The following is a 128506-nucleotide window of genomic DNA, read 5'->3' on the forward strand; positions in this document are numbered from 1 at the left end:
ATATATGCATAGATGACATACAAATGTATTTTTGAATATGTGTGTGTAGGCCTACTTGTTTGACAGTTTAATGGAGATACTAACATAAGCATTTAGCTGCACCAACTATAACATATGCTAAACTGCGACCAATAAACTTTGAAACGAACATGTATGGTCATGTATCATCGTTGTGTTGTAATCAATCAATACGATAAAAACATATTGACTACATATCCCAAGGGGCAAAGCCTCATTTATCATCGTATCCAGGAAGTTGGGTGCGTTGTCAAGCAAACTTGTGCGTGTCTTTGTAAATGCTCTGAAGAATGTGCACTAAATAAGGTAAGAAAAAATACGACATTGGATATTTGATAATCATAATGAAGAGTTATTTGTGGTTACATTTAGCCTTTTACATTCATTTGTTATCTGAAGCCAATAAAAACGTCAACAAACTTGTATGCAATTGAGATGTTAGACCGCTTGTTTTCATATCCTAGCTTTAAGTGTGGGATGTCAACTAGCTAGCTAGGCTAACTAACCAAACAGCCAGATAACCAGATTAGTTACTTCTTCTGACAGTGCCTCAGAATGTCTTGTTTAGGAATTGATACAACATACGTTAGATACAGTATTGTAATCAGAAGTTGATAATGACAGCTAGCTAGCCATAAGCCAAATATTCTATGCTTTGAGTTGTTAAAGCTAGCTATACTCTTCCATGGTTTCCATTGCAATAACAGGAACTACATCATCACCCTGAATTTCCACATAGGCTACCAGCCTTCTGACACACAGAAACAGGGGCAGACTGGGACCAGAAATCGGCCCTGGCATTTCTATATTTCCTTGAGGCCCCCCACACTGACCTATTTTTTTATTTTTTTTTTCCTCCAGGCCCCCATTATTAGCGATTAATGATCCCTTTGTGCAAAAAAACCCAGGTTAGACAGACGCACTGGGCTAAAACTGGACGGGCCCATCTGGCATTTCATGTAAATGCCAGATGGGCCAGTCCCTCCCTGCACAGAATAATGTTACTTTTTTCACTAACCTATTATTATTTACCATTATTTGACCACTTCCAGGTGTCTGTGAGTGATGATTTGTTCCCAGGACTCAGCGAGGGTACTGGTGACTGAGCTGAGTGGGTCTGGTCAGATGAACCCAACCCCTGCTGCTTATGAGGACTCTGACATGCAGGTGGAGCTCTACCTCTCTCCAGAAAAGCTGGTGGGGCTCCTATTGATAAAGGGAGGGGTGTGGCCCTTTCTATAGGCTAATTATAGATGTGGAATCATGCTTGACTGAATGTAGTGCATCAACACAATTCTATAATTGGGCAATTCCATGCCAGCGTAGCCCTAAAATATTTTTGCTATCTCAGATTCTAACGTATCCTTCCTCCCAATGAAGTTTATGTTTGACATGCTTTTTACATTTGTATCACAAACCATTTATGAGAAAATCATGATGAAAGTGGCCATTTTAGGCCCCTTTAAGACCTATACATGACTCCTGTAAGACCCTATGATCTGTGAACCCTACATGATGCAGACAACATCTTGGTGTCATTATACTCCTGTTAGTGTGCACTCAAATATCTACTATGTCTAGATTCTGAAATACATATTTCACATTCATTTATTCCATATCCAAAAGTATAATATGAATATCTCAAAAGTACCCTTTTTGAATTGGCAAATGTTTTGACGTATTGTTTTGAACAATATACTTTTCAAACACGTACAATTTCCAGAGTGGGCTCTCTGGTACTTTTAATGAAATTACCCATTTTATACATAGAAATTGACACTATTGATCATTAACCCAATCACAGCCTTCCTTTAGGTTTGCATATGCAGCAAATCACCAGCAGAGGTAGTTCCCTTTGAGTCAATTTTCCCATTCACTGCGTTGGTGGTGCTCATAACATTTATCATAACTTCAGAATTAGCAGAGAGCCCAATCTGGACATTTTATGTTATCGTAGTATATAGGCCTATTATTCCAAACAATATGTCTTAAAATAAACTTAATCAAAAAAGGTATTTGGATTTTTAATGTTGAATAAATTAATGTGAAAATTTCTATTTCAGAATCTATACATACTCCATATGCTAGAGCACACTATAAGGAGTATAATGACACCAATATGTTGTCTGTATCATGTACGGTTCACGGACCATTAGGTCTTATAGGAGTCATGTAGAAAGTACAGTACCTTCAGAAAGTATTCATACCTCTTGACTTATTCCACATTGTGTTGTATTACAGCCTAAATTCAAAATGGATTAAATCGTTTTTTCCCCCACACCCATATACACATACTGTAATACCCCATAATGACAAAGTGAACACCTTTTTTGAAATTTTTGGAAATGTATTGACAAATTAAATACAGAAATACTAATTTACAGAAGTATTCACACCCCTGAGTCAATACTTTGTAGAAACACCTTTGGCGAAGATTACAGCTGTGAGTTTTTCTGGGTAACATTTTAGTCATTTAGCAGACACTCTTATGCAGAGCAACTTACAGTAATGAGTGCATACACTTTTCATTCTCTAAGACCATTCCACACCTGGATTGTGCAACATTTGCCCATTATACTTTTCAAAATCTTTCAAGCTCTTTCAAGTTGGTTGTTGATTATTAATAGACAGCCATTTTCAGATCTTGCCATATATTTTCAAGTTGATTTTAAGTCAAAACTGTAACTCGTCCATTCACTGTCTTCTTGATAAGCAACTCCAGTGTAGATTTGGCCTTGTGTTTTAGGTTCTTGTCCTGCTGAAAGGTAAATTCATCTCACAGTGTCTAGCGGAAAGCAGACTGAACCAGGTTTTTCTCTAGGATTTTGCCATGCCATTTTATTTTTTATCCTGAAAAACTTCCCAGTCCTTAACGATTACAAGCATACCCATAACATGATGCAGCCACCACTGTGCATGAAAATATGGAGAGTGGTACTCCGTACTGTGTTATATTGGATTTGCCCCAAACATAACACTTTGTATTCAGGACAAAGAGTTAACAATCTGCCACATTTTTTGCAGAATTACTTTAGTGCCTTGTTGCAAACAGTATGCATGTTTTGGAATATTTTTTTTATAGGCTTCCTTCTTTTCACTCTGTCAATTAGGTTAGTGTTGTGGAGTAAATACAATGTAGTTGATCCATCCTCAGTTTTCTCCTATCAAAGACATTAAACTCTTTAACTGTTTTAAAGTCATCATTGGCCTCATGGTGAAATCTTGAAGTGGTTTCCTTCCTTTCTGGCAACTGAGTTAGGAAGGACGCCTGTATCTTTGTAGTGACTGGGTGTTTTGATACACCATCCAAAGTGTATTAATAACTTCACCGTGTTCAAATGGATATTCAATGTTTGCTTTTTTTTGTTTTGTTACCCATCTACCAATAGGTGCCCTTCTTTGCGAGGCATTACAAAACCTCCCTGGTCTTTGTGGTTGAATCTGTTTGAAATTCACTGCTCGTCTGTGGGACCTTACAGATAATTGTGTGGGTACAGAGACGAGGTAGTCATTCAAAAATCAGGTTAAACACTATTATTGCACACGGAGTCCATGCAACTTATGTGACTTGTTAAGCAAATGTTTACTCCTCAACTTATTTTTCCATAACAAAGGGGTTGAATACTTATTGACTCGACATTTCAGCTTTTAATTTGAAACGTTTCAAAAACCATAATTACACTTTTATATTATGGGGTATTGTGTGTAGGCCAGTGACAAACAGATCTAAATGTAATCTATTTTAAATTCAGTCTGTAACACAACAAAATGTGGAAAAAGATAAAGGGTGTGAATTAGAGGTCAACCAATTATGATGTTCCAACGCCGATACCGATTATTGGAGGACAAAAAAAAGCTCGTACCGATTAATCGGCCAATTTTTATATATATATATTTTTAATAATGACAATTACAACAATACTGAATGAACACTTTATTTTAACTTAATATAATACATCAATAAAATCGATTTAGTCTCAAATAAATAATGAAACATGTTCAATTTGGTTTAAATAATGCAAAATCAAAGTGTTAGAGAAGAAAGTAAAAGTGCAATATTTGCCATGTTAAAAAGCTAACATTTAAGTTCCTTGCTCAGAACATGAGAATATATGAAAGCTGGTGGTTCCTTTTAACATGAGTCTTCAATATTCCCAGGTAAGAAGTTTTAGGTTGTAGTTATTATAGGAATTATAGGACTATTTCTCTCTATACCATTTGTATTTCATATACCTTTGACTATTGGATGTTCTTATAGGCACTATAGTATTGCCAGCCTAATCTCGGGAGTTGATAAGCTTGAAGTCATAAACAGTGCAATGCTTGAAGCACAGCGAAGAGCAGCTGGCAAATGCAGGAAAGTGCTGTTTGAATGAATGCTTACGAGCCTGCTGCTGCCTACCACCGCTCAGTCAGACTGCTCTATCAAATATCAAATCATAGGCTTAATTATAATATAATAACACACAGAAATACGAGCCTTAGGTCATTAATATGGTCAAATCCGGAAACTATTATTTCGAAAACAAAATGTTTATTCTTTCAGTGAAATACGGAACCGTTCCGTATTTTATCTAACGGGTGGCATCCCTAAGTCTAAATATTGCTGTTACATTGCACAACCTTAAATGTTATGTCATAATTATGTACAATTCTGGCAAATTAATTACGGTCTTTGTTAGGAAGAAATGGTCTTCACACAGTTCGTAACGAGCCAGGCAGCCCAAACTGCTGCATACACCCTGACTCTGCTTGCACAGAATGCAAGAGAAGTGACACAATTTCCCTAGTTAAAAGAAATTCATGTTAGCAGGCAATATTAACTAAATATGCAGGTTTAAAAATATATACTTGTGTATTGATTTTAAGACAGGCATTGATGTTTATGGTTAGGTTCACATTGGTGCAATGACAGTGCTTTTTTCGCGAATGCGCTTGTTAAATCATCACCCGTTTGGCGAAGTAGGCTGTGATTCGATGATAAATTAACAGGCACCGCATCGATTATATGCAACGCAGGACAAGCTAGATAAACTAGTAATATCATCAACCATGTGTAGTTAACTAGTGATTATGTTAAGGTTGATTGTTTTTTTATAAGATAAGTTTAATCAAGCTAGCAACTTACCTTGGATCCTTGCTGCACTCGCGTAACAGGTAGTCAGCCTGCCACGCAGTCTCCTCGTGGAGTGCAACGTAATCGGCCATAATCGGTGTCCAAAAATGGCAATTACCAATTGTTATGAAAACTTGAAATCGGCCCTAGTTAATCGGCCATTCCGATTAATCGGTTGACCTCTAGTGTGAATGCTTTCTGAAGGCGCTGTAGGTCTAAAGTTTCCACTATCATCATAAAAAAAATAATCTAAAAAGGTTTGATACAAATGTAAAAAGCATGTCAAACATCCTACCAGAACAATCTGAGATACCAAAAATATATTTTTAGCCTACGCTGGCATGGAATCGCCCAATTGTATTCGGCAGAAAACCTATTGGTTGCGAAATGGGCTGTATTGCTGACTCAGAGTCATATTTTTGGGTTCCTTACCCGTATGAAGACAGAAAGCTATATACAGTCGTGGCCAAAGGTTTTGAGAATGACACAAATATACATTTTCACAAAGTCTGCTGCCTCAGTGTCTTTAGATATTTTTGTCAGATGTTACTATGGAATACTGGTATAATTACAAGCATTTCATAAGTGTCAAGGGCTTTTATTGACAATTACATTAAGTAATCTGCAAAGAGTCAATATTTGCAGTGTTGACCCTTCTTTTTGAAGACCTCTGCAATCCGCCCTGGCATGCTGTCAATTCACTTCTGGGCCACATCCTGACTGATAGCAGCCCATTCTTGCATAATCAATGCTTGGAGTTTGTCAGAATTTTTTTTTTTTTTTTTGTCCACCCGCCTCTTGAGGATTGACCACAAGTTCTGTGGGATTAAGGTCTGGGGAGTTTCCTGGCCATGGACCCAAAATATTAATGTTTTGTTCCCCGAGCCACTTAGTTATCACATTTGCCTTATGGCAAGGTGCGCCATCATGCTGGAAAAGGCATTGTTCGTCACCAAACTGTTCCTGGATGGTTGGGAGAAGTTGCTCTCCTAGGATGTGTTGGTACCATTCTTTATTCATGGCTGTGTTCTTAGGCAAAGTTGTGAGTGAGCCCACTCCCTTGGCTGAGAAGCAACCCCACACATGAATGGTCTCAGGATGCTTTACTGTTGGCATGACACAGGACTGATGGTAGCGCTCACCTTGTCTTCTCCGGACAAGCTTTTTTCCGGATGCCCCAAACAATCGGAAAGGGGATTCATCAGAGAAAATGACTTTACCCCAGTCCTCAGCAGTCCAATCCCTGTACCTTTTGCAGAATATCAGTCTGTCCCTGATGTTTTTCCTGGAGAGAAGTGGCTTCTTTGCTGCCCTTCTTGACACCAGGCCATCCTCCAAAAGTTTTTGCCTCACTGTGCATGCAGATGCACTCACACCTGCCAGCTGCCATTCCTGAACAAGCTCTGTACTGGTGGTGCCCCGATCCTGCAGCTGAATCAACTTTAGGAGATGGTCCTGGCGCTTGCTGGACTTTCTTGGGCGCCCTGAAGCCTTCTTCACAACAATTGAACCGCTCTCCTTGAAGTTCTTGATGATCCGATAAATGGTTGATTTAGGTGCAATCTTACTGGCAGCAATATCCTTACCTCTGAAGCCCTTTTTGTGCAAAGCAATGATGATGGCACGTGTTTCCTTGCAGGTAACCATGGTTGACAGAGGAAGAACAATGATTCCAAGCACCACCCTCCTTTTGAAGCTTCCAGTCTGTTATTTGAACTCAATCAGCATTACAGAGTGATCTCCAGCCTTGTCCTCGTCAACAATCACACCTGTGTTAACGAGAGAATCACGGACATGATGTCAGCTGGTCCTTTTGTGGCAGGGCTGAAATGCAGCGGAATTTATTTTTAGGATTCAGTTCATTTGCATGGCAAAGAGGGACTTTGCAATTAATTGCAATTCATCTGATCACTCTTCATAACATTCTGGACTATATGCAAATTGCCATCATACAAACTGAGGCAGCAGACTGTGAAAATTAATATTTGTGTCATTCTCAAAACCTTTGTCCACGACTGTACATTCCTATATTCCTATGCATTTCAAAAGATGCTTGAATGGACAGACATGTGACTAAGCGAATGAGCTATGACTCCGATGTGACACTGTTCTTACAGCCATTAACATGCTCCATTATCTTGATTGCTGAGTGGACATATGGGGGGACATTCATAAAAGTCTCACTTGCATCAGAGGTTGATGAATGGCACACTGGAGAATCTTTCCTTGCAGTGTTACTTTTAAATGGAGTTTGTTGGTTAGCATTTTATCAAAACAAACACTGAGCAAACAAACACTCTTCTGCCTCTCTTTCAGCGTCACTTTTAAAATGATTTGGTGGGCTAGTTTCTACTGTAAATTAAGCTGTGGTGGGGTTGCCTGGTGGGAATGCTGTTAGCCTTTTCAGTGAGATTGGTCTCTGGGAGGGAGGAGACATAGGTGTGCCTACTGAGATGTGGCCATTAAAGCTATTGGGGAGGTTCTGATTTATCTCTGGTGTCTGTGCACCGTTCTGATTACGCTCAGCCAAAAGGCATGGGGTGCAAACACTCCCATCCATAATCATCTGTGGTGTTAACCTAGAACCTGACTACCTCCTCCAGCGACAGACAGACAATAGACACAGTCATGAGTAGAATTTAGAATGTTGTCGACGCCTGTGGAAGGTAAGCTCTTACTGGTTTATTTTTCTCCAAAAGCAAGAGTAATTACTGCACAACACTCCCACTGGGCACACACTGGTCAAATCAATGTTGTTTCAACGTCATTTGTCAGCCTATTGTGACGTGGAATCTATGTGGATAACACATTTGGATTTGCAAAAAGTCAACAAGTACCGTTTTCATCTCATTTCAACCAGCGTTATAAACACTTAAATTAGGGTAAAACTTCAACTTAAATACAATGACTTAAACTGACTTACAGATTTGTTACATTAACATAATTTCAACATAATCATCAGAAATATGTACACTACCGTTCAAACGTTTTGGGTCACTTAGAAATGTCCTTGTTTTTGAAAGAAAAGCAACTTTATTAAATAGTACACGCAAAACACCAGTCTCAACGCCAACGGTGAAGAGGCGACTCCGGGATGCTGGCCTTCAAGGCAGAGTTCCTCTGTCCAGTGTCTGTGTTCTTTTGCCCATTTTAATCTATTATTTTTATTGACAGTCTGACAGTCTGAGCTTTTTCTTTGCAACTCTGCCTAGAAGGCCAGCATCCCGGAGTCGCCTCTTCACTGTTGGCGTTGAGACTGGTGTTTTGTGGGTACTATTTAATGAAGCTGCCAGTTGAGGAGTTGTGAGGCGTCTGTTTCTCAAACTAGATACTTTAATGTACTTGTCCTCTTGCTCAGTTGTGCACCTGAGCCTCCCACTCTTTCTATTCTGGTTAGAGCCAGTTTGCACTGTTCTGTGAAGGGAGTAGTACACAACGTTGTACGAGATCTTCAGTTTCTTGGCAATTTCTCGCATGGAAAAGCCTTGATTTCTCAGAACAAGAATAGAATGACAAGTTTCAGAAGAAAGTTCTTTGTTTCTGGCCATTTTGAGCATGTAATCGAATCCACAAATGCTGATGCTCCAGATACTCAACTAGTCTAAAGAAGGCCAATTTTATTGCTTCTTTAATCAGAACAACAGTTTCCAGCTGTGCTAACATAATTGCAAAAGGGTTTTCTAATGATCAATTAGCCTTTTAAAATGATAAACTTGAATTACAGTGAGGGGAAAAAAGTATTTGATCCCCTGCTGATTTTGTACGTTTGCCCACTGACAAAGAAATGATCAGTCTATAATTTTAATGGTAGGTTTATTTGAACAGTGAGAGACAGAATAACAACAAAGAAATCCAGAAAAACGCATGTCAAAGATGTTATAAATTGATTTGCATTTTAATGAGGGAAATAAGTATTTGACCCCCTCTCAATCAGAAAGATTTCTGGCTCTCAGGTGTCTTTTATACAGGTAACGAGCTGAGATTAGGAGCACACTCTTAAAGGGAGTGCTCCTAATCTCAGTTTGTTACCTGTATAAAAGACACCTGTCCACAGAAGCAATCAATAAATCAGATTCCAAACTCTCCATCATGGCCAAGACCAAAGAGCTCTCCAAGGATGTCAGGGACAAGATTGTAGACCTACACAAGGCTGGAATGGGCTACAAGACCATCGCCAAGCAGCTTGGTGAAAAGGTGACAACAGTTGGTGCGATTATTCGCAAATGGAAGAAACACAAAAGAACTGTCAATCTCCCTCGGCCTGGGGCTCCATGCAAGATCTCACCTCGTGGAGTTGCAATGATCATGAGAACGGTGAGGAATCAGCCCAGAACTACACGGGAGGATCTTGTCAATGATCTCAAGGCAGCTGGGACCATAGTCACCAAGAAAACAATTGGTAACACACTACGCCGTGAAGGACTGAAATCTTGCAGCGCCCGCAATGTCCTCCTGCTCAGGAAAGCACATATTCATGCCCATCTGAAGTTTGCCAATGAACATCTGAATGATTAAGAGGACAACTGGGTGAAATTGTTGTGGTCAGATGAGACCAAAATGGAGCTCTTTGGCATCAACTCAACTCGCCGTGTTTGGAGGAGGGGGAATGCTGCCTATGACCCCGAGAACACCATCCCCACCGTCAAACATGGAGGTGGAAACATTATGCTTTGGGGGTGTTTTTCTGGGGGACAGGACAACTTCACCTCATCAAAGGGATGATGGACGGGGCCATGTACCGTCAAATCTTGGGTGAGAACCTCCTTCCCTCAGCCAGGGCATTGAAAATGGGTCGTGGATGGGTATTCCAGCATGACAATGACCCAAAACACACAGCCAAGGCAACAAAGGAGTGGCTCAAGAAGAAGCACATTAAGGTCCTGGAGTGGCCTAGCCAGTCTCCAGACCTTAATCCCATAGAAAATCTGTGGAGGGAGCTGAAGGTTCGAGTTGCCAAACGTCAGCCTCGAAACCTTAATGACTTGGAGAAGATCTGCAAAGAGGAGTGGGACAAAATCCCTCATGAGATGTGTGCAAACCTGGTGGCCAACTACAAGAAACGTCTGACCTCTGTGATTGCCAACAAGGGTTTTGCCACCAAGTACTAAGTCATGTTTTGCAGAGGGGTCAAATACTTATTTCCCTCATTAAAATGCAAATCAATTTATAACATTTTTGAGATGCGTTTTTCTGGATTTTTTTGTTGTTATTCTGTCTTTCACTGTTCAAATAAACATACCATTAAAATTATAGACTGATCATTTCTTTGCCAGTGGGCAAATGTACAAAATCAGCAGGAGATCCAATACTTTTTCCCTCACTGTAGCTAACACAACCATCACAACCACCATTGGAACACAGGAGTGATGGTTGCTGATAATGGGCCTTTGTACGCCTATGTAGGTATTCAATTCAAAATCAGCCGTTTCCAGCTACAATAGTCATTTACAACATTAACAATGTCTACACTGTATTTCTGATTCAATTGTATGTTATTTTAATGGACAAAAAATTTGCTTTTCTTTCAAAATCAAGGACATTTCTAAGTGACCCCAAACCTTTGAATGGTAGTGTATATATAAATATATTATCCAAGCATGAAACGTTGATATTTGGTTGCGTTCACAATTCAATATCCAGTTGATTGATAAGATGGATTCATGTCTCCTTCTCAACCAAAAATCTAACCAACCATCCTTCATATAAAAGACAATATCCAAAGGTGAAAGTTTATTATTAATATCATTAATTTGGCATCCTATTTATATGGCTAATGATAATTACTTCTAAAGATGCAATCAACCATAAATGAATGATAGTATACCTAGCTACTCTTTGAAATGGTGTCATTTGAGCAAATCGGATGTCAATGTTGCCTACATAAACCCAACCTCACTCTGAATTTACATTCACATACTGCTTGTGAAGGAAAGTTAGTTACTTTCAAATATTCAATGTTATTTAGCTGGTCTACACAAATGAGTATGGAAGCTGATCAATGTCTAAATGTGTTGACATGATAGCCCAGCTTGTTTCCAAAGGTTGCGAGTTCGAATCTCATCAACTTTAGCTAATTAGCAAATTTCTAACTACTTACAACTTTTTAGCTATTTTGCAACTACTGAGCATGTTAGCTAACACTTCCCCTAACCCTAACCCTTTTAGCTAAATCCTTCCCCTAGTCCTTACCTTAACCCTTTAACCTACAGTGCATTCGGAAAGTATTCAGACCCGTTGACTTTTTCCACATTTTGTTACATGTATACCTTATTGTTTTTTTCCTCGTCAATCTACACACAATAACCCATAATGACAAAGCGAAAACAGGTTTTTAGAATTTTTCCATTTATCCTCCTTGAGATGGTAATTCAACTTGATTGGACATGATTTGGAAAGGAACACACCTGTCTATATAAGGTGTCACAGTTGACAGTGCATGTCAGAGCAAAAACCAAGCCATGAGGTCGAAGGAATTGTCCGTAGAGTACCGAGACAGGATTGTGTTGAGGCACAGATCTGGGGAAGGGTACCAAAAATGTCTGCAGCATTGAAGGTCTCCAAGAACACAGTGGCCACCATCATTTTTAAATGGAAGAAGTTTGGAACCACCAAGACTCTTCCTAGAGCTGGCTGCCTGGCCAAACTGAACAATTGGAGGAGAAGGGCCTTGGTCAGGGATGTGACCAAGGACCTGATGGTCACTCTGACAGAGCTCCAGAGTTCCTCTGTGGAGGTGGGAGAAACTTCCAGAATGAAAACCGTCTCTTCAGCACTCCACCAATCAGGCCTTTATGGTAGAGTGGCGAGACAGAAGCCACTCCTCAGTAAAAGGCATATGACAGCCTGCTTGGAGTTTTCCAAAAAGCTAGTCAGGATTGAGGGAAAGATGAACAGAGCAAAGTACAGAGGGATCTTTGATGAAAACCTGCCCCGGAGCACTCAGGACCTCTGACTGGGGCGAAGGTTCACCTTCCAACAGGACAATGACCCTAAGCACACAGCCAAGACAATGCAGGAGTTGCTTCTGGACAAGTCTCTGAATGTCCTTGAGTGGCCCAGCCAGAGTCCGGACTTGAACATCTCTGGAGAGACCTGAAAATAGCTGTGCAGCGACACTCCCCATCCAACCTGACAGAGCTGGACAGAATGTGCAGAGAAGAATGGGAGAAACTCCCCAAATACAGGTGTGCTAAGCTTGTAGCGTCAAACCCAAGAAGCCTCCAGATCAAGCAATGGCGCCGAAGGAGATGGCTGCCGTTTTACGATCCCGTAACCAATTGTGCTATTGTGTATGTTTTTTCACGTTATTTTGTACATAATGTTTCTGCCACCGTGTGTTATGACAGAAAAGAGCTTCTAGATATCAGGACAGCGATTACTCACCCCATACTGGAGGAATACGTTTTCTTCAACGAGTCGGACGGGAAGGATTTACTTCAGACTCCCGACAAGGTCCTCATCCCCTTAATTCGCAGCAGAAAGGTATTGTGGACGAAGATCCGGGTGCCTTGTTAGGATCCATCGCCGAGACGGTAATCTACCTTTACCATCGGTCCTATTTGCCGACATACAATCAATCGATAATAAATTAGACGAAATACGATCACGTATATCCTACCAAAGAGACATTGTGTTTCACTGAGTTGTGGCTGAATGACGACATGAATAATATACAGCTGGTGGGTTTTAAGCTTTTTCGGTAGGATAGAACAGCGGCCTCTGGTGAGACAAGTGTTGGCAGTCTATGTATATTTGTAAAAACAGCTGGTGCACGAATTCTAAGGAAGTCTCAAAGTTTTGCTCACTTGAGATAGAGTATCTCATGATAAGCTGTAGACCACACTATGTACCAAGATAATTTATCTGTATTTTTCGTAGCTGTCTACATACCACCACAAACCGATGCTGGCACTAAGACCGCACTCAATGAGCTGTATACGGCCATAAGTAAACAGGGAAACGCTCAACCACAGGTGGACGGGGACTTTAATGCAGGAAAACTTAAGTCCGTTTTACCTAATTTCTACCAACATGTCAAATGTGTAACCAGAGGGAAAAAACACTAGACCACCTTTACTCCATACACAGATGTGTACAAAGCTCTCCTTCGGCCTCCATTTGGCAAATCTGACTATATTTCTATCCTCCTGATTCCTGCTTACAAACAAAAACTAAAGCAGGAAGCACCAGTGACTCAGTCAATAAGAAAGTGGTCAGATGAAGCAGATGCTAAGCTACAGGACTGTTTTGCTAGCACAGACTGGAATATGTTTCGGGATTCCTCCGATGGCATTGAGGAGTACACCACATCAGTCACTGGCTTCATCAATAAGTGCATCGATGACTTCTTCCCCACTGTGACCGTACGTACATACCCCAACCAGAAGCCATGGATTACAGGCAACATCTGCACTGAGCTAAAGGCTAGAGCTGGCGCTTTCAAGGAGCGGGACTCTAACCCGGAAGCTTATAAGAAATCCCGCTATGCCCTTCAACAAACCATCAAACAGGCCAAGCTTCAATTCAGCTAAATTACTTCTATGCTCGCTTTGAGGTAAGTAATAATGAAACATGCATGAGAGCATCAGCTGATCCGGACAACTGTGTGATCACGCTCTCTGTAGCCGATGTGAGTAAGACCTTTTCAACAAGTACACTTTTTTTTAACCTTTATTTATCTAGGCAAGTCAGTTAAGAACAAATACTTATTTTCAATGACAGCCTAAAAACTTGACTTACCCAGTTGCGGCCCACTTTTTGGAAGCAAACCACTCGATTTCGTCTCTGCGTTATATTTGTATCGAACATGTCACCCTCCCTAGGAGAGGGGGTGACCTTGATAATTTATTGTTAAAACGAGAGGCTGCTTGGATCTTTAACTTAAAGACCCTTGCTCCCTTCGGTCTCAACATAGACTTTGATCTGAAGCCATTCTTGTGATTATTGTGACTTTGCCATTGTAATTGTTTGTAAGCTTGTGTAGTCTAAAATGAATCTATGATCGTATGCTATCCATTTGTTTTTTGTATGCTGTTCTTTGTATGCCATTTTTATATTTGAGAATTAACCAATGATATTAGTCCACACTTGGCCATGATTACAGACACGTGTGCTTCTTTTGACACTATATAAACGAGTCATCCCGCAGTGTTTGTGATTATACCCTGATGAAGACAGCTGGCTGTCGAAACGTTGGATATTACATTTTTGCATCTGAGCTCCTAGAGTGTGCGGCTCTCCCTTATTTTCAAGTTTTCTACTTCGCTAGCCAGCACCTCGCCTTAATAGGTGTGCGCTTCTTTTTCTTCTAGATTACAGCCTGGATTCGAACCAGGGTGTCTGTAGTGACGCCTCAAGCACTGAGATGCAGTGATTTAGACCACTGCGCCACTCGGGAGCCTGAACATTCACACATCCGCAGGGCCAGAAGGATTACCAGGACGCGTACTCCGAGCATGCACTGACCAACTGGAAAGTGTCTTCACTGACATTTTTAACCTCTCCCTGTCTGAGTTGGTATTACAAACATGTTTCAAGCAGACCACCATAGTCCCTGTGCCAAGAACGCTAAGGTAACCTGCCTTAATGACTACCGACCCGTAGCACTCACGTCTGTAGCCATGAAGTGCTTTGAAAGGCTGGTCATGGCTCACATCAACACCATTATCCCAGAAACTCTAGACCCACTCCAATTTGCATACCGCCTTAACAGATCCACAGATGATGCAATCTCTATTGCACTCCACACTGCCCTTTCACACCTGGACGAAAGGAACACCTATGTGAAAATGTTATTCATTGACTACAGCTCAGCGTTCAACATCATAGTGCCCTCAAAGCTCATCACTAAGCTAAGGACCCTGGGACTAAACACCTCCCTCTGCAACTGGATCCTGGACTTCCTGACGGGCAAGCCCCAGGTAGTAAGGATTGGTGACAACACATCCGCCTCGCTGATCCTCAACACTGGGGCTCCTCAGATACACGGTGTGTTCAATAAAGACAAGAAAACGTATAATTGTTTGTATGTTATTAGTTTAAGTAGACTGGGTTTGTCTGTTGATGTGACCTAGATGAAGATCAGCTAAAATTTTATGACCAATTTATGCAGCAATCCAGGTATTTCCAAAGGGTTCACATACTTTTTCTTGCCATACTTTTTCTTGCATCGTCACTTTAATAACTCTACCGACGTGTACATATTACCTCGACTAACCGGTGCCCCCGCACATTGACTCTGTACCGATACCCCTGTATATAGCCTCGCTATTGTTATTTACCTGCTGCTCTTTAATTATTTGTTACTTTTATTTTAATAAGTATGTTTTTCTTAAAACTGCATTGTTGGTTAAGGGCTTGTAAGTAAGCATTTATAAAGTGTCTGAATACTTATGTAAATGTAATATTCATTTTTTTATTTTTATACATTTACCAAAAATTCTAAAAACCTGTTTTTGCTTTGTCATTATGGGGTATTGTGTGTAGACTGATGAGGGGAAAAACAATTTAATCAATTTTAGAATAAGGTCTGCAACGTAACAAAATGTGGAAAAAGTCAAGGGGTCTGAATACTTTCCGAATGCACTGTAACTCCTAAACTTAACCCTAACCCAAACCCTAACCCCTAGCCTAGCTTAGCCAGCTAGCTAGAATTCATATAATACTGTATTATGCAAATGCATAATGGACATCCACAGATTAATACATAATGGACATCCACAATTTAATACATACCATACGAAAAGTAACATATCATGCTAAAAGGAGTGTCTCATTTACGTACAGAATAATACGAAAAGGCTCTGAGACCAGGTTATACATAGAGGTAGGCATCTGGATGGAAGACTAGTTCTCAATGAAGTGCATTATCCCTCATAGACCAGCACAAGTCACTGTTCAGGCTGGAATCGTTTGACTGTGGCTTCCAATTTTGTTTCAATACACCTCTTTATTTAGGTTGATGGCATAACGTTGAAGCAATGACGTTGATTCAAACATATCATTTTACTATCAACATTGAAACAAGGTAAACATAAATCTAATCATATGAAATTCTACATACTTTCAACCACCCAATATAAAGTATATTATATATAGGATGAAAAAAATTGTTTACGTTTCTACATGGAAGTTTTTATGCACTTTCAACGTATACATAGTTCTGATGACTATGTTGAAATTAGATTGACGTAACAACCTGTTAGTCAGGTAAAGTCATTGTATTTAAGTTAAGTTTTACACTAATTTCAATGTTTGCAACACTGGTTGAAATTAGATAAACAGTACTGGTTGATAACTTTTTGCAAATCCTAATGCTTTCCACGTAGATTCCACATCACAATAGGATGACAAATGACGTTGAAACAACATTGATTCAACCAGTGTGCTGTTACATAATGTAGGCTAAGAGAATCAATACATATTTATCTCTGACCCCATAGAAAGCCTTGTCGGGAACAGAAGACCTCATTCGGGTCACTTCCCTGGAAATGTGTGTGGATACCCAGGAGAGCACTCTGGGCAACTTTGGTGAGAGACAATCACTGGTCAAGCAGCACACACTACCCTTTCAGTCCACTACATGTGTACTCCCATACTGTATTTGTATTGTATTACAAATAGATATATACATATTTTTGCATGCAGTATTTGAATATATAGGGGACTATGTACTGTATATGAAGTGTATATCAATAGTACTGTATGTGAATCCTCGTTTTTAATCAAACACGAAGTGGGCATTATGCCATACCTACTGCAAATGTGGAAATGTACAGGGTTGATCGACTCACACTTGATGAGTTCATGTAATGACTTATAGCATAGATAAATGAAGACAATCACAATCTATACAGACATGGTTTCTCGTCAGACATAGATAAAGGCCAGACAAAAAACACTAGCTGTGTGACACACAACACAGAACATGCCAAATTCACCCTCAGGTTTGTACTGTACCAAAGCTCTCTCACTGGGCACAACTCCCTCCCTCTCTCTTTTCACTGGTTTAAAAGATAAGGCCAGAAAGAACGCACCATCATGCTCACCTATGTCCTTAGGAAAACCTCAGTTGCACAACGTGTGCAGGCATGACTGAAGTTTGTCTGCACAGGGGTGAATCACGTGCGTCTGGCTAGTGCACTAGCAGCAGAGTCCATCTCACTCTCAATCTCTGCTAATTAATGGAGTTTATAGGCCTGTTGAGGCATGGCTGGGAGGGAGCCAGCCATCTGTTTAAGACCCAATCAAATCAAGTCATCGGCCCTCTGTGACGTGTGAGGAACGTCTCTCTATCTTATCATCTTGCAGGTGCCTACTTGCCCAAGCTGGTGCAGCTGAAAATGAACAACAGTATGATAATGTCAGTGAGGTAAGTGGAAAGTTCCACTATAGTGCTCTGTCTCTGTATGTCTATTATAGTTATGTGTTGTAGTTTTTTACTTCTCTTTGACTAGGTAAAACAAAGCACTTTCTGCATTCCAAGTACTACAAATACTACTGCTAGCAGTACTTCACAGTAAAAAGGCAGGTAGCCCTGTACAGTTGAAGTCAGAAGTTTGCATACACTTTAGCCAAATACATTTAAACTCAGTTTTTCACAATTCCTGACATTTAATCCTAGTAAAAATGCCCTGTCTTAGGTCAGTTAGGATCACCACTTTATTTTAAGAATGTGAAATGTCAGAATAATAGGAGAGAGAATGATTTATTTGAGCTTTTATTTCTTTCATCACATTCCCAGTGGGTCTGCCCACAACCTTTCTATAGGATTGAAGTCAGGGCTTTGTGATGGCCACTCCAATACCTTGACTTTGTTGTCCTTAAGCCATTTTGTCACAACTTTGGAAGTATGCTTGGGTCATTATCCATTTGGAAGACCCATTTGCGACCAAGCTTTGACTTCCTGACTGATGTCTTGAGATGTTGCTTCAATATATCCACATAATTTTCTTTCCTCATGATGCCATCTATTTTGTGAAGTGCACCAGTCCCTCCTGCAGCAAAGCACCCCCACAACATGATGCTGCCACCCCCATGCTTCATGGTTGGGATGGTGTTCTTTGGCTTGCAAGCCTCCTCCTTTTCCCTCCAAACATAACAATGGTCATTATGGCCAAACAGTTCTATTCTTGTTTCATCAGACCAGAGGACATTTCTCCAAAATGTACAATCTTTGTCCCCATGTGCAGTTGCAAACCGTTGACTGGCTTTTTCATGGCGGTTTTGGAGCAGTGGCTTCTTCCTTGCTGAGTGGCCTTTCAGGTTATGTCGATATAAGACTTGTTTTACTGTGGATATAGATACTTTTGCACCTGTTTCCTCCAGCATCTTCACAAGGTCCTTTGCTGTTGTTCTGGGATTGATTTGCACTTTTCACACCAAAGTACGTTCATCTCTAGGAGACAGAACGCGTCTCATCCTGAGCGGTATGATGGCTGTGTGGTCCCATGGTGTTTATACTTGAGTACTATTGTTTGTACAGATGAACGTGGTACCTTCAGGTGTTTGAAAATTGCTCCCAAGGATGAACCAGACATGTGGAGGTCTACAATTGTTTTCTGAGGTCTTGGCTGATTTCTTTAGATTTTCCCATGATGTCAAGCAAAGAGGCACTGAGTTTGAAGGTAGGCCTTGAAATACATCCACAGGTACACCTCCAATTGACACAAATTATGTCAATTAGCCTATCAGAAGCTTCTAAAGCCATGACATAATTTTCTGGAATTTTCCAAGCTGTTTAAAGGCACTGTGAATTTAGTGTATGTAAACTTCTGACCCACTGGAATTGTGATACAGTGAATTATAAATGAAATAATCTGTCTGTAAACAATTGTTGGAAAAATTACTTGTGTCATGCACAAAGTAGATGTCCTAACTGACTTGCCAAAACTATAGTTTGTTAACAAGAAATATGGGGATAAGGTAGGTAGTTGGTTGAATGGGCTATTTACAGGGGCTGTGTAACTAACTTTAAGTGTGAGCTGTCAGAGCACTACCGAAGTTAGTGAGGGAGATATGTCTCCAACTTCAGTGATTTTTGCAATTCATTCCAGTCATTGGCAGCAGAGAATTGGAAGGAAAGGTGGCCAAAGCGGGTGTTGGCTTTGGGGATGACCAGTGAAATATACCTGCTGGAGCGTGTGCTACGGGTGGGTATTGCTATGGTGACCAGTGAGCTGAGATAAGGCGGAGCTATACCTAGCAAAGACTTATAGATGACCTGGAGCCAGTGGGTTAGGCGATGAATATGTAGCGAGGACCAGCCAACGAGAGCATACAGGTCGCAATGGTGGATAGCATTTGGTGACAAAACAGATAGCACTGTGATAGACTGCATCCAATTTGCTGAGTAGAGTGTTGGAGGCTAATTTGTAAATGACATAGCCGAAGTCAAGTATCGGTAGGATCGGTAGGATAGTCAGTTTCACGAGGGTAAGTTTGGCAGTATGAGTGAAGGAGGCTTTGTTGCGAAATAGGAAGCCGATTCTAGATTTAACTTTGGATTGGAGATGCTTAATGTGAGTCTGGAAGGAGAGTTTACAGTCTAGCCAGACACCTAGGTATTTGTAGTTGTCCACATATTCTAAGTAAGAACCGTCCAGAGTAGTGATGCTAGTCGGGCAGGTGGGTGCGGGCAGCGATCAGTTGAAGAGCATGCATTTAATTTTACTAGCATTTAAGAGCAGTTGGAGGCCACATAAGGAGTGTTGTATGGCATATAAGCTCATTTGGAGGTTTGTTAACACAGTGTCCAAAGAAGGGCCAGATGTATACAGAATGGTGTTGTCTGTGTAGAGGTGGATCAGAGAATCACCCGCAGCAAGAGCGACATCATTGATATATACAGAGAAAAGAGTCGGCCCGAGAATTGAACCCTGTGGCACCACCATAGAGACTGCCAGAGGTCCGGACAACAGGCCCTCCGATTTGACACACTCTACTCTATCTGAGAAGTAGTTAGTGAACCAGGCGAGGCAGTCATTAGAGAAGCCAAGGCTGTTGAGTCTGCCGATAAGAATATGGTGATTGACAGAGTCGAAAGCCTTGGCCAGGTCGATGAAGACGGCTGCACAGTACTGTCTTTTATCGATGGCGGTTATGATATCGTTTAGGACCTTGAGCGTGGCTGAGGTGCACCCGTGACCAGCTCGGAAACCAGATTGCATAGTGGAGAAGATACGGTGGGATTCAAAAAGGTCAGTGATCTGTTTGTTAACTTGGCTTTCGAAGACTTTAGAAAGGCAGGGCAGAATGGATATAGGTCTATAACAGTTTGGGTCTAGAGTGTCACCCCCTTTGAAGAGGGGGATGACCGCGGCCGCTTTCCAATCTTTAGGAATCTCAGACGATACGAAAGAGAGGTTGAACAGACTAGTAATAGGGGTTGCAACAATGGCGGCGGATAATTTTAGGAAGAGAGGGTCCAGATTGTCTAGCCTAGCTGATTTGTAGGGATCCAGATTTTGCAGCTCTTTCAGAACATCAGCTATCTGGATTTGGGTGAAGGAGAAGCGGGAGGGGGCTTGGTCGAGTTTCTGCGGGGGGTGCAGAGCTGTTGGCCAGGGTTGGGGTAGCCAGGTGGAAAGCATGGCCAGCCGTAGAGAAATGCTTTTTGAAATTCTCGATTTATCAGTGGTGACAGTGTTTCCTAGTCTCAGTGCAGTGGGCAGCTGGGAGGAGGTAGTCTTGTTCTCCATGGACTTTACAGTGTCCCAAAACCTTTTGGAATTTGTGCTGCAGGATGCAAATTTCTGTTTGAAAAAACTTGCCTTTGCTTCGCTAACTGACTGTGTGTATTGGTTCCTGACTTCCCTGAAAAGTTGCATAACGCGGGGACTATTTGATGCTAGTGCAGTACGCCACAAGGTGTTTTTGTGCTGGTCAAGGGCAGTCAAGTCTGGAGTGAACTGAGTGCTATATCTGTTCTTAGTTCTACATTTTTTGAAAGGGGAATGCTTATTTAAGAGGGTGAGGAAAGCACTTTAAAGAACAACCAGGCATCCTCTACTGACAGGATGAGGTCAATATCCTTCCAGGATACCCGGGCCAGGTTGATTAGAAAGGCCTGCTCGTAGAAGTGTTTTAGGGAGCGATTGACAGTGATGAGGGGTGGTCGTTTGACTGCGGACCCATAACGGACGCAGGCAACGAGGCGGTGATCGCTGAGATCCTTGTTGAAAACAGCAGAGGTGTATTTAGAGGGCATGTTGGTCAGGATGATATCTAAGAGGTTGCCCATGTTTATGGATTTGGGTTTAAATGTACAGCTGTGTGTCGTCCGCATAGCAGTGAAAGTTGACATTGTGTTTCCGAATTACATCACCAAGAGGTAGAATATATAGTTTAAACAGTAGTGGTTCTAAACTGGAACCTTGAGGAACGCCAAAACTTACAATTGATTTGTCATAGGGCAAACCATCCTCAAAGACAAACTGATATCTTTCCGACAGATAAGATCTAAACCAGGCAAGAACTTGTCTGTGTAGACCAATTTAGGGTTTCTAATCTCTCCAAAAGAATGTGGTGATCGATGGTGTCAAAAGCAGCACTAAGATCTAGGAGCATGAAGACAGATGCAGAGCCTTGGTCTGACGCCATTACAAGGTCATTTACCACCTCTCAGTGCTATGATGGGGTCTAAAACCAGACTGAAGCAGTTCATAGACATTATTTGTCTTCAGGAAGGCAGGGAGTTGCTGTGCAACAGCTTTTTCTAAAATGTATGAGAGGAATGGGAGATTCGATATAGGACGATTCGTTTTTTACATTTTCAGGGGTCAAAGTTTGGCTTTTTCAAGAGAGGCTTTATTACTGCCACTTTTAGTGAATTTGGTACACATCCGGTGGATAGGGAGCCATTTATTATGTTCAACATAGGAGGGCAAAGCACAGGAAGTAGCTCTTTCAGTAGTTTAGTTGGAATAGGGTTCAGTATGCAGCTTGACGGTTTGGAGGCCATGACTATTTTCATGAATGTGTTGAGATACAGGATTAAAAAAACTTGTGTCTTTTTTCTTATTCTCTTCAATTAGGCTGGAAAAATAGGATGATGGAGCAGCGGTGAGGGCTCTTCAATATTGCACGGTACTGTCTTTCCAAGCTAGTCGGGGCTTGGGTATTTTCTGTATACCAGGGAACAAATTTCTTGTGACAAATGTTTTTGGTTTTTAGGGGTGCGACTGCATCTAGGGTATTATACAGGGTTACATTTAGATCCTGAGTTAGGTGGTTAACCGATTTTTGTACTCCGATGTCCTTGGATAGGTGGAGGTAGTCTGGAAGGGCATCTAGGAATCTTTGGGTTGTCTGAGAATTTATAGCACGGCTTTTGATGATCCTTGGTCGGGGTCTGAGCAGATTATTTGTTGCGATCGCAAACATAATAAGATGGTGGTCCGATAGTCCAGGATTATGAGGAAAAACATTTAGATCCACAATATTTATTCCACGGGACAAAACTAGATCCAGGGTATGACTGTGGCTATGAGTAGGTCCGGAGACATGTTGGACAAAACCCAGTGGGTCTGTGGACTTTTCCATGTCAATATTAAAGTCACCAAAAATGTGAATATTTTCTGCCATGACTACAAGGTCCGATAGGAATTCAGGGAACTCAGAGAGGAACGCTGTATACGGCCCAGGAGGCCTGTTAACAGTAGCTATACACAGTGATTGAGTAGGCTACGTAGATTTCATGACTAGAAGCTCAAAATACAAAAACGCAATCATTTATTTGTATATTTTTTGTAATTTGAATTTTGCTGTCGTAAATGTTAGCAACACCTCTGCCTTTGCGGGATGCGTGGGGGATATGGTCACTAGTGTAACCAGGAGGAGAGGCCTCATTTAACACAGTAAATTCATCAGGCTTGAGCCATGTTTCAGTCAGGCCAATCACATCAAGATAATGATCAGTGATTAGTTAATTGACTATGGATGTGAGAGATCTAACATTAAGTAACCCAATTTTGAGATGTGAGATATCACAATCTCTTTCAATAATGACAGGAATGGAGGAGATCTTTATTCCAGTGAGATTTCTTCGGCGAACACCGCCATGTTTAGTTTTGCTCAACCTAAATTGAGGCACAGACACGGTCTCAATGGGGATAGCTGAGCTGACTACACTGACTGTGCTAGTGGCAGACTCCACTAAGCTTGCAGGCTGGCTAACAGATTGCGGCCTGCACCCTATCTCATTGTGGAGCCCTGTCTATGTTGATAGATAAGATGAGAGCACTCCTCCAGCTAGGACGGAGTCCGTCACTCCTCAGCAGGCGAGGCTTGGTCCAGTTTGTGGGTGAGTCCCAGAACGAGGGCCAATTATCTACAAATTCTATCTTTTGGGAGGGGCAGAAAACAGTTTTCAACCAGCAATTGAGTTGTGAGACTCTGCTGTAGAGCTCATCACTCCCCCTAACTGGGAGGGGGCCAGAGACAATTACTCGATGCCGACACATCTTTCTAGCTATGTTGCGCTTGGTGACCTCTGACTGTTTCATCCTAACATCGTTGGTGCCGACGTGGATAACAATATCCCTATACTCTCTACAATAGCCATAGCCAGCACCATCTTCAGATTAGACTTTTTGTCGGTAGCACTGCCCCCTGTGTATGATCGCTGGATAATTATTTTAAAGTCTAATATTGTGGGTAATGGAGTCGCCAAAGACTAAGGTTTTCAATTTGTCAGAGTCCGATTCGCTGCTTAATGGGGAGAACCGATTGAAAGTTTGTCGGCTGAATGAGCAACACCGGTTGAGCATGCCGACAGCATTTCTTTCCAGAAGCCTAGAGAATATGTTCCGGCTGCGGGGACCGTGCGGGGGGATTTATACTACAATCTGAATTTACTGGTGGCACAGACGCTGTTTCATCCTTTCCTAAACTTAAATTGCCCTTGCCTAACGATTGCATATGAAGCTGTGCTTGCAACACGGCTATCCTCACCATAAGGCGATAGTTCTCCTGTATATTATGAGTACAGCGACTGCAATTAGATGGCATAGTGTTAATGTTACTACTTAGCTTTTTTGGCTGGTGGAGGTCCTGTAGAACCATGTCTAGATAAAGCGTCCAGGGTGAAAAAGTTTAATAACAAAATTAGAGTGAGGAAAAAACGTAGGTAAATGTATTAAAAGTAAAAAACTAAAAGTTTGGCAGATAGCCAAGGAGCAACAAACAGCACAGTAGCACAGAGACAAGTCCAGAAGTTGAGGGCGGAACTAGACTGTAGCAGCAGGCGTCACCAACAATAAAAGTTAAAGAATAGGATTAAGCCAGTGGCTCAGATGGTACAATCCCAGCCTCCCACAAAGAGAGCCGTAATTGGAACCAGAGCTAGTGTCGCCCCATGGGGATCCCTGTCACGCTTCAGCCTGGTCTGGTTGTCTGCATCAGGAAACACCCTGGAGCAGGAGGCTCTAGAGGACAGGGATATGGTTAAGAGCTGTGCTTTGAAGACTGAGACCCTGTTGGTTGGGCATGGGATGGGAACATCACACAGTACAGGTGCAGGGTCTTTATTTCCACTTAGGCAGGCCGTAGGGAGCTGTAACAGTAGGACGAGGGGGAGCAGCAAATTTGACTGAGGTCCTCTGTCTGTGGAGCGGATGCACCCCACCTGTAAATTGCACAGCAGACAGACAGTAGCCTGGTTGCCAGAACAGTTTTTGCTTTAGCCAGAACCTTTTTCAATCGTATGTATGGTGGTACAATGCACACAGATCGGGGAACCAGGCAAGACTGACAAGGTGCTGCTGGACAAGCCTGTCGTTGTAGGATGAAGATGAAGTCAGATGCATCTGGGGAACAGGAAGCAGAGAACGCAAGAGGAAACAACAGGAGCAGAGGGAAGAAATATACCTGTGTAACACACCCTGGGAGTCCTGTAGAGGGAGTGAAGTATAAGAGAGGAGAGGGAACATAGAGAGCTGTACATGAACAAGGGACAAGAGAGGAGAGGAGCAGAGTGGAGATAGAGAACTGTGTGACCCACCCTGTGATGAGCAGCTAAGGGCCGGCCGGACGTGAACAGCCCTTGATAGCATTTCCTGCTCTGGGCTGCGGGGCTGAGGAGGAGAGAGTGTTGGGGAGGGAGGGTGGTGGTCAGGGACAACTGGATACTGGGGCTTCTGGTGTTGTGAGAAGTCAGGTGAGAAAGTGGGGAGTGTGACTCCTGAGGCTAAGGTTGGGGAGCTTTTGAGAGTATGCTGAAGTTGGGGACTGACCAGAAGTCAGATCAATTGAAATGTAATCTATGGCCCTGGGAGTGAATGCGGTGGCTGGGAAGAGTTGGGATTGGAATGCTGGAGGGGTTATTGAGAGTGCTGTGTGCTGACTGGGTTCTGGAGGCCAGTCGGGGGGGACTGTGAGGAGTGTGCTGAGTGGAGGTCCAGGGGGACTGATAACAGAGGCTGGGTAGAGCGGGAAAAGAGTGCAGGGGAGAGAGAGATGGGACAGTGGCAGATGGAGGGGTCAACAGCACAGGAATTAAATCATCAACATGTATTGATCACATTTTTACTAACGCTGCAGATATTTGCTTTAATTAAAGCAGTATCCAAATCCATAGGATATAGTGATCACAATATAATAGCCATATCTAGGAAAACCAAACTTCCAAAGGCTGGGCCTAATATACTGTATAAGAGGTCATACAATAAGTTTTATAGTGATTCATATGTTGATGATGTAAAGAATATTTGCTGGTCTGTGGTGTGTAATGAGGAGCAACCAGATGCTGCACTTGACACATTTATGAAACTACTTATTCCAGTTACTAATAAGCATGCACCCATTAAGAATATGTAAAAACTGTTAAATCCCCTTGGATTGATGAGGAATTGAAAAATTGTATGGTTGAGAGGGATGAGGCTAAAGGTATGGCAATTAAGTCCGGCAGCCCAACTGATTGGCAAATGTACTGCAAATTAAGAAATCATGTGACTAAACTAAATAAAAATAAAAAATAAACTACACTATGAAACAATGAGAAAATATATAAAGAATGATAGCAAAAAGCTTTGGGGCACCTTAAATGAAATTTTGGGAAAAAAGCCAACTCGGCTGCTTCGTTCATTGATTCAGATGGCTCATTCATCACAAAACCCACTGGTATTGAAAACTACTTTAATGACTTCTTCATTAGCAAGATAAGCAAACTTAGGGATGACATGCCAGCAACAAACACTGACACTACACATCCGAGTATATCGGACCAAATTATGAAAGACAAGAATTGTACTTTTGAATTCCGTAAAGTCAGTGTGGAAGAGGTGAAAAAATGATTGTTGTCTATCAACAATGACGAGCCACCAGGGTCTGACAGTCTAGATGGAAAATTACTGAGGATAATAGCAGACGATATTGCCACTCCTATTTGCCACATCTTCAATTTAAGCCTACTAGAGAGCATTTGCCCTCAGGCCTGGAGGGAAGCTAAAGTCATTCTGCTACCCAAGAATAGTAAAGCCTCCTTTACTGGCTCAAATAGCCAACCAATCAGCCTGTTATCAACCCTTAGTAAACTTCTGGGAAAAATTGTGTTTGACCAGATACAATGCTATTTTACAGTAAACAAATTGACAACAGAATTTCAGCATGCATGTATGGAAGGACACTCAACAAGCACAGCACTTACACAAATGACTGATGATTGGCTGAGAGGAATGGATGATACAATGATTTTGGGGGCTGTTTTGTTAGACTTCATAGTCTGCTGCTGGAAAAACGTATGTGTAATGACTTTACACCCCCTGCTATAATGTGGATAAAGAGTTACTTGTCTAACAGAACACAGAGGGTGTTCTTTAATGGAAGCCTATCAAATATATTCCAGTTAGAGTCAGGAATCCACAAGGGTAGCTGTTTAGGCCCCTTGCTTTTTTCAATCTTTACCAATGACATGCCACTGATTTTGAGTAAAGCCAGAGTGTCTATGTGTGAGGATGACTCAACACTATACATGTCAGCTACTACAGCGACTGAAATGACTGCAACACACAAAGAGCTGCAGTTAGTTTCAGAGTGGATGGCAAGGAATAAGTTAGCCCTAAATATTTCTAAAACTAAAAGCATTGTATTTGGAACAAAACACTCACTAAACCCTAAACCTCAACTAAATCTTGTAATAAATAATGTGGAAATTAAGCAAGTTGAGAGGACTAAACTGCTTGGAGTAACACTAGATTGTAAACGGTCATGGTCAAAACATATTGATGCAGTAGTAGCTAAGATGGAGAGAAGTCTGTCTATAATAAAGCGATGCTCTGCCTTCTTAACAACACTATCCCTGACGCGACAACTACATGAAGCTGTACTCCAACTAGCCATCAACTAGCCACAACTGTAGAAGCCATCAGTTCCAAGAAACCATCAGTATCACAACACGTGAACCCATTTCAATTCATATAAAACCATCCTTCATCTGTAACTTTCCTTTGCACTTCACCTGTGACAACCATGAGATGCGGGCAGGGTTGGGGACTAACGGATGACATGTAATCCGTTACATGTACAGTAAAGGATTGCAAAAAACTGTAACTGAAACCTGTTACGTTAACAGCTAAAATATTGTACTCAGATTACAGATACTTTTGAAAAACTAGATGATTACTTTGAGGATTACTTTTTAAATTCAGAAGGGATGTTTGTGAAAAAAATCTTTGACACTTCTTTGTTTTCTCAATGACATTCAAATCAGCATTGAAAAAAAGCTCAAATTTAAGTTTGTTCCACCTGAGCGAGTCTGACCATAAGTCAGAGACCACTATGATGACAAGCTAGTGGGAAGGTTACTGTCCTTTTCTGTGGCTTAACCAACCTGGCTAGTAATTTAACAATTTGTATTCGTATTTACAGATGGCATACACGTTTGTAATTAAGGCATATGAAAGTTCACATGTTCCAAAATGTATTTCTGCTAATAAACGCATTTTGATTAAAATAAAAGGTTTACATTCAAATGACTCTCCTGTGATGTAGTGACCTGCGACATTTGGCTAGTTTCCTGAAATGAGACACAAATGTGTTTAATGGATCGCGGGAAAAGCTTTTGTAGACTACAGTTCAAGCTATGTCTTCCAATGGTGCAACTGCTGTTGGCATCCAAAGATTATCCAACTTGAATAAATGCTTGGAGGTAAGGATGACAGCAGTGATGTAGTCTACGGCGATATGGATATCACTTATTATTGATATCTACATTGTGCATGGATGTGAATCACACTGCTGCTCTTTAGTTTAGCTATTTGCGCCTGACATATTGTGGTTGTTGTAGATGGCTGTTCACAAATCTAAATGTATTTAAACCCAATAATGGTTGAATTCAACATGCTGCCAATCAATCATTGTTTTTGAAACCAGTGGACAGCCAGTGAAAAATGCAAAAGCTGCATAGTGCAGATCCCAGACTATGGAATAAAATTAAGGCTTTTATTGCTCAATCTAATTCATGCTGATAAAATTTTTCCATAGGCCTAATGGACACACGCTCAAACTCGTAAACTTTTGATAGACTTAAAGGGGTAATCTGTAGTTGCTACATCCATTTTGTGACTTATCTTTACATTAATATATATAATTTATATTATTTAATCGTATTATTATATGTAGTACTAAGCGATGACTTAGAAGAAGCCTACATAACCAACCCTGAAAGCAAAATTTAACATCCATATATGGCCAGCTATGTAAACTTTAACATTGATTTATCCTGCAATAGATGTTGTTCAATTGGTAACATTCATTTTTGTCTTCTTCTAATGCCTCTTAAGGGGAAAGTAATCTAAAAGTAACTGAATAGAATCAGATTACATTACTGAGTTTGGGTAATCCAAAAGTTATGTTACTGATTACAATTTTGGACAGGTAACTATAATGGATTACATTTCGAAAGTAACCTACCCAACCCTGAGCTCGGGCAAGTATGATTAGGATTCGCTGTACCACAGCCTCTTGATACACAACATTGCCAATAGTATGTGGATTCGGCTATTTCAGCCACATCCGTTGCTGACAGGTGTATAAAATCGAGCACACAGCCATGCAATCTCCATAGACAAACATTGGCAGTAGAATGGCCTGTACTGAAGAGCTCAGTGGCTTTCAACGTGCCACCTATCCAACAAGACCAACTCCATATTAATGCCCATGATTGTGGAATGAGATGTTCGAAGAGCAGGTGTCCAAATACTTTCGGCCATGTAGTGTACCATAAAAAAAACGCCACAATGTACCTTTACATTGCAGGAAACTGCTCGTCTCTAGCCTAAACCGTTCAAAAGTTAGGACTCATGTAACGGGGCAATTTATTTTCTTTCCATCCTGGATTTGCTGTTCACATTTTATAAATTCATAAACCATATGTCGCAGCACCTGAGGTTCTGTTGATACAATTCCACTCTTGCCTCTGGATCATGGCTGTCTATGTCTCCCAGGGACCTGGGAACCACGCTGTCCCATCTGCAGGTGCTGTGGATGTCTCGCTGCAACCTAGCAGACCTGGATGGGATTCCCTCCTTCTCCTCTCTCAAGGTAGAGTTGGTACTGGAAAACTTTTGCAGTGGACCATCATGAACTAGAGGATAGACTTGTTCCACCTGCCTAATCCACCTGGCTTCTACCCACCTTGCTCACCTGTGAAAATCTCACAATTCAACAAAAGTTGAAGTTTTATGCATTTGACTATGTGCAAATAACAGTTGAGCGACACTAAACCTGAGCCTGTGTTGGTATGTCCTCTCCCTACGCTAGGAGCTGTATGTGGCCTACAACAGTGTGTCGGACCTGAGTCAGGTGAGCATGCTGGAGAATCTACAGCTGTTGGACCTGGAAGGGAATGATGTGAATGACCTGGTGCAGGTGCAGTACCTGGGCCTCTGCTCCCAGCTCCGCACACTTACCCTGGAGGGAAACCCCGTCTGTATGTGCCCCCACCCCAAAGCCACACAGGTACGTATACACACTCCTACTGTATCTTCTTACCCTAACCCTCACCACAATTCCACAATCGTGTATATTATTGAATTCATTACTGAATCCTCATAGATACTCCAAGTTGTGTATGTGTGTGTATGGGGGGCTGTAAGCCATGCTCTCTCCGATGGGCCTAGATGATATTGGCCAAAATGCAGTGAGTCTGGCTGTGATCCCAGGCTGCTTTAAAGCATGAAACACACCAAGAATCTCACTGCCGATAGCTACTTATCACAGTGGGAAGCCATTCCTTCTCTTGCTAGAACAAAAGCGGTACCTGCATGCAACCCGGTAGCAACGAATATACACTGCTCAAAAAAATAAAGGGAACACTAAAATAACACATCCTAGATCTGAATGAATGAAATAATCTTATTAAATACTTTTTTCTTTACATAGTTGAATGTGCTGACAACAAAATCACACAAAAATAATCAATGGAAATCCAATTTATCAACCCATGGAGGTCTGGATTTGGAGTCACACTCAAAATTAAAGTGGAAAACCACACTACAGGCTGATCCAACTTTGATGTAATGTCCTTAAAACAAGTCAAAATGAGGCTCAGTAGTGTGTGTGGCCTCCACGTGCCTGTATGACCTCCCTACAACGCCTGGGCATGCTTCTGATGAGGTGGCAGTTGGTCTCCTGAGGGATCTCCTCCCAGACCTGGACTAAAGCATCTGCCAACTCCTGGACAGTCTGTGGTGCAACGTGGCGTTGGTGGATGGAGCGAGACATGATGTCCCAGATGTGCTCAATTGGATTCAGGTCTGGGGAACGGGCGGGCCTGTCCATAGCATCAATGCCTTCCTCTTGCAGGAACTGCTGACACACTCCAGCCACATGAGGTCTAGCATTGTCTTGCATTAGGAGGAACCCAGGGCCAACCGCACCAGCATATGGTCTCACAAGGGGTCTGAGGATCTCATCTCAGTACCTAATGGCAGTCAGGTTACCTCTGGCGAGCACATGGAGGGCTGTGCGGCCCCCCAAAGAAATGCCACCCCACACCATGACTGACCCACCGCCAAACCGGTCATGCTGGAGGATGTTGCAGGCAGCAGAACGTTCTCCACGGCGTCTCCAGACTCTGTCACGTCTGTCACATGTGCTCAGTGTGAACCTGCTTTCATCTGTGAAGAGCACAGGGCGCCAGTGGCGAATTTGCCAATCTTGGTGTTCTCTGGCAAATGCCAAACGTCCTGCACGGTGTTAGGCTGTAAGCACAACCCCCACCTGTGGACGTCAGGCCCTCATACCACCCTCATGGAGTCTGTTTCTGACCGTTTGAGCAGACACATGCACATTTGTGGCCTGCTGGAGGTCATTTTGCAGGCTCTGGCCGTGCTCCTCCTGGTCCTCCTTGCACAAAGGCGGAGGTAGCGGTCCTGCTGCTAGGTTGTTGCCCTCCTACGGCCTCCTCCACGTCTCCTGATGTACTGGCCTGTCTCCTGGTAGTTCCTCCATGCTCTGGACACTACGCTGACAGACACAGCAAACCTTCTTGCCACAGCTCGCATTGATGTGCCATCCTGGATGAGCTGCACTACCTGAGCCACTTGTGTGGGTTGTAGACTCCGTCTCATGCTACCACTAGAGTGAAAGCACCGCCAGCATTCAAAAGTGACCAAAACATCAGCCAGGAAGCATAGGAACTGAGAAGTGGTCTGTGGTCACCACCTGCAGAACCACTCCTTTATTGGGGGTGTCTTGCTAATTGCCTATAATTTCCACCTGTTGTCTATTCCATTTGCACAACAGCATGTGACATTTATTGTCAATCAGTGTTGCTTCCTAAGTGGACAGTTTGATTTCACAGAAGTGTGATTGACTTGGAGTTACATTGTGTTGTTTAAGTGTTCCCTTTATTTTTTTGAGCAGTGTACCAATGCTCGTCAGTGGCCAACAACTTTACTTTTAGCCAATCAGCGAGCACAAATGGCCATTTTCTCTGTATGTCCACGGATGAGCTTAGTCACACTTCATGTGCAATGGAGGCTATGGGATGGTAGCTAGATACAGTACATTCGGAAGTATTCAGACCCCTTTACTTTTTTCACATTATGTTACATTACAGCCTTATTCTAATATTGATAAAATAGTTTTTTCCCCCCTCATCAATCTACACACAATACCCCATAATGACAAAGCAAAAACTGGTTTTTCAACATTTTTGCAAATGTATATAAAAAAAATTGAAATATCATATTTACATAAGTATTCAGACTCTTTATTCAGTACTTTGTTGAAGCACCTTTGGCAGTGATTACAGCCTCGAGTCTTCTTGGGTATGACTCTACAAGCTTGGCACACCTGTATTTGGGGAGTTCTCCCATTCTTCTTTGCAGATCCTCTCAAGCTCGGTCAGGTTGGATGGGGAGCGTCGCTGCACAGCTATTTTCAGGTCTCTCCAGAGATGTTCGATCGGGTTCAAGTCCGGGCTCTGGCTGGGCCACTCAAGAACATTCAAAGACTTGTTCTGAAGCCACTCCTGCATTGTCTTGGCTGTGTGCTTAGGGTCGTTGTCCTGTTGGAAGGTGGAACTTCGCCCCAGTCTGAGGCCCTGTGTGCTCTGGAGCAGGTTTTCATCAAGGATCTCTCTGTACTTTGCTCCATTCATCTTTCCCTTGATCCTGACTAGTCTCCGAGTCGATGCCACTGAAAAACATCCCCGCAGCATGATGCTGCCACCACCATGCTTCACTGTAGGGATGGTGCCAGGTTTCCTCCAGACGTGATGCTTGGCATTCAGGCCAAAGAGTTTAATCTTGGCTTTATCAGAACAGAGAATCTTGTTTCTCGTGGTCTAAGAATCTTTTAGGTGCCTTTTGGCAAACTCCAAGCGGGCTGTCATGTGCCTTTTACTGAGGAGTGGCTTCCGTCTGGCCACTCTACCATAAAGGCTTAATTGGTGGAGTGCTGCAGAGACGGTTGTCCTTCTGGAAGGTTCTCCCATCTCCACAGAGGAACTCTGAAGCTCTGTCAGAGTGACCATCGTGTTCTTGGTTACCTCCCTGACCAAGGCCCTTCTCCCCCAATTGCTCAGTTGGCTGGGCGGCCAGCTCTAGGAAGAGTCTTGATGGTTCCAAACTTCTTCCATTTAAGAATGATGGAGGACACTGTGTTCTTAGGGACCTTCAACGCTGCAGAAACATTTTAGTACCCTTCCCCAGATCTGTGCCTCGACACAATCCTGTCTCGGAGCTCTACGGACAATTCCCTCGACCTGATGGCGTAGATTTTGCACTGACATGCACTTTCAGCTGTGGGACCTTATATAGACAGGTGTGTGCCTTTCCAAATCATGTCCAATCAATAAAATGTACCACAGGTGGAATCCAACCAAGTTGTAGAAACATCTCAAAGATGATCAATGGAAACAGGATGCACCTGAGCTCAATTTCGAGTCTCATAGCAAAGGGTCTGAATACTTATTTATTTTTGATACATTTGACACTTTTTTTTATGCAAAAATTCTTAACCTGTTTTCACTTTGTCATTATGGGGTATTCTGTGTAGATTGATGAGGGGAATTTATTTTATTTTATCCATTTTAGAATAAGGCTGTAACGTAACTGTCACAACTGTCGTGGAAGATAGAATGGGACCAAGGCGCAGCGGGTTGCGTGCTCAACATATTTATTAAATAAAATGCAAACACCACGGAAAAACAATAAACAAACTAACGACATGAAACAGTGAAAGCATGCTCAACAAAAGCAGTGCTCTCAAACAACTACCCACAAGTGACAAACAAAACACACACCTATTTATAGGACTCCCAATCAGAGGCAACTAGAAACACCTGCCTCCAATTGAGAGTCCAGCACCCAACCTACACATAGAAAACTACCCTAGAACATACACATAGAAATACAAACATAGACCAGTGACCAAAAACCCCGTAATACATAAATAAACTACACTCTGCCACGTCCTGACCAAACTACAATAACAAAATATCCTCTCTACTGGTCAGGACGTGACAGTAACAAAATGTGGAAAAAGGAAAGGGCTCTGAATACTTTCCGAATGCACTGTAAGTGCACAGACCCAATGCACACAACACAAAATACTTCCGCCAAGCTAGCTAACCACTATAGCTAGTATTGACATAATAATTAAATAACAACGGGTTAGATAGTTTCCTTAAAACAGAACCCAGTGTTAGCTGCTGAGGTAGTGCAGTGTCCTTAGCTAGCTAGCTCTGTTTTGCTCGCTAGCGAATATGCTAACCTTAGCTAGCTCGCTAAACATTTTGGCTATGGGCTGGCACTGGCAGTATGGGATTATGAATGAAATTGTTCCTTCGTCTTCTTGCTAGGTAGTTAACTAGCTGAGGCCATCTGACTAGTATCATCAAGGGCTTTCTACAAAATAGCAACAATAGTGTAGAAAGCTTGGAATCTAGACCATATGCAATATGCACAGATATGCATTGCCAAACAACGCTACTGCCACCTTCTGGTTTGTAGTAAGGCTGAGTGGCTGACAACTTTCAAGGTCTTTGCTGTGTGTAAACAAAAGAGATTGCCGACACTCTGTTCAGAGGTGCTTAGTACTATCGGCAGGCAAATGTTTGACAAACCTACCGGTGTGTCTGTTCCTGTCTGTCTATCTGTCTGTCTGCATCAGGCAGAATGGAATGGGACTGGAGAGCAGGCAACAGGGAAGTGCTGTTCAAAGCAAAACAAACACCAAAACAGGCTGCTCTCATTTGACAAAGTCAAGGCCTAGGGAGCCTATGCACCTGGGGTTTCTTATCCTACACTGTATTTAATTTAGGCTTAACTTTGTTTTGCTTGTGTAAGTAGGGATGGTACCAGCTGTGGTAAAGTGGTGATGGTTAGTATAAACCTTGCTCAACTGGGCAGGGTGGAGAATATACTGTAGGAAGGTTTTAGCATATATGTTTTGAGTGATGGGATTGAGCCCATATTAAAGTGGTTTATTAAGGTTTTACTATCACACGATTAAGTGGTATGACTGGACGATGCTTCCTGCCCATATCATTCCATGTTTTAGTCTAGTTCCTGTGCCACATATTATCTTGTTTACCAATTGTGGGTTTTTGGGAGAGCCCAGGAGCTTGGCCTGTGAGGCTATGTGCCGCAGTGCTTTGTAGGGTTTTTGAGACAGAGTGAATATGTTTATTTTCACCTACCCAGCCAGCAGCAGGACTTAGGAAACTGGGGCAGTGAGGGAGGGAAGGCTGATCTGAATATGCATTAGGCCTGGTCCAAGCACTGAGAGAGGGGTCCTTGAGTTTCTCTCTCTCTTTCTCTCTCTCTCTCTCCCTCTCTCCCCCCTTCTCTAACCCCTTCTTCCCCCATCTCTTTCCCTCTCTCTGTGGGTTTGATCTCTCAGCAGCAGCAGCAGCAGCATAGTGCTCTTACTGGTCTCTCTCTCCCCTCTTTCTTCTCTGAGCTGTCTCTCAGTGCTTATAAATGATCAAAGCACAGTACAAAGTGCAGATTATTGCCTTTACTAGTACTCTGTTATCGGCCCACTCAGAACCAAGTTCTTTGTCTCCTCCTTTGAACAGAAGTTACACATTCATTGTGCCTTAAAGCTCTATGTTATGTTATGTTATGCTGTGTTACGGTATGGTATACTGGTGTTAAGTGTTGTGTATTTGGCATTGAAAGGCTAACTTTGAAAGGTTGGACTTACCTTGGCCTTTATCAACCATTCAAATCACAACTAAGGTACAACCTTGAACCCTTTTATGCAGTCCTATTACTGTATCACCTATCATCCTTGATCACAGTCGTCCAGGGGTGGGCCCTGTTTTATCAAACCTAGCCTAATTCAACTTCTCATCTGAACCACGATTTGTTGAATGAGGTGTGGGCTGGGCTTTCTTCCTTCCAGATACAACCACCCCCCCTCCCCCTTTCTTTTGTGGATGCTGTCTTCTCCTTTTCCCAGGAGGAGGAGGAGGGGTACTGCTACCGGTCATCGGTGAGGGAGCTGGTCCCACAGCTACGTTACTTAGACGACATGCATGCCAGGGAGGAGGCGGGGTCTCGCTGCAGCAGCTCCATGGGGGAAGACTGGGCCCTGCTCAGAGAGTCTTTTAAAGACTGCAGCTCTACAGAGACAGCAGAGGGTGTGTGTGTGCGCGTCTGTGCATCTGTGCGTGTGTGCCCGTGTGTAAGTGTGTGTGTGTGTTTATGGTTCTATGTGCTTGCATCTGCTTGTGTCCATATCTGTCTGTGTGTGTACAGTGCATTTGTATTCAGTATTCAGACCCCTTGACTTTTTCCACATTTGTTACGTTACAGCCTTATTCTAAAATAGAGTAAATTATATTTTTCCCTCATCAATCTACATAGAATACCCCATAATGAAAAAGCGAAAACAGGTTTTTAGAAATGTTTGCATATGTATTTAAAATAAAAAACAGAAGAATGTTATTTACATAGTATTCAGACCCTTTGCTATGAGACTCAAAATTGAGCTCAAGTACATCCTGTTTCCATTGATCATCATTGAGATGTTTCTACAACTTGATTGGATTCCACCTGTGGTAAATGTAATTGATTGGACATGATTTCAAATCAAATCAAATGTATTTGTCACATACACATGGTTAGCAGGTGTTAATGCAAGTGTAGCGAAATGCTTGTACTTCTAGTTCCGACCATGCAGTAATATCTAACAAGTAATCTACCAATTCCACAACAACAACCTTGTACACACAAGTGTAAAAGAAGGAATACGAATATGTACATAAAAATATATAAATGAGTGATGCCCGAACGGCATAGGCAAGATGTAATAGATCGTATGGAGTACAGTATATACATATGAGATGAGTATTGTAGGGTATGAAAACATATAAAGCAGCATTGTTTAAGGTGGCTAGTGATACATTACATCAGGATGGCAAGATGCAGTAAATGGTATAGAGTACAGTATATACATATGAGATGAGTAATGTAGGTTATGAAAACATTATATTTGGAAAGGCACACACCTGTCTATATAAGGTTCCACAGTTGACAGTGCATGTCAGAGCAAAAACAAAGCCATGAGGTCGAAGTAATTGTCCGTAGAGTTCCGAGACAGGATTGTGTCGAGGCACAGATCTGGGGAAGGGTACCAAAAAATGTCTGCAGCATGGAACGTCCCCAAGAACACAGTGGCCTCCATCATTCTTAAATGGAAGAAGTTTGGAACCACCAAGACTCTTCCTAGAGCTGGTCGCCCGGCCAACTGAGCAATTGGGGGAGAAGAGCCTTGGTCAGGGAGTGACCAAATACCCGATGGTCACTCTGAGACATCCAGAGTTCCTCTGTGGAGATGGGAGAACCTTGCAGAAGGACAACCATCACTCCAGCACTCCACCATTCAGGCTCCACCACCAGACGGAAGCCACTCCTCAGTAAAAGGCACATGACAGCCCGCTTGGAGTTTGCCAAAAGGCACCTAAAGGACTCAGACCATGAGAAACAAGGTTCTCTGTTGAATGACCTGTTTGGCCTGAATTGACCACATCTGGAGGAAACCTGGCACCATCCCTAAGCATGGTGGTGGCAGCATCATGCTGTGGGGATGTTTTTCAGCGTTAGGGACTAGGAGACTTGTCAGGATCAAAGGAAAGCTGAACGGGGCAAAGTACAGAACGGACCTCAGACTGGGGCGAAGTTCCACCTTCCAACAGGACAATGACCCTAAACACACAGCCAAGACAACGCAGGAGTGGCTTTGGGACAAGTCTTTGAATGTCCTTGAGTGGCCCAGCCAGAGCCCGGACTTGAACCCGATCGAACATCTCTGGAGAGACCTGAAAATAGCTGTGCAGCGACGCTCCCCATCCAACCTGACAGAGCTTGAGAGGATGTGCAGAGAAGAATGGGAGAAACTCCCCAAATACAGGTGTGCCAAGCTTGTCGCGTCATACCCAAGAAGACTCGAGGCTGTAATCACTGCCAAAGGTGCATCAACAAAGTACTGAGTAAATGGTCTGAATACTTATGTAAATGTAATATTTTCGGGGTTTTTTTTATACATTTTTGCAAACATTTAAAATTAAAACGTTTTTGCTTTTGCTCATGGGGTATTGTGTGTAGATTGATGAGGGAAAAAAACAGCTGAATCAATTTTAGAATAAGGCTGTAACATTACAGACTGTGGAAAAAGTCAAGGGGTCTGAATACTTTCCAAATGCGCTGTATCTGAACATCAATGACAGTAGATCCACCAGGCCAGTTCTGCTACTCTGTGTTTTGATATGCAATATTTTCCCTCTTCCCTGTCTGGCCATAGAGAAGAGAGCAGCCAGTGTGTGTGCCTACTCCAGACCCAGCTCTGGCCAGCGCCTAGCTAGCAGCCTCTCCAGTTCCCGTCCCTCCAGCCGACCGGTCACTGCCAGGCCCCTCTCAGCAGCTGGCTCCAGACCCCTCTCTGGGTTGCGACCCTTATCAGCGGCTGGGTACAGAGCCCTCTCCCCTCCCGGGTCCAGATCTGGTTCTGCTGATGCAGATCCAGTCTCTGTGGACCCAGACGCTAGCATTCTGACACACGGTGAGACACTGTATTGGTGTCCTTGGCACTGAAAGCCCTACCATCTCCACATATAAAGTTTCCGTTTAAGTCCATGAATAGGTCCATATAATGAATCAGGCTTATTGTTTTGTATCCTTTTTGTGTTAATTAGCAGTTTCTGATTTATTTTTTACTTATTTTGAAAAAGTACCATTCACCTGTATAACTATTCAACACTGCCACCATGAGGACATCTTGTAACAGTGTCTGAAGATTCATTATGTATTTTTAAATCAGAGATCTTTGATTTTCCAACCCCAGAATACAGGCATACTATGCCTTATACCTTTAGCAATTTTTCTAAATTCCTATATTGTGACAATCTCATCCCTGATTAGCTATCCTCCATAGTAATGAAATTGTTTTGTTTCTCTCCAGGTGCAGGGAAGGTCTTGTTCTGTGGGAGCCCTGTCCAGGCCCTCAGAGCCAGGCGACAGAAGATGAGGGTTTGTTGACCCATCATTAGCATAAACCTTATTAACTGCAGCATCTCAATCCTTATTTGACAAACTTGAGTCCTCTCTGGCACATTGACCACAGCAGAGATGTGACACAGTTTTCCAGCGTCAGGGGAAAGTGGCCCAGAGTGAAGGGGAGTAGTTATGTGTTGGGGAAAGGGGATATGTAGTCAGTTGCACAACTGAATGCATTCAACCGAAATGTGTCTTTCCCATTTAACCCAACCCCTCTGAATCAGAGAAGTGCTGGGAGCTGCCTTAATCGACCTCCGCGTCACCCGAGGAGCAGTTGTTGTTGGGGTTAACTACCTTGTGTCGTGGAATATTCTAATCAAGTGAAAGAGACTTTGTCATTTCTTCAAACAATTATCTTTATTCAATATCGATTAATTATTGCAATAATGAGGCTGGTTGACCCAAAACCCTTGAGTGTTGGACCGAGTAACCTAACCCTTACACAAATGCAGAGTTCTTTATATAGCTGACTTTATATAGCTGACACTAAAAATGCTTAGTCGTGGTTGGTCCCCCCCCCCCCCCCCAGTGAGGGATTGTTCTACTCCTAAGCTATCTCTAGTAAAACACATTCTTGTCTATGTAATGCAGTTTTTAACTCGTTTGTCAGCTCAAGCCATCTCTGGTGACCATACGCCCAAATTAGCTGCATGGAACTAGAGTGGAGACCATAAAAACACAGCATTAGCAGGACAGAAATGTCATACTATTAGTTCAATATTAATTGTTAACCATTAATATCAAATAAATCAAGTAAATACGTACTTTTTCTCTCACACTTGATCAAGGGTAGAATGGCACTGTCCCAACGCTGTCTTTAACCACTAGGCTACCTGCGGTTACCCCTCTTTGTGACAGGCCATTATGACTGGGTGACGTGACATCTCCCCGTCTCTCTAATGTGATGTCAGGATGAACAGAAGGAGATCATTATCAGGGAGAGGAGGGGAGGGTGAGAGGGATGCAGCTGTTGCCACGGTGACATGACAGATGGAGCACTGCCAATGCCAGGCGATCTGTCACCCTGCCATCCGTCACTCACTCTCAAACTGCTGTCACACTCTTCTCTCTCTTGAGCTGTCATTGTCTCTCTTTAATCTTTATCCCTAATTTCTCTTTCAGATCTTCTCTGTATTTTGTCTCCCTCTGTATCATTTTTCTATCTCTCCATCCCTCTTACTATTCCTGTCCCTCTATCCAAATCAAATCAAATTCAAATGTATTTGTCACATACACATGGTTAGCAGATGTTAATGCAAGTGTAGCGAAATGCTTGTGCTCCTAGTTCCGACCATGCAGTAATATCTAACAAGTAATCTAACCTAACAATTTCACAACAACTACCTCATACACACAAGTGTAAAGGAATGAATACGAATATGTTCATAAAGATATATAAATGAGTGATGCCCAAACGGCATAGGCAAGATGTAATAGATGGTATAGAGTACAGTATATATATATGAGATGAGTAATGTAGGGTATGTAAACATTATATAAAGTGGCATTGTTTAAAGTGGCTAGTAATACATTACATCAAGATGGCAAGATGCAGTAGATGGTATAGAGTACAGTATATACATATGAGATGAGTAATGTAGGGTATGTAAGCATTATATAAAGTGGCTAGTGATAAATTGATTACATCAATCTTTTCATTATTAAAGTGGCTAGAGATGAGTCAGTATGTTGGCAGCAGCCACTCAATGTTAGTGATGGCTGTTTAACAGTCTGATGGCCTTGAGATAGAAGCTGTTTTTCAGTCTTTCGGTCCCTGCTTTGATGCACCTGTACTGACCTCACCTTCTGGATGATAGCGGGGTGAACAGGCAGTGGCTCGGGTGGTTGTTGTCCTTGATGATCTTTTTGGCCTTCCTGTGACATCCGGAGGTGTAGGTGTCCTGGAGGGCAGGTAGTTTGCCCCCGGTGATGCGTTGTGCAGACCTCACTACCCTCTGGAGAGCCTTACGGTTATGGTCGGAGCAGCTGCCGTACCAGGCGGTGATACAGCCCGACAGGATGCTCTCGATTGTGCATCTGTAAAAGTTTGTGAATGATTTTGGTGACTAGCCGAATTTCTTCAGCCTCCTGAGGTTGAAGAGGCGCTGCTGCGCACCCTTGTTGGGGACCCAGTGTTGAGGATCAGCGGGGTGGAGATGTTGTTACCTACCCTCACCACCTGGGGGCGGTCCGTCAGGAAGTCCCTCTATTAGTCTCTGACTCCCTCCGTCTCTCTATCCCTCTTCTATTGCGAACCTCATCCATCTTTCTCTCTCACTGAGGGGATTTTATTAAGCAAGCCAGGGTTGACCCAGGCTATGGCCAGTCACGTGATCGGGCAAAGCCGGTGAGGGAGGCACGCCCTGCGGAAATCGAACAGTTATCTCTGTCATTTGGTCAACAAGGTAGCATCCCACTGGGTACAGACGTCTGTTCAACGTCTAGTTTTGATTTATATTTGGTTGAGTTGTCAACTAACATGAATTCAAGGGAAAATCAACAAAATAATTCACTATGTCATTGGATTTAGGTTAAAAGTTCTCTGAAAAAAAGACAAAATTCCCTTACGTTGATGACTTTTTGCAAATCCAATCAGTTTTCCATGTTGATTCAACGTCAACACATTGTATTTTTTGGTTAAATGATATGGAAACAACATTAATTCAACCAGGTTTAGCCCAGAAACATACAGTATAAAATATATGTTAGAATTTTCTAACTAGTTTTCATTGGGAATGCAGATAATACATTTTCATGAAAAGCAATAACTTTTGAATGTGAAAACACAGAATGCTACTGATTACTCCACATGCTTAAACTACGTCAATTTTGTTTTGAGCTGACTTCGCCGCCGGCCATAACGGGGCACCTGGCTCATGCCCGGAAGGCAGCCTGGTTCAAAAATGAATGCAATCACTTTTCAACCGGTGCAAAGTCCACCTACCTAGGCGCCCGGGCCAGCTTAATCAAATTCCCTTACTGCCTCCTTATGCAGAATGCAGCCCCCTCCCCTGTGTCCACTCCTAGCACCCCGCCCCTCCATGTTCCGGAGCACACCTATGACCTTGAGGAGCAAGAAGGATGCCAGCGCAGTGATGTGTTCTCTGAGCTCAGGGCCTGGAGGGAACAGCATAACAAGTACTGACCACCTAATCCACCTACTCACTCACTCACTCACTCACTTACTCTCTCACTGTCTGTGTGAGAGATTACTGAACCGACTTTTCACTGTTTTCTGTTGCTTTGTGTTCCAGACGTCTATTAGCCATGGAGAGGGATGGGCCTCAGATACTGACCATCCTCAATGGAGATGAAGAGGAGGATGATGAAGATGATGAAAGTCTCAGCATTTTCAGTGGCAAGGAGGAAGAAGAGGAGGGGAAAAAAGATAGTGCTGGTTTGAGTCACTGGTTAAACACTAACTCGACAGACTCGTCTTCCCAGTCTCCCTCTCCAGGCGAGTCTCTCTCATCTCTGGTTAAGAAGGCCATCAAACATGCCAAACCTACTCAGTATATGAAATATAAAACCAAGAAACCTAAATATAAATCCAGCGATTTGAACACAGAATAACTTGAGATCACACTACCACAACACAGTCTGAAATGTTCTCTAATAAACTATGTTAAATTTCTAGATGTGTTTCAGAGAGAAGCCAAATCCCCTGAAGTGGCCCGGCTCTCCCTGTCCCCTGACTGCACTCTGTCGCCCTCTCCCCCTCAAAGTGCCACATCAGCCCCTGGTAGCCGGAGGCTGTCAGTGCTGCGAGCACACAGACTGAGGCTCAGTGGTGGGGTGGCTGGGGCTGCTGTAAGGCCTGCTGAAGACCATACAGACTCAGAGACGATCACAGGAGTCCCCATCTTGGAGAACCAGGGGCTCCAGGAGGCTGTGAGGCCCAAAGTTCCTCTGCTGCCCAAGGCTACTTACCACATGCCCCACAGGCCAGCCTCCAGTGGCCCACTGGTCAGAGGGCTCAGGTCACCAACAGGTGGGGCTTCTGTGCAGTCTGTCAACGGTCTTCAACCAATTGTCTTGTGCAGACCACCAGGGAGGCTGGCCATTATGCGTCTTCACGCGGCCAAGGCAGCTCTGCAGAAAACGCCACAGCGCCTCACACTCCAGCCCAGCAGGGGGAACTCTCATTTAGACTAGGCCACACACTGTGTGGGATTGTTTTCTGAGAGGGGAACACTCAAAACAGGAGCTGAGGCAGAGATGGAACGGAAGCAGATGGAGATTGTCCTCCAGATCCCCGCTCTTCTGAGCTGAGCTATCTTGTGATGTGAAGACTTCCTTAGAGTGCAGTGACAAGTCTCCCTCTATGTTATGTTTAGGAAAGAGGACCCTGGGGGCTGGATTACATCTAACTGTCACCTGGAGAATGGAACATAAAAGCTGTGGAATCCAAGTGTGAACTTGCTATCTCAGTTTTCTGACTTCCTCTGATGGACAGTTAGAGAATCACCTGCATCCCTCTGCTCTCTCAGCTCAGCACAGTACAGTACTGACAATGACTCTGATACTGAGCTCACATTGGCTTTACTAAGGACAACAGCTCTATTTGAAAAGGTTTATAGTTTGGTCGAAGATATATTTCTTGGAATGCCTTTACATTGAATTAGTATGCTTTTCACAATGCTGAATTGTTGTGGGACTGAAGTGTGTTTCACATTCATGTCTCATATCTGTGTTTTTCAGTTTGAATTACATTTTGTACTGTTTTTAATCGCTCAAGTACTACCTTATCCACACCTTAAATAAAAACATAGCTTGATCAACTAATCTTTCGTTTAATGGAACAATTTGATCTTGACTAGCTTAGTAAGATCAAATGTCTTAGTTGTTAAATCACATCTCTAGAGTTTGAATCTATCCAGGTTTGTTAAGATATAAAGAAAGCGGGTAGAGTCCAATCAAGGATTATTCTGCAATGGAAGAAATGTATCATCTTTCATTTCACTTTCCCCAACTTTGTGGTGGTGTGGCAATATTATGCCACTTGGGGGCACCATATAACACTACTGCCCCTACCGTATTGTCAAGACTGCCTCCATGAAACTATTCAAGACCCACATTCTACTCTCTGCTTTGGGCCGGATCAAAGAGAGAGTATAACAGCAAAAGCAATTAAGACATCACTAAATGAAATAGTGTGTGCGTGTGTAAATATAACTGTGTCTGAGTGCTTTAGGACAATACTAACGCTGCTGGAGTTTTTTCCAAATATTTGGGAAAACTGGAAAAGTTAGTTGGCCAGTGTCCCTGCTTCGAGAAATGTCCTGAGCTGCTGGAAAAGGGCCAGTGCTATTGTGAAGCTTACAGTGGAAAGATCAGGACCAGAGAGGGGAAAACTGATCCTAAATCAGTTCCTACGGGTAGATACTAATACGAGTACTGTTTGTTTTGACTGGAGAAGCTGTGTGACACCCTCCTCACGTGGCATCCATTGTCGACAACAGGTGCAGGGCCGTAACCAAGGTTTGAGTTTTAATGAGGTCTGGAAGGGGATGGGGGAGGATTTTTTAAGTTGAAGCTCATTTACTGCATTTCTATACAATTAAAAAACTTTAAAATGGTATTTAGAGAACAGCAAAAACAAGAAAAAATTACCCCAGACATTATCACCTTGGCTGCTGTAGGCTTATTCACCTCAGTCGATCTACAAACACATAGCCGATTAGCTATACAATTGTAATGTTATACCTCTGAAAGGGGGGAAATATGATAAATTATTCACACTGACATGTAGCATCAGCATTGAAACTAAAATGTATTACATTTTTAGAACTGCATTTTAATGTAGGCCTATAGGGAAGATAGGCCATGTTTATTTTTTATTTTTATTTCACCTTTATTTAACCAGGTAGGCTAGTTGAGAACAAGTTCTAATTTACAACTGCGACCTGGCCAAGATAAAGAAAAGCAGTTCGACACGTACAACAACAGAGAGTTACACATGGAATAAACATACATACAGTTAATAATACAGTAGGAAAAAAAGTGTGCAAATGAGGTAGGATAAGGGAGGTAAGGCAATAAATAGGCCATAGTGGTGAGGTAATTACGATATAGCAATTAAACACTGGGGTGATAGATGTGCAAAAGATGAATGTGCAAGTAGAGGTACTGGGGATGAGGTAGTTGGATGGGCTATTTACAGATGGGCTATGTACAGGTGCAATGATCTGTGAGCTGCTCTGACAGCTGGTGCTTAAAGTTAGTGAGGGAGATATGAATCTCCAGCTTCAGGGATTTTTGCAGTTCGTTCCAGTCATTGGCAGCAGAGAACTGGAAGGAAAGGCGGCCAAAGGAGGAATTGGCTTTGGGGGTGACCAGTGAAATATACCTGCTGGAGCGCGTGCTGCAGGTGGGTGCTGCTATGGTGACCAGTGAACTGACATAAGGCTTAGGGCTTTACCTAGCAAAGACTTGTAGATGACCTGGAGCCAGTGGGTTTGGCGACGAGTATGAAGTGAGGGCTAACCAACGAGAGAGTACAGGTCGCAGTGGTGGGTAGTATATGGGGGTTTGACAAAACAGATGGCACTGTGATAGACTGCATCCAATTTGTTGAGTAGAGTGTTGAGGGTATTTTGTAAATGACATCGCCGAAGTCGAGGATCGGTAAGATAGTCAGTTTTACAAGGGTATGTTTGGCAGCATGAGTGAAGGATGCTTTGTTGCGAAATAGGAAGCCAATTCGAGATTTAATTTTAGATTGGATATGCTTAATGTGGGTCTGGAAGGGGAGTTTACGGTCTAACCATACTCCTAGGTATTTGTAGTTGTGCACATATTCTAAGTCAGAACCGTCCAGAGTAGTGATGCTGAATGGGTGGGCAGGTGCCGGCAGAGATCGGTTGAAGAGAATGCATTTAGTTTTACTTGCATTTAAGAGTAGTTGGAGGCCACGGAAGGAGAGTTGTATGGCATTGAAGCTCGTCTGAAGGTTAGTTAGCACAGTGTCCAAAGAAGGGCCAGAAGTATACAGAATGGTGTCGTCTGCATAGAGGTGGATCAGGGAATCACCCGCAGCAAGAGCGACATCGTTGATATATACAGAGAAAAGAGTATGCCCGAGAATTGAACCCTGTGGTACCCCCATAGAGACTGCGAGAGGTCCAGACAACAGGCCCTCCGATTTGACACACTGAACTCTATCAGAGAAGTAGTTGGTGAACCAGGCGAGGCAGTCATTTGAGAAACCAAGGCTGTTGAGTCTGCCGATAAGAATGTGGTGATTGACAGAGTCGAAAGCCTTGGCTAGGTCCATGAATACAGCTGCACAGTATTGTCTCTTATCGATGGCAGTTATGATTAGAGATCGACCGATTAATCGGAATGGCCGATTATCTTATATATAAAAAAAATTCTTAACATAATCACTAGTTAACTACACATGGTTGATGATATTACTAGTTTATCTAGTTTATCCTGCGTTGCGTATAATCGATGCGATGCCTGTTAATTTATCATTGAATCACAGCCTACTTCGTCAAACGGGTGATGATTTAACAAGCGCATTCGTGAAAAAAGCACTGTCATTGCACCATGTGTACCTAACCATAAACATCAATGCCTTTCTTAAAATCAATACATAAGTATATATTTTTAAACCTGCATATTTAGTTAATATTGCCTGCTAACATGAATTTCTTTTAACTAGGGAAATTGTGTCACTCTCTTGCGTTATGTGCAAGAGGAGTCAGGGTATATGTAGCAGTTTGGGCTGCCTGGCTCGTAGCGAACTGTGTGAAGACCATTTCTCCCTAACAAAGACCGTAATTAATTTGCCAGAATTGTACATAATTATGACTTAACATTTAAGGTTGTGCAATGTAACAGCCATATTTAGACTTAGGCATGCCACACGTTAGATAAAATACGGAACGGTTCCGTATTTCACTGAAAGAATAAACGTTTTGTTTTCGAAATGATAGTTTCCGGATTTGACCATATTAATGACCTAAGGCTCGTATTTCTGTGTGTTATTATATTATAATTAAGTCTATGATTTGATATTTGATAGAGAGGTCTGACTGAGCGGTGGTAGGCAGCAGCAGGCTCGTAAGCATTCATTCAAACAGCACTTTCCTGCATTTGCCAGCAGCTCTTCGCTATGCTTCAAGCATTGCGCTGTTTATGACTTCAAGCCTATCAACACCCGAGATTAGGCTGGCAATACTATAGTGCCTATAAGAACATCCAATAGTCAAAGGTATATGAAATACAAATGGTATAGAGAGAAATATTCCTATAAAAACTACAACATAAAACTTCTTACCTGGGAATATTGAAGACTCATGTTAAAGGAACCACCAGCTTTCATATGTTCTCATGTTCTGAGCAAAGAACTTAAACGTTAGCTTTTTAACATGGCAAATATTGCACTTTTACTTTCTTCTCCAACACTTTGTTTTTGCATTATTTAAACCAAATTGAACATGTTTCATTATGTATTTGAGACTAAATCGATTTTATTGATGTATTATATTAAGTTAAAATAAAAGTGATCATTCAGTATTGTTGTAATTGTCATTATAACAAATATATATATAAAAATCAGTCGATTAATCTGTTTCAGCTTTTTTTGGTCCTCCAATAATCGGTATCAGCGTTGAAAAATCATAATCGCTCGACCTCTAGTTATGATATCATTATTTAGGACCTTGACCGTGGCTGAGGTGCACCCATGACCAGCTCGGAAACCAGATTGCATAGCGGAGAAGGTACGGTGGGATTGGAAATGGTCGGTGATCTGTTTGTTAACTTGGCTTTCAAAGACCTTAGAAAGGCAGGGTAGGATAGATATAGGTCTGTAGCAGTTTGGGTCTAGAGTGTCTCCCCCTTTGAAGAGGGGGATGACCACGGCAGCTTTCCAGTCTTTGAGGGATCTCAGACTATATGAAAGAGAGGTTGAACAGGCTAGTAATAGGGGTTGCAACAATTTCGGCAGATCATTTAGAAAGAGAGGGTCCAGATTTTCTAACCCGGCTGATTTGTAGGGGTCCAGATTTTGCAGCTCTTTCAGAACATCAGCTATCTGGATTTGAGTGAAGGAGAAATGGGGGAGGCTTGGGCGAGTTGCTGTGGAGGGTTCAGGACAGTTGACCGGGGTAGGGGTAGCCAGGTGGAAAGCATGGCCAGCCGTAGAAAAATGCTTATTGAAATTCTCAATTATCGTGGATTTATCGGTGGTGACAGTGTTTCCTAGCCTCAGTGCAGTGGGCAGCTGGGAGGAGGTGCTCTTATTCTCCATGGTCTTTAGTGTCCCACAACTTTTTTGAGTTTGTGCTACAGGATGCAAATTTCTGTTTGAAAAAGCTAGCCTTAGCTTTCCTAACTGCCTGTGTATATTGGTTCCTAACTTCCCTGAAAAGTTGCATATCACGGGGGCTATTTGATGCTAGTGCAGTACGCCACAGGATGTTTTTGTGCTGGTCAAGGGCAGTCAGGTCTGGAGTGAACCAAGGGCTATATCTGTTCCTGGTTCAACATTTTTTGAATGGGGCATGCTTATTTAAGATGGTGAGGAAGACACTTTTAAAGAACAACCAGGCATCCTCTACTGACGGGATGAGGTCAATATCCTTCCAGGATACCCGGGCCAGGTTGATTAGAAAGGCATGCTCGCTGAAGTGTTTTAGGGAGCGTTTGACAGTGATGAGGGGTGGTCGTTTGACCGCAGACCCATTACGGATGCAGGCAATGAGGCAGTGATCGCTGAGATCTTGGTTGAAGACCGCAGAGGTGTATTTGGAGGGAAAGTTGGTTAGGATGATATCTATGAGGGTGCCCATGTTTACAGCTTTGGGGTTGTACCTGGTGGGTTCAGTGATAATTTGTGTGAGATTGAGAGCATCAAGCTTAGATTGTAGGATAGCCGGGATGTTAAGCATGTCCCAGTTTAGGTCACCTAACAGCACGAGCTCAGAAGATAGATGGGGGGCAATCAATTCGCATATGGTGTCCAAGGCACAGCTGGGGGCAGAAGGTGGTCTATAGCAAGTGGCTACAGCAAGAGACTTGTTTCCGGAGAGGTGGATTTTTAAAAGTAGAAGCTCAAATTGTTTGGGCACAGACCTGGATAGTATGACAGAACTCTGCAGGCTATCTCTGCAATAGATTTACCACTCTCCCCCCTTTAGCAGTTCTATCTTGTTGGAAATTGTTATAGTTAGGGATGGACATTTCAGGGTTTTTGGTGGTCTTCCTAAGCCAGGATTCAGACACGGCTAGGACATCAGGATTGGCAGAGTGTGCTAAAGCAATGAATAAAACAAACTTGGGGAGGAGGCTTCTAATGTTGACATGCATGAAACCAAGGCTTTTACAGTTACAGAAGTCAACAAATGAGAGTGCCTGGGGAATGGGAGTGGAGCTAGGCACTGCAGGGTCTGGATTAACTTCTACATTACCAGAGGAACAGAGCAGGAGTAGGATAAGGGTACGGCTAAAGGCTATAAGAACTGGTCGTTTAGTACGTTCGGAACAGAGAGTAAAAGGAGAAGGTTTCTGGGCTCGATAGAATAGATTCATGGCATAATGTACAGACAAAGGTATGGTAGGATGTGAATACAGTGGAGGTAAACCTAGGCATAGAGTGACGATGAGAGAGAGATTGTCTCTAGAAACATGATTTAAAACCAGGTGATGTCGCCACATGTGAGGGAGGTTGAACTGAAGGGTTAGCTAAGGCATATTGAGCAGGGCTAGAGGCTCTACAGTGAAATAAGACAATAATCACTTACCAATGGACAAGGCATATTGACATTAGGGAGAGGCATGCGTAGCCAAGTGTTCATAGGGGTCCAGTGTGTAGTTAAGCTGGTTGGAGACACGGCGATTCAGGCAGCTAGAGGGCCGGGGCTAGCAAGCTAGCAGAAGGGCCTTTTAAGAGGGACGTCGCGACGGAAGAGTCTGTTGTAGCCTCCTCGTGCAGAGCCTCCTCGTGCTGTTCCGTCGGCAGACCAGCCGTGTTGGATTTGTAGGGTTCCGTGTCGTAAAGGGGCCCAGTCCAATTGGCAAAATAGGTATAGTGGCCCAAGAAATTGGCTGATGGACCTATTCAGCTAACAGTCCGATATGCTCTAGACCAGGGGTGTCAAACTCATTTTAGCTCAGGGGCCACATGGAGGAAAATCTATTCCCAAGTGGGCCGGACCGGTAAAATCATGGTATATATAACTTAAAAACAACAACTTCAGATTGTTTTCTTTGTTTTAATACGATCAACATAAAACATAAAGCTGGAGCCTGAGGACAGTGTGTCCACAATAGTACAAGCACAACATCACTATTAATCAGAAAACACCTCAAGTTTATTTGAAAATACTAAAGAAAAAGAACACACAAACACACAATGCCTCAGTGATTCACAGAAGTATATCACAGAACTATATCAGGGTGTCTCATGCAGCACTTTAAGTGGGGTTGCATAGTTTATTTGACTCCTGATACCTGGCATCTTTTAGCTTTCACCAGCGCATCATTATCAGGTGTCACAACCTGAGTGGCAGCCGACTTCAGGATGTGATTCAAGTGCTTGTGCGTGAGCCTTGAGCGCAGCTTTGTTTTATTTATGCTCATTACAGAGAAAACTTGCTCACAAAGATATGTGGTTCCAAACATGCACAACAGTTTTGCAGCGAGGGCTGTCAAGTTGGGGTAACCTGGCAAGAGATTCTGATAAAATGTGTCCAAGCCAGCTGCGGCAAATTTGCCCTTCATATCCGAGTCACACTGCAAGTCTATTATTTCAAGTTGGATGCTGACGGGCAGATCAGAGGGATTCACGGTGAATGGCGAGCAAAAAACGTTGAAGTCTTTCTCCAGTCTTTCTCCAGTTCACCAAAAATCTAAAAGCGTTGCTCAAACTCCCGTAACAGTCCCGTTATTTTATCTTTGAACCGCTTCATGTCTGCCACATGTTGGGTCGCGCACACATTTTTCAGACAGGGGAAGTGAGCTGCATCACCACCGGCGAGTTGTGTCTCCCACAATGACAGCTTCAACTTGAAAGAACGTATGCTGTCATAATACTGCGTGACGACTTTGTTGCGCCCTTGCAGCTGTTTGTTCAAGTTATTCAGGTGCTCTGTAACATCCACGCAAGGTCCTGCATCCATTCTGCGGAATGAAATTCTAACACTGGTTTGCCCTTTTCTTCCATGAACTGTTCAATTTCTTCTCGTAAATCAAAGAAACGCCTAAGCACAGCACCTCGGCTTAACCATCTTACCTCAGTGTGGTATGGCAGGCCATAGATGTGGTCTTTCTCTCTGAGAAGGCTGTCAAACTGACGGTGATTCAGGTTTCTGGATCAGATGAAATTAACAGTTTGGATGACCACCATCATGACGTTATCCATCTTTAATGACTTGCAACACAAAGCCTCTTGGTGCAAAATACAGTGAAAAGTCCAAAAATCACGTCCTCCATTTGCAGATTGCACTTTCTCTCTGAACTTTGTCACAACGCCTGCTTTTTTCCCGATCATTGAGGGCGCACCATCTGTAGCCAGGCTGACAGCGCGGGACCAGTCCACTCCGACCCTGTCCAGCGCGCCGACGAGTGCGGTGAAAATATCAGCTGCTGTCGTTGTATCTGTCATCGGCACCAACTCCACGAACTCCTCGGTGACGGTCAATGTGTCATTAACTCCGTGGATGAAAATGGCCAGTTGTGCAACATCTGTAATGTCCGTGCTTTCATCAATTGCAACTGAAAACCCAATAAATTACTTTACTTTTTGCTTCAACTGGCTGTCCAAATCCACTGAAAGATCGGAAATCCTGTCTGCAACTGTGTTTCTTGTCAGGCTGATATTTGCAAAAGCCTGGCGCTTTTCAGGGCACACAATCTCCGCTGCCTTCATCATGCATGTTTTTACAAATTCACCCTCACTAAATGGTTTTGAAGCCACTGCGATTTCATTAGCAATGACGTAGCTAGCTTTCACTGCAGCGTCACTGATGTCTCGGCTGTGAGTAAACACAGACTGCTGTTTCTTCAGACCCGCCAACAGTTCATTCACCTTCTCTCTTCTTCGCTGTCCTTGAAAGTTGTCATATTTGTCGGCATGAAGACTCACATAGTGGCGACGAAGGTTATACTCTTTCAGCACTGCAACATGCTGTGAACACACCAAACATACAACTTTCCCATTCAATTCCGTGAATAAATAGGAGGATGACCATTTTTCTTGGAACACTCTGCACTCTGCGTCCACTTTTCTCTTTATTGACAGAGACATATTGGGGCAATGAGGGTGCCAAAGCACATAATGTTAAAAGAAGAAGCCGTAATAAATATCGCGGGCAAAACAAAGTAGCTCATCCGGACTGGCTGCACTTGCTTGACCTACTTGCTCTGCTCCGGTATAAACAGTTTGCTTGCTTAACACAATTGCTATTGCGCCATCCAGTGGACGAAATTGGAACAGCAGTTTATTTTATTGAAAAATTGCAGCTCATTTTTATACTTTACAAAATCATCTCGCGGGCCGGATTAAACCCCTTTGCGGGCCTGATCCGGGCCGCGGCTAGCAGGCTAGCAGATGGGCATTCTGGGGGACGTTGCGACGGAGGGGCCCGTTGGAAAAAGAACCCTCGGGCAGATTACGTCGGTAGTCCAGTCGTGATGGTTTAGCAGGGCTTCGTGTAGTAAAATGGGTCCAGGCCAATTGGCAAAATAGGTATTGTAGCCCAAGGAGTGGCTGATGGACCTCTTCAGCTAGCCGGGAGATGGGCCTAGCATGGGCTAGCTCCAGGCTAATTGGTGCTTGCTTCGGGACAAAGACGTTAGCCAGGAGTAGCCACTCGGATTGCAGCTAGCTAGCTGCGATGATCCGGGTGAAAAGGTTCAGAGCTTGCGGTAGGAATCCGGGGATATGGAGAGAAAATAAGTCCGGGATGCTCTGGTTTGAGTCGCTTTGTGCAAACTGGCGAGAGATTTCCGAGCTAGAGGTTAGCTGATGACCGCTAGCAGTGGTTAGCTGACTTCTAGCTAGTTAGCTGGCTAGCTTCTGTTGGGGGATTCCGGTTCGAAAGTAAAGAAAAATCCTTTAGAAAATAGCATATCCATACCACATTGGGTGAGGTAGGTTGCAGGAGAGTATTTTGAAGTTAAAAAATATATGCGAAGAAAAAAATATATAAAAAGATATATACGGTATGCTACGCCATACCTTGAAGTAGTTGTTTCCCTTGCTCTGCAAGGGCCGTGGCTTTTGTGGAGCGATAGGTAATGAGGCTTCAAGGGTGACTGTTGTTGATGTGTGCATAGGGTCCCTGGTTTGAGCCCAGGTAGGGGCGAGGAGAGGGACTGAAGCGAAACTGTTACACTTACATAACACAAAGAAGCTGTTTGTTTCACTTGCCTGATTTATCTGATACATTTTGCTGCTAACCTATCTGAGCATCCATTTCCATCGTGCACCTGTGCTTTGACCAGCTGTGTCTGACACGGTCTGTATAGCTGGCTTCCTGTTGAGCCTCATCAACTTCACTGCCTACTTACTGCTCATCTCATTTAACCAGATAATTGAATTCTCTGAGGTTAACACTCTTGGCCAAATGGCAATCATCCACACTGCCTGCTAGTGATTAGAGAGAGTGGATTGAGAGGGGAGAGAGGAAGGGAGATCAATGCTGCAGACAGCTGGAGCAGGCAGCTCAGGGGTCCAGGTAGTAGCCTCAGATGTGTAATTTGACTGTGGAGAGAAAAACACTTCCAGCTGGTGGTGACTGACTGGAATCTGTGTTGTAGAGAGCTTGTCCCTGCTCACCAGTCATTAGTCTTAAACCAACCAGGGAAACCAGTTGCACTGTATGTATGGCCTGCAGGTTTTATACCTTTTATTCTCCTAACCATCACTGCACTCTGACGTCAACGGGCATTACCATAAAACAGCCCTGCATCACTACACAAGGCTGCTATGCAATGAGCTGACCACTACATACAGATGACAGAGAATGTAGTAAAGGGCTTGGTAACAGACTTTAAGTCACGGTGTGGGTACATTCGTTTGACCCTCCTGCCCCTGGGTTACTGTGAATGGAATGCTACCATTACAACCTTGTTGTTGCTAGACGATTGACACAGTTGGTATGACAGCAGGTGGAAGGAGGATGCTTTAACTCTGATATCAAATTAAATTGCTAATTATACCATTACACCACTCCTCCCAAAATCTGTGTCTTGATTCCCAAGAGATGACTTTCAACAGAACATTGATATTCTTTAGAGGGCGGAGGAAGGGTGTTTAGGCTCACGGCAAATTAAAAAGTAAACAGTACTAATTATAATGTCCTCCATTTATCAGACATCTAAAGCACAAACAAGTTGTCTAAGTGTTTGAATGTTTATCACAGCATTCAAATATTCAGATTATTTCCTAGAAGTATACAACCTTATATCTCAGAGATGGGGACACACTATTCCTAGCTTCAGTGGGCCTGTAACATGCAAACATGAACCTTTTTACTCTGATAATTACATGCAAACATGAACCTTTTTACTCTGACAATAACATGCTTATAGTAGCGGCCCAAGCATAGAAATGTGTCAAAAGTAAATATAATTGCTAAAATATACTTTACTATCAAATGTAAAAGTATAAATAATTTCAAATTCCTTATATTAAGCAAACCAGACGGCACAATTTGTTTTATTTGCGGATAGCCAGGGGCACACTCCAACACTCAGACATAATTTACAATTAAGCATTTGTGTTTATTGAGTCCGCCAGAGGCATCCTGGAGTCGCCTCTTCACTGTCGACGTTGAGACAGGTGTTTATTGAAGCTGCCAGTTGAGGACTTGTGAGGCGTCTGTTTCTCAAACTAGACACTCTAATGTACTTGTCCTGTTGCTCAGTTGTGCACCGGGGCCTCCCACTCCTCTTTCTATTCTGGTTAGAGCCAGTTTGCGCTGTCCTGTGGAGGGTGTAGTACACAGCATAGTACGAGATCTTCAGTTTCTTGTCAAATTCTCGCATGGAATAGCCTTCATTTCTCAGAACAAGAATTGACTGACGAGTTTCAGAAGAAAGTTATTTGTTTCTGGCCATTTTGAGCCCGTAATCGAACCCCCAAATACTGATGCTCCAGATACTAAACTAGTCTAAAGAAGGCTAGTTTTATTGCTTCTGTTATCAGGGCAATAGTTTTCAGCTGTGCTAACATAATTGTAAAAGGGTTTTCTAATGATCAATTAGCCTTATAAAATTATAAACTTGTATAAGCTAACACAACGTGCCATTGGAACACAGGAGTGATGGTTGCTGATAATGGGCCTCTGTACGCCTATGTAGATACAGTGGGGGGAAAAAGTATTTGATCCCCTGCTGATTTTGTATGTTTGCCCACTGACAAAGAAATTATCAGTCTATAATTTTAATGTTAGGTTTATTTGAACAGTGAGAGACAGAATAACAACAAAAATATCGAGAAAAACGCATGTCAAAAATGTTATTAATTGATTTGCATTTTAATGAGGGAAATAATTATTTGACCCCCTCTCAATCAGAAAGATTTCTGGCTCCCAGGTGTCTTTTATACTGGTAATGAGCTGAGATTAGGAGCACACTCTTAAAGGGAGTGCTCCTAATCTCAGCTTGTTACCTGTATAAAAGACACCTGTCCACAGAAGCAATCAATCAATCAGATTCCAAACTCTCCACCATAGCCAAGACCAAAGAGCTCTCCAAGGATGTCAGGGACTAGATTGTAGACCTACACAAGGCTGGAATGTGCTACAAGACCATCGCCAAGCAGCTTGGTGAGAAGGTGACAACATTTGGTGCGATTATTCGCAAATGGAAGAAACACAAAAGAACTGTCAATCTCCCTCGGCCTGGGGCTCCATGCAAGATCTCACCTCGTGGAGTTGCAATGATCATGAGAACGGTGAGGAATCAGCCCAGAACTACAGGGGAGGATCTTGTCAATTATCTCAAGGCAGCTGGTACCATAGTCACCAAGAAAACAATTGGTAACACACTACGCCGTGAAGGACTGAAATCCTGCAGCACCCGCAAGGTCCCCCTGCTCAAGAATACATATACATGCCCGTCTGAAGTTTGCCAATGAACATCTGAATGATTCAGAGGACAACTGGTGAAAGTGTTGTGGTCAGATGAGACCAAAATGGAGCTCTTTGGCATCAACTCAACTCGCCGTGTTTGGAGGAGGAGGAATGCTGCCTATGACCCCAAGAGCACCATCTCCACCGTCAAACATGGAGGTGGAAACATTATGCTTTGGGGGTGTTTTTCTGCTAAGGGGACAGGACAACTTCAACGCATCATTTGACAGGGCCATGTACTGTCAAATCTTGGGTGAGAACCTCCTTCCCTCAGCAAGGGCATTGAAAATGGGTCGTGGATGGGTATTCCAGCATGACAATGACCCAAAACACACGGCCAAGGCAACAAAGGAGTGGCTCAAGAAGGAGCACATTAAGGTCCTGGAGTGGCCTAGCCAGTCTCCAGACCTTAATCCCATAGAAAATCTGTGGAGGGAGCTGAAGGTTCGAGTTGCCAAACGTCAGCCTCGAAACCTTAATGACTTGGAGAAGATCTGCAAAGAGGAGTGGGACAAAATCCCTCCTGAGATGTGTGCAACCCTTGTGGCCAACTACAAGAAACGTCTGACCTCTGTGATTGCCAACAAAGGTTTTGCCACCAAGTACTAAGTCATGTTTTGCAGAGGGGTCAAATATTTATATCACTCATTAAAATGCAAATCATTTTATAACATTTTTGACATGCATTTTTCAGGATTTTTTTTGTTATTCTGTTCATATGAACCTACCATTAAAATTATAGACTGATCATTTCTTTGTAAGTGGGCAAACGTACAAAATAAGCAGGGGATCAAATACTCCCCCCCCCCCCACTGTATTCCATAAAAAATCTGCCATTTCCAGCTACAATAGTCATTTACAACATTAACAATGTCTACACTGTATTTCTGATCAATTTGATGTTATTTTAATGGACAAAAAAATGTTCCTTTCTTTCAAAAACAGGGACATTTCTAAGTGACCCCAAACTTTTGAACAGTAGTGTATGTAACAACATAGGCTAAGTTACCAACAAGGCAGCATGCACAAACTCGCATCCTGCGCCTGATGCCAAACAAGAAATGAGTAGCCTAATTAGATTTACATTTTAGCAGACACTTATATCCAGAGCAACTTAGAGTGCATACATTTTCATACTTTTTTCCCCTTGTACTGGTCCCCCATGGGAATTGAACCCACAACCATAGCGTTGCAAGCGCCATGCTCTACCAACTGAGCAACACAGGACTGTATAGCAGATATGCACTCACTGACATACCAGAACCTTTGCCAAGTGTGTGCAATTAAGACATAATTATTAGAGGAAGCTGCCTGCTTTGTTCTGTTACTTTAGGTGGAGGCATGTTAGTTTTCCATTCTATGAAAAATAACAAAGCTCAACAGGGTCCCTGTGTTGGATACGCCTATGAGTTCAGACATGTACAGTATGGAACAGAATCCTGCCCACAGGGACATTCCATTCCATTCAAGAGAAGCATTAATCATATAACATTAATAGGAGCTGTTGGGATCTTTTACTGTACATCATACATGTACCAATCAGTTTAGGTGCACAGACAGGTTAAGGTAAACTGTTTGAAAGTGAACAATAAGGCCTCCAACATTACATATTGCACTCGGGACTAGATTCTGTTCACCCAGAGACATTTATTCGGAAAAGAGCTCCGGACTAATGATTACATTTTGGTCAGATGCAGTCACTTTACCCCTACCTACATGTAACAAATTACCTTGACTAACCTTTACCCCCACACATTGATTCGGTACCCCTATTATTGTTAATTTATTGTGTAACTTTTTTTAACATGTATTTTTTACTTCAGTTTATTTAGTAAATATTTTCTTAAAACTGTGTTGTTGGTTAAGGGCTTGTAAGTAAGCATGTCAAGGTAAGGTCTACACCTGTTGTATTCGCCACATATGACAAATACAATTTGATTTGAGATATAATCTTTGTAGGCCTACAAAATAGGTAAATCTATTATAGGCCTAGTCATCTCCCCTATGCCAAAGTATGAAATAGGGATATATATATGGCTGGCTGACATACAAGCTAGCAAGGTGTTTTGAATTTCATTCTCTCTGTGGCACCATCCCTGGTCCCCATGTAGCCAGGTCTATCTCAGGTGGGCAGCTGCACCAATCTTTGCTGTAACAATTTCAGTGCATGTTTTTCTATGCATTAAAAACATCTGAGATCAAGATAATGTTCATGGAAATAGCCAACAAGTCAATGCATGTACGTGTAGCTTAGCTTAGTGCTAGAGTAGTGATGTTAAGAGATGCTAGCTAGGATTTACTCTTTGCAATGTATTTGGCCATAGATGCCAGATACCATTGGATTACACAAAGTTTATTACAACTTGCTACAATTTGATATCACAGACAACTCACTGAAGCATTGTGCAACTTTCAGTTTGTCATTGTGAAACAACTTAAAGTAACCTACATCGAACTGTCTTGCTGTCACCAAATAGCTCAACCTCTGTACGTGTGTGCGGCTACACTAACTGGCGGTAGAGGGGTCATGGCTAGAAGGGATCGAGCTTTTGTAAAATTAACGTCAAAAAAATGTTATTTAAGCTAACTCTAACCTTTTCCCTAACCTTAAACTAATTATCCTAACCTGCTGCGAAAATTCAAATCTGACGTTGATTTGACAAAAGCTGGACCCCTTCTAGCCATGACCCGGGAGAAGGGCTGAACATGTTGATAGGACTCGGATAATGTTAAAGGCATGAGACAGGTACGATAAATAGCTCAAACGTTATGAGATCATCAAAATCAGGAAAAAAAAGTTTTTCTTACATGTCCGCCAAATCATTGGATACTGCCTCTTTAAGATGTCAATCAGACTGTTGTTTACAGTGGCGTGAGCAGGAATGATGTATATGCAGAATATTTGTAGAGAGTAGCTGACACGGACCGTGGAGAGGAGTTTCAACGGCACCATGCGCTCTATGGCAAAACAACTGGAGTAGAATACACCTGAAATAAGAGACGAGGACCTCTATTGTTTTACACCGAATTGCTATAAACCGGTAAGAGACAACATTGGTAAAACACCTTCACAAAAACATATGTGTTAGTCAGCTAATGTTAAGTTAGCCATGCTAGCCAACTTATTTCTCCCTCAGTGTGTGTGTTTGTTTGTTTGTGATAGCCTACTCGAATAGCCATAATGTATGAAAATCAAGAGGCACTTGCAAGCTATTTTAATCAACATTAACATATTTGCATGAGTATGTACAAATCAGTTTGATATTTGTGTATTGAATGGGATGCATTCCATCACCACTATGATTTCCAAGTTATTAGCTCTAACAAGGTTCAAAGTTCAGGTGATTTATTTATGTCAGTCTGTGAACCCATCTGTAAAGAATGTTACCTTTGATTTTAATTTTATTTTTTTACATAGAAATTATGATTTAGTGTGACATCCGTTAGGCATAGGCCTAAGTGCTTGTCAGAGAGGTAAAGACAGATTAAGTTAGTCTTAGAACTAACTAGTGCATGGTGTTTCTGATTTTGCACATGAAAGAAATACTTTGTCATAGCGATGAGAGTGCCAGTTGTTGTACTGGTCTTCTGTGTGAAAACAGCAGTCATTTATTGTTGAGTGTCTAATAGTAAAGAATGTAGCCTAGGACAAGTTACATCCAGTATAAAAGCCATGTGGAATACTACCATTTAAGTATTTCAGCATTAGCTTCATGTAGTTGGCGCTCTGTTTGTGTCGTAGGCTTGCAAGCAAAAAGCCTATGTTGTAACAGAAAATGTAGTACTCTGCTCTGTTTTATTTGTTGTTTGCTTAAGCTACATTTATTGTAACATGAAATGTGATCCCTCAAGACATGCAGTTTATAGTATTTTGAGGACAGGCAGTAGTGTGTACTATGCTGTAATGCTCTGGCAGCATTGTTTGTTTGATGTGTGTGCAGTGTGATGCCTCCAGCATCACTAATGGCATTAGGATCCCCTCTGTTGTGCTCTCCGCTATAGGTGCTGTTGTAGGCAATATACAGATTTAAATGGGAGAGGGAGGAAGAATGGACTGACATCCCATCTCCCTGATCTGTAGTCCACCCATTCTGCTCCTCCCCAACTCCTCATAAAGAGTGTAGGTAACAGTTTACTTCTGTAATCACGAATGTTGCCGTGCGAATTGAGCCACGTTTGTATCTTCCATTTCTTTGGGAGCTGCACTCTGTTTGGCCTAAACCCCAAAACATAATTTGGTATGTTGTTGGTGTATTTTCCCATGATATATAAATGAATTCCCTCACTAAGAGTCTATTGGTTATTGTAGTAGTGAAACAAAATTGTCTGCCTCCTCCTTGCCCTCTTCCTCGTCCTCCCCGCTCCCACCCTGAATTCCCCCAATACTGAATCATCTGTACAGCTGCTTCTCCATGGGAAAACCAAGAAGATTGTGTACCAGCTGGAGAAAGCACTTTATACACACACACACACACACACACACACACACACACACACACACACACACACACACACACACTCTCTCATCCTTAAACAACGTTAGCTGGGGTAGACAGAGTGCATTCCATTCATGGGCATGACCCCACATTGCGTACTCCCACATCAGTACACTCTCAAACTTCATGATGTCATTGTTGACCAGTCACCCAGTAGGGGAAATATCCAAAGAAGGACTTCCTGTTCTCTTTGCCACAACTAGGCTACTCACTGGGTGCATCTCAATTCACTCTCTTCCTCTGTCCCAGTCATAACAGTGTGAAGTGTTAGTGTACTTAGACCTGCCTGTATTCCTACCACAACCTTATCAGAGCTGTGACTCACATGTTCTCCTCTGATTGAAAGGCCGATAAAAACATAGCTAAACCACTTTCTGGTTCCTCCTGTCAGCTCCAGGTTCTCTCTACTGTCGGTCAGTCACTGTGCTTTACTGGAACACTATTTACAGAACTCACACACAATCCGTCTCTGATTTCTCTGATTTTGAAATGGCTGATGTCATACTAGGATGTTATAAGGCTACTTTTGTTAGGCCACATTAGGCTCATTAAAATAGCATGTCAGATCCATAGATATTAGGCTAGATTTACCTTTACAATTCGATCTCGCCCCACAGAGAATGCTGTGAATGAACAAGACATAAACTTTTCTGATCCAGAACTCAAGCAACAATATTAGTATCATGAATATATGCAATTAAATGTCAGTAGAAAAGCTATGAAAACAGAGGAAAATGTTGCGTTGGCTGCCCTTCCAGCTGTAGACTTTGTAGCTTTAGTTGGCTCAGTGAGAAGACTTAACCAGCCTGCATAGCAACCATTTTTGTTAGGCCTAGTAACCAATGTTTTTGCATGAATGAAAGTACAGTATTTCGTATTTTTTTGTCCTCGGATGGGAGGATTAAATAGTATGAATTATCAAAATATCATTACAGTTGAAGTCGGAAGTTTACATGCACTTAGGTTGGAGTCATTAAAACTAGTTTTTCAACCACTCCACAAATTTCTTGTTATAAAAATAAAGTTTTGGCAAGTCGGTTAGGACATCTACTTTGTGCATGACACAATTCAGTTTTCCAACAATTGTTTACAGACAGATTATTTCACTTACTTCACTTTCACTGTATCACAATTCCAGTGGGTCAGAAGTTTACATACACTAAGTTGACTGTGCCTTTTTAAACAGCTTGGAAAATTCCAGAAAATGCTGTCATGGCTTTAGAAGCTTCTGTTAGGCTAATTGACATAATTTGAGTCAATTGGAGGTGTACCTGTGGATGTATTTCAAGGCCTACCTTCAAACTCAGTGCCTCTTTGCTTGACATCATGGGAAAATCAAAAGAAATCAGCCAAGACCTCAGAAAAAAATCAAAGAAATCAGCCAAGACCTCAGACCTCCACATGTCTGGTTCATCCGTGGGAGCAATTTCCAAATGCCTGAAGGTACCACGTTTATCTGTACAAACAATAATACGCAAGTATAAACACCATGGGACCACGCAGCCGTCATACCGCTCAGGAAGGAGACACGTTCTGTTTCCTAGAGATGAATGTACTTTGGTGCAAAAAGTGCAAATCAATCCCAGAACAACAGCAAAGGACCTTGTGAAGCAGTTGGAGGAAACCGGTACAAAAGTATCTATATCCACAGTAAAACGAGGCCTATATCGACATAACCTGAAAGGCCACTCAGCAAGGAAGAGGCCACTGCTCCAAAACCACCATAAAAAAGCCAGACTACGGTTTGCAACTGCACATGGGGACAAAGATCATACTTTTTGGAGAAATGTCCTCTGATCTGATGAAACAAAAATAGAACTGTTTGGCCATGATGACCATCGTTATGTTTGGAGGAAAAAGGGGGAGGCTTGCAAGCCGAAGAACCATCCCAACTGTGAAGCACGGGGGTGGCAGCATTATGTTGTGGGGGTGCTTTGCTGCAGGACAGACTGGTGCACTTCACAAAATAGATGGCATCATGAGGCAGGACAATTATGTGGATATATTGAAGCAAATTCTCAAGACATCAGTCAGGAAGTTAAAGCTTGGTCGCAAATGGGTCTTCCAAATGGACAATGACCCCAAGCATACTTCCGAAGTTGTGACAAAATGGCTTAAGGACAACTAAGTCAATGTATTTGAGTGGCCATCACAAAGCCCTGACCTCAATCCTATAGAAAATTTGTGGGCAGAGCTGAAAAAGCGTGTGCGAGCAAGGAGGCCTACAAACCTGACTCAGTTACACCAGCTCTGTTAGGAGGAATGGGCCAAAATTCACCCGACTGATTGTGGGAAGCTTGTGGAAGGCTACCCGGAACGTTTGACCCATGTTAAACAATTTAAAGGCAATGCTACCAAATACTAATTGAGTGTATGTTAACTTCTGACCCACTGGGAATGTGATGAATGAAATAAAAGCTGAAATAAATCATTCTCTCTACTATTATTCTGACATTTCACATTCTTAAAATAAAGTGGTGATCCTAAGAGAGGGAATTTTTTACTAGGATTAAATGTCAGGAATTGTGAAACACCTTAGCCAAATACATTTAAACTCAGTTTATGTAAACTTCCGACTTCAACTGTACATATCTACCTCAATTACCTCGTACCCCTGCACATCGACTCGGTACTGGTACCCTTTGTATGTAGCCAAGTTATGATTACTCATTGTGGATTTATTCCTCGTTATTAATTTTGTATTCTTTTTAAATGTCTCTTTCTGCATTGTTGGGAAGGGCCCATAAGTAAGCATTTCACTGTTAGTCTACACATGTTGTTTACAAAGCATGTGACCAATACTATTTTATTACAGTGCTATTAGGCTACAATGCAGTAGCTCATTGATGGTTCATTTTGGGGATACATCTCATTTTGAAATGGACTATGTGCTTTATCTATGCCTGCGGCTGTATCTGTGTAGCCTAAATATCCATGCTAGATTGAGATCCATGGAACAGCTATTACTAAAACCCTCATGCAGCAGCCAATACAGGGCTATTACAGAGCAGTTAATTCCTGTCAGAACTCCCCATTACCCACTTCAAATAAATCAAACCTAGCTGTTTAAGCCTTTCTGTTCTGTCTGATGTGCACACACACTATATTGGTGGTTAATCAGCAATCCTGTCATAGCGACTGTCACAGCAGGGAAATGGGGCCATTTTCACATGGTAAACGCTTTGGCTCGGGAGAAATAGAGCATTTACCGCTGAAGGAGGGTCATTTAGTGGGCTGAGGCTGTGTTGTGAAACTGATCGTGCTCAAGTGTTGCTGAAAAGGTGATGGATGTGTGAGTTCAAATATATAGCAATCTTCTCTGTTCAGTCCATCTATTTCACTCTCCCTAGGCCCTGCACATTAGCTTTTGGAAATCAGGGCTACTCTGTTTAACTTTTTGCGGAGTGCTCTCTAAAGTGTGGATGATCTCATTCTGTGCACAGCACTTTTCAGAAATCAGTCACATTGCCTTTTGAAGTGCTAGTTTTGATCAAATGACATGGTACACCAGCCACCTGTGACAGTGTTATCATCAGCAGACCAGTCGACAGCACCAGAATGGTGACGTGTCAACAATGGATATAATGTGAAGTTCAGCTGTTTCAGAACATGGGACCAACTGAAGCTGTAGCACTTATCATCCGGCTCACACAGTGGTGTAGAGAGAGCATTGATCCTCTCAGCCGTGGGAAATACAGGGAGGATATGAGACTCTTATCCTTAACCACTGATACAGGGACAGATATTTTCCCATCCTCCTAATAGTTAGGCCTAAGTTTAGGATCCCCTGGGTAGGGTATGATGGCCCTAGATCTGTGGTTAAGGGCAACTTGTACCTCAAGCACAGTGCGGCTGTTGGCAGGTCAAAGGGCGCGATGGCAGGCGGGGGGTTAAAGTTGAGCTGGACTAGAATCCCTCCCCCGAGCAGAGATGAGGAGGACAATGGAGAAAGGACAGGCTCTGGTCTGGTGGCCTCTTCACTGCCTGGCCCCTTTTGTCACTCACTGGCTTCCAATTCATCCCCCCTTCTTCTTTCTCTCTGTTTCACTCTTTCAGTTTTTTGTTGTTGTTGGTCATTCTGTCTCTTCTGTCTTTCCCTTTTAATTCTTCCCTCCTTATTTTCTCTCTTTGTTTCTCTCTCCCTCCCTCTCTCGCTCTGTTTTTTCTGCTGAGGGAATGGCAGTCCTGCAGTCGTGACTTTTTTGTCTCAACACAATCGCCGGTGTTTGTCATTGGTCGATTTCTTTGAAAGAGCATTGGTCTCCAGGGCGACAGAGAATGGCGGCACCATTTCACTTTTCTCTCCTTCCCCACTCCTCCCCTCCATCGCGTTGAGTGTGTGGGGCTGTCATTCACTCTATTGGATCAGGTAGCAGTGTAACACACGTACGCTTTCACAGTGACTGGGCTGTTTCTCTCTTCATCTTGCTCTTCTTTCACAGTGACTGGGCTGTTTCTCTCTTCATCTTGCTCTTCTTTCACAGTGACTGGGCTGTTTCTCTCTTCATCTTGCTCTTCTTTCACAGTGACTGGGCTGTTTCTCTCTTCATCTTGCTCTTCTTTCACAGTGACTGGGCTGTTTCTCTCTTCATCTTGCTCTTCTTTCACAGTGACTGGGCTGTTTCTCTCTTCATCTTGCTCTTCTTTCACAGTGACTGGGCTGTTTCTCTCTTCATCTTGCTCTTCTTTCACAGTGACTGGGCTGTTTCTCTCTTCATCTTGCTCTTCTTTCACAGTGACTGGGCTGTTTCTCTCTTCATCTTGCTCTTCTTTCACAGTGACTGGGCTGTTTCTCTCTTCATCTTGCTCTTCTTTCACAGCACCACAGAGACCCAGACAGATGGTTGGATTCTACTAAAGAAGGCGAGTAGTTTTGGGGCTTTTGTTCCCTGTTTTGGAAGTTTGCTTTGTCTTTTTCTGTTGGCCGTCTTTGTCAAACTGTTGTTTTCAGAGGGTTTGAATTGAAGTAAAAAGTAATAGTCGTTTATGCCGTTCTAATTTCTAAGGCAGATTCTAACAAAAAAACAAATGATGAAATCCGGATTCATTTGACAATTTAACGTTCTTTCTGTTCGCTTCTGTGTCATTCACATTGTCAGTTTTACGGCAACTGACTGATGGAAAATAATCTTATCGGTATCTATTAAAGACGTTACTATGGTAATGACGAGCAGAGCAATCAGTATATGTCTAAAGGTGAATGCAGGTCTAACACTGAACTGGCAGATCTTTTGTTGATATTGTTGTACGCTGCTGACGATGAATTAAGATGAGAGTAGGATTGCTTTTCTGTCTAGATTGGTGGTGGAGAGCCTTCCATGGGAAATGAAAGGAACAGTCATTTTAGTGTAAAGCCGCATTAGCCTTAAGCATGGAACTTACAGTAGTCTTCATTTCAGTAAAAGTATGGAAAGAATTTGTATTGAAACTGTTGGCATGACAGTTGTCTGGTCTCAAGATGTGTGTCCTTAGTTAAACACCATTAGGTCGTGTAGTAGAAAAGGACCATAATATCTTGAGACTCCACAGCTGTAAGCTCTGTTTTTCTGGCTTTGTCCCAACACTGACGCACTCTTTGGGCTGTGTCTATGAATTAGGCCACTTTGTCACATTCTGGCATGGCATCCATCTTCAAGTGTTGTCCTCTTTCGACTGCCCTGCTCCGGTTCCACCAACCACGTGGCTTGCCCTGTGTTTGGTAACCGTGGCAACACCAGAAGCAGAGCTCTCGGCCACTCCCACAGGTGCACTCTTGTCTTGTCTGATGGCCGGAGGATCTCCTGTTACACACACACACACACACACACACACACACAGTCAGGAGACACCTGTCGTGTGTGTGTGAGAGGTTCTCTCTCATACTCAGAGCTGGGTTGCTGAGAAGAGAGCTTGTATTACTTGCCTGTCGTATGAGAAAATGATGTATGGGAAGGCTAATATACGTGAGGCAGACTGGCTGGACTCAGTGAGTCATTTTATGTCTACTCAGGGTTTGAAGTGTGTTTGCATGAATCTCCCAAAAAGTAAGTGTGTGTGTCATGGCTTTATCTGTAGACATTAATACTTGGCTAATGTAATCAAGAGGAAACGGGGACTGGGGCTGCGTTGTTGCTGCTATGTGTGATGTCACCGCTTGCTGACCCAACAATCCTCACATTCCTACTGGTGGTGTTATGCAAAGCAGGCTGGGCATGTGTGGGCTGCTGTGGGGGAGAGACAGAGGACCCCATGACCCTTCTATTAATTAGTAATCAGACACTCACGCACACACACAAGCGCGCACAGTCATTTATTCACACACACACACACACACACACACACACACACACACACACACACACACACACACACACGTCCACTAGAACACACTCCAGCTCCAACTACCACTAGACAGTGATTATACTTTCAGATGTCTTGTCCTAGGTTATATTCAACCAGGCTACTAGATACTCTTTATGCCAGGTTTTGATGAACCCTTTTACACTAGCACTCTAGATTATGAGACATGTATTGTGAGGATGATATCTGTAAAAGAGATGTGTACTAGAACAATGCAAGTCCACTATGTGAGAGGAGTATTGTCATGTTCCCCAGGCAGGCGGATGTGTGCAGTGGAGGGAAAGGGGAAGGTACACTGACTCACCCAGCCACCCCACTGCACACACAGCAAGATGAATCCTTTGATCCACGGAAGGGAAAGAGAAGTGGAGTGAAAGCCATTGGGACTTATTGTTCTAACAGGTGTTTTTATAGCCCTTTCTTTCCCCAGACATCAGACAGAGAAGAAAATAAAGAGAGATTGACACAGACAGTTGGACACACAGAGAGAGAGAGGGAGAGAGAGAGAGAGAGAGAGAGAGAGACACCGGTAAAGGGAGAACCAGACAGAGACAGGGCGTCAGTGCCTACATTAGGGCACCTCACACTCTGTCCCTTCTTTACCCCTGACCTCTGACCTCTAATCTAATCACCTGACTGGTCCATTCTCCCTAACCGGCACTTCCTGCCCTTTATCATCATCGACAACCCCACCCTCCAGACCCTCTCTCCCTCCTACAGTCTCTCTTTACCTTTCTGTCTCTCTCTCCTTCTCTTTGTTACTTTGATTGTTTCGTACAATCTGTTTCTGCCTAGTCTGTTTGTCACTCTCTAGCTCCTCTCTCTAGCTCCTCTCTCTAGCTCCTCTCTCTAGCTCCCCTCTCTAGCTCCTCTCTCTAGCTCCCCTCTCTAGCTCCTCTCTCTAGCTCCTCTCTCTAGCTCCCCTCTCTAGCTCCCCTCTCTAGCTCCCCTCTCTAGCTCCCCTCTCTAGCTCCTCTAATTCGCTCTCCTCTCTAGCTCCTCTAATTCGCTCTCCTCTCTCTAGCTCCCCTCTCTAGCTCCTCTAATTCGCTCTCCTCTCTAGCTCCTCTAATTCGCTCTCCTCTCTAGCTCCTCTAATTCGCTCTCCTCTCTAGCTCCTCTAATTCGCTCTCCTCTCTAGCTCCTCTCTCTCGCTCTGCTCAAGCTCCTCTCTCTCTAGCTCTGCTCAAGCTCCTCTCTCTAGCTCTGCTCAAGCTCCTCTCTCTAGCTCTGCTCAAGCTCCTCTCTCTAGCTCTGCTCAAGCTCCTCTCTCTCTAGCTCTGCTCAAGCTCCTCTCTCTCTAGCTCTGCTCAAGCTCCTCTCTCTCTAGCTCTGCTCAAGCTCCTCTCTCTCTAGCTCTGCTCAAGCTCCTCTCTCTCTAGCTCTGCTCAAGCTCCTCTCTCTCTAGCTCTGCTCAAGCTCCTCTCTCTCTAGCTCTGCTCAAGCTCCTCTCTCTCTAGCTCTGCTCAAGCTCCTCTCTCTCTAGCTCTGCTCAAGCTCCTCTCGCTCTAGCTCTGCTCAAGCTCTCTCTAGCTCCTCTCTAGCTCCTCTCACTCGCTCTAGCTCTCTGTAGCTATAGCTCTCTCTTGCTCTAGCTCTGCTCAAGCTCCTCTCTCTAGCTCTGCTCAAGCTCCTCTCTCTAGCTCTGCTCAAGCTCCTCTCTCTCTAGCTCTGCTCAAGCTCCTCTCTCTCTAGCTCTGCTCAAGCTCCTCTCTCTCTAGCTCTGCTCAAGCTCCTCTCTCTCTAGCTCTGCTCAAGCTCCTCTCTCTCTAGCTCTGCTCAAGCTCCTCTCTCTCTAGCTCTGCTCAAGCTCCTCTCTCTCTAGCTCTGCTCAAGCTCCTCTCTCTCTAGCTCTGCTCAAGCTCCTCTCTCTCTAGCTCTGCTCAAGCTCCTCTCGCTCTAGCTCTGCTCAAGCTCTCTCTAGCTCCTCTCTAGCTCCTCTCACTCGCTCTAGCTCTCTGTAGCTATAGCTCTCTCTTGCTCTAGCTCCAGCTCCTCTCACTCTCTCTCGCTCTCTCTAGCTCCTCTCTCGCTCTCTCTAGCTCCTCTCTCGCTCTCTCTAGCTCCTCTCTCGCTCTCTCTAGCTCCTCTCTCTAGCTCCTCTCTCTAGCTCCTCTCTCTAGCTCCTCTCTCTAGCTCCTCTCTCTAGCTCCTCTCGCTCGCTCTCTCTAGCTCCGCTCGCTCTCTCTAGCTCCGCTCGCTCGCTCTCTCTAGCTCCGCTCGCTCGCTCTCTCTAGCTCCGCTCGCTCGCTCTCTCTAGCTCCGCTCGCTCGCTCTCTCTAGCTCCGCTCTCTCTCTAGCTTCTCTAGCTCCTCTCTCTCGCGCTCTCTCTAGCTCCTCTCGCTCTCTCTAGCTCCTCTCGCTCTCTCTAGCTCCTCTCTCGCTCTAGCTCCTCTCTCTTGCTCTAGCTCCTCTCTCTTGCTCTAGCTCCTCTCTCTTGCTCTAGCTCCTCTCTCGCTCTAGCTCCTCTCTCTTGCTCTAGCTCCTCTCTCTTGCTCTAGCTCCTCTCGCTCTCTCTCTCGCTCTCTTTAGCTCCTCTCGCTCTCTCTAGCTCCTCTAGCTCCTCTCTCTAGCTCCTCTCTCTTGCTCAAGCTCCTCTCTCTAGCTCCTCTCTCTTGCTCTAGCTCCTCTCTCTCTAGCATCTCGCTCGCTCGCTCTCTCTAGCTCTTCTCGCTCGCTCTAGCTCCTCTCTCTCGCTTTCTCTAGCTCCTCTCTCTAGCTCCTCTCGCTCGCTCTCTCTAGCTCCTCTCGCTCGCTCTAGCTCCTCTCGCTCGCTCTCTCTAGCTCTCGCTCGCTCGCTCTCTCGCTCTAGCTCCTCTCGCTCGCTCTCTCTAGCTCCTCTCGCTCGCTCTCTCTAGCTCCTCTCGCTCGCTCGCTCTAGCTCCTCTCGCTCGCTCGCTCTAGCTCCTCTCGCTCGCTCTCTCTCTAGCTCCTCTCGCCCTCTCGCCCTCTCTCTCTCTCTAGCTCCTCTCGCTCTCTCTCTCTCTCTAGCTCCTCTCGCCCTCTCTCTCTCTAGCTCCGCTCAAGCTCCTCTCTCTCTAGCTCCGCTCAAGCTCCTCTCTCTCTAGCTCCGCTCAAGCTCCTCTCTCTCCAGCTCCGCTCAAGCTCCTCGCTCTAGCTCCTCTCTCTCTAGCATCTCTCTCGCTCTCTCTCGCCTCTCGCTCTAGCTCCTCTCTAGCTCCTCTCTAGCTCCTCTCACTCGCTCTAGCTCTAGCTCTCTGTAGCTATAGCTCTCTCTTGCTCTAGCTCCAGCTCCTCTCACTCTCTCTCGCTCTCTCTAGCTCCTCTCTCGCTCTCTCTAGCTCCTCTCTCGCTCTCTCTAGCTCCTCTCTCTAGCTCCTCTCTCTAGCTCCTCTCTCTAGCTCCTCTCTAGCTCCTCTCTCTAGCTCCTCTCTCTAGCTCCTCTCTCTAGCTCCTCTCTAGCTGCTCTCTCTAGCTCCGCTCGCTCGCTCGCTCTCTCTAGCTCCGCTCGCTCGCTCGCTCTCTCTAGCTCCGCTCGCTCGCTCGCTCTCTCTAGCTCCGCTCGCTCGCTCGCTCGCTCTAGCTCCGCTCGCTCGCTCGCTCTAGCTCCGCTCGCTCGCTCGCTCGCTCTCTCTAGCTCCGCTCGCTCGCTCGCTCTCTCTAGCTCCGCTCGCTCGCTCGCTCTCTCTAGCTCCGCTCGCTCGCTCGCTCTCTCTAGCTCCGCTCGCTCGCTCGCTCTCTCTAGCTCCGCTCGCTCTCTCTCTCTCTCTCTCTCTAGCTTCTCTAGCTCCTCTCTCTCGCGCTCTCTCTAGCTCCTCTCGCTCTCTCTAGCTCCTCTCTCGCTCTAGTTCCTCTCTCTAGCTCCTCTCTCTTGCTCTAGCTCCTCTCTCTAGCATCTCTCTCTAGCTCCTCTCGCTCTCTCTAGCTCCTCTCTCTTGCTCTAGCTCCTCTCTCTCTAGCATCTCGCTCGCTCTCCCTAGCTCTTCTCGCTCACTCTAGCTCCTCTCTCTCTAGCTCCTCTCGCTCGCTCTCTCTAGCTCCTCTCGCTCGCTCTCTCTAGCTCCTCTCGCTCGCTCGCTCTCTCGCTCTAGCTCCTCTCGCTCGCTCTCTCTCTCGCTCTAGCTCCGCTCGCTCGCTCGCTCTAGCTCCTCTCGCTCGCTCTCTCTAGCTCCTCTCGCTCGCTCGCTCTAGCTCCTCTCGCTCGCTCTCTCTAGCTCCTCTCGCTCGCTCTCTCTAGCTCCTCTCGCTCGCTCTCTCTAGCTCCTCTCGCTCGCTCTCTCTAGCTCCTCTCTCGCTCGCTCTCTAGCTCCTCTCTCGCTCGCACTCTAGCTCCTATCTCGCTCGCTCTCTAGCTCCTCTCTAGCTCCTCTCTCGCTCGCTCTCTAGCTGCTCTCTCGCTCGCTCTCTAGCTGCTCTCTCGCTCGCTCTCTAGCTGCTCTCTCGCTCGCTCTCTAGCTGCTCTCTCGCTCGCTCTCTAGCTCCTCTCGCTCGCTCTCTCTCTAGCTCCTCTCGCCCTCTCTTTCTCTCTAGCTCCTCTCGCCCTCTCTTTCTCTCTAGCTCCTCTCGCCCTCTCTCTCTAGCTCCTCTCGCTCTCTCTCTAGCTCCTCTCGCTCTCTCTACCTCCTCTCTCACTCTAGCTCTAGCTTCTCTCTCTAGCTCTAGCTTCTCTCTCTAGCTCCTCTCTCTTGCTCTAGCTCCTCTCTCTAGCATCTCTCGCTCTCTCTAGCTCCTCTCGCTCGCTCTCTCTAGCTCCTCTCGCTCGCTCTCTCTAGCTCCGCTCTCTCTAGCTCCGCTCGCTCGCTCGCTCTCTAGCTCCTCTCGCTCGCTCGCTCTCTCTAGCTCCGCTCGCTCGCTCGCTCTCTCTAGCTCCTCTCGCTCGCTCGCTCTCTCTAGCTCCTCTCGCTCGCTCGCTCTCTCTAGCTCCGCTCGCTCGCTCTCTCTAGCTCCTCTCGCTCGCTCTCTCTAGCTCCTCTCGCTCTCTCTCGCCCTCTCTCTCTAGGTCCTCGCTCTCTCTAGGTCCTCGCTCTCTCTAGGTCCTCGCTCTCTCTCTAGCTCCTCGCTCTCTCTCTAGCTCCTCGCTCTCTCTCTAGCTCCTCGCTCTCTCTCTAGCTCCTCGCTCTCTCTCTAGCTCCTCGCTCTCTCTCTAGCTCCTCGCTCTCTCTAGCTCCTCGCTCTCTCTCTAGCTCCTCGCTCCTCGCTCTCTCTCTCTCTCTCTAGCTCCTCGCTCTCTCTCTCTCTCTAGCTCCTCGCTCCTCGCTCTCTCTCTCTCTAGCTCCTCGCTCTCTCTCTCTCTCTAGCTCCTCGCTCTCTCGCTCTCTCTCTCTCTCTAGCTCCTCGCTCTCTCTCTCTCTAGCTCCTCTCGCTCTCTCTCTCTCTAGCTCCTCTCGCTCTCTCTCTCTCTAGCTCCTCTCGCTCTCTCTCTCTAGCTCCTCTCGCTCTCTCTCTCTCTAGCTCCTCTCGCTCTCTCTCTCTCTAGCACCTCTCTCGCTCTAGCTCTAGCTCCTCGCTCTCTAGCTCCTCTCTAGCTCCTCTTGCTCTAGCTCACTCTCTCTAGCTCCTCTCTCTCTAGCTCCTCTTGCTCTAGCTCACTCTCTCTCTAGCTCTTCTCTCTAGTTGTAGCTCGCTCTAGCTCCTCTCTCTCTCTAGCTCGCTCTAGCTCCTCTCGCTCTAGCTCCTCTCTAGCTCACTCTAGCTCCTCGCTCTCTCTCGCTCTAGCTCCTCGCTCTCTAGCTCCTCTCTAGCTCACTCTAGCTCCTCGCTCTCTCTCGCTCTAGCTCCTCGCTCTCTAGCTCCTCTCTAGCTCCTCTTGCTCTAGCTCACTCTCTCTAGCTCCTCTCTCTCTAGCTCCTCTTGCTCTAGCTCACTCTCTCTAGCTCCTCTCTCTAGCTGTAGCTCGCTCTAGCTCTTCTCTAGCTCCTCCTTCTCTCTCTAGCTCCTCTCTCTAGCTGTAGCTCGCTCTAGCTCCTCCCTCTCGCTCTAGCTCCTCTCTCTCTCTAGCTCCTCTCTCTCTCTAGCTCGCTCTAGCTCCTCTCGCTCTAGCTCCTCGCTCTAGCTCCTCTCGCTCTAGCTCCTCTCGCTCTAGCTCCTCTCGCTCTAGCTCCTCTCTCTCTAGCTCCTCTCTAGCTCCTCTCGCTCTAGCTCCTCTCTAGCTCCTCTCTCTCTCTAGCTCGCTCTAGCTCCTCTAGCTCCTCTCTCTCTAGCTCCTCTCTCTCTAGCTCCTCTCTAGCTCCTCTCTCTCTAGCTCCTCTCTAGCTCCTCTCTCTCTCTAGCTCGCTCTAGCTCCTCTCTCTCTAGCTCGCTCTAGCTCCTCGCTCTCTCTAGCTCCTCGCTCTCTCTAGCTCCTCGCTCTCTCTAGCTCCTCTCTCTCGCTCTAGCGCTCTCTCTCGCTCTCTCTGTTTATTTGATCATCTCTGTCCATCTCTCTGTTTATATCTGTGAATTTCTCTCTCCATTATTGCTTGTCTCTGTCTCTCTCTCTGTCTGTTTGTCTCTCTAGTCTGGCCTGGCGCTGTGTTTGTTCACAAGTGTGAGACCAGTGTGTGGCGAGGCGGTATCCCACACACTCCCACCACCAGAACTCCCAGAATGGAGAGGATCTGAGGGTTGGGGCTTGGGGTCAGTGTGTGATGTGAGCATACTGTTGACTTAAACCCTGACTGGCTTTTGTGTTCCACACTGAGGGGTTCCATGCATGACTGAGGGAGAGAGCCCTTCCCTGGCTGTGGGTTGACACTGGTCTAGACTGGATGACAGCAGAGGAAGAGATATAGGCTATCACATTTGCTTCTCTCTTTCGTATTGTTGAACTGGTATGAACTGTTTTCATGCACAGACAAGACAATGGCCTGTTGTAGTAGTACAGATGAAATGAGGTGAGATTATGATTTCCAAATGAGATCATAAAGATAGACCTATATTATTCCTTGTCTGTGACAAGTATTATGGCAGAAAACAAAGGCTTTGTTTCTAACTTCTGCGGGGTGTGCTATATTTAAGAGTAAACCATACAATGATCTAAGCCATCCAGCCTTTCTCTATCTTCATGATACACAGAGCAGAGCTACAATGCAGGAGCAATAGTTCAACGCTGACCATAATGACATGGCTATGTTATACTTAACTCTGCTAGGAACAAACAAAGTATTACTACTGCCTTGGTCTGGCTTACCCTGACCACAGCCTATGCCAACAAAAGTTCAGAACTCAGTGTGTTGTTGCAAACATGAGAGCAGTGCAGGCTGGGACATATTCAATTGGACAAGCAATGAAGCAAAATGTTTAGAAACTTATTGGACTGTAGTCCCTTCTTCGTTTCAAAGTGTTTTCTCCTATTGGATCCTGTTGAACACAACGCTGTATTTTGCTGTCTGTCTGTCTGTCCCTCCGTCCCTCCGTCCCATTGAAGAAGTGCCAGGAAAGAGCGGCCTATTTATCTTCCTCAGATACTGACATCTTCCTGCCTTTTCTGCTCTGATCTACTGTTGGCTTATTGCTCTCTGGACAGATGTATGTGTCCTTAGTAAAGGTATTAAGTTATGGGCTCTGATTGAGGCCAGTGAAAGGGTGACCCGGTTGTGGGTTTGGGAATGCTCTCAGTCTTTAGTGTCCTGGGACTGAACATTGAGCGGGAGGAAACGGGGCTGTATTGGGTTTGACTGCAAAGATGCTTTTTAGACCTCATCTGACCTTTCTTTTTGCTCCATGCAAACTGGAGGAGGGAGGGAGGAGGGAGGGGGGGTGAACGTGTTATAGAAAAGTAAGGTTTGGGGGGGTGATGGAGGGAGGGAGGTGAACCAGAATCGGGGTTTACAGGAGACCGTGAATATGGCGATTTTCCTTTAATCCCAGAAAGCAGCCATTCAACGTGCCATTCAGCAGCTTTTCAAGCTTAATAATGCCAAAATACATTTCATACTTATCAAATAATGTTTTTGTTGAGCAACTATTGTCATTACTGCCGTCATGGCGGATAAGTACTTCCAAAAAAGGTCAAAATAAAAAGTTACATGCAACTGAAAAAAATCCTTGTCTGGAAAGAATCTAAGTATTGTTTTTGACCAAGTGTGCCAAATCCACCTCTTTTGCTCCTGCAATATTAGTAATGGATTTCAAATGCACACAAGTAAAGCCTATCTAGAAATATACAATCACTGTAAAATTGTACCCTATATTGTCTACTTACATGAAATATTATTGCATGTGTGTAGCATTTGTGAAACAACAGATTGATATGACGTTCATACACTATTGTAGGTGGTAAAATCAATGACCTTTCTAGCCAAAAGGTGCTTGGCAGTAATTCCAATTTCATTGGAGGTGCAGAAGAGGTGGATTTGGTGCATGCGCACTTGGTATAAAAAAACATACAGATTCTTTCCAGATGAGAAATGTTTTTGGTTGCATATAACTTTATTTCGATATTTTTTATTTATTTGTTTATTTCATTTGTTTGTTGACAGTAATGATAGTTGCTCAGTGAAAATCTATTTTTTTGGTAAGTACAGAACGTATTTTGACATTAAGCTGGTGAAAGGCAAGTTGAATGGCTGCTTTTTGGGCTTGAAGGAGAATTGCCATATGTCTCCTGTAAAGCCATACTCTGGTTCAGGAGGGAGGCACCCTCAGGAATGCCTGGAAGGGGACGGTGAAATCTCAAAGCCTTCAGATGAATCCTTACATCACATCAAACTCACCTGCCCTCAGCTCTCATTGGCTCTGTTTGACTTGGGATTTACCAGCTAAGTAGTTCCTAATCGTAGGGAAAAAGACTGACTTCTCGATATTGCCCTTTTAAAACTTTACTTCCCTCTGGCACCTTCTGCTTTTCTCACCCAGGCCACTAGCAACTGAACCTCCAGGGTTCTCTCCCTTCACTGTAGTTCCAGTCAGAAGTGGAGTACTGTGTGTGTGTGTGTGTGTGTGTGTGTATTACTAGATCTGTTGTGGATCTGACCTCTTAAATGTGTCAAAAGCTTGTCCGTGGACAGAAGTGTCAGATGTGAGCAAACTCTCTGAGGTGTTCCATAGTTCAGGCTGAAGTAAAAAGCTAAGCCTAGCCTGGTTTATATGGTTTCATTAAGTTTGGGGGACATGTATGGGTTATTGCAAGACAAAATAGCCCCATTATTTAACATTTTAGTCTCAATGAGTCTGTGTTTGTGAATGTGTTTAGTTAAAGACTATTATGAATCATGTCAGTTCAGTCTTGGTAAATTAGACTAATGCTCAGGTTGTGTGTTGATTTTTAGTGTGTTTACCCTAAAGGCCATAGGATGTCCTGCCGTGACAATACCAACACAACATCTATTTGGCCTGGCACAGCTCCAAATCCAGCCTTAGTGGCTTAGCAGGAACCACACACACACACACACACACACACACACACACATCTGATTGTTTTGAGGGGTTTCCCTGTTTCTTTGTGAAACAGACTAGGCTATATCCAAGAGAGGGCCTGCTGTCTATTTGAAGGGCCTGCTGTCTATTTGAAGGGCCTGCTGTCTATTTGAAGGGCCTGCTGTCTATTTGAAGGGCCTGCTGTCTATTTGAAGGGCCTGCTGTCTATTTGAAGGGCCTGCTGTCTATTTGAAGGGCCTGCTGTCTATTTGGAGGGCCTGCTGTCTATTTGGAGGGCCTGCTGTCTATTTGAAGGGCCTGCTCTACTGGGATCCTCCTGTGTATCAGTGACCAGCCCTGGGGTTTTGGGTTGGGGAGAGGCAGAGGGAATCATGTAGTATGGGAGTGCAAAAGAGATGGAAGGAGTGAAAAGGAGAGAGAGAGTGAGAAAGGGATGAAGAGAGAGAGGTGTTAATGGAAAACAGGCCTCAGCTCCTGCTGTGGGGCTCCCACACACAACCATTGGTAATGCTAGGCTCTCTGGTGTGTGTGTGTGTGTGTGTGTGAGAGAGAACAAGATATTCTGCGCTTATTCCAGGAACAGAAACGGCAAAGTTTGAATTTGGGGCTGAGTGTGCGTTAGTCAATGTGCACGAATGTGATCAGTGTGCGTTCTGTGTTTGTCCTATTTCCCTGCTGTGACAAGATTGCTGATTAACCATTGTGTGTGTCAGAGGAGGCTGGTGGGAGGAAGGGCTCATTGTAATGGTGGAATGGTATTAATGGAACGGTACCAAACATATGGAAACAACGTGTGACTCCTTTCCATTCATTCCAGGCATTACAATGAGCCTGTCCTCCTATAGCTCCTCCCACCAGCCTCTGGTGTGTCTCTGTAGCTGGTGTGGATATTGAGACCGTTGATTACAGCAAATGACACTGAGTGTGTTACTGAGAAGGAACGAGGTAGGTGGAGAGAGGGGGAGAGAATACTCTTCTACTCAGTACCTGGAGAGGGGGTTGCCCTGTCAGCAGTGTGTCAGGGCGGGGTGAAAGGAGAGCGACTGGGAGGGTGTGTTTCTGTATGTCAGAAAGGGAAGGGTGGAGAGGGAGGGGTAGAGCGAGGGAGAGTTCAGCAGTCACTCAGATCTTCCTGAAGCAGCCATTGAACGAGTGACGGAGAGAACGGGAGAAAAAGGAGAGAAAGGAAGAATGAGAGAAACAGATGAGTAGCAACAGACCGATCTGTTTAATCCCCAGCCACCTTGTCTGACTCGGACCCCCGCTGGACTTTACACACTCACTCCCTCTTGCGCTGGGACTACACTTCCTGATCCCTCTCTCCAGAGCCCGGAGGAGTGAGTGGAATCTACCCGAGAGAAGGAGAGGGAGAGCTGTTAAGGAAGACATTTCCACACCTGGTGAGTGTGGCATATGTTGTTCTGGGAAAAAGTGTGTGAGTTTGTGTGAGGGACTTTATATGAGTGTGTGTTTGTGTTCAATGTCCCTGACCAGGCTACTGTATCTTTAAATGTATCTGTTGTTGCTAGGCCCCCTCTGTGACACAACTCAAACCTGTTAGGGGGAAACTGTCTGCCTGACCTGTGTGTGTGTGTGTTTCTGCATGAATGTGTGTGTGTGACAAGGCATGATAAGGCAATGGGTATCTCTTCCACAGCCTGCACGTCACCCAGCTCTTTTTACTTTCGCAGATTAAAGATTAATTTATGGAGGGCACGGGCAGAGTTCACTCACTGCCTATACAAAGCTTTACTGTTAGTGTGCTACACATTCTAAAATATTAACTTATTATCCTAACGTGTGTGTGTGTGTGTGTGTGTGTGTGTGTGTGTGTAGAGTCTGTAGTTGTTGTCCAACCATGTGGATTGATTAGGGAGCCAGAGATTTTATTGTCTGGCTTACTCTGAGAGTAAATAGCCATACTTCATGTGTTGTGTGTGTGCGCGTGTGTGTACATGTTAGTGTGTGAGATGGTTGCGGAGGGAGGGAAGTAAATGTATTTAAACTCGAGCACATTTTCAACCAACTGTCTCCTCAGTCAGTAGATTTTTGTTGTTGTTGACATTTAGAGAACGTTTGTGACAATTTAAAATAGACTACTGTGGTGCATTTCCAGCTGGACGTAATGTCAGACCCCCAAAAAGAAACCACAGTGTCTAAATTAAAATGAAGTGGTAGAAGTGTTTCCATTAACCATTTAGACAAACTGTGTATTAATAAATTGGCGACAGCCAGTATGCCCTCTCTCCTATCGGTTTCATGTCTCAGGTAGCCTGCCAAAACCAGCATGGATAGAATGCAAGAATTGACTAATATGCGTACACACACACACAGTGGATTAAACCTACAGTATGGTTCATTTCCCATTCCATTGGGCTGGGTGGAGCGTACTCTGAGGGATGGCTGTGTTCACTGCGATGTTATATTTAATGGCCTTTTTACTGCTTCACTACACCTGGAAAAGCACGGCCACTTTTCTCCTCCTCTGTTATGAAGTGCGTGTGTGTGTCTAGCTGTAAATTCATGTAATGTAGTCTTGCTGAGCGCAGTTAGTTCATTCTAACTGATGATGTGGGTGTATAAAGTGACTGTCCTCATGCTGTGAAGTGGCTCTGCCTGTCATTGGTTACCTACTGCAGGTGGTCTCAAAGCAACAGTATGTGAATGTTTTCACGAGGGAAAGTATTACTTGTTTCTTGTTTAGGTGTGTTTGAGAGAGTGAGTGTGATGTGATGGACAGACAAACAGTGTGTGATCTATCAGGAAGGAGAGTGCCCTGCATGATTTAAAGATTGATCCAGTGCTGCGCTCCTCACTTGCACTCTTCTGCCTCTCTCTCACAGACATACACACACACACACACACACACACACACACACACACACACACACACACACACACACACACACACACACACACACACACAGACACAGACACCTGTATATTTCCTTATTCCAATCTTTCTCTCTCTCTGTCTCACTCACTCTCTCTCACATATGTTCACCCAGGCCCTAACTGGGTGGCAGGAACCAATAGCTTCCGGTCTGTTTGTTTCTGGAGGAAAATGTTTGATACCAATTGCTGCATGTTTCCCTTCAGTCAACCAGTAAGAGAGAAGTTCTAATGGAAAGTCCCTGTCAGTTTGGCTGTGGTCATTTAGTCCGACAGTGAAAGATAACCTTCTGGGCCCTCTGAAAACCTCTAGATCAGCGGTCAGACCAAACTCCCTCACTGTCAGACTACATCCTGATAACCCACACACCTCAGGAATTGTTGCTACTGACAACAAAGTCTACCTGGGTGACGGTGATTTGTGCTTTCCACTGCACTGTCAGCTTCACCCCTGGCCCTGTCTGTTTCTTACTGCTTCACCTCTTTCATCCTGACCTGTGTGTGTGTTTTGTGTGTGTGTGTTCTGTCAAACCTGCTTGGCCTCAGACTTCTAGGTTGATCTATATGATCCTGACCTGTTAGAGTTGACAGTGTTGCCAAGCCTCCGGACACCTGTGGACGTGGAGACGAGGGGCTGTGTGTGTGTGGTGCGTGTAATGAGATTTATCTTGACGCAGCCTGTCTTGTGACCGTGGCAATGCAAATATCCCACAATCCCCTGGGAGAGTCATGTGATGCCATACGTAGACATGGCAATGAGGTGTTGTGTTTAAGGAGCCATGTTGACTCACAGCATCTTACAAAACCGTAAATAAGGCCGGTCTCTCTGCCAGGGGAGGGCCTGAATACACACACGTACGTACGTACACACACAGGGGCCTGAGAGAGGGGCTTTTGGCACCAAGCAGAAGGCAAGCTGTGACGTTTTCTAAATCTACGACTAAGGGAGTAGAGGCAGGTGTTCTTGACAGTGACTTGCCTCCAATCAGAGTTGGAAGACGTTGCCTTAAACTGAGATCTATTATCTGTGAACATCATAGAAGTACGTCCAAGTTGCCTCCATGAGTAGGTAATAGAAGCTAAAAGCTCAAATCTAACTTATCCAGCCCTCTCAAGATGTACCATTAGGAGGGATACTAGGTCAAAATGGACAGAAAAATCAGCACCTAGGGACATTTTCTCATCCTATAGTAGTACATGGTAACCTCCAGGGCAGTCTCTGTCCACTGATACACACAGACAGTCAGACTGGTTGGCATTCCTCAGGTTAGGGGCTGTGCACTTTCAACACAGTCTCAGCACACTCTGGTGCTTCACTTTCACAGCTCAGGATCTTTCATGGGTGAAGAAGACTTGTTGTCACTTTGAACAGTGTTCTATTTGGTTCTTAGAACTGTATGTAAACCCCTATGCTCACCACAATGGGATGACAAAGATCTCCCTGTCATGGAGATGAATGGATAAGGCCCTGTTCTCAGTGTCTTGATTCATCCCTTTGTTTAGTTAGGGCGCTTGTTTTACATTGGCCTTTTCCCACTGACGTATGTCCTCTTGACTTGCTCAGTAGACTCTCCATGCTGCTCTGTGGACTGTTGACTGTTGTACTACCATAAACACACTGTTTGGAGAGTTTCTCTTTGAAATATTGAAATGTGTCTGAGCTGTGTGTGTGGTAAAGAACATCCTGAATGGATACCAGCCACTAGAGGTCTTCACGGATCCACCTGTACCCGAGTACCCGATCTGGGACCCAGAATTGAAAATGATGTCAAGGATGTGGGTTGGATCTGAAATGATTGTCACAGGTCTCGGGTATGTGTCATTTTAACTGACTTGTCCGGAAGGGCCCTTACATTTCCGAATGAGACTGCTGCAGTAGAGCGCGAGAGAGAAATTGTATAATTTATGCTGCTGCTCTTGCTTTTCACGAGAGTGGAGCGTTGATGTTGGCCAATCCTAAATCATCAAAGCGGCAGAATGGTACAGTCATAGAGCCTCGCTCCATGTGTGGCAAAAGTTAGGAGATTTCTAATGGAATTAAAATGATGGAATTAAAAGTTAAAGGAGAAGGATCGGCTACAACGACCAAGAGCCAACAGGTAGTCAAGCTGCTTCTTAATATTCTGAATGGAGTTGTTGTTATTTGTAACTGTAGGATGAGAAGGCGCATGCACTGAAGCCTCAGTTAGCCCAGTTAGTCAGCCTAGTTAGTTAGTTTAATAATCCTCTCAGGGATCGGCGTCCCACTAGCGGGACAACTTCTGATGAAACTGGAGGGCGCGCAATTCAAATAAATAATCATAACAATTATGGATATTAAACATTTTGGTACATACAAGTGTCTTATATTGGTTGAAAGCTTAGTCTTGTTAATCTAACTGCACTGTCCAATTTACAGTAGCTATTACAGTGAAAGCATGCCATGCGATTGTTTGAGGACGGCGCCCCACATCAAAATATTTTTCCACCGGCACAGATTTCATAAATTCACAAATGGTGATTAAATATTCACTTACCTTTTGAAAATCTTCCTCTGATTTATCCAAAAGGTCCCAGCTATAACATGTACTGTTGTTTTGTTAGATAAAATCCTTCTTTATATCCCAAAAGGTCTGTTTAGTTGGCGCCACCGATTTTGAGTAATCCACTCGTTCAACACGCAGAGAAAGGAATCCGAAAATCTACTCCTAAACTTTGTTTCAACAAGTCAAAATGCATTTCTATTTATTCCTCAGATACCCTAAAATGTAATCAAACTATAATATTTCTTACAGAAAGAAGTATGTTCAATAGGAAACCGATTTTAGCATGTCTTCATGGCACAGGAAAACATGAATTTCCAAGACTGTGTCCCTGTACTAAAACTGTTATTTCTTATTCGTTTTGGAAGTTACAAGCCTGAAAGTTTGAACATACTGATGACACCCAGTGGAAGCCATAGGAATTGCATCCTGGGAGCTAGAATTGAGTATGCCCTTATACTTGTCATTGGAAGAGCATGGTCAAATAAAGTAGCTTAAAAAATTCTGCTGCTTTCGTCACTCTGATCGGACAGGGTCTGGATCCGACCAGGTTTATACGGAACGGGTCTAGTTGGCCTCGGTTCCGCTTGGAAATGTTTTTTATTTATGCATATCAGGTCCGGGTGGGAAAACCCCATGTCCATTTCGGAACGGGTAAATTTTTTTTAACCCTTGAAGACCTCTACCAGGCACACACATAGCAGAGCTAAACCCCTCCCTTCCCCCACACCTCCCTCATCTGTGGTTCCGGGGGATTGAGATCTTCCCTAGGAGAAATCAATCTCAACAGACTGGCTAGTGTCAACTATGGACCCCTGACTGTGTGTGTGTGTGTGTGTGTGTGTGGTAAGGGGGTGAAAGGGAGGTTTCTAGGGCTGGACAGAGCGAGACAGATATATATATAACCCTGCTGGGATATGAGGAATCCCACCGTAAATCTACATCATCCCCTTTACCCTTCCACTCATCCTCCACTCTATCCTGCCATAATTTCACCCCTGGATTTAGAGAGCAAAAATCGTTACTCATCCCCCAGTTTAATGAGAGACAGAAGTGTGGCTGGTACCTCCCCATGAGTGGCCTTAGCCCTATAAATCCCCACTGCATGACCCACACCAACCACACTCAAGTCAATACTACCCTCATAGCTTCCATAAACATCCACATACTCTGCTCCCCTCACACCATACACCTTCTGCACCTAACCCCACACCTTACTCCCCCCTCAACCTTACCTCTGTCCTTTCACAACAAACATTCCTCAGGGTGTATCAATCCCCACTGTCCTGTTTAAAGTACAAATCTCACATGAACACACACACTCACACGTTTGCCCTTATCCCACTCTCCCAGGGATAGTCACTCTCTCCCTAGGTCAATATTAGGTGTGTGATAGGAGGTTAGCATACCTCTGACCTTGACCATGGATCCTCATGTTAATCTACAACACCGGTTTATTACCTAAGCTGTGTATTAGATTGACAAATGTTTCACTAGTGTTCAGGAGAAGAAATACAGTGTTCAGGAGAAGAAATGGAGTTGTAGGAAACTAAGACGTTATAGTGTAATGGGATAGCATTGGCTGTTGGTTGACACAGTATCCCATGCATGGCCCCAAGTTAGAACACATATTTCCCTAGTGTTAGGGTGAAGGAATGGAACTAGATGAGTTCAGTTTAATTGAAACCAGTGTTGAAGGGACTGAGTTTGTTATTGTTAACTATCCATTGCATGGCCCCAGCTAAGTTGAGAGACTTGGGAGGCAGCCTAACTGGGAGGAATGCAGCACAGATCTCATCTGTTAAAACATTCATCCAGCCCTCAAGTTCTTGTTTTGCATTTGGAGTCATATATTTTGACTGTCTGTCCCAGCCTTGTTAAAGTATGCACACCTACACTAGTCTGGACTGGATCCTAAAGACTCTCCAACTGTCGTTTGGTTTTAGGCTATAGACAGTGGTGTAGTGGCGGGTAAATGCAGTTTAACCACCATTTTGTTTTTGCACGACAGCGAGCATTACTTTATTCACCGTGACAGGTGATCAGTTTACCCAGCTATTTGTTTACCACAACATTGGCTATAGACAACTCTCAATGTAGTATTTGGGGTTTAACATAATAACGCTTGGAATGGGTCTCATTTGGAACATTATGGAGCAAACTGCTGGAACATTAAATCCCAAAAAGGAAAACAAAAAAGCAGCCTGAAGTGGCCCTACTGTAGCTTTTTGACTGGTAAGAAGCTTCAGGAGGGTGGTCACGTGTGTTTGTGAGGCAGAGGTCTTGGGTTCGAGCCTCGGTGTGAGCCGAATCAGGAGGAAGCGGTACTCCCTAAGCAAGCAGCGGGACGTCCTTTACATTAGCAGACATGGAAAGAGCCTTAAATGACTATTGAGACCAGCCCAGTGCTACTGGAGGCCGACCCACGCACACACAGATGAGACTAGAACAGGGCCTACGAATATAAACTGTCCTCAGTGCAATTTAAGGGTACCAACTTAGTCTTGTAATTGCACTCTCCGTTCTTTAATTAAGTCAATGAGTACGCTTACATGCACACAATAATGCGACTATAGTCAGACTAATATAATAGTTTGATATTTTTTTTTTTAATTACAAGCTTGGAAAGAAGAAAGATTTCCCTAATAATACTGTTTAAATAAACGTTCTACCACAGCAAACATATTATTTGGAAGCATATTTGTTTCTGAGTTAGGACATAAACTCCACAACAACAAAAAACGTCCCTTTTTCAGGACCCCGTCTTTCAAAGATAATTCGTAAAAAATTCAAAACTTCACAGAAGTGTTTAAAGACTGTTTCCCATGCTTGTTCAATGAACCATAAACAATTAATGTACATGCACCTGTGGAACGGTCATTAAGACACTAACAGCTTACAGACGGTAGGCAATTAAGGTCACAGTTATTAAAACTTAGGACACTAAAGAGGCCTTTCTACTGACTTTGAAAACACCAAAATAAAGATGCCCTGGGTCCCTGCTCATCTGCGTGAACATGCCTTAGGCATGCTGCAAGGAGGTATGAGGACTGCACATGTGGCCAGGGCAATAAATTGCAATGTCCGTACTGTGGGACGCCTAATACGGCGCTACAGGGAGACAGGACGGACAGCTGATCATCCTCGCAGTGGCAGAATACGTGTAACAACACCTGCACAGGATCGGTACATCCGAACATCACACCTGCGGGACAGGTACAGGATGACAACAACAACTGCCCGAGTTACACCAGGAATGCACAATCCCTCCATCAGTGCTCAGACTGTCCGCAATAGGCTGAGAGGCTGGACTGAGGGCTTGTAGGCCTGTTGTAAGGCAGGTCCTCACCAGACATCACCGGCAACAACGTTGCCTACGGGCACAAACCCACCATCGCTGGACCAGACAGGACTGGCAAAAAGTGCTCTTCACTGACGAGTCGTGGTTTTGTCTCACCAGGGGTGATGGTCGGATTCGCGTTTATCGTCGTTGGAATGAGCGTTACACCGAGGCCTGTACTCTGGAGCGGGATCGAGGTGGACGGTCTGTCATCGTCTGGGGTGGTGTGTCACAGCATCATCGGACTGAGCTTGTTGTCATTACAGGCAATCTCAATGCTGTGCGTTACAGGGAAGACATCGTCCTCCCTCATGTGGTACCCTTCCTGCAGGCTCATCCAGACATGACCCTCCAGCATGACAATGCCACCAGCCATACTGCTCATTCTGTGCGTGATTTCCTGCAAGATAGGAATGTCAGTGTTCTGCCATGGCCAGCGACGAGCCCGGATCTCAATCCCATTGAGCACGTCTGGGACCTGTTGGATCGGAGGGTGAGGGTGAGGGCCATTGCCCCCCAGAAATGTCTGAGAACTTGCAGGTGCCTTGGTGGAAGAGTGGGGTAACATCTCACAGCAATAACTGGCAAATCTGGTGCAGTCCATGAGGAGGAGATGCACTGCAGTACTTAATGCAGCTGGTGGCCACACCAGATACTGTCTGTTACTTTTGATTTTGACCCCCCCTTTGTTCAGGGACACATTATTCCATTTCTGTTAGTCACATGTCTGTGGAACTTGTTCAGTTTCAGTTTGTCTCAGTTGTTGAATCTTATGTTCAGGCAAATATTTACACATGTTAAGTTTACTGAAAATAAACGCAGTTGACAGTGAGAAGACGTTTATTTTTTTCTGAGTTTATAAAGTTGGTATGTGTAAACTACTAAAACGCATACATTCAGTTGTTTCAAACTCACTTCACTCGCGCTAAAGGAAGCTTGCTCGGCTAGAAAGCCGATTTAAGATATATATATATATATATAAATTAAACTGGTCCTAATATTTCAAAAAATTGCCCAGAAAACCAGGTGTTCTAATCAGCGTAGGTTTACTTCGATGTTTACCTTTTGCTGAGTTAAGATTAGCAGAGTTGGGTGTTTACATGATTATTGCATAATCTGCCTACTGCCATAATCAGTTTAACATCGAATTATTACTGTGCATGTAAACATACTCAATGACCCAAACGTCAAACCCACGGCTCCGTGGGGTCACGGTTCGGTTTCGGGACAGCGGGAAACAGTTACTGTATTTTATTTATTTATTCCATATATGATCATGAGTCATAATGCCTGAGGAGAGCCCAATCAGGAATACTATCACTTTGTATTTTCTCAAATGAAAACACATGATTACTCATCAACAACACAAAAATAAAGTGCAATATATATGTGACAGTGAAATCGATATGTAAACATGGCTCAGACATTGCATAGGCCTATGCTGTAATGTTTTCTTACAAAGAGAAAATATGCGCACTTGTGTGACTACTCAAAGGGGGCGTGTCTGTAGCACGGTACCTCTCGCCTCTCACTGTGGGGTAATGTGACGGGCTGTCACTACTTAGCTGTCTGTAGCCCTGGAGGTCCATCCATCTTTAGTAAACGCAACACATGGTGCATTGGTCAATTCGTTGACTTCTTCAGATTTAGCTTGCTAGTAAAGAGTGGGTACTACCTGTTTGCTGAAATGGGTGAAGAGTGCGAAGTTCGTAACGTGGCCCGAGCACTTTCATGAGGTGCTGAGTCTGACACCCCCTATTCTCAGCCACCAAGAATCGGTGCATATCCGCGGCTATAAACATACCTATCGCTCTTGTCATTTTTTGGGCCCGGTCAGATTCGGCAGCGAAAGGCTGCTTGGATGTAGAGGGGAGACCAAGTTTGTATTGTTTTTATCCAGTGGTAGGAATACTGGGGTGTGTTGGCAGCTGCATAGACTATTCTCGTTTAGCAGTGGCTACATAGTACTGTTAAATATGTTTCCTATCGCCGTTGTAATCTACTGGGAAGCCAACATTTTCCCCAACTGGAGAATTAAACGACGATGGAGAATCGTCCTGTTTTATTGACTCCATCAGTCGCCATTGTACAGAACTAGTGCCCAGCTGCGCCTCGCAAAAGGACAGTTTGAAATGCGCCAATTAAGATTCGAATTTTAATTACAACGTGCGCATAGGCTCTAGTTGTTTTAACGGAATAGCCTGAAATGTCATTTTTCTGCTCCGATTCACTCAAAAGGCATACAACGCAGCGTAGGCATAACCTATAGGCCTAGTGTGTTTATGTTTATTCGGTACACCCCTAATTGTGTGTGCACTGTGTGTGTGCGTGATCTCGACTCTGCCAGGCCTGCTGTATTGCTGAGTCAGGTAGAGAGTGTATAATTACACATAGAGGTGCCCATCAGCAGTCTGTGTCTGTAGCCTAGGGAAAAGGGATATCTTGTCAGTTGCACAACTGAATGCATTGAACCGAAAAGTGTCTTAGGCATTTAACACAACCCCTCTGAATCAGAGAAGTGCTGCGTGGATTGAAGTCCACATCATCGGCGCCAGGGAGCAGTTGTTGTTCGGGGTTAACTGCCTTAAGGGCAGAATGGCAGATATTTTCCAATTTGACAACTCTAGGATTTGAACCAGTGACGTTTCGGTTACTGGCTCAATGCTCTTAACCGATTAACAATACGGCCTCCTGTTCTCTGTAGAGCTCAGTAGTCACTCCTCTCCATCTCTCAAGGTGCTGAGTAATGATAAGGCTTAGTCCTCTTCTCTGTTCTAAAACCTCACCAGCTTCAGGCAGCCAGGCCAGTCATGTATTTCTCTCAGTAAAAAGTCTGTATAGGGCTGAGACACAATGAGTAAAATGATATTGTCCCCAAAAACTGGCAGGAGTATAGTTTACATGAATAAATAAAGTGTTTATCAAGTTGGAGCAGTTGTGGTAGTATCTGAGGTATGGCTTATGAACTAGACCAATGAGTAAGCCTTTATTGTTGTCTTTATTAGTCCTAAAGCTGTGCCTGCTACATCGTTCAGCACTCCCCAAACTTTAATTTTTGTTGACGCGTGTCAAACACCCACCTAAAATAGAGTTTTACCGCCCTACCAAGTAAACAGAAGCAAAATGAATCAGAGCCTGTGACCCAGCACTGGGAACACTAATCTAGTGAACAGAGAGTATAGTCAGTTATTTTTACTATTTTCTACATTGTAGAATAATAGTGAAGACATCAAAACTATAAAATAACACATTATGGAGCTGTTCTTGCCATAATACGGACTTGGTCTTTTACCAAATAGGGCTATCTTCTGTGTACCACCCCTACCTTGTCACAATACAACTGATTGGCTCGAAGGAAAGAAGTTCCACAAATTCACTTTTAACAACACACACCTGTTAATTGAAATGCATTCCAGGTGACTACCTCATGAACCTGGTTGAGAGAATGCCAAGAGTGTGCAAAGCTGTCATCAAGGGAAAGGGTGGCTACTTTGAAGAATCTTTAAAAATAAATTATATTTTGATTTTGTCTAACACTTTTTGGGTTACTACATGATTCCATATGTGTTATTTCATAGTTTTGACGTCTTCACTATTATTATGCAATGTAGAAAATAGTAAAATAAAGAAAAACCCTTGAATGAGTAGGTGTCCAAATGCTTGACTGGTACTGTAGATGGGTAAACTGTTGCGCTTGGCTAGTTAAAGCAGCCAAGGCAGTGAATCTAGTCATGCCAGGGAGTTGATGAGGTAGGGGTCATTAGTGTGAGTAAACCTTATATTCTTCTCTTAGCAGGATTTAACCACTGATTGGACCAGACTATATCAACTGTTTTGTCCAGGTGTGTGTTTTCTCTGCTATGGTTTAGAGTACGACCCTGTCATCAAGTCACCGTCCCACTGACTGACTGACTGACTGACTGACTGACTGACTGCTGCTGAGAAGTCAACTCCTTGGTCAGTATTGCCATGCTTGGCGTTACACGTGGGTGGAGAAGAGTAGCTAGTTAATGACTGTTGAGTTTTCACCCAGACTGTTTTTAACACGGTGCTGCTTGGCTACAGGACTGACTCTCTGCAGTGAGGTGCTGTTAGGTGAATGAAGCTGTCTGTCTGCTGGTCCGTGAGCCATGTCATATTTTTTACCTGGTTAAACCTATGTTGTTGTTGCTACAGCATGTTTATATGTAATCCAGCTGGGTGGTTACTCTGCATCTTTTAAACTGAGTGAGATGTTGCTCAACTGTGCCTGCACTATTAACGGACCACCAAAACACAGGTGCTTTGAGGACAATATAAAATATGTTGTAATTCTTGCGGCAAATTAACCCACAAACCAGTAATCCAATCAGTATAATAGGTTGATACTGATGACTGGAGCAGTGGTAGGTTCTATGGTAGGTTCTATGGTAGTGCCTGATGCCTCCTGCTGTCATTAGCATCTGAATAGAGCTACCACTGACGGACAGAGGGGATGTTTTCAGAGAGGCGCTGCCGGCCGGTCACATGTGTTTGGGATTTGTTCAGAAAAATATTTGCCAAATTGAATGTGCTGTGAAATGCATTATTCATGATTTGTTTCTGCGCTTCATTCGCTGGAAGAACAGGCAACCGCTCAGTCTAATTAGCAAGCTGTGTGTCTAGAGAGGCCGCAGCAGCCTGGCCCCCTCCTCTGTGTGAGAGAACACACACACACAGCCATATGGACTCTGAAACAGGAGAAAACAAACCTGCCTCTACCGCCACACACAGAGAACGCTCTGCTTTCTGATGTTTTGCTAAGAACGCCAACTAAACAAAACCTTCCGTTGAGGTTTTGTTGTTCAAACCTCTTTACTTCCTTGTCACAGACTGTAAAGGCTAGAGTAATCTGCTCCAGTCTTAGGTGTGGTTCTGTTGGAAAAGTTCTCCAGGAATCAGTCTTTTATAGGGCTGCATGTGGAGGCTTCAGAAGATCAAAGATCTTATTTCTTCCAGGGCCTGTGACCACTCCCTGTTCTCTACTGCAGCCAGTCAGCCAGTCAGTAACTGCAGCTCTGTTGGTGGACAAAACTACAGCTAATCATTTCTGCATGTGAACACTTGTGATTAGTTATAGCTTAATGCTATTTTTGTGTTTGTGTTCAGAGTGTCAGTATGCCACAGGATCTTGTCTTTCTCATCCTCAGACATCAAGCGTGTTAGAAACCCCTAGGCTGCTTGCTCTGTAAAGTTGTAAAAAAAGTACAAGAAGACTGCACACTGACATCGAGTACAAGAAGACTGCACACTGACATCGAGTACAAGAAGACTGCACACTGACATCGAGTACAAGAAGACTGCACACTGACATCGAGTACAAGAAGACTGCACACTGACATCGAGTACAAGAAGACTGCACACTGACATCGAGTACAAGAAGACTGCACACTGACATCGAGTACAAGAAGACTGCACACTGACATCGAGTACAAGAAGACTGCACACTGACATCTACAGTATGCTCCCATGTGGTTTATTAAAACATGTCTTCATGTTTCCTGACTCTTGTACAGACGGAGACTATTCTTTGACCTGCAGCACCTGGATGTGTGTGTCATCTTTTCTTTTGTACATGTTCTGTAGTGGATAATTCAGGTGGGGCAGTTAGATTGTCAGAACCCTGCTGGATTATGATGATGTGACCTAACTGGCTGCTCTCAGTTTATATCTGTGCCAGAGCTCTTATCGGCCTCACTTGGAGCTGTGAGGGACGGAGGAAGAATGGAGGGAATGAGGGATGTAAAAAGAGGACAAAATAAAGTTTAATCAACAGTTTTATTAGTGTTATTGCTGTCCCAGGTGGAGCAGAATGGTCATAAAACAGACAGCCACACAAGACAGAACCAACAAAGCCAGTAATGAGTGTCAAGCCTAACAAACAAAGCAAGCGAGAGGACAACATAAATATTTGGGCGCCCGCTGTGACAGACAGTGCTCTACATTACTAGTGGGAGCACCTCCACTGTGCAGATGGGACCAGGATGTTTGGTGCCAGCCTGTTAGTCTCTGTCTCTGCCCAGGGGTAGAGTGACACAGCAGGCAGAGTCGTGCACATCACTAGGGCATTGCCCACTACCCAAACAGCCACAAAGAAACTCATTATCACACTGTTTACTTCAGGGAGCTGTTTACTTTTGTGTTATCAAGGACAGTGTGTTTTCCTTTGAATGACGATAAGAGAGAGAGCGAACAGTAGAGGGAGAGAGTTTGTGTGTGTGTATAAAGAATGAGTGTGTTGTCTTGGAAATTCTTACACAGAGACATTCAAAGTCAATCTTAAATCAATCATTGTTTATTGTCAGTGTGCTGGAGAGGTTTCAACCAACTCAATGCACCATAGTACACATGTCAATCAGAAACTCTGCCTGGGCAGATCCAGCAGTTGTCTTATATACGGCTATACACAGACATGTTATATTTGCATGATTTAGCATAATTAATTAATCATTAACGTTTTTCATTCATGTGACATATCAATACTGGTTCATAACATGTGACAGACCAATACCTCACGAGGCTTCTTCTCTCTCAGCTGAGACCTTGAAACTGAAATCTTTTGTTCGTTCTCAAAACAAGGTCTGGGCGTACTGCCAAATTGCAGCTTCTGATAAGTGAGGATTTGTAGTAAGCCACTTGCATTAACACAGAAATTGGCTATTAGAACCGCACATGAGTAGAAGACAGAAATTAGTTAAAAGAAAAGCACAAACATTAAAATGTGCATTACAGTGTCATTTTCTGAGGGGTTGTGTGTGTGTGTGTGTGTGTGTGTGTGTGTGTGTACTACATGCTCTCCTTTGTTCTTCTCATTGTTCTCCTCTTGTCCATGTGAGTACAATGAAGCTCAGTGACAAGGGGTTCTCTCTCTCTCACTCGGATTGTACAGTAATAGTTGTGGGCAGGTATAGATTTGAATTAGCCTGCAGTGCAGTCAAAGTGTAGAGACACACACACACACACACACACACATCTGTCCCGCTCCTTGTTCTTCTATGTTTAAGGGGAAGGTGTTGAAGCGGACTCATAACTTAAGCACTTGTGGAATGTTTACTCCTCACCTTTATTCTCTGATCCATTTCCCAATAGTGTTACTCCAGGTGACTAACAGTAATCAATCAATTCCTCCTTTGTGTGGGTTTGGATGGGAAGGTTGTGTGTGTGTGTGTGTGTGTGTGTGTGTGTGTGCGCGCGCACTTGCTCTCCTCTATGAACAGCTGTGGAGTACATATGGAGACTTCGTCATGCTCTGCTTGTTTTAGCCCTGTGCTATACACAGGCTGACACTGTAGCTCATACAGCGCGCACACACACACACAGAGAGAGAGAGAGATGCTACCCACTGTGTCTGCGTGGGCTTTGATGCTGATCACTTGAGAAAAACCTGTACTGAGTCTAGTTGAACATGTTCTGCTCTGTAGAGATGTGTTCCTGTCCCCTTGAGAGCTGACCCTAGGAGCTCAGCTGAGATTCAACTAGACACAGGCCACCAATGAATGACCATCACCTCTACTCTAAGGTGAAACTTGGAATTGGTTAGCATGGACCAGTGTTTGCGTGCTTGTGTCAATCTGTGTGTGTGAGTGACTGGTGTGTTTAGGGTGATCTTCTGAGTGTGCGTGAAGCCACAGGAATGTGTGCTGATGGATATCATGGTAAGAGGTTATCAGGGCGATAACTCTCTTCTTATTCACCCTATTCACTCTTAAGGACTAGCTGTGACTAGTCAGTCTTAGGCTTCAGAACACCAGACTAGACCCAAATGCTGTCTGTCAGTGTGCTTCTCTTTCATTGGTATAATGATGAGTGTGTGCAGCAGGCAGCCATGCTGGAGGGTTCTCTTGGCCTCTCATTGATCAGAGGCTGGCTGAGTGGCTGGGTGGGTGATGATGAGAAGAGAATGGAAGGGCACATGTCTGTTCACTGTTCTGTCTCTCTGGGTGGATCTGGGCTGAACTGGAAGATAATGAGCAGAGCAGCGGGTGAGGGGATGGGGTTGGGGCGGATGCTTTTTGTCTCTACTCCGAGACTTTTGGGTGTGGCGGGCCTGGGTGGATATTAGTGTTTTTGAAAACTTCTGGTTGCCCGGGTAGTGGTGGGTGGGTGTGTTTCTGAACGCATGTGAGCGGTCTGTGCGGATCCTCCACACACTCAAACACCCTGCACACAACCACAGAGATGCGTGTCAGTTAGGATGTGGTGAAGTTGACCTGAAGACTGTTGGGGTTGGAGAAGCTGTCAGCTGGATTCTCATTGGACATATCCCAGAATAGAGGTGCACCATTAAATATGTATGCTATTTCATGCTGTTGTTGGGGACTTAAAATATATGTAGGGCCTAGGCGTAGTTGCCATGGTTTACACTAGATTCTAGAAGATACCATAGATATCTGCAGTGGTGTAAGAAGTACCCAAACGTCATACTTGAGTAAAAGTAAAGATACCTTTAATAGAAAATGACTCAAGAAAAAGTGAGTCACCCAGTAAAATACTACAGTATTAAAAGTATTTGGTTTTAAATATACTTAAGTATCAAAAGTAAATGTAATTGCTAAAATATACTTAAGTATCAAAAAAGGAATAGTACAAATAATTTTAAATTCCTTGTATTAAGAACCAAATTAATAATTTACAGAAAGCCAGGGCCACACTAACACTCAGTAAAATGTACAAATTAAGAATTTGTGTTTAGTGAGTCTGCCAGATCGGAGCTACTTTTGTTTGTACTTTTGTTGTCAGGGAAAAGGTATGGAGTAAAAAGCACATTTTTTTTCTTTAGGAATGTAGTGAAGTCAAATATAAATGGTAAAGTACAGATGCCCCCAAAAAACGACTGAAGTAGTACTTTAAATTTTGTGTATGTAAGTACTTTACACCACTGGATATCTGCCACTGTTGTTCCTGAGACAGACTGACAGTGACATTGGCCAGGCAGTAAGTAACATGAGACTGGCTGGTTTGTTTCCTGTTGGTGTGGTTGATCACATTTCACTGACTAAGAGGTATGTTTTTGTGGGAAAATTACATATCTTCATGGAACACTGTCACTAAGCTGTCACATGGCGTCATAGGTAGTGTGAGAACCTGTCACACACAACCCCCCCAACACACCAGGGCTCGTTTGGCCAATAAGACCTGGCCAGGTGAGGTGCTGTAGGAGAGCTTGTCATGCTAGATAAGATGGAGATGATGGATAGGGGTCAGGGCACAGATACCTCTGTCCTTACCTCATCTCCTCACCTTATTTTACAACCATCTGAAAACACTAGATCAAGTCAATTTTATCTTTGGAGACCTTTTATATACTTTTACACTTGCTTTCATCTATCGTCCAGTTCTGCAGGATCATTGCCAGTGATGCGGAAATGAAGCCATTTTGGAGAATTCAGATGCTGTATTTGTTACGGTTTCCTACCTGAGTGTGATGAGCGGTGTGTCTCAAAGGTCACTGCGAGCCTGGCTCTGACAGGGGGAGATGGTGTTGGATACCATGTTACATTTACTGGGTTACTGGATATGTGTCCTAGTCCTCTCACAGACAAAGGAGAGTTTGTTCCAGTGTCTTTCTCACACACACACACACACACACACACAAGGTGGCATTCCACTGCTCTTTGCCTGGGTCCAGTTTCCTAAAAGCATCTTAAGGCTAAGTTCATCGTTAGAATGTTCGTAGGAGCATAGTGAAATCTCTGAGCTGTTTCCCAAAATCATCATTATTAACATTGCACTTGAAAACGCTCGTAATCTAACGTCTGCCTCAGACCACTTGTAGAGCAGCTAAGTGCATAGTTGGATGCTTTTTTGCTCTCCCGCATTACTTTATACACAGAAGATCTCTGCTAAGCATAGAATCACATGGTTTATCCGTCTCTCTGTGACCACCGATAACTTCAGAACAAAGTTGAGTACAAATATAAAGTTGCCCATGTCTTTGCAATTGTTATAAACAATCGACGTATAAAAAGATGGTTCAAATGAAAACCGAGATGACTGCATTAATTATAAATAGGAGGCTATAGGCCTATTTCAGTCATAGTGAAATACATTTCATGTTCAATCAATTGAGTTCTGTTTTGCTACATGTACTATCATTTGTCTCAATATATTTCATGATGTGTAACCTAACATGTGCCCAATGATGTGCCAAATTGGTGATTTAGTGCATTTTTATTGGGTACGCATTAGAATAAGCTGCCTCAATATTTGCAGCCGTAGGTGGTAATATCTCTCTAGGAGCTTCTCCGTCATCAGTATTGTGAAATAATGTTAAGTAAAGATTTGAATGCTGATCCAAGAGCAGGCGCTCCCTTTATGCTGATAATATCATTATTGACACATGCTCCAACAATGCACTTAGCGACCGCTCTCTCCACGTGGTGTTTTGGAAACATGTTATATCTTCAGCCGTTGTGAGATGTATGCGAGTCATTATTATGAGTCATAATTGGGTAAAGCCATTTGAATTCAATCACTTTTTGACAGCTTCACTTTTAATTTAAACAAAACTTTTCCATACACGTTTGACCATGGAAGAGGTGGTTAGAGTGACTTTTTGTTACCTGAATGCCAAAACATTCAGGAGATAAAGGTGTTCAAAGTTTACCCATTTTATATACCTCACCATACCATGAGACACCCATGTCTTCGTCACTGGAAAATATAAACGGTTGAGTTTGATATCATTTTAAAGCGTACAAGTAGGTTTGTCAAATTATTTTAATAATTTCTTAAAAAAAATTGTTTTTATAAAAACTGACTTTTTAAAAACTTTGTCAATTATCTAAATATAAATGTATGGTTTTTGAATTTTTTTATATTCACATATGTTGTAGCTTACCTTACATCATCTGAGGTTTTTGTGTTGTGCTCGCCATTGGTTGAGACACAACATGCTCTTGAATACAGGGTGGGTGTCATTTCAATCATAAATAGAATTCATAGAATGGACCTATCCCTTCAGACCACTGCAATTTAGCTGGTACACCACTGACATTTAAATTAAAATGTTAGCTTCTAATTACTACCACAAAGATGGCGGCCGGTCCACCCACCGTTGTCCACCCAATCAACTATCCCCCATAGTACAAAAGTTGACCTATTCTGTGTGAGAAATAAATATTCTAAACATGTTGTGGGATGCAACAGATCAGAATGTTTAGCTTAAAATGTTGATAAACTATTAGGCTATTTATTCACATTATAAGCGCAGCAATGCGCACACGGCAGTAGGCTATATGCAGGAATGTTCCATTAGCGGGAAAACACCATTATCAAAAGTGACCGCAAATGCGATTATTAATACTTTTATTATAAAAGAGCATTTTTATGGTGAAAAATTATAATATATCATTCACAAGTGATCGGCTAATATTGTCACCCATCAGACTATTCCTGATTTAATCTTGTCTTTACATATACTAAATAATATATGTGTGAAATTTGTTTTGATTTAGAATGGACCATTATCATGAACGTGTCTCGAAACAGGGGCCAGGGGAAAAATACATGTAATCTCTGCACTTAAATAGCGAATGGAGGACGCTTTTCCCTTGGTTCATTTTCATGCCAGCCAGGTAGACTACTCCTGTTGTAAAGAGAAGCCATGTGCTTAATATTAGAAAAGTTGAGAAATTAATATAGTATGCCTAGCCTATAGAAAGCTGATGAGATCCTCTTCTTTTTAATAGAGGCCATCACTCTGTTTTCTCATGCATTTGCATATCCTATAGAAATGTTGTGCTCATGTTGAGTACCAGGCAGTTAGCAAGTTTGGTAGGCTACTAATGACTATCAGCAGCATCAGAGTTTGGAGAAGCCTAATTACCGTGACTAAACGGTTACTTGGTATTTGACTGCCGGTGTGGCGGTAATACGCTCACCGTAACAGCCCTAGCTGTGACTCCTTCTCTGTATGTGGTGGTGGTGTTGTGGTAAGCTCTGTTGCTTCACAGCTCGCCCGTGTTTGGCCTGTTTATACCACATGAGTAATGTTGGGGGTAGCTGGGTCGCAGGTAGGGGAGCTAGCGACGGTATATAAACCGTTATAATGACGGTTTGTTAAGAAATATGGAATTCTTGTGCTCATCAGATAAGTCCTGCATTCCTGCTGGGCAGCTCCCCTATAGATGACCACTGGACCCCAGCCAACAGTCATTGAGGAAGAGATAATGGAGGATTTTAGTAAAAACACCTCAGAGAGAGGAGGAGCTAGGCTAGGGGGGTTTGAGCTCAAACACTAGCTGTGCTGTGTGCGAGTTACAGAACAAGTGGGTCATTTGAACTATTACTCATGTTGACATAACTTATGTAAGAGTCACACTGCCAGATCAGTGTATATGGTCTTACATATGCCAAATGAGAAACTGTATAGCCTACTACTACTACTACTACTACTACTACTACTACTACTACTACTACTACTACTACTACTACTACTACTACTACTACTACTACTACTACTACTACTACTACTACTACTATCATTAATAAAAGTTGTAGGTCTGTGTGTGTGCTTTACCACCCAAGGCTATTGACTTTGAGTCAGGAAATGTGTGTTATTGCCTTATTATTAGTGGAATACAGATGAAGTAAAATCATAAAATGGCACACAGCAGGGGAGTGGTTAGTGCTGTTCCTGTTCCTCATTGTGAAATCCACTTAGGCCTAAATCTCCTCCTGTGTTAGGATGCCTGCTGCTCTTCCCAGTGACAGTCTCTGAAGTTACAGGTCTGCCAGGTCAGCTACTGGTGGGAAGCATCTAAGTAGATCACACACACACTCTCTCACCTACACACCGAGTGGCTATGGTGCATTCTGCCTGTCCACTCTTCTCGGCACTAAGCTGTCATAATGTCTTTGAAGGAGGGCACCAGAGCATTTAATTGGGTTCCAGATCTGAGTTGATGCTCTCCGATCCGTGAGGTACCACCAGAGCTCCAACTAACCAACAGGAAACTTCAGGAATGCAATGCTCCGCTCAGCTCCCCGGGGGCAGCGTAATGAAAATCTAAACCTCAGTCACACATACGCAGGGCCTGACGTCAATAAGGCTCTGTTCCGTATAGAGCCTGTAGGAGAGATGTATAAACCCATAGCTTCAATACTCAACAGAGGATAGAGCGAGAAAGGGGCCATTTGTGTGTGTGACACAGCTGCGTGTCGGGTGTGTTAAACTGAGCAACAATATTATTCTGCTAGTTTCGAGGGATTACTTTTTTCACCCCCTTTGGCTAGATAACATTGTGGAAGTTTGACAAGTTCTGTGTAACATGAATTTCTGTACTGTGACTGGTTGGTTGTGATTAAAAAAAATAATAATTATGTATGTATGTATGTATGTAATATAAAAAATGTTTAAACCCTCCTTATCCATGTTTCTCTTCCCTGCAGAGAGGAGTCAGTAGTACCCTGCAGTGCTGAACTGAGCCGAACCGAGCCAAGCGGATCTGAAGTGAAGTCCTCGTTGCATTTCGTAGCATCGCGTGTCAGATGGAACTGAAGGTGTGGGTGGACGGAGTGGTGCGCGTGGTCTGTGGCCTATCAGAGGAGACTTCCTGCCAGGATGTGGTCATCGCATTGGCTCAGGCCATTGGTCAGTATCTCAGTCCCTTTTCCTCTTGGGAGCGAGTTCTTTCCCTCTAAACCCTACGGTTCTTTCTAAACCAACCCTGACTAGCCCCTACTACACCATAGGCACTTTAGATTTAAAAGAATAGGATGGGCATAAGCAATATGGTGAAAATGCCACTGATAGGGTAAGGTGGGACCACTGTGTTATTTATTTCTTCCACCTATCCTTCCTTTTTGACCTCAATGAAGTGCTAAGGGGGAATGGTGCTAGGGGTCGACTTGGTATGGAGCAAGCTTCTGTCACCACACCCTCAGGCTGTATTGAAGCCACATTCTGCAGTGCCAAAACCTAAACCCCACTGCCAGGTCATTAGGGAGAGCTTGTCCTCATTTCAGTTTGTTTGAACATGTTTATACGTTGTATAAGACTTATATTTGTCATTGCTGAGAGAAGAGAGAGTTTAGTTAAGGACTGAAGAACTAGAGTTTAGAGTCTTGTATAGACATTAGCTATATGCCCATAGCCAGAGAGAGTGCAACGAGCTGTTAATGATTTGTGCTAATTTTATGTTGTTTCAGTTTTCTGACTCTCTCTTCCTGCCACAGGTCAGACGGGTCGCTACGTGCTGATCCAGAGACTGAGAGATTCAGAGAGGCAGCTGTTAGCCAACGAAAGGCCCCTGGAGTCCCTGGCCAAGTTGGGCCAGCACGGCAACGACGTCCAGTTCTTCCTGCGCCGCACCGGCCCCAGCAGCAGCGATGGACCAGGGTCTGGCTCTGGCTCCACCCAGGACCGGGTCACCCCTCTTTCCCTGCCCAAACACCCTGAACCAGAGCCCCTCAAACGCACCCAGCCCAAGAAGTCCCTCACCTTTAACCTGGGGCCCTCCACCTCCCCCAAAACCAAGCAGCTCATTAGGAAGTCTCCCTGCGACTCCCCCAAAGAGAGGTCCTCACCCAGCCCCATTCCTCCCCACCATGCTCCCTCCCCCTCCCCACACTCCCACTCCCCCTCTCCCTCCCCCCACTCTCCCTCCCCTCTCGTGGGCCCGTCCAAAGAGGAGGTCTTCCAGCAGATTCTTCAGCAGCAGGAGAGGCTGAGGGCCTTTGAGGCCCAGCTGGAGGCCATGGAGAGAGACTCTCGGTCCAGGAACAGGGCCTCCCCGGCCTCCTCTTCTTCCCCTGTCCCAGAGGCTCGCCTCCAGGAGGAGATGGAGGCTCTGGAGCAGGCAGCCAGGAGGAACCAGGCCGAGCTGGCCCACGAGACATTCTGGGAGGAAGAGCTGCAGGCGGAGGTGGAGAGGGAGAGGGGGATGAGGAGGAGGCTGGGGGAGCTCAATGCCAAGATGGACGACTGCGGCCGGCGACTCCACGACTTCTCGTCTCGCTCTGCCCAGCTGGAGCAGGCGATCAAACGGGCGAACCTTGGGGTTGGTGCCCATGCTGGGAAGGCCAATCAGGCGGGGGGTGAGGAGTCGCTAGGGGTGATGAGGGCGGAGCTACAGAGCCAGGGGAGGCACAGCGAGGAGCTGGAGGGCGAGTTATCGGAGACGGACAGGGCTCTGGGGAAGGCTGAGTCATTGCTGCAGGTAAGGAGAGAGGGCAGGGCCCTGGAGAGAGGGGTTTAGCTTGCAGTCTCCTTCACCCACACTCCTATCCAGTATCCATGAGAAGGTTGTAGTTCAGTGGTTCCCAAATGGTTGGTCAGTGCTGTGGGACAAACTGATTGAGACCTGGGAAACCAAGTGAGCCGATCAATGACATTAATCAATCAATTAATGGTGTTCTGCAGCTTAATGATCCTTGATCAAGGCAAATCGTGTTATCATAAGAACATTTGAACACTTTATCAAAACATTTTGCGAACCACTGGTGTAGCTACTATCTCTCACCCCCTCTTGCCAGCACACTGTAGCAAACACACATACATTCATCAGTGCAAGGACACTCAACAAACAAATAAATATGGTCTCTGTCTCCAATGGTGATGGGAAAACCTATATTGGGGAGAAAAATGCTTAACATTTACACAATGTTTTGTACTTAAATCAAACGTGTACCTAAATGTATGAATGTTTGCTATGAATTGTAATGGGACCCCTTTTGGGTGTCTGGCTGAACTGGGTTGACTGGTATGATTGGCTGTGACAGCTTAGTTCTCATCTGGACTCATTAGATACACTCCCCCATATCTGTACTCTCATTTGTATCACATTGACAGTACCTGTACTTCCTTATATTCTTGTATCTGAAATGGAGAAACATTTTAAAAAACTGAATAAAGGTCATTAATCCATTGCACAAGTGCATTTTCTTGGCTTGACTTTTCCACAAGAAGGTCTGTCAGTGTTTGCTGCTAGTTGGTCAGTGATGCTGTTGTATGTAGCTAATGATATTCTAATGTATTTCATATGGGTTGAGTGCATTTGCTACATCCCACATTAAGACGGGGCCATTGGCGCTCTTAGACCATTGCAACCCATCTCATTGTGATCCATAAGTAATGACTGTGCTATAGGCATGCTATGAAAATGGATTATAAGACCATGAAAATCTAATTTGGTATCAGTTTGTCAGCTGAGGAGGAGTGTGACTTTGTGATTAAGTCTGGTCTATATAGTCATGACTGACCCTTTATTTAGTCAGTCACAAGTTGGCCTTATTTATAAAACCCTCTTAGGCCCCGGTCCCCCCTATCTGAGATACCTACTGCAGCCCTCATCCTCCACATACAACACCCGTTCTGCCAGTCACATTCTGTCAAAATCTAATTTTATTTGTCACGTACGTGTTTAGCTGATGTTATTCCAGGTTTAGCACAATGCTAGTGTTTCTATCTCCAACAGTGCAGTAATATCTAACAAGTAATATCTAACAATACACACAATCTAAAGTAGAGGAATGGAATTAAGACTATATAAATATTTGGATGAGCAATGTCAGAGCGGCATAGACTAAGATACAGTAGAATAGGATAGAATACAGTAGAATAGGATAGAATACAGTATATAAATACGAGATGAGTAATGCAAAATATGTGTTCCATTATTTCAAGTGGCCAGTGATTTCAAGTCTATGTATATAGGGCAGTAGCCTCTAATGTGCTAGTGATGGCTATTTAACAGTCTGATGGCCTGGAGATAGAAGCTGTTTTTCAGTCTCTCGGTCGCAGCTTTGATGCACCTGTACTGGCCTCCCCTTCTGGATGATAGCGGGGTGAACAGGCAGTGGCTTGGGTGGTTGTTGTCGTTGGTGATATTTTTGGCCTTCCTGTGACATCGGGTGGTGTAGGTGTCCTGGAGGGCAGGTAGTTTTCCCGAGGTGATGCGTTGGGCAGACCACACCACCCTCTGGAGAGCCCTGTGATTGCGGGCGGTGCAGTTGTTGTACCACGCGTTGATACAGCCCGACAGGATGCTCTCGATTGTGCATCTATAAAAGTTTGTGGGTTTTAGGTGCCAAGCCACATTTTTTTCAGCCTCCTGAGGTTGGACCATTTCAGTTTGTCAGTGATGTGTATGCAGAGGAACTTGAAGCTTTCCACCTTCTCCACTGCTTTTCCGTCGATGTGGATAGGGGGGTGCTCCCTCTGCTGTTTCCGGAAGTCCACGATCACCTCCTTTGTTTTGTTGATGTTGGGTGACAGGTTACTTTCCTGGCACCACACCCCCAGGGCCCTCACCTCCTCCCTGTAGGCTGTCTCGTCATTGTTGTTAATCAGGCCTACTACTGTTGTGTCATCTGCAAACTTGATGATTGAGTTGGAGGCATTCGTGGCTATGCAGTCATGGGTGAACAGGGAGTACAGGAGGGGGCTGAGCATGCATCCTTGTGGGGCCCCAGTGTTGAGGATCAGCAAAGTGGAGGTGTTGTTTCCTACCTTCACCACCTAGGGGTGGCCCGTCAGGAAGTCCAGGACCCAGTTGCACAGGGCGGGGTTCAGACTAGAGGTTGACTGATTTATGATTTTTTTCAATACCGATACCGATTATTGGAGGACCAAAAAAAGCCGATACCGATTTAATCGGTCGATTTATAATTTAATAAATAAATAAATAATAATAAACACATAACAAAAAATATTATTTTTTTCTTTATTTGTAATAATGACAATTACAACAATACTGAATGAACACTTATTTTAACTTTAATATAATACATCAATAAAATCAATTTGGCCTCAAATAAATAATGAAACATGTTCAATTAGTTTAAATAATGCAAAAACAAAGTGTTGGAGAAGAAAGTAAAAGTGCAATATGTGCCATGTAAGAAAGCTAACGTTTAAGTGCCTTGCTCAGAACATGGGAACATATGAAAGCTGGTGGTTCCTTTTAACGAGTCTTCAATATTCCCAGGTAAGAAGTTTTCGGTTGTAGTTATTATAGGACTATTTCTCTCTATACGATTTGTATTTCATATACCTTTGACTATTAGATGTTCTTATAGGCACTTTAGTATTGCCAGTGTAACAGTATAGCTTCCGTCCCTCTCCTCGCTCCTACCTGGGCTCGAACCAGGAACACATCGACAACAGCCACCCTCGAAGCAGCGTTACCCATGCAGAGCAAGGGGAACAACTACTCCAAGTCTCAGAGCGAGTGACGTTTGAAACGCTATTAGAGCGCACCTGCTAACTAGCTAGCCATTTCACATCGGTTACACCAGCCTAATCTCGGGGGTTGATAGGCTTGAAGTCATAAACAGCGCAATGCATTGCGAAGAGCTGCTGGCAAAATGCACGAAAGTGCTGTTTGAATGAATGCTTACGAGCCTGCTGGTGCCTACCACCGCTCAGTCAGACTGCTCTATCAAATCATAGACTTTATTATAATATAATAAACACACAGAAATACGAGCCTTAGGTCATTAATATGGTCGAATCCGGAAACTATCATCTCGAAAACAAAACGTTTTTTTCATTCAGTGAAATACGTAACCGGTACGTATTTTATCTAACGGGTGGCATCACTAAGTCTAAATGTTCCTGTTACATTGCACAACCTTCAATGGTATGTCACAATTACGTAAAATTCTGGCAAATTAGTTCGCAACGAGCCAGGCAATGAACGCAAGAGCAGTGACACAATTTCATGTTAGCAGGCAATATTAACTAAATATGCAGGTTTAAAAATATATACTTGTGTATTGATTTTAAAGAAAGGCATTGATGTTTATGGTTAGGTACATTGGTGTAACGACAGTGCTTTTTTCGCAAATGCGCTTGTTAAATCATCACCCGTTTGTCGAAGTAGGCTGTGATTTGATGAGAAATTAACAGGCACCGCATCGATTATATGCAACGCAGGACACGTTAGATAAACTAGTAATATCATCAACCATGTGTAGTTAACTAGTGATTATGTTCAGATTGATTGTTTTTTATAAGATAGGTTTAATGCTAGCTAGCAACTTACCTTGGCTTCTTGCTGCCCTCGCGTAACAGGTAGTCAGCCTGACATGCACGCTCCTCATGGAGTGCAATGTAAGGCAGGTGGTTAGAGCGTTGGACTAGTAACCAGAAGGTTGCAAAAACGAATCCCCGAATCCCCCCTGAACAAGGCAGTTAACCCCCGTTCCTAGGCCGTCATTGAAAATAAGAATGTGTTCTTAATCTGACTTGCCTAGTTAAATAAAGGTGTAAAAATTAAAACATTTAAAACAATGTAAAAAATCGGCAAATCGATTTGTTATGAAAACTTGAAATCGGCCCTAATTAATCGGCCATTCCGATTAATCGGTCGACCTCTAGATCAGACCCAGGGCCTCGAGCTTAATGATGAGCTTGGAGGGTACTATGGTGTTGAATGCTGAGCTATAGTCAATGAACAGCATTCTTACATAGGTTTTCCTCTTGTCCAGATGGGATAGGGCAGTGTGCAGTGCGATGGCTATTGCATCGTCTGTGGATCTATTGGGGCGGGTGTAGGGTGTCAGGTAAGGTCGAGGTGATATGATCCTTGACTAGTCTCTCAAAGCACTTCATGATGACAGAAGTGAGTGCTGCTGGGTGATAGTCATTTAGTTCAGTTACCTTTGCTTTCTCCGGTACAGGAACAATGGTGGACATCTTGAAGCATGTGGGGACAACAGACTGGGATAGGGAGAGATTTGAATATGTCCGTAAACACTCCAGCCAGCTGGTCTGCGCATTCTCTGAGGCTGCCGTCTGGACCGGCAGCCTTGCGAGGGTTAACATGCTTAAATGTCTTACTCACGTTGGCCACGGAGAAGGAGAACGCACAGTCCTTGGTAGCGGACCGAGTCGGTGGCACTGTGTTATGCTCAAAGCGGGCGAAGAAGGTGTTTAGCTTGTCCGGAAGCAAGACGTTAATAGTCACAGTGGGTACAACATCTCCTATACACTTCCTGATAAACACAGTCACCGTATCCCAGTCCGCCTGATCAAAACATTCTTGAAGCGTGGATTCCGATTGGTCAGACCAGTGTTGAATAGTCCTTAGCACGGGTACTTCCTGTTTAAGTTTCTGCCTATAGGAAGGGAGGAGCAAAATGGAGTGGTGATCAGATTTGCCGAAGGGAGGGCGGGGGAGAGCATCTTGGAAGTTGGAGTAGCAGTGATCGAGTGTTTTAGCAGCTCGAGTACTACAGGCAATGTGTTGATAGAACTTCGGTAACGTTTTCCTCAAATTTGCTTTGTTAAAATCCTAGCTACAATAAATGCGGCCTCAGGTTATGTGGTTTCCAGTTTGCATAAAGTCCAGTGAAGTTCTTTGAGGGCCGTCGCGGTATCGGTTTGAGGGGGAATATACACGGCTGTGACTATAACCAAAGAGAATTCTCTTGGGAGGTAATACAGTCTGCATTTGATTGTGAGGTATTCTAGGTCAGGTGAACAAAAGGACTTGAGTTCCTGTATGTTATCACAATCACACCATGAGTAGTTAATCATGAAACATACACCCCCACTCTTCTTCTTCCCGGAAATATATTTATTCCTGTCTGCGCGATGAACTGAGAACCCGACTGTCTGAGCGGACTCAGACAGTATGAGAAGGTTGTAGTTCAGAGCCATGTTTCCGTGAAACAGAATGTTAGAATCCCTGATGTCTCTCTGGAGGGAAGTCCTTGCCCTGAGTTCGTCAACTTTATTATCCAGAGACTGAACATTAGCAAGTAATATATTCGGAAGTGGTGGATGGTGTGCGCGCCTCCTGAGTTGGACTAAAAGTCTGCTCTGAGTACCTCTGGGATCAGTTCAATTGCCCTGGAGGGTACGAATAAACGATCCGTTTCGGGAAAGTCGTATTCCTGGTCGTAATGCTGGTGAGTTACCCCCACTCTCATATCCAAAAGTTTATTCCCGGCTGTATGTAATAACACCAAAAAATTCCTGGGCTAATTATGTAAGAAATAACACATTAAAAAAACAAAATACTGCAATGTTTTCTAAGAGCTTGAAGCATGGCGGCCCTATCCATCCGCGCCATTCTCCGACACGGAGAATGTTAAAGGTCCCCAAAGCACACACATCCCTGAGTTGCTCCTCTTTTCAGTTCGCTAGCTGCAAACACTCAAACTGGACAGTTTTATCTCCATCTCCATTCAAAGACTCACTCATGGACACTTACTGACAGTTGTGGCTGCTTCGCGTGATGTATTGTTGTCTCTACCTTGCACTTTGTGCTGTTGTCTGTGCCCAATAATGTTTGTACCATGTTTTGTGCTGCCACCATGTAGGGTTTCTGCCATGTTATGTTGCTACCATGCTTTGTTGTCACATGTTGCTGCCATGCTATCTTATTGTCTTTCTTTATGTAGTGTTGTGGTGTCTCTCTTGTCGTGATGTGTGTTTTGTCCTATATTTTTTTATTTCTTTTTAAATCCCAGCCCCGTCCCCGCAGGAGGCCTTTTGCCTTTTCGTAGGCCATCATTGTAAAAAATAATTTGTTCTTAACTGACTAGCCTAGTTAAATAAAGGTTAAGTAAAAATGTAATGAATATACACTGCTCAAAAAAATAAAGGGAACACTTAAACAACACAATGTAACTCCAAGTCAATCACACTTCTGTGAAATCAAACTGTCCACTTAGGTAGCAACACTGATTGACAATAAATTTCACATGCTGTTGTGCAAATGGAATAGACAACAGGTGGAAATTATAGGCAATTAGCAAGACACCCCCAATAAAGGAGTGGCTCTGCAGGTGGACACCACAGACCACTTCTCAGTTCCTATGCTTCCTGGCTGATGTTTTGGTCACTTTTGAATGATGGCGGTGCTTTCACTCTAGTGGTAGCATGAGACGGAGTCTACAACCCACACAAGTGGCTCAGGTAGTGCAGCTCATCCAGGATGGCACATCAATGCGAGCTGTGGCAAGAAGGTTTGCTGTGTCTGTCAGCGTAGTGTCCAGAGCATGGAGGCGCTACCAGGAGACAGGCTAGTACATCAGGAGACGTGGAGGAGGCCGTAGGAGGGCAACAACCCAGCAGCAGGACCACTACCTCCGCCTTTGTGCAAGGAGGAGCAGGAGGAGCACTGCCAGAGCCCTGCAAAATGACCTCCAGCAGGCCACAAATGTGCATGTGTCTGCTCAAACGGTCAGAAACAGACTCCATGAGGGTGGTATGAGGGCCCGAAGTCCACAGGTGGGGGTTGTGCTTACAGCCCAACACCATGCAGGACGTTTGGCATTTGGCAAATTGACAAATTCGCCATTGGCGCCCTGTGCTCTTCACAGATGAAAGCAGGTTCACACTGAGCACGTGACAGACATAACAGAGTCTGGAGACGCCGTAGAGAACGTTCTGCTGCCTGCAACATCCTCCAGCATGACCGGTTTGGCGGTGGGTCAGTCGTGGTGTGGGGTGGCATTTCTTTGGGGGGCCGCACAGCCCTCCATGTGCTCGCCAGAGGTAGCCTGACTGCCATTAGGTACCGAGATGAGATCCTCAGACCCCTTGTGAGACCATATGCTGGTGCAGTTGGCCCTGGGTTCCTCCTAATGCAAGACAATGCTAGACCTCATGTGGCTGGAGTGTGTCAGCAGTTCCTGCAAGAGGAAGGCATTGATGCTATGGACTGGCCCACACGTTCCCCAGACCTGAATCCAATTGAGCACATCTGGGACATCATGTCTCGCTCCATCCACCAACTCCACGTTGCACCACAGACTGTCCAGGAGTTGGCGGATGCTTTAGTCCAGGTCTGGGAGAAGATCCCTCAGGAGACCATCCGCCACCTCATCAGGAGCATGCCCAGGCGTTGTAGGGAGGTCATACAGGCACGTGGAGGCCACACACACTACTGGGCCTCATTTTGACTTGTTTTAAGGACATTACATCAAAGTTGGATCAGCCTGTAGTGTGGTTTTCCACTTTAATTTTGAGTGTGACTCCAAATCCAGACCTCCATGGGTTGATAAATTGGATTTCCATTGATTATTTTTGTGTGATTTTGTTGTCAGCACATTCAACTATGTAAAGGAAAAAGTAGTTAATAAGATTATTTCATTCATTCAGATCTAGGATGTGTTATTTTAGTGTTCCCTTTATTTTTTTGAGCAGTATATAAATGGTCCTCCAAGGAGGAAGGACTATAGCTTGCTGCCTGGTACAGGACTATAGCTTGCTACCTGGTACAGGACCATAGCTTGTAGGACCACTTATGGTACAGGACCATAGCTTGCTGTTCCTCCTCTGGTACAGGACCATAGCTTGCTAGTCCTTCTCTGGTACAGGACCATAGCTTGCTGTTCCTCCTCTGGTACAGGACCTTAGCTTGCTAGTCCTCCTCTGGTGGTACAGGACCATAGCTTGCTGGTTATCCTATGGTACAGGACCATAGCTTGCTGGTTATCCTATGGTACAGGACCATAGCTTGCTGGTTGTCCTATGATACAGGACCATAGCTTGCTGGTCCTCCTCTGGTACAGGACCATAGCTTGCTGGTCCTCCTCTGGTACAGGACCATAGCTTGCTAGTCCTCTTCTGGTACAGGACCATAGCTTGCTAGTCCTCCTCTGGTACAGGACCATAGCTTGCTAGTCCTCCTCTGGTACAGGACCATAGCTTGCTAGTCCTCCTCTGGTACAGGACCATAGCTTGCTAGTCCTCCTCTGGTGCAGGACCATAGCCTGCTAGTCCTCCTCTGGTGCAGGACCATAGCTTGCTAGTCCTCCTCTGGTGCAGGACCATAGCTTGCTGGTCCACCTCTGGTACAGGACCATTGCTTGCTGGTTGTGCTATGGTACAGGACCATACAGTGAGGGGAAAAAAGTATTTGATTTCCTGCTGATTTTGTACGTTTGCCCACTGACAAAGAAATTATCGGTCTATAATTTTAATGGTAGGTTTATTTGAACAGTGAGAGACAGAATAACAACAATAAAATCCAGAAAAACGCATGTCAAAAATGTTAGAAAAGGATTTGCATTTTAATGAGGGAAAGACACGGAGAAATGTATATGATGCAGCTTTCAAGTTGAAGGCAATTGATCTGGCTGTTGGAAAAGGAAATAGAGCTGCTGCCCGGGAGCTTGGTCTTAATGAGTCGATGATAAGATGTTGGAAACAGCAGCGTGAGGAATTGACTCAGTGCAAAAAGACAACTAAAGCTTACTGCTAATTTTTTGTTACAAGCCGTGTTTCGTTAAAGCCTATTTATTTTTGTTACAAGCCGTGTTTCGTTAAAGCCTGTGTAAAGTTCCTTTGTTTCATGTACCGGTAGGCACCTGCGGCTTATAGACATGTGCGGCTTATTTATGTTCAAAATAATATCTTTTTTTAAATTCAGTGGGTGCGGCTTATATTCAGGTGCGCTTAATAGTCCGGAAATTACGGTAAACACTGGAGTGATGGATGTGCAGAAGATGAGTGTGCAAGTAGAGATACTGGGGTGCAAAGGAGCAAAATAAATAAAATAAATAACAGTATGGGGATGAGGTAGTTGGATGGGATATTTACAGATGGGCTATGTACAGGTGCAGTGATCTGTGAGCTGCTCTGACAGCTGGTGCTTGAAGTTAGTGAGGGAGATATGAGTCTCCAGCTTCAGTGATTTTTGCAGTTCGTTCCAGTCATTGGCAGCAGAGAACTGGAAGGAAAGGCGGCCAAAGGAGGAATTGGCTTTGGGGGTGACCAGTGAAATATACCTGCTGGAGCGCGTGCTACGGGTGGGTGCTGCTATGGTGACCAGTGAGCTGAGATAAGGCGGGGCTTTACCTAGCAAAGACTTATAGATGACCTGGAGTTAGTGGGTTTGGCAACGAATATGAAGCGAGGGCCAGCCAACGAGAGCATACAGGTCGCAGTGGTGGGTAGTATATGGGGCTTTGGTGACAAAACAGATGGCACTGTGATGGACTGCATCCAATTTGCTGAGTAGAGTGTGAGTAGGCTATTTTGTAAATGACATCGCCGAAGTCAAGAATCGGTAGGATAGTCAGTTTTACGAGGGTATGTTTGGCAGCATGAGTGAAGGATGCTTTGTTGCGAAATAGGAAGCCAATTCTAGATGTAATTTTGGATTGGAGATGTTTAATGTGAGTCTGGAAGGAGAGTTTACAGTCTAACCTAGGTATTTGTTGTTGTCAACATATTCTAAGTCAGAAATTCTAACTGATGTGTGTCTATACAGTCAAAACATACTTTACTGATCGTTACAAGCTTATGAACTGTATGGTCAGGAATGTTACACATTTGCAGCTAGCAGTGGCTTTCTAGATGTATACAGCAGGTGTCTGGCTGGCTGTTCATTAATGATGATGAGCTTCTGACCTCTGAGATGCATGCTGTGGATGTTGCTGTACTCTTGTGGCGGGAATATGAATTACAGCCTTTAAAAGCTCAACATCAGCCAGTCTGTATTTGTTCTAATGATTATGTAACCTAAGTAACCTTGCAAATTACATTTCATGTCTTCCAGTTGGCTGTGTATCTGTGGTTGATTTATATTCCAGCTTGCATATTTGGGAGGTAGTCCTAGAAAACAAAGGAGTTGATGCATGCAATAGAAACATCTCACCATTTCTTGAATTATATGTATCTAAATCCAAATATTATTGAACCTGTCCGATGTACATTTCAGTGTCAAACACATTTCTAATGGTGTATAATATTAATAGAATGAGATAAACAAAGAGAATGAGAAGAGATCTGTTAATTGAAGCCCAAACCTAACTTTAGACCTATCCAACACCTATGCCTATAGAATCATCAAGTGCGTCGGTGTAGGGGCTAGGAGTCTATCTGGGATTGGGTGTGACTGTCCTCCCCCCTCTCTGTGTCCCTCCCCAGGAGAAGCAGGAGGAGTTGGAGGAGCTGAACAAGGAGTTGAGGCAGTGTAACCTGCAGCAGTTCATCCAGCAGGCGGGAGTCCTGCCGACACACACACATTCACGCACAGACCTCAGTGACCAGCTGGACCAGCTAGAACTGGCTCATCTGCTACAGGAAAGATACAGGAACGGAGGTACAGATACACACGCACACACACACACACTCTCTCTCAGAAGATTTTTCCTCCTTAACCTCCGTCTCTCTCCACCAGGCCTGGGCCTGCTCCCCTCAGAGTCGCCACCCCGGCCCACAGCCAAGCAGTTCCTGGGACACCCCCGCAACCTGCAGAACCCGCTGGTGTCCAGCCTCAACCCAGAGGGTGTGTATGTGTGACACTACCTGCCGCTACCCCGCCCTGTCCCACTCCGGCCTTCCCTTGCCTCAGCTTGACTTTTTGGGCCATGCCTGGCGACCACACCCATCTGTTCTGGTACTAAGGGTGGAGGTCCAAGCATGGAGCCCCCATCCCCCTCCCAGCCCCCCCAGGTTTCCCTTAACCTTTTGCTGTCCTCTGACTGCCCCTTACGCCTCTAATGCTATTTGGTTATCTGATCATTCTGGTTATCTGTTATATTGGTCCATCTACAATCATTATTTTCAACTCTGCTTTGCTAACATCTTACTCATATGCGCATTTCCCCTCCCTCTTCTCTCTCTCTCTGTTTCTTTCCACCCTCTCCCTTTTTCCCTTACTTTCTGTCTCTCTCTCTCTCGACCCCACTCTTTCTCTCTCTGTTTTTGTCAGTCTCTCTCTCTGTTTCTGTCAGTCTCTCTCTGTTTCTGTCAGTCTCTCTCTCTGTTTCTGTCAGTCTCTCTCTCTGTTTCTGTCAGTCTCTCTCTCTGTTTCTGTCAGTCTCTCTCTCTGTTTCTGTCAGTCTCTTTCTCTGTTTCTGTCAGTCTTTCTCTCTCTCGCTCTGTTTCTGTCAGTCTCTCTCTCTCTCTCTCTCTCTCTCTCTCTCTCTCTCTCTCTCTCTCTCTCTCTCTCTCTCTCTCTCTCTCTCTGTTTCTGTCAGTCTCTGTTTCTGTCAGTCTCTCTTTCTCTGTTTCTGTCAGTCTCTTTCTCTGTTTCTGTCAGTGTCTCTCTCTCTCTCTCTCTGTTCTGTCAGTCTCTCTTTCTCTCTCTCTGTTCTGTCAGTCTCTCTCTCTCTCTCTCTCTCTCTCTCTCTCTCTCTCTCTGTTCTGTCAGTCTCTCTCTCTCTGTTCTGTCAGTCTCTCTTTCTCTCTCTCTGTTTCTGTCAGTCTCTCTCTCTGTTTCTGTCAGTCTCTCTCTCTGTTTCTGTCAGTCTCTCTCTCTGTTTCTGTCAGTCTTTCTCTCTCTCTCTCTGTTTCTGTCAGTCTCTCTCTCTCTCTCTCTCTCTCTCTGTTTCTGTCAGTCTCTCTCTCTCTCTCTCTCTGTTTCTGTCAGTCTCTCTCTCTCTCTCTCTCTCTCAATTCAATTCAATTCAATTCAATTCAATTCAATTCAATTCGCTTTATTGGCATGACGTAACAATGTACATATTGCCAAAGCTTACTTTGGATATTTACAATATAAAAAATAAATAAAAATGAGAATCAAAAATTGTCAACGGGACAACAGTAACAACAATAACCAACGGTCAATATAACCATACATTCAACAATAACAATAATCATACAGTTGAGGACATGTGCAGGTTTATTGGTCTGTCAGACACTGTCCCTCAACTTATGGCAGGCAGCAATGTAGTGCGCAGCCAACCCACAGCTCTCTCTCTCTCTCTGTTTCTGTCAGTCTCTCTTTCTCTTTCTCTGTTTCTGTCAGTGTGTCTCTCTCTCTCTCTCTCTCTCTTTCTCTGTTTCTGTCAGTCTCTCTCTCTCTCTCTGTTTCTGTCAGTGTCTCTCTCTGTCAGTCTCTCTCTGTTTCTGTCAGTGTCTCTCTCTCTCTCTCTCTTTCTGTCAGTCTCGTTCTCTGTTTCTGTTCTGTCAGTCTCTCTCTCTCTGTTTCTGTCAGTCTCTCTCTCTCAATTCAATTCAATTCGCTTTATTGGCATGACGTAACAATGTACATATTGCCAAAGCTTACTTTGGATATTTACAATATAAAAATAAATGAGAATCAAAAATTGTCAACGGGACAACAGTAACAACAATAACCAACGGTCAATATAACCATACATTCAACAATAACAATAATCATACAGTTGAGGACATGTGCAGGTTTATTGGTCTGTCAGACACTGTCCCTCAACTTATGGCAGGCAGCAATGTAGTGCGCTGCCAACCCACAGCTCTCTGCGTCCTCCCCCAACAGGATGGGTAGCCTATCCTCATCAGAGAGGTCTTTGAAACCTTGAATAAGGGTTTCAAATTTGGGGAAATGACACTCTCTAATTGTTTTATATTTTTGACATCTCTCTCTCTCTGTTTCTGTCAGTCTCTCTCACTATCTCTTTCTCTCTCTCTGTTTCTGTCAGTCTCTCTCACTATCTCTTTCTCTCTCTCTGTTTCTGTCAGTCTCTCTCTCTCTCTCTCTCTCTGTTTCTGTCAGTCTCTCTCTCTCTCTCTCTCTCTGTTTCTGTCAGTCTCTCTCTCTCTCTCTCTGTTTCTGTCAGTCTCTCTCTCTCTCTCTGTTTCTGTCAGTCTCTCTCTCTCTCTCTGTTTCTGTCAGTCTCTCTCTCTCTCTCTCTCTCTCTCTCTCTCTGTTTCTGTCAGTCTCTCTCTCTCTCTCTGTTTCTGTCAGTCTCTCTCTCTCTCTCTCTCTCTCTCTCTCTCTCTGTTTCTGTCAGTCTCTCTTTCTCTTTCTCTGTTTCTGTCAGTCTTTCTCTGTTTCTGTCAGTCTTTCTCTTTCTCTGTTTCTGTCAGTCTTTCTCTGTTTCTGTCAGTGTCTCTCTCTGTCAGTCTCTCTCTCTCTGTTTCTGTCAGTGTCTCTCTCTCTCTCTCTCTCTCTCTCTCTCTCTCTCTCTCTCTCTCTCTCTCTCTCTCTCTCTCTGTTCTGTCAGTCTCTCTCTCTCTCTCTCTCTGTTTCTGTCAGTGTCTCTCTCTCTCTCTCTCTCTCTCTCTCTCTCTCTCTCTCTCTCTGTTTCTGTCAGTGTGTCTCTCTCTCTCTCTCTCTCTCTGTGTCAGTCTCTCTCTCTCTCTCTCTGTTTATGTCAGTCTCTCTCTCTCCGTTTCTGTCAGTCTCTCTCTCTGTGTTGTGGACTAACAGTAGCTCTGCCTCCTGCTCCCTCTACTCCAGCTGGACTGTAACACCCAGGCGGGTGGTGCAGCTGTGAGTTATTCCTGATTTTCCCCCCACTCCCCTCTCTCCCCCCGGTCAGTCCAGTGACGCAGGGTGTCTGTCCACCCGCAGAACAATAGGCCTGTTCTCCACACACAACAGAAACACACTGTTACACTGTCACCACTCTATTTCTGTATATAAGAGTGGGCCTCATTTAAATGCAGACATTTTTTGGGAAAAAAATACAAATTTGTGCTGCTTACAATTGATAAATGTGGCTCAATGACTGACCATTCTGACTGTAGTGTAAAATACAATTGTGTTTGGTTGTGTCAGAGAGCCTTTTTCTGTCTCTGTTTGGGGGATTACTTCCGTATTGCCTTGTATGTTGGCGACCTTTGACTTCCATAGAGAAAGAGAGAACCTGACCTTAGAGTGCTGTAAGATGTATTGCACAGTCCCTTCTCTCCTCTGTGTGAGGTCATGGGCCCTGTCTGAATACTTAAAACATGCATCCTTCACATTAGTTCTGATATTTCAGAATAGTCATTACTTCTAAGGACAGAGAATGGAACAATGCATTTCAGAAGTATTGAAACATGGCCATGGCCTAGTATGTGTGATGTTGGGTTTATTCGTGTGTGTGCTCCCTCCTGGTTGCTGGGGTATTTCGGCGGTTTCTCTGGCTTTAGTGGGGAAATAGAGGTAGCATGCTTGAGGTAGAAGTTGCCTCACCGCAGATCCTTGATCAGATGTCCCTAACCTAATCCATTAGGTGGTTAAATAAGAACTGACCCTGAATCAGTGGTTAGGGCCAACTTCTGCCCACTCCCAGGGCATGATTTACAATCTCTATCTACCAAGCTCTCCTTCCACCTTAACAAGAAAATTGTTTTCAAGAAAAGTGTTTTCGAAACCAAATGAAGGGAGACATCATCCCAATTAATTTTTGTGTGTCTTGCAGCCGTGACATCCAGAGAGTCGTCATGGAGATAAAACAAGGAACGGCAGGGCCAAGGAGTTGTTCACTGTTTACTTAATGTCACCAACACATATTCTATTTAACCCCTGTCTGTCTTTATACCTACAGTCTGTTATTATTATTATCCTCCAGATTACCACATATACATACTGTATATACTAGCACATAAATATATTTATAGCATTTTGCTACTGTACACTGCAAAGTACCTATGTATGAAATGTACAATTATTTAGGAAAACCTTTAGCTAGAGAATTATTACTTTATTTGTGTATTTAAATATAATAAAAGATTGTGCACTGTATGTTAGATAAACTTCCTGTTGTGTTTTGATTGAATGAAACCGTTAAATCCTCCCCAAGACCACATCATAGTTGCGTAATATATACTTGCATCTACAGGCCTGGTTAAGTGATGCAATAAGATATGGCAAAGGTGGGCCACTGTTGGGATGTCAAACTCTGAATATTTCACATGCTAGTGAATAATGCTCACTCAAAACTCCAGTCACCCTTTCTATGAGGCACTGTTTAATGATGTAGAACGCGCATGCCCCGCATACTTGAGGATCTCTTTCAGCCATCCTGTGTTGGAGGGGTGCAAAATCTACTTGTCACTTAAATCTCGCTGGATTGATTACTTTCATTTGACTCCTGCGGCTCTTTCATACTCTTGCTTGTGCCTCTCGTTTTCCCGGAAATGGTTGTAATGACCTGTCAAACACACTAATGGCTGAAATGGACTCAATGGAATATATTGTATTTCCGTTGAATCTATAAGAACTCTAAAGCTTCGTTGGGGATTTAATGAACCCTCTCAACACTTACATCACAAGAAAGAGAAGAAAGGGAAATGTATTTTGATGGGTGTTTACTTTTTGTGGAATTAAAAAAGTAATAATTTAAAACAGTTGACATTTTTACAAATGAGATGCGCTGTAATGAAAGCAACTTCCGAAAATGAACACTCGGATTATAGTGATATTATGTTTGATCTCACAAACAATGTAAAGTACTGCATGTTTAGATAGATGTAATCTAGAACCAAGCATGTTGATTTTTAATCCGAGGGTATCCTGCTATTAACACTAGTGGCTTCCTTACCAATTGACCATTACATTTACATTTAAGTCATTTAGCAGACGCTCTTATCCAGAGCGACTTACAAATTGGTGCATTCACCTATAATATCCAGTAGAACAAACACTTTACAATAGTGCATCTAAATCCTTTAAAGGGGGGGGGGGGTTAGAAGGATTACTTTATCCTATCCCAGGTATTCCTTAAAGAGGTGGGGTTTCAGGTGTCTCCGGAAGGTGGTGATTGACTCCGCATAGCCACTGCCCTAGCCTGAAGCAGGGTTGTTTCGGAAGCATACAGTCAGTCCACATTCAAAGTTCCCAAACAGCAAAAACATTCAATGAGATCCAGGGATATGGTGCAACAACAAGGTTTATTATTCTTAAATCTAACATCAAAAAATTATTCTCCAATCAATTTAAAGCCTAGATTACTTGACATGAAAAATACATAATATGGCCTGTTTGTATGCCATGCATGCATGGCCAAAAGACTATACAGCTCTCACGTCTAGCTAGGACACCCCCCACCAAAGTCCCAACTTCCTGCCTTTATCTTATCACTAACTCATTTACCACAGTACAATGAGTGGGCAAGAGGGGGAGACAACAACTAAATCACGCTAATAACAAAGGAATATATCTCAATCAGGTAAATATAAATCATAAAGGTACGTAACTAATATTTCATCATATACATTCATATTTAATATATTTACACACGTACATGGAGCTCTGTATGTTCTGTATACAAATATGTCGAAATTGTCTCTAACAGATACACTTGTTGAATTATGAGAGAACATGGCAACAACAGTAATTAATGAGGCAGTTTAGACAGCGCAGGTGAGTGCTGGTAGGTTAGATGGAGCAGGCGAGTGCTGGTAGGTTAGACGGAGCAGGTGAGTGCTGGTAGGTTAGACGGAGCAGGTGAGTGCTGGTAGGTTAGACGGAGAAGGTGTTTGGTGGTTGCAGCCCTGTTCCACTCTATGTTAATATTGATATATGCAAATACACATGTTGTATTTATGCAAATTAGGCACATTATTTTAACACACAAAATAAATAAAAATAGCTGATGCAATATGAAAATGTATAAACTCACCAGCCAGTTTATTATGTACACCACCCTGTTCCCGAAAATGGATCGCTCCTACAGACAATAAGTCACGTGGCAGGCAGACAGGCATCCAGTTACTGTTCGATTGAAAGTTAGAATGGGCAAAATGAGTTACCTAAGCGACTTTGAGCTTGGAATGATAGTCGGTGCCAGGCGCGACGGGTCCAGTATCTCAGAAACGGCCGGCCTACTGGGCTTTTCACACCCCAGTGTCTAGGGTTTACAGAGAATGGTGCGACAAACCAAAATACATCTAGTCTGCAGCAGCCCTGTGGACAACAAAAACAGCTTGCTGATGAGAGGTCGAAGGAGAATGGCAAGAATCGTGCAAGCTAACAGGTGGGTCACAAATAACATCGCTGTACAAAAATGGTGTGCAGAACGGCATCTTGAACTGCATAACTCATCAATCCAATCACCGACACTGGACAATTGAGGAGTGGAAAAACATTGCCTGGAACATGACAGTGAGTTCAGTTTACTGGAGTGGCCTGCAGACTTCAACTGAATAGAGCATCTTTGGGCTGAGATGAAACACAACATGAATGTACCACCGTCCAATCTGCAGCAACTGTGTGATGCCATCGTGTCAGCATAGACCAACATCCCTGTGGAACGTTTCCGACACCTTATAGAAGTCCAAAAATAAATCAGGCTGTTCTGGAGGCAAAGGGGGTCCGACCCAGTACTACACTGAACAAAAATATAAATGCATTTCTCTCAAAGTTTTTTCACAAATTTGTTTATATCCCTGTTAGTGAGCATTTCTCCATTGTCAAGATAATCCATCCACCTGACAGGTGTGGCATATCAAGAAGCTGATTGAACAGCATGATCATTACATATGTGCCCCTTGTCCTGGGGACAATAACAAGCTACTCTAAAATGTGCAGTTTTGTCGCACAACATAATGCCACAGATGTGTTAAGTTTTGAGGGAGCGTGCAATTGGCAGAGAATTGAATGTTAATTTCTCTACCATAAGCCGCATGAAACGTAGTTTTAGAGAATTTGACAGTACTTCCAACCGGCCTCACAACCACAGACCACGTGTATGGCGTCATGTGGGCGAGTTGTTTGCTGATGTCAACGTTGTGAACAGAGTGCCCTGTGGTGCTGGGGTTATGGTATGTGCAGGCATAAGATGCGGACAACAAACACAATTGTATTTTATCGATGGCAATTTGAATGCACAGAAATACCGTGACGAGATCCTGAGACCCATTGTGAGCCCAATTTATTTTTTAAGGTGTCGGTTACTAGCAGATGCATACAGTGGGGGGGAAAAGTATTTGATCCCCTGCTGATTTTGTACGTTTGCCCACTTACAAAGAAATGATCAGTCTATAATTTTAATGGTAGGTTTATTTGAACAGTGAGAGACAGAATAACAACAAAAAAATCCAGAAAAACGCATGTCAAAAATGTTATAAAAGGATTTGCATTTTAATGAGGGAAATAAGTATTTGACCCCTCTGCAAAACATGACTTAGTACTTGGTGGCAAAACCCTTGTTGGAAATCACAGAGGTCAGATGTTTCTTGTAGTTGGCCACCAGGTTTGCACACATCTCAGGAGGGATTTTGTCCCACTCCTTTTGCAGATATTCTCCAAGTCATTAAGGTTTTGAGGCTGACGTTTGGCAACTCGAACCTTAGGCTCCCTCCACAGATTTTCTATGGTATTAAGGTCTGGAGACTGGCTAGGCCGCTTCAGGACCTTAATGTGCTTCATCTTGAGCCACTCCTTTGTGGCCTTGGCCGTGTGTTTTGGGTCATTGTCATGCTGGAATACCCATCCACGACCCATTTTCAATGCCCTGGCTGAGGGAAGGAGGTTCTCACCCAAGATTTGACAGTACATGGCCACGTCAAATGATGCTGTGAAGTTGTCCTGTCCCCTTAGCAGAAAAACACCCCCAAAGCATAATGTTTCCACCTCCGTGTTTGACGGTGGAGATGGTGTTGTTGGGGTCATAGGCAGCATTCCTCCTCCAAACACGGCGAGTTGAGTTGATGCCAAAGAGCTCCAATTTGGTCTCATCTGACCACAACACTTTCACCAGTTGTCCTCTGAATCATTCAGATGTTCATTGGCAAACTTCAGACGGGCATGTATATGTATTCTTGAGCAGGGGGACCTTGCGGGAGCTGCAGGATTTAAGTCCTTCACGGCGTAGTGTGTTACCAATTGTTTTCTTGGTGACTATGGTCCCAGCTGCCTTGAGATCATTGACAAGATCCTCCCGTGTACTTCTGGGCTGATTCCTCACCGTTCTCATGATCATTGCAACTCCACGAGGTGAGATCTTGCATGGAGCCCCAGGCCGAGGGATATTGACAGTTCTTTTGTGTGTTTTCCATTTGCGAATGATCGCACCAAATGTTGTCACCTTCTCACCAAGCTGCTTGGCGATGGTCTTGTAGCCCAGTCCAGCCTTGTGTAGGTCTACAATCTAGTCCCTGACATCCTTGGAGAGCTCTTTGGTCTTGGCTATGGTGGAGAGTTTGGAATCTGATTGATTGATTGCTTCTGTGGACAGGTGTCTTTTTTACAGGTAACAAGCTGCGGTTAGGAGCACTCCCTTTAAGTGTGTGCTCCTAATCTCAGCTCGTTACCTGTATAAAAGACACCTGGGAGCCAGAAATCTTTCTGATTGAGAGGGGGTCAAATACTTATTTCCCTCATTAAAATGCAAATCAATTTATAACATTTTTGACATGCGTTTTTCTGGATATTTTTGTTATTCTGTCTCTCACTGTTCAAATAAACCTACCATTAAAGTTATAGACTGATCCTTTCTTTATCAGTGGGCAAACGTACAAAATCAGCAGGGGATCAAATACTTTTTCCCCCCACTGTATCCGTTTTCCCAATCATGTGAAATCCATAGATTAGCGCCTAATTTATTTATTTCAATTGACTGATTTCCTCATGAACTGTAACTCAGTAAAATCTTTGAAATTGTTGCATTTATATTTTTGTTCAGTATAGATGGGTGTACCTAATAAACATAAAAAAGTGATACATGGCATCGAATTGAATACCTGTATTCCCACCAAAATCCATGAACTCCATTCATTGAACTCCATGCCAGTTTTTATTTTTTTATTTCACCTTTATTTAACCAGGTAGGCTAGTTGAGAACAAGTTCTCATTTACAACTGCAACCTGGCCAAGATAAAGCAAAGCAGTTCGACACATACAACAACACAGAGTTACACATGGAATAAACAAACATACTGTCAATAATACAGTAGGAAAATGTTTTATGTGCTATAAATCACTCAATATCTGATAAATTATATAAGTTATAAAAGGTTGGAGTATCTTCATCCATTGTCCAACTTGCATTTATTAGAATTGTTTTTAATAACTTTTAACAATTTGGATGACCATTGCTAGTTTAATGAATTTTACATTTATGATATTCATACATTTTATAAAGGCTGCTTTATCGGGCTGTTTTTAATGGTTACGGCAACACTTCCAATACACTGTGAGTGACAGAAAGCACATTAAATACATTATACACATAATGTGGCTCATACAATCTGTTACCAAAATGTCTCCCTTGGTGCGGGAGAGAAGTAGAGAACACAGAGGGTGATATTATACAGTACACATACAGTACATGTGATCTAGCACCAGCTGCTATGAAGTCTATGCTATGCTGGCGTGTCCACTCACACGATAGCTGAACATGCACATTTAATGCTCTACTCAAGTGCTTCTTCATGCCATATACTCACCACTTCCCATGCTCTAGTCCAGGCCCCTGCTCGTACCTCTAGCCACAGTGACTTGCCATGGTATTTGAACATGGAAAATAAAATGCAAACATGACAGAGTGCAGCACTAGGACCATACAATCACGTTTTTTATTCAATTAGCAGACACTCTTATCCAGAGAAATTAGGGTTAAGTGCTTTGCTCAAGGACACATCAACAGATTCTTCACCTAGTTGGCTCGGAGATTCGAACCTGCGACCTTTCGGGTACTGGCCCAACACTCTTAACCGTTAGGCTACCGACCGCCCTGATAGTATATTTAGCAGAGTAGATAGTGATGAAAAGTCAAATGTCTATTCAGTTTGCCTTTCTGTAATGAAGCTTGTTAGTGATATCACTACTACAGTAAGTGATATCATAAACAGTGAGCTGACCCCGACTCTGGACTCTATTCATGTTACACAGTCCTCATCTCTGAACCCACGTCAGATGACCCAGTCCCACCCTTCTCCCTCTCTCTGTGTATATCTGTGAGAATAAACATGATGGCTGTCTGACGGAGTCCCATGAACCGCCACAATGCTGAAACAAACTCTGCTTAGCTGCTCCACAGCTCTGTAAATATTTGTCCTTGCTGCCACATAAAGAGATTCCTCTTCCCTTTACATACTGTATCTGCACCTCTATATTTATCAACTTTCCACCCTTCAATAGTTGTCTAATGACTTTGCCTAAATCGGCATTTCTCTACATTCCTGTTTTAACTCTCACCTCTATGGGTTGAGGGAGTAGCTGAGGCACATATGTTTGTCAGAGCTACTTGAAAGGACTAGACAGTTCTGATATTAAGATGAATTATGTGGAATTGGATTATGGTGACAAGATCAGGGCACGTCTGGCTTGGCTGGAGATAGATAAGTCCCGGAATCCCTGCAGTTCCCATAGTCTGGAGCGAGACAGGGAGACAGAGAGAGGGAGGGGGGGAGAGAGAAGTGAGGGAAAGAAAGCAGAGAGAGGGGGACAGTTCACTGACCTGGTATGACATGGGAAGCCCTCTCTCACACACACTGAGCTGTTGCAGGGTCACACTGATATGAGCATGCAGCAGAAGTGGAATACTAAATGCTGATGTCGTGTCATCAGTCTCATGGAAACGTCCATTTCCTATCATGGATTATCACACTGGAAGGCCTTCTAGTTCAGGAGCAGTTCAATCACATCCAGTTAGTCACTAATCTTTTGAAATGTCCCATTTGTGGCCTGTAGCCACTCACATACAGAACAGTCACACAGGCACTACCTCTCTTTCACGCACACGCACAATCTCACCACCAAAAGCTAACCTTAAGGACAGTAATCTCACAAACAGTAGAACATTAACAGATTTTGATGGGTTTGCAGGGTGTCTACCTGATGAGGGCATTATATTTGCTCACAGATACCATACCACTCAACATGGGTCTTCTCTCACTGAATCTGTTTAGACTGGTTCAGCAAGAGGTAAAGCAAACTTTTGCCTTTTGGATATGGAAACTGACCTTAACCAGACAGAACAATATGTATATCATATGTATCTAGGCAGGACATGGGTTGGAAGTCATGGCATTGAATAGCACCCTGTTCTTATCACTAGAAAGTGAGGAACCCCTGTCCAAAAACAACCCTAGCCCCTAACCATTTGTGTAGGTCAGAAAAGATTGGATAGGTATAAGCAATATGCTGGTAGCTCCACTTTTGCCATATGCTTACACCTACCCAATAATTTCAGATGTACGGTACACATGTGCCTGGGTCTAAGAGGAGGGGGGCCAGAGGCTGTTTATGGCCGGAGCCTGAATGCTATGGATATAGCCCTGCTGCCTGCCTGTTGATAGGATGGTGCCGTGAGGATCTGCACGTTCACAGTCTGACATACACCACTTACTTATCTATCTACTGGGTGTCACTCTGAGTAATCCATGAGGCAATAAACTAAACACTGAAACCACACAATGGAAAGAAATATACTTGATGCCACATGATTTCAATAGAAAGTTAACTTTTTTTTCTTAGTGTGACTTGACAATGTTACCCTGTCATTGGTTTGGAACAGAGTATATATACATTGATACAAGTTATGGACTATATTTGTGCTAATTAATTAAATACACACAAAAGTAAAGCAAGGCAATGGCAGAGAAACACTCACCAGCAGCAGCCTAGAGTCCCAGTAGATGGCATGCCAGGCCTATAGGACGGCAGCTCCATAGTAGGTCTAATGTAAAGGCCTCTGACTGTATAGCCTGGAGATAGTGTACTACATACAGTAGTACTCAGAAAGGCCACAGGGAGGGCAGTAATGCAAATAATTATTCCCACATAACAGGTGTCAGATAGCACGAGATGTTGCATTTGTAAAGTGTGTGTGGACAAGGCCTTTCCCGCGGCGGCAGTGGAGAAGTCTCCCCAAAACCAGGTTAGCCGCTGTCACACGCACAGTGGAATTGGGATAGGCGCAATGTACGTTAGTCAGTGGCTAACCTGATTTCAGATTCATAAAATAAATCCTACCAAATGATAACTGAGGGGAAAACAAATATGGTATGTATTATACAGTAACAACACAATAATATCATAACAACAATAATAATAATAATCATCATCATCTTATTTGATATCAACATGGCATGCAAATATAGGCTAAACTTCATTGTGGCTATAGGAATTGTTTGACAGCGCAAGATGCCTAAATAGTGTGCATCCAAATACTGAAAATAACTTTGGGATTCGAAACTATGTGCAATCTCAGTTGGCTTGGCTGGCTCCTCCTTGACATATTCGTCTACATTTTCGATACATTTCGGTTGTAAAATACTTAGCATGGTTCTCATTTAATCCTATCAGTCAAATTACAATATGATCAACACAACGGAAGTAATTTTACAACATAGGCCTAACACATCATCAAATTCAACGTTGCATCGAGCTATTTCAAAAACATTTGGAAAATATACTCAGGAAATGATTACAACATTTCACCAGATAAAGATACAGAAGTCTACTCACCAGTCTCCCACAGTTTCCCTTTGAATAGATCATGAATAAGAGAAAATAACTCCAATAGCTCTGACGAGTGCCACACGTTCATACATTCAAACACTCTAACTGTTTTCTCAAAAATATGTCAAATATTTAATTAAAGGTAGGTGCATTTAAAGAATAGCAATTTAGGCCACACTAACCCAGAAGTTCAGTTCACTTGCGCTACCCCAAAACTACCCATTCCCCTGCATCTCTGCAACCTGACCTGTATATGCAAAGCATACAGATATTAGCGTCTTGTAAAGCCTGTGGACACTATTCCTACTGTACAGCCCGCCCAATAAAGACAACCATCGAATTACAGCGTCCAATTGGTGTACTTAACACCACCAATGGGTTTAGTGGATTTCCTTGAGTTATAGTTGGGGTGCGGCGCGTTCATTTCTGCACGTCTCAGGCTATATTAGGAATAAACCATTTTCGCGTCATCAATTTCCTGCCATCGGCAATATTAATCAGAAAGGCGGTTACGACAAGATTCCCCCCGTCTAAATCGGGCAAACTGTAATGCAACATTGGTCATTGGAGTCAAGGGGCGTGCATTTAACCCGTTTTGAGAAAAAGCGCTCTACCCGTACTACTGAAAGTGGTTGAACTCTGCTCGCTTGTGTACAGTGTTGCCATGAGGCGAGTGTGGTTGTGCACGTACCAAGGATGCTGCTTCATTACAGTAGTGGAAATCAGAGCGAGAGAGCGCGAATGGCACAGACTGTATGATCTGGACTAATGGGGTAGTGCAATCATACAGTATTCAAGGCGCATTACCGATCATCTTTAATTATTTAGATGTCCTGCAAGATGCAAACTGCAATGTTGGATACAATTGCCTAACACTCAAGATCCTTATTTTATACACCTTCAACACATGTTAAACAAATACAAAACCATTTTGCTGAGAAATAATCTATAATTAAACTGCCTTCGAGTGCGAACGTCGTCCTATTCCTGTTGACAATTCTTCATAACCATTTCCCCCCCCAATTTTAGATAGCATATTCCCACGTTTCCTCTAACTACTGAAAGGTGGTATGTTCATGTTCAACAACATTACCAAGTAACATTTTTGAACCGGAACAGGTCGATCAACAGTTTAGCAAAGCAATAGAATCGTGTCTGGTCAGAAAATGCCAGACCATACCATTTATTTGATTGGATACAATCGGATACAGTGGGGACAAATTCTACCACGATACAAAACAACAATAAAGCATACATTTCTTACATTATATTATGTAACAGGTCCGCCCAGGTACTGTATGTCATTTCAATATCAACCAGCAGAGAGCAAGAAGCCACATCGTATGTAGGCCAATGCCTATTATCAGTGGAATGATCAGGGCAGGATTACAAATGGGCAGGGCAAATGCCCTAGGCTCCCATAGTATGCACAATATTCGCTCAGCCTCATGGCAAAATGTGTAGAATAGCAGAAAATGTGCTATAAAACTGCACATTTGACTCTCTGTCCCGTGGCCAAATGTGTAGAATTGCAGGAAATTAACTCACAGCCTCATGACAAAATGTGTAGAATATTATAAAACTGCAAATTTTTCTCTCTGCCCCATGGCAACATGTGTTGAAATGCAGGAAGTTAACGGTTTTCCCAAAACAATCTGTCCCCCCCCAAAAAAGCACAAATAAAACATTTTCTCTCTGTCCCATGGCAAAATGTGTAGAATTGCAGGAAATTAACTTTTAAACTGCAAAATTAGCTCACAGCCTCATGACAAAATGTGTAGAATAGCATTATAAAACTGCAAATTATTCTCTCTGCCCTGTGGCAAAATGTTTTGAAATGCAGGAAGTTAGGGACAGATTGCAATGTATGGGGGGGGGGGGTGGTCTGATATAGGGGAGGGTTGTGTGTTTTTTTGCTGGGCACAGGGGAGGGCAGTGCATTTTTCCCCCTGGTTTACATTTGCTAGTTGCATGTTTTACTATGTAATCTCTTCCATCCTAGCCAAATTTCCTCATTTGCTCACATGCGCCTCCCCTATATCAAGGTGTTTTGGTACTTCTCTTATGCACTATGCTTCTCCATGTGCTAACTTTTATTATAAACTGGGTGGTTCGATCCCTGAATGCTGAATGGCTGAAAGGTGTGGTATATGAGACCGTATACCACGGGTATGAAAAAACGTATTTTTTCTGCTCTAATTATGTTGGTAACCAGTTTATAATAGCAATAAGGCACCTCTGGGGTGTGTGGTATATTGCAAATATACCACGGCTAAGGGCTGTATCCAGGCAATCAGTGTTGTTGTGCCTATGAACAGACCTTAGCCGTGGTATATTGGCCATATACTGTAGCACAACCCCTCAGGCCTTATTGCTTTACTATACCATAGGTCAGTATAATCTACCAGTCCAGTGGTCCATCCTGCCTTTTATCCACCATTCATATTGACAATAGTGCTAGGGGAATCTTTTGTCCATATTTGCAATAGGCTAACTAGCAATGAAACCACACATAAAAGCATTCAAAGCTGCATCAATTTTCAGTATGAATCGACAAGAACAAATAGGAATAGCTGATAGGCAGTGGAGATGCCACGTTCATCATTGGGCATGAAAGAACAGTGAAGACATGACACACAGCTCAAAAAGCTCCCCTATTGATCTAGTTTAGGAACAATAACACTATCCTACCTAGACTAGCCTACAACACCACAATGCAATGAATCATTTATCATTGTTTTCAAGTGAGTGCTGCAGTGAACATGTCATTTGAATAATGGTGCAAAAGCCCTGTGATTTGAATGTTTCATTCAAAAGTGTCTATCTCTCTGGGGCTAGGCCTAAGCTTGTCTTTGTTTATATAGGCTATATCCATTTTAAAAATGTTAATATCATACAGTGGACACCTAAGCCTATAGGCCTATGCATGCAATGCCCTGATGCATTTAGTGCTCAGATCTTGAGGTGGACAATTATTGTTTAAGGAAAGTAGTCTAAAAAACTATATACAAAAATGGCTATAAAGTTTAGCATATGCTACACATTTAAACCCAAGGAATAATGTTTTTGTAATATGTTATAGGCAGTCTTTAAGGACAAGTAAATGTGGCTCATTTGGCCAATATCCTTCCTTTATTGATCGGATCTTAAAGGCATACATTTCTCAAATGTCTGGTAAATTAAAATCTTCATGGTCATGTTGTCTGGCACCAAATGTTCCTGAAGGAAACTCTGAAATGTGCATATTGTTTTTATATAGATTTGATCATATTCACATGAAAATCAGTCACCAATGAAAACCGAGCTATAGACACCCTAAAGACTCTGGCAAGTGTGCTACTCTAGTGTCACGTTGATTATGCCTGCACATCATGGTTCACCAACAGCCCCAAACATCGAAAGAAAAAGCTACAGACCAGTCAAACAAGCTTGAAAATGTGTACTTCAACTCCCCCCTCATACTCATCTGGAGGTTGAGCATTTTCTTGTTTGTACAGTGCATTCGGAAAGTATTCAGACCCCTTGACTTTTTCCAAATGTTGTGACATAACAGCCTTATTCGGGCTCTGGCAGGGCCCCTCAAGGACATTCAGAGACTTGTCCCAAAGCCACTCCTGCATTGTCTTGGCTGTGTGCTTAGGGTCATTATCCTGTTGGAAGGTGAACCTTCGCACCAGTCTGAGGTCCTGAGCACTCTGGAGCAGGTTTTCATCTCTCTGTACTTTGCTCCATTCATCTTTCCCTCGATCCTGACTAGTCTCCCAGTCCCTGCCGCTAAAAAAACCTCCCCACAGAATGATGCTTCCACCACCATGCTTCACCATAGGGATGGTGCCAGGTTTCCTCCATACGTGACGCTTGGCATTGAGGCCAAAGAGTTCAATATTGGTTTCATCAGACCAGAGAATCTTGTTTCTCATGGTCTGAGAGTCCTTTAGGTGACAAACTACAAAGGGTTGTAATGTGCCTTTTACTGAGGAGTGGCTTCCGTCTGGTCACTCTACCAAAAAGCCATGATTGGTGGAGTGCTGCTGAGATGTTTGTCTTTCTGGAAGGTTCTCCCATCTCCTAGAGAAACTCTAGTTCTAGAACCAGTTTTGCTAGAGTGACCATTGGGTTCTTGGTCACCTCACTGACCAAGGCCCTTTTCCCTCAATTGCTCACTTTGGCCGGGCGGCCAGCTCTAGGAAGAGTCTTGATGGTTCCAAACTTCTTCCATTTAAGAATGATGGAGGACACTGTGTTCTTGCGGACCTTCAATGCTGCAGAAATGTTTTGGTGCCCTTCCCCAGATCTGTGCCTTGACACAATACTGTCTCGGAGCTCTACGGACAATTCCTTC

General features: G+C 43.8%; 2 protein-coding genes and 1 long non-coding RNA gene across 6 annotated transcripts; 2 read left to right on the forward strand and 1 right to left on the reverse strand.

Moving 5' to 3' along the window:
* The first annotated feature begins 235 nt into the window (after positions 1-235).
* Positions 236-43926, forward strand: lrrc56 (leucine rich repeat containing 56). Of its 2 annotated transcripts, XM_029758680.1 has the most exons (12): positions 236-324; positions 1071-1215; positions 16576-16663; positions 17444-17504; positions 29575-29671; positions 29891-30088; positions 36047-36227; positions 38390-38647; positions 39047-39114; positions 42137-42279; positions 42396-42598; positions 42779-43926. In XM_029758680.1, exons 2-12 carry the CDS (start codon positions 1084-1086, stop codon positions 43294-43296), a joined length of 1947 nt encoding a protein of 648 aa, XP_029614540.1. In that variant the 5' UTR covers positions 236-324; positions 1071-1083; the 3' UTR covers positions 43297-43926. The 2 variants fall into 2 exon arrangements, with proteins under 2 accessions (XP_029614540.1, XP_029614541.1); XM_029758681.1 differs by lacking the exons at positions 236-324; positions 1071-1215 and adding an exon at positions 16091-16160.
* Positions 43927-58707: 14781 nt separating this feature from the next.
* On the forward strand, positions 58708-115511 carry LOC115197300 (ras association domain-containing protein 7). Of its 3 annotated transcripts, XM_029758688.1 has the most exons (7): positions 58709-59272; positions 77624-77784; positions 98549-98750; positions 99335-100317; positions 110991-111165; positions 111244-111351; positions 115178-115511. In XM_029758688.1, exons 3-7 carry the CDS (start codon positions 98648-98650, stop codon positions 115207-115209), a joined length of 1401 nt encoding a protein of 466 aa, XP_029614548.1. In that variant the 5' UTR covers positions 58709-59272; positions 77624-77784; positions 98549-98647; the 3' UTR covers positions 115210-115511. The 3 variants fall into 3 exon arrangements, with proteins under 3 accessions (XP_029614549.1, XP_029614548.1, XP_029614547.1); XM_029758689.1 differs by lacking the exon at positions 77624-77784 and having other exon boundaries at positions 58708-59272; XM_029758687.1 differs by lacking the exon at positions 58709-59272 and having other exon boundaries at positions 77304-77784.
* A 4860-nt stretch (positions 115512-120371) lies between these two features.
* Positions 120372-124558, reverse strand: LOC115197301 (uncharacterized). The gene is made up of 2 exons (XR_003878989.1): positions 123314-124558; positions 120372-122071 (listed from the first exon to the last, which is right to left on the reverse strand). It is a non-coding gene; the product is annotated as an uncharacterized LOC115197301 (long non-coding RNA).
* Positions 124559-128506: the final 3948 nt, after the last annotated feature.

Source organism: Salmo trutta, chromosome 7, assembly GCF_901001165.1.
Source record: "Salmo trutta chromosome 7, fSalTru1.1, whole genome shotgun sequence".
NCBI lineage: Eukaryota > Metazoa > Chordata > Actinopteri > Salmoniformes > Salmonidae > Salmo > Salmo trutta.

Coding starts and splice junctions, on each gene's coding strand:
- LOC115197300 (XM_029758689.1), top strand. CDS start 98,648: ATGGAACTGAAGGTGTGGGTGGACGGAGTGGTGCGCGTGGTCTGTGGC. Junction 98,751..99,334: donor CGCATTGGCTCAGGCCATTG/GTCAGTATCTCA, acceptor TTCCTGCCACAG/GTCAGACGGGTCGCTACGTG. Junction 111,166..111,243: donor GGAAAGATACAGGAACGGAG/GTACAGATACAC, acceptor TCTCTCCACCAG/GCCTGGGCCTGCTCCCCTCA.
- lrrc56 (XM_029758680.1), top strand. CDS start 1,084: ATGATTTGTTCCCAGGACTCAGCGAGGGTACTGGTGACTGAGCTGAGT. Junction 17,505..29,574: donor AGTATGATAATGTCAGTGAG/GTAAGTGGAAAG, acceptor TATGTCTCCCAG/GGACCTGGGAACCACGCTGT. Junction 30,089..36,046: donor CCCACCCCAAAGCCACACAG/GTACGTATACAC, acceptor TCCTTTTCCCAG/GAGGAGGAGGAGGGGTACTG.